The sequence below is a fragment of the Mytilus edulis genome, chromosome 4 (genome assembly GCF_963676685.1).
Source record: "Mytilus edulis chromosome 4, xbMytEdul2.2, whole genome shotgun sequence".
Classification (NCBI taxonomy): Eukaryota; Metazoa; Mollusca; class Bivalvia; order Mytilida; family Mytilidae; genus Mytilus; species Mytilus edulis.
Genome location: NC_092347.1, coordinates 74,136,637 through 74,238,774, shown reverse-complemented (window position 1 = coordinate 74,238,774; position 102,138 = coordinate 74,136,637). Strand labels below are relative to the sequence as shown.

Sequence of the window (102,138 nt, the reverse complement as noted above, 5' to 3'; positions counted from 1 at the left end):
TTGGCTCATGCCAACAGTAAGCTTTAAAGGGCCCCAAAAAATTGCTAGTGTAAAACCATTCAAATGGGAAAACTAAGTATTTAAACTATTTAAAAACAAGAAATCAGAAACATTTATGAACTACATCAACAAACAACATTGAACCACTGAACATCAGGTTCCTGACTTAGGACAGGGGCAAACAAAGATATTATAATTATTTTCTGTACAGCTTTCGGCAATGAGCAAAACCAATACCGTATTAAAAATAAACAGTATAAAGTATAATAAACTGTTATCAAAATTGGATATTTGATTTCGTGGTTTTGCAAAAGTCTGCATACATAGAATGTTTGTCATTCGTTGAACACAGTATACATATAAACTAAGCAAAAGCTTAAAAGTCAATAGACCATGACTGAGGGGGCAGGCCAAAATAATCTCCATGGAAATGAGATGTGCTAATGCTTAATCCACTGCATACCAAATATGATTGACCAATCACTTTTGGTTTCACCATAAACTTGACCTTATCACAAACTAATATATTGTTGACGCCACTGACACCATAAACAGCATACCTATGTGTCACATTTTGACTCTGTCAAGCGAGACAAAAAGAGAAAAAACAATTTATGCTACAACAATGATAAACAAGAATGTGTCATGGATGCCCCACTCACACTATTATTTCAATGTTCAGTGGTACGTGAAATTGGGGTCAAAACTCTAATTTGGCATTAAAATTAGAAAGATCATATCATAGGTAACATGTGTACTAAGTTTCAAGTTCATTGGACTTCAACTTCATCAAAAACTACCTTGACCAAAAACTTTGACCTGAACTTTGCACTATCATTTTTTATGTTCAGTGGACCGTGAAATTGGGGTCAAAATTTACTTTGGCAGTAAAATTAGAAACAGAATATCATTGGGAACATGTGAGTTGATTGGACTTCAACTTCATCAAAAACTACCTTGACCAAAAACTTTAACCTGAAGCGGGACGAACGGACAAACAGAGGAATGAACGGACAGACGAAAGGACGCACAGACCAGAAAACGTAATGCCCCTCTACTATCTTAGGTGGGGCATAAAAACAAATGTGACAGCAACCTTTGACCATCATTAAACTATCGGTTCCAGGCAAATAATGAATGGACCCATAGCCTGGTTTAAAATGCTTATTAGTCGTTAACATTACCCTAACCTCCACTTGTGTAACAACTCACACATAAGAACAATGTGTCATCAGATGGAAAGGGCTTGAATCATCAGATCAGTACAAAGCACAACAAGTAACGACAAATATGTGCTCTGATCAGTAATGAAATGGAAATTAATGATTTTTTTTAAGGTTAACTTATGGCACTTGCAATTGATTTTCCTTAAACATAATATCTGGGTGATAACATTTAACATTGTAACACAATGTGAGTGACCATAAAACACATGCTTGACATAGTTTGTTGTAAAGTCATCTCATGATCTGTTGGAAACATTTTTTTCTGTTGTCTTTTTATCAGCTTCTTTGTTTGGAGATATTTTTAATTCATTTTGTTTAAGGAAGTAAAATGAATTCAAAATATTCCCATTGAAAGGAAAATCATTATCATATACTGGTATCTTAAAATAAATAGTGCAACTTTTGTGTGTTTTATAAAATGATAATTATGAATTATTAGTTGTACACAAGATGTATTAAACCTGTAGCTCTCACATTTATCAGTAACTAGATGTTTGTCCTGAGTAAAAGAAATTGCTTCAGGAATATTGAGGTAGCATGCTGGCCTTTAAAAGAGAAGGACATCAGTTTGATCCACTTCCAGGTCAAACCAAAGACTTATCCCTATTGCTTTTTAGCCAAGCACACATCACTGATGAGTAAGAGCAAATCAGATTTGCATGTCAAGATGGGCATATATTTAAAATTTTGATGAATTGGTCTAGTATATGCTGCTGTAATTCGGCAACTATCAAAGCACATCTTGCATCACTGAGACTGCTCTGATAGGCCTTTTGGGATGTGTTGGGGGCCCATGACATCAGACCAATCTCTGGTTTCCATCAATGTTATAATTTGATTATAGACCAGCATTAGTTGATTGTACTCTTAGTAGGTCTTCCTAACTGTAAGAATGAATTATTTTGTACTGTATTCTGTAAATTGACAAATGTTTTATTAACCTATTAGAAATTTCCCAAGCCTTCTGCTGTTATGAAAGCAGATATACTACTTTCAATGCTATTTTTAAATGCTGTGTATATTACAATATGTCTACAAAGCTTGAAAAGAGATGACATTGTACATTTTTAATGTGCCTGTCTCAAGGCATTTAATCCTGTGATTGTACTGGTTTGCTGGCAGCCATAATTGTTCTCAACTTGGGTGTCTGAAGGAATTTGGTGAAGTACTGCAGGTAGCGTGCAAGCAAATACCAACAGTTTCTCTGCAATAACATATGAACTGCTGAACCAATGTTTTCCGAAGAAAAAAAAAAAGAAATTGAAAAAATATAACACAAAGAATAATAGCCTACGAATATATTTTATCTTGCCTCAAGTACAGGTTAAACCCAACAGAAATTTATCATTACATATTGCCTCTTGGCATTACATCATACATATAAACAATACAATCCATTGGCATTTTCTATCCTGTTCTCATTCACAACAAAAAGAAAGAAAATATTGTGCACAATATACATAGGCCATTTTTTTCTGGATAAGGTGTGCAAAGAAAACAGTTTCATTTCAAATAATTCTTAACTCATCTTTTGAGATGATTGTCAAGAAATAAATATTTTCTCTTTTTCTAATATCTTTTATAAACAAAATTGTGAGGTGTAGATTTAGCCAAGAATATACTATCTAACAGGCGCGTAGCTAGGCCAAAATGATGTGTACGCAATGCCGGGGAAAGAATTCATACGGCGAGGGGTCTGGGGCCGCTCAAGGCCCCCAGAAGCTCTAGAGTAAATGGTGCAAAATCCTGCATTCTCGCGATTTCCTGGGACTGAAAATGACATCACAGAAATCTTATTTTCATGAGTAACAAGTCAACTTCTGAAAATAATTAAATTTGAAAAAAAAAAATTAGAGAAAAAAAAATTCTAATGTGTAGTGGGTAGAGCTTATTTATATATTAGGTAACAATTAAAATATATAGTGCCACCACCATATATTTTAATTGCTACCTAATCAGTCTCAACCCACTATATATTCACTGAGAAAATCCAAATTTCTAATCCTTAAAGGGTATTTTTTTATTGAAAAAATACATAAATAAATCGAATCACATTTCTCTATGTTTTATTTTATAAGAGAACAAGCAGTCTTTCTTTTACTTTTAATTCTCAAAGTTAGTTCTGAAAGTCAATGGCCATTCCCTTTCCAGTTATCCAAAACCGTGTCTGTTGAAATTTGTTTTTCGTGGTATATGTTCAACAGAACAAGCCCAGATAAACGCATGGATTTCATTGTATTTCTTTAGCCGTCTCATGGTACTGAAAGATTGTTCTATCGTTGCCGTCCAGACCGACATACATGCATATATGTTAAGTATTTTAAAGATTCCCGGGTATAAATCATTGTTTATAACATCATAGTTTGGAAACCTTTAACTATACATTTGTATATAAATACTTTTGAAGTCCAAAAATCTACAAGGAAAAGCTTCAAATTAAATCTGAGTTCTTTTTATCAACTACCAAAAACGAGTCTTTTATTTTTACAAAGCAAGGAAAACAAGCACTTTAAATTTTGCACATGGGGAATAAGCACTTTTAATCTCGAGACACGCATAATTAAATGAACGAGGCACCCATCTTGCACGACCGAACATCAAATAAAAAAGTAAAAAACACGTTGATCGTCAAAAAAACCGGCGGATAGGTTGCAAAAATATTACCCTTAATCAGTCATTTTGAAATCTTCAGAAAAGATTTCAGGGTAAGGAGGCATAGTAGACGCACTTATTGTATTCTGAAACCCCGAGGACTCAGCTATTTTAATTGTTTGCATCAGCAGCACAATCACGATGCTGGTCCCGAAAATGTAAAGAGAAAACTAGTTTCCGGAACGGAATATAGTTACAAAGTGACTATTAACATATCTTTATAACACTTTATAATTAATTATATTACTTTAGTTTTATTCTAACTAGATTTACCATATTTTTATTTTTGTCAAATTTTCGATGTGTACGCAACTGCGTTTTTGCGTACGGGTTGCTACGCGCCTGTCTAAGGAGCTCCTAAAATATTTAAATACCTACAAAATTCAAATTCAGGACATACATACAAATAAGAAGTATCAGCTTAAAGAAGTGGCATATAATTTTTATTTGATAAAATTCACCAAAAATTAATGTATTTGCAATCAGTAGAGCACATGAAATATAACATTATGATAACTAATATTTTAAATGCAAACAATTACAATAAATTCCATAATTTATCTTTAGAACAATTATAGAAATAACATGATCATATACAAGATACTTTTTTCAATAATAAATAAAAATTTGAAGCAAAAATGAACTAGAGGCTCTAAAGAGCCTGTGTCGCTCACCTTGGTCTATGTGAATACTAAACAAAGGACACAGATGGATTCAGACAAAATTGTGGTTTGGTGATGGTGATGTGTTTGTAGATATTACTTTACTGAACATTCTTGCTGCTTACAATTATCTCTATCTATAATGAACTTGACCCAGTAGTTACAGTGGAAAATGTTAGTAAAATTTTACAAATTTTGTGAAAATTGTTAAAAAAAAATGACTATATAAAGGGCAATAACTCCTTAGGGGTCAATTGACCATTTTGGTCATGTTGACTTCTTTTTAGGTCTTACTTTGCTGTACATTATTGCTGTTTACAGTTTATCTCTATCTATAATAATATTCAAGATAATAACCAAAAACAGCAAAATTTCCTTAAAATTACCAATTCAGGGGCAGCAACCCAACAACAGGTTGTCCGATTCATCTGAAAATTTCAGGGCAGATAAATTTTGACCGGATGAACAATTTTATTCCATGTCAGATTTGCTCTAAATGCTTTGGTTTTTGAGTTATAAGCGAAAAACTGCATTTTACCCCCATGTTCTATTTTTACCCATGGCGGCCATTTTGGTTGGTTGACCGGGTCACCAGACACATTTTTAAAACTAGATACCCCAATGATGATTGTGGCCATGTTTTGTTTAATTTGGCCCAGTAGTTTCAGAGGAGAAGATTTTTCTAAAAGATGACTAAGATTTATGAAAAATGGTTAAAAATTGACTATAAAGGGCAATAACTCCTAAAGTGGTCAACTGACCATTTTGATCATGTTGACTTATTTGTAGATCTTACTTTGCTGAACATTATTGCTGTTTACAGTTTATCTCTATCTATAATAATATTCAAGATAATAACCAAAAACAGCAAAATTTCCTTAAAATTACCATTTCAGGGGCAGCAACCCAACAACGAAATGTCCGATTCAACTGAAAATTTCAGGGCAGATAGATCTTGACCTGTTGAACAATATTACCCCATGTCAGATTTGCTCTAAATGCTTTGGTTTTTGAGTTATAAGCCAAAAACTGCATTTTACCCCTATGTTCTATTTTTAGCCATGGCGGCCATCTTGGTTGGTTGGCCGGGTCACCGGACACATTTTTTAAACTAGATACCCCAATGATGATTGTGGCCAAGTTTGGTTAAATTTGACCCAGTAGTTTCAGAGGAGAAGATTTTTGTAAAAGTTAACGCAGGACGACGACGACGACGGACGACGCCGGACGCCGGACGCCAAGTAATGAGAAAAGCTCACTTGGCCCTTTGGGCCAGGTGAGCTAAAAACATGCTAGTATAATATAATCAAGCCATATTATTGAAGATGCATTGCAAGAATTAATTCAACCATATAAATAATTTTTGTTGGCAGTCTCGACATCCTCATACAATACATTCAATTATCCATAGATTCACTCAAGTATGATATCTTTACAGCATTTGTAGTTTGGATAGTTATCTAAGGTACCAGGATTATTTTCTTTACAAAGAAGGAAATTCAAAAGTATTTGATCAGTTAAACAAATTTTCCCCCTCATAGACAACAGGTTATACTGCATCGAGATTTCTCACCTTACCTGTCCGTTTTTTCATCCATTTGTAAAAAAAATCTTTTTAACACACCTTTCGCAGGTAATGCTGAACAGAATGACTTCATGTTTGGTCAACAGTCTGACAATGACGAGTTGTAATGTGTAAGCATTTAGCCGATATGTCAGACGCCTTCTTCCTGTTTGCCAATACTTTAGACCTTTCAAAAAGGTGGGTAAACTTAAAAATTCCTCACATCATCCTCCTGTGCTATTAAATAGAATGATTTCATATTAGGTCAGATGCTCAACAGTGATGAGTAGTTATATCTGAGCTCTTTACAGATCTATCAAACACCTTTACATAATTTCTAATCCTTTAAATTACGAGTTGGGGGGGGGGGGGGGGGGGGTATGCTTTATACAACAATGTGGATTCATCTTTTCCTTCGCATCAGATGTCCCAAACAATATACTTAACAATATAAGACTACTACACTAATTTGTAGTTGTCAGTCATATCTTCTCTGTGATGAATTAATACTGTGAGGTAGATACATTGTAATTTGTTAAATAAAATAACATGATTTGTATGACCCATTCAAAACAGTGAGCTGTTACGATTGAAAAGAAAATAATTTATTTTAGAAGCATCATTTAATGTCATATACATAAGAAAAATGTAAGATTGAACAAAAAGTAAATATGCCTGGTTAAAAAGACAAGCACAATTTGAATTTTTCAAGTTATTATTGATTGTTACGAATAAAGAACTGTTACAGTCCTATCAATATATATGATTTCTGATTAGTGAATCAAAATAAAAACAAATTGAACAAGATATGAATAGATTTAAAGTGCATTGTTGTACATTGCCTGTAAACAAGCAAAAAGCTTTGAAAAAATAACAAAGCTCAGACTTTAGTCTTGCCGTGTTTTTATCAATATCACCAGCAGGATTTTTTGGTCTGACATAATCCTGCGAGTATATGGTCGTAGATATACAAAGTACATGCAAGTAAGCCTGATTTTTATCAATATCACCAGCAGGATTTTTGGTCTGATATAATCCTGCAAGTATATGGTCGTCATGAGTGACGTGGATATACAAAGTACATGCAAACAAATCTGAAAAAAATCAGTTTCAGTTTTCTTCCAAAATGCCTTAAGACTCTCAGGCTCACAATCTTTTTGAAAATGAGATATTCAGATAATATATATAAAAAACCAACAGCATATCATAAAACCTTCTTCCAAAATACACTAATCTAAAATATCAACATTTCAACAATAATAAAATTTCAAGGTTGCCAGTATAACACATTTGCACGGTTTCTTAGCTTAGTCTGACAAAACTGAACCAAACTGGTTGCAAAATGAGAATTTTTACTTCACTATTTCACTTTCATAAAAGATTGAAAAAATAATAAAAAAAATCATATTTTATTTTTTCTATATCTTGTCCCTTTTAGTTCATATAATACATGATTTAAATTGTCAGACCTATCCCTCCCATGGGACATATCCTCAAGCAAATTGAGATAGTTGGCAAGTTTGGTAGCTTTAAACAACTAAGAAGGGCAGACAGTTGTTACACATTTGAATGACCGAAAATATGGCAAGGGTAAAATTGAATGAGTCATTAATAATGTTACAAACCAAAGAGGGACACTTAAAGCATTTGCATTTTTGATGCAGGGCCTTAAGAATGAATTTGGTGAACATTTATCATATGTTTAAATTATTTTCACATTATAGATTTACTGAAAAATATAAACCAATATTTTTTGCAATGATAATATAAATTCTTCTTTTTCAATAAATTTTTCCATAATCTGAAGGAATTTCAACACATGTTTATAACAGAAAAAAAACAATAATATAGATTCAACAAATATAAACAATAGAACATCTCTAAAAGATGTTAAAATATAAGATTGATGTAAACACATTGTGTACATTTTTTTTACACAAATTCTGTACACAGTGTGTAATTATTTACACATTGTTTGTACAAAGTGTGTATTTTTTTTTCACAAATACAATGTAGTCTGTACTAGTCAATTGCCACATAAAAACCATATTGTCTGTGATGACCATTCACTATATGATATTTTCTTTCACATTTCACTGAATTTTCTTAAACTTCTATAGAATATTTTGTCTGTACATCAATTGCATAAATATCAGCCAACATGTCAATGGCAACTCTTCCCATGAATGATGATAATAAAACCAAAGTAATAAAGATATGTCAGTGGAGTCCGTGTTTTTCCATGTATATCTGTCTAGCAGTTTCTATCATAATTTTCTTTCTCTCCTCAAATGACTGATGTCTATCACTAGAAGATTTAGGGAAGTAATGGGCACTGTATTTCTGTTGTGCTGGCTGGAAAATAAATCATAGAATTATTACAATATTATTATATTAATTTCATGCAGTTGTAATTGTAACAGTTGTGATAAATAACCAAATTTACATTGTATATTTTGGCATTTTCTGCATTACTGAAAACAGTGAATTGGACATTACAAATCTGTCTGCTGCAAAGTACAAGTACACAAAACAATTATCAACAAAAAAAACTATCAAAAATTGAGAAGCCTTGAGAAATCTTTGCTTGACCAAAAACCAATCGTGATTTCTGACGTTCTGAAAAGGGTAAGCAACTCTGTCATCATAAATGACCCCTATTGTACTGCTCATTTCAAATTTCATTCAGGTGAAAACTCACATTTGGTTACTAGTCATTAACAATGAAATAAGGATGAATTGAATTGTGACTATGACATATGAAACATATCCATGATCATACAAGCCATTTCATAATGGTCTACACATTCATGATGATGTCTATAGATTTTCAAAACTATGACATTAATTATTTAATTCAAACTCTTTGTTATGTTATATCTTTGTCAGCAGTAAACTTCTTTCAAAAAAATCTGAAGAAAACCAGAGCTCTTGAATATTGCATAAATTTGGAGATATATGGAGGTGGTGCTGAAATGTTGCTACATTAAAAGTTCAAAATAAGAAAATTGATTTATTTCTTTTTAAAAAAAAATATAAAAATATGAAGATGTGGTTTGATTGCCAATTCATCAGAGTTCTATATTGAGTGTTGTGATGTAACGACAGAAATAATGTCAGTACTTACAGATACTTGCGTGTTGACTTTATCTCTGATTTCTTGTGATACTTCAGGAATACTGGAGGGTACTGACAGAATGCTGCTATCAGAAGCATTACGAGGTATTACTATTTTTCCTTCTAATATGTTAGAGATGGTTCTATCAATATCTTTTGTTTTCACTGAAATAATAAATTCAAAAAGTTAAGAGTTTCTATAATTAAAATATAACAATCAGATTCTTTAATTGTGAATATAGGAGATTTAATAGTCGTATGGGCTTAAAGAGGAAGACACTTATCATTTTTTTCTGATTTGTTTAGACAAGTTAAATAAGACATCATACTCGTTTCTTTTGGGTTTTTTTTAAATATGCTTATTATATATTGACTTAACTTCAGATTTTATGCAATAGAGATTCATAATTGCAAAGTCCAAGTATGCTTTGGTATCTGTCAACAAGATCAATAAAAATATATTTGAAGAGTACTGAAATTTGTGGAGTGAACCATGAATTTACCAGATGCTCCTCAGGGCGCAGCTTTATACGACCGCAGAGTTCGAACCCTGAACATTGAGGCAAGTATGGACACAACATTCAAGCTTGATACAGCTCTGAATTTGGATTGTGATTAAATAGTTGACACAACACAGGTTTCTGACACATAATGAACATTCAGCATATAAGAACCAGAAGAATTCAATTTTTGATGAAATCAAATAAAGTTCAATTTTGGACCCTTTAGACCTCAATGTGGACCAATCTGATAACCAGACCCAAAAATCAACCAGGTGCTCCGCAGGGCGCAGCTTTATACGACCGCAGAGGTCGAACCCTGAACAGTTGGGGCAAGTATGGACAAAACATTCAAGCGTGATACAGCTCTGAATTTGGATTGTGATCAAATTTTTGACATTACATGGGTTTTTTTTACACAAAACAAATGTCAAGATTTTACAAATCAATTAAAGATTTCTTCTTCAAACTTTTTAAATCTAAAATTAAATAGTTGACACAGCATAGGTTTCTGACACAGAATGAATGTGGTCTAATGAACTTAAAAGTTTTTTTTGCCTTTGAGCAATTCACTATGCTGTTGAATATTAATCCTCTCCAAAAAATGTTTGAAGAAATTTTCTTTTTATTTATGAAATCTGAAATGAGAAAAATTAAAAAAAAAAACACCTTTTTTTCACATCCCCGTTTCCCTTTTTCCAAAACTGATATCAATTCAAATTTCTAATGGAGTTTGCAACAATAACTACTCTTTTAAATACATCATAAAATATTAAAATGTAAAATAAAGTGCTTGTTATCACTGAATGGTAAAGATTGGTTGGTAGTAAAAGTGAATATACATTGTTTATTGTATAAAACAATAAAAAAAAACCTTCATCAGCAACATTTTATATTGGCAAATTTCCAATGAAGTTATTTACATATAGTTATTGGCAAATAAAAATAGAAAATGACATCATAGTCATGTCTGGCAAATGTCCAACATACATTATCTAAAAACATTATAGATAAGATAAGGAAAAAAAGCTTCATCAGCAACATTTTATATTGGCAAATTTCCAATGAAGTTATTTACATAAAGTTATTGGCAAATAAAAATAGAAAATGACATCATAGTCATGTCTGGCAAATTTCCAACATATATTATCAACTACTATTCTATACAAAGAAAGATAACTCTAATTGAAAATTAATTGCTATTGCACAATATTGTGCAATTAGATATTTCTTGCTATAGTGCAATACTGTGCAATTGAAAATTTCTTGCTATTGCACAATACTTGATATGGAATCCTGATTTGGACCAACTTGAAAACTGGGCCCATAATCAAAAATCAAAGTACATATTTAGATAAAGCATATCAAATCAGCCCAAGAATTTAATTTTTGTTAAAATCAAACTTAGTTTAATTTTGGACCCTTTGGACCTTAATGTAGACCAATTTGAAAACTGGACCAAAAATTAAGAATCTACATACACAGTTAGATTTGGCATATCAAAGAACCCATTTATTCAATTTTTGATGAAATCAAACAAAGTTTAATTTTGGACCCCCATTTGGACCAACTTGAAAACTAGGCCAATAATTAAAAATCTAAGTACATTTTTAAATTCAGCATATCAAAGAACCCCAAGGATTCAATTTTTGTTAAAATCAAACTAAAGTTTAATTTTGGACCCTTTGGACCTTAATGTAGACCAATTTGAAAACGGGACCAAAAATTAAGAATCTACATACATAGTTAGATTCGGCATATCAAAGAACCCCAATTATTCAATTTTTGATGAAATCACACAAAGTTCAATTTTGGACCCTTTGGGCCCCTTATTCCTAAACTGTTAGGACCAAAACTCCCAAAATCAAACCCAACCTTCCTTTTATGGTCATAAACCTTGTGTTTAAATTTCATAGATTTCTATTTACTTATACTAAAGTTATGGTGCAAAAACCAAAAATAATGCTTATTTGGGCCCCTTTTTGGCCCCTAATTCATAAAATGTTGGGACCATTAAACTCCCAAAATCAATCCCAACCTTCCTTTTGTGGTCATAAACCTTGTGTTAAAATTTCATTGATTTCTATTTCACTTTTACTAAAGTTAGAGTGCGAAAACTAAAAGTATTCGGACGACGACGACGACGACGACGACGCCACTGTGATAGCAATATACGACCAAAAATTAAAATTTTTGCGGTCGTATAAAAATGAAATACATGTACAATTTTTCATTTACTGACTATAACTGTATCACACAGTAGTCAATTATTTGAACACAGGGTCTTATTTCTAATGTCACAATAACTGTCATTATATAGTTATATACGGTAAAGAATAAGAAATATTACTTTTTTCAGGTATAACTGTTTTCAGAATAATGACAAAAGGCTGAAAATATTTATTTTTATTTTTATAAATATTGTTTATATGAAATGCACTGCAAATGATTCAACACTTTATAAATTTTGTGCATCGGAATAGTTTTTCTAGATTTTAATCAATAATTTCTGTATTCAATTTTGGCATGGTGTCAGGAAAAGCTCAACACTGATATTTACTTATTTTTGAATCTATCTGTGAAATTCTAGTATGCTCTAAAGATATGGCTAAGTCTTAGTGAAATACTGAATTAAAAACATGTATACTATTTTTTATCATTGGACCATATATTCTTACTAAGATATTCAAGTTTTAGTTCAAATTTTTCATAATAATATGTATCTGAACAAAACAGACACTAGTTATCTTAAATTAACTAATTCAAAATATTACGCTAACATTTAAACTGACAGAGTAGTTTAATAAATTTATAGTGACAATATATCTATTTACGCATGGACATTTTAAATGCTAACTAGTTTAAATACCTATTATATATCTGATAATGATATGTATTGTATTTAAACAGATATTGAACTTTATTGTTTACCTTAGAAGATTTAATATTACAATCACTTAAGATATAAACCAGGAAGGAGAATACGTCACACAGTAAACAATAATGGCGCTTTCTAGATCAGTCCAGAAAAGTCAAATACCTATTAACTGTCAATTTTGTGAAACTCAGAAATCTATTAAGTGGAAATGCCTTGATTGCAGCCTTTTAATTTGTGATAATTGTAAAGACAAAATACATTTAAAAATCAAGAATGCAAAGGATCATAAGATAATAAGTATCAAAGACATTGGACTTCACCCAGAAGAATTGGATTTTACTAACATTAAGTGCCAACAACATGCAGGACAATCTTGTTGCCTATTTTGTACCACATGTGACCATCTTGTTTGTCCTACATGCTTTGCCAAAGTTCATAAGAAACATGATTTAATAGAAATCAATGAAGCATATGACATAAAACAAGATGATTTGAAGAAAGAGCAAAGTAAAATTCAGAAAAATAAAGTCGAAATAGAAACAAAAATGGATAAATTTCGACAACTGCAAGCAGTTGAATGTTTTAAATATGAAAAAGTAAGACAAGATATCCAGTCACAAGAGAAAACATTGAAACAAGCTGTTGAAAAGTATGCTCAAAAACTCCAAAAAGAATTAGAACAGAATTGTAAATCTACTTTCCAATCCATCGAAGGAGGTATGAATGATATTTCAGGATCCATTAAACAAGCAGATGTAAGGTATAATGAAGTAGAGGATTTCATGAATACAACTGATGTTGCCAAATTCTTCATACAGGTTTCAGGAATGAAAAAGTACACAGACATATCGAAAGAAAGCACAATGTCAAATTATTGCTCTATACTAAAGTTTATCCCAGGGGAGATCACTCAGTCTAATTTGGGGACTTTTCAGAATGATGATAGTCCATCAGGTGAATTAACTATAGATATCAAAATAAACAGACAATTTCAAACTAATATTTCCTTGGTTAGTTTTTTATCTCCATGTCATGATGATTCACTATGGATAGCTTGTCCCAATGATGGTGTGTTACAAAAAGTAAAACCTGAAGGAACCAATCTAAAGACAATATCTACCTTCAACATCAAGGTCTTTGGTATGGAAATAACTTCATCAAACAATCTTCTTGTCAAAGTTAAAGGAGAATCCAGACTTAAAAAGATAGACAGCAGCACTGGTAAACTGACTGACTCTATATATGATGCTACCCCATTCACTCCTTCAGCCGTCCATGCGACATATAATGATAAAGTCATTATAGGAGGATTTCATAATGACTTAGACACATCAGCTGTAATGGTGATGTCTGATAAGGGAGATCAAGAGGCTGTGTATGAACATGATCAACATAAGCAACCTATATTTAAATACCCTAAGTCTATAACCAGTACAAGTAACCGGAATATACATGTGGCAGACTATGAACAAAGTGATGGTAAAGGTAAAGTAGTAGTGATTGGTCAGAACGGTGATGTTATCAATACTTATCTAGGACATAAAGAAATCAACAAGGAGGAACCATTTAGACCAGACTGCATAGTAAAAACATCTAGAGACAATGTCATTGTAACTGATAGGCACACTCACACACTTCACATACTAAATAACTCTGGAGTATTGTTGACTTGTTACAACATCAGTGACATAGGAATATTATATCCACTGTCTCTTGCCTTCACACCAGCAGGACAGCTCTATATAGGAGGTACCACACCTGACATTAGTACAGCAAATGATGCAAAATTATATGAAGTGAACATTTATGGATGCTGAACACTTTCTACCAAAAGCAACTCTTACTGTGAGAAACATTCTCCTTAATAATCAATGTAAATAAATATATTCCTCTTTTTCCAAATGAAACAATAAGATAATCATAAATTTAAATTAGACCATTATAGAATCGAACATAGACATTATTAAACTCATCAAGTGCAGATAGTCATTTTAATATGGTTTAACTTTGTTTTTGTGTACCAGTAAAAGTAACAAACACAAAATTGAAAATGGATTATTTTTTTAGTTTGACAAGTGGACACATTGCAATTTTCATAACAAACTATCAGAATTTTTACCGTATTTATATTCAAGACAATAATGACTTAGAAAAGATACTTGGTCTTTTTGTGTAAAAGTATTAAAAATGTATCTACAAATTTCTTTCTGTTATACATTAATTTAGCTTGGTATACTTCATGATCATAAGCCGTACAAATTTAATATAGTCACAATATATATAATGTATTTGGTGTAGGTCTGTATCTTAATTGTGTAGTTCAATAATTTTTAAAATGTTTGTGCTTTAATGCATACAAATAAAATTGAGAATGGAAATTGGGAATGTGCCAAAGAGACAACAACCCGACCATAGAAAAAAACAACAGCAGAAGGTCACCAACAGGTCTTCAATGTAGCGAGAAATTCTTGCACCCGGAGGCGTCCTTCAACTGGCCCCTAAACAAATATATACTAGTTCAGTGATAATGAACGCCATACTAATTTCCAAATTGTACACAAGAAACTAAAATTAAAATAATACAAGACTAACAAAGGCCAGAGGCTCCTGACTTGGGACAGGCGCAAAAATGCGGCGGGGTTAAACATGTTTGTGAGATCTCAACCCTCCCCCTATACCTCTAGCCAATGTAGAAAAGTAAACGCATAACAATACGCACATTAAAATTCAGTTCAAGAGAAGTCCGAGTCTGATGTCAGAAGATGTAACCAAAGAAAATAAAGAAAATGACAATAATACATAAATAACAACAGACTACTAGCAGTTAACTGACATGCCAGCTCCAGACTTCAATTAAACTGACTGAAAGATTATGATTTCATCATATGAACATCAGGCACAATCCTTCCCGTTAGGGGTTTAGTATCATACCATCATAACATATATGAGAAGAACATAACCCGTGTCATGCCAACAACTGGTTTTTGAATAAATGTGTTTAGTTCCGATGCAAAGACCCTATAAGTGAATCAATATTAACGCCAAAATATGCAATCTTTAATGATACAAACCATATTTCACATCCAATCTTTTATGGTAATATTCTTTACAAAGCACAAAAATTTCAGTATTCACCTCAAAAGCTTACAAAACCTTTAAACAGACTTATTAAGAAGGGATATAGTTACGATACTGTTGTTAGGTCATTAAAGATTGCATATTTTGGCTTTAATATTGATTCACTTATAGGGTCTTTGCATAGAAACTAAGCACATTTATTTAAAAAACAGTTGTTGGCATGACACAGGTTATGTTCAACTCACATATTTTAAGATAGTATGATACTAAACCCCTAACGGGAGGGAATGTGCCTGATATTCATATGATGAAGACATAATTTTTCAATCAGTTTAACTGAGGTCTGGAGCTGGCATGACAGTAAACTGCTAGTAGTCTGTTGTTATTTATGTAATATTGTCATTTTATTTATTTTCTTTTGTTTCATCTTCTGACATCGGAATCAGACTTCTCTTGAACTGAATTTTAATGTGTGTATTGTTATGCATTTACTTTTCTACATTGGCTAGAGGTATAGGGGGAGGTTGAGATCTCATAAACATGTTTAACCCCGTCGCAATTTTGCGCCTGTCCCAAGTCAGGAGCCTCTGGTCTTTGTTAGTCTTGTATGATTTTTAATTCTAGTTTCTTGTGTATAATTCGAAGTTTAGTATGACATCCATTATCACTGTACTAGTATACATATTTTTTAAGTGGCCAGCTGAAGGACACCTACGGGTAAGGGAGTTTATCGCTACATTGAAGACCCATTGGTGGCCTTCGTCTGTTGTCTGTTCTATGGTTGGGTTGTTGTCGCTTTGACACATTCCCCATTTCCTTTCTCAATTTCATATTGAATAACAGGCAAAAGTAGTTTTCAAATTTCGAAAATCTTAATCAAATAAGAAATTATCCAGGTAACAAATAAAATCTGATGGATTGGCATGATCTTAAAAAAGATTATGTCAAAGTCAAATAATTGAGAATAATCGATAACATTAAAGATTTGATCAATTCCCAAATGAACTTAGTTCTAGAACAAGTGGTGATGTTATGTTTTTGTTTATGTTAGTGATTTTTGTGAGTTGAACCAATGTATTGAGTTAAGACAGTTGCAACTGATTTAACAGTTGTGTTATTTTACCACTGTTCCTGGTTTGGGGAGGATAAATTGCTCACAAATGTGTTCCACCTCACCACATTCTTTAAGGGTTTGTCCCAAGTCAGGAGCATGTAAATCAGTGGTTTTCATTGTTTCAAGTCTGTCATATTTGGATTTTTTTAATTGTATAGTTACAAATAAGGTTGTTACTTTTCTCTTTGGATTGTTTCACATTTTTCATGTCTGGGTCTTTTATACCTGACCATGTGGTATGTTTTTTTTCATTGTTGAAGGCTGGTCACCAACAGTTGCTTAAGACATCCACTACATTTGAACTTTGGTGAATGGTTGTCTCATTTGCAATCATATCATATCTCTTTATTTTTATTTTACAATGACAAACTACATTTTGTCTTATAATTATTGATAACCAATAACCATGTCATTTATTTGATCGGCTAACACGCTTTAAAATAAAGATGAAATTAGATACACCTTTAAAATTCAAACTACCACTGACATTGTATAAAACTTCTGATTATACAATTGTACATATATCATGAACAAGTAATCATGGAACTGTGAAAATGAGGCCAAGGTTTAATGGCTTGTATAAGATTGATTGACTCATGTTTACTCAGGCTGTATCAGCATATTAGATAGATATGAACACCTTACAATCAAAACAAGCATTCTGTGAGTATTGCATAGCAATACATAGTCCCCTACCGGTTATAAATTCACTCATTGTATTGGAACAGAATTCTAACTTGAACTGTAACTTGTCATAATAAAATTAAATGCAAATTATCAAACCAATATCTTTAAAATGACAAAAAAAGTGCGGCAAACTGATTTTTCTTAGTCAAAGACCATAACACTACACAAAATAATCTGACTGGAACAAAATTCAAACTTGATCTGTTACTTGTCATGATAAAACAATACACCAAATATCAAATCAATATCACAAAGCATTAAGAAAAAGAGTGTGGAAAACTTATTTGCCGGATGACGGATGGACAGACAAACAGACAGACAGACGGATTGCAAACCTAAAGTCCACTTTGACTTCGTCTATAAGGGACTACTGGTAATAACTATTTCCAGAGAAAGAAACATTAAGTGTAATTTAACAATACAGAATACATATGGCCTGAGAACACAGTTATTTGGTAGTGCATTTAGTTTAGACAATAAGTTCAAATTAATTTATTTTTACAGTACCGGTAGTGTACTACTATCGGAACAAATAATATTAAAATTATAGAGCTTAAATTCAGATTTGCATACTAATTTTTTACCTTTTTTAACAGGACCAAATCACTACTTATCATGAAGATGCAGTACCAAAATTTGATAAACATGTAATTTCATCCCCTTTCATAAAGATTCATATATAAAATATCAAGAATTAAATTGGGAAAGTGTATGAAAAAATTTGAAAGTTATACACTGTTCACACAAGAGACTTTATTTGAAGAAAACGAAAACCAAAGGACGATAACTGTGTCCTTGGACCATATACCGTAGTTTATTCATTGGGAAGATTAGGCTTATCACTAGTTAACACCACACCATGTAAATCAGAGGCATGGGGAAAATGAGGTCCCTGTCTGACTGATATGACAATACCTTAGTGACAAAAAAAATATATAATATGATAAAATATTTATATAGAAAAAGCTCAACAAACACATTCTATTACTGAAAATGTATTGTCTCACACACAAGAATACACATATGGTTAATTGATGGATAAATTAATGTGTTTTTAAAATGTATTTAAAATACAAATTTGCACACGCCGAAATGGCTCGTCTGCTTTACTCACTTTTACTGACCATTGTTTTAAAATTTTAATAAAAGTATCACATAAACATAAACATGATCCAAGAAAATAAGGTCAAAATAAGATAAACCAATCCGGAAATAGAGTTCAACTTACAATCATTCCATACACAAAATATAGTTGACCTACTGCTTATAGTATACAAAAGAACAAACCAAACCATGAAAACATTGATTGACCAATGAACCATAAAAAGGAGGTCAAGTTCAGATGAACCCTACCAGACAGACATGTACACCTTAAAATATTTCCATGCATACAATATAGCTGCCTTTTTTCTTTTAGTATCTAAGAAACAAATTTAACAAGGAAAACTTAACATTTACCAAGGAACCATGAAAATGAGGTCAAGGTCAGATGACAGCTGCCAGACAGACCTACTAACCTTACAATCATTCTATACACCAAATATAGTTGAAAACCTACTTAGAGCTAAAGAAAAACAGACCAAAACACAAAAAAATAACATTGAGCAATGAATCATGAAAATACAGTCAAGGTCAGATGATACCTGCCAGACTGACATGTACATCATAATATATTTCCATACATAAAATATAATTGAGCTATTGCATATAGTTTTAGAAAAAAAGATCACTTAACTTTTAACACCTGAACTGTGAAAATGAGATCAAGGTCAAATGCTACCTGCCAGGTTGACATGTACATCATATAATATTTCCATACACCAAATATAGTAGACATATTGCTTATCGCAGATATAGACTTGACCAAAAAACTTAACCTTGTTCACTGATACATGACATGAGGTTAAGGTCTAGTAAAAAGTGTCTGGCAGGCTTTATGATTTCACAAGCTACACACATACTAAATACTAGAAACAACAAACATGAGCACAGCTTGAAGTCTATGTGAAATGTAGATACACAGCTTGAGTTTTTATGCACTGATACATATTATGTTGGCAGTTTTAATTAGTTTGTAAGTTCTTCTTCCATAGGAGTTTGAATGTCCAATAAGTAATTTCTTGGTGTTACACATGTGCCCAGAACAGAGAAAGTAACTCGTAGAAAAAGAAGACAACCTGGAACACTGATAGTAAAAATATTTCTCAGTGCTCTGATGAATTAAAATAAACCTATGATATACATTTCAATAAAATTCTGGCCAGAAGGTCAGAAATCAGGTATTTCCATGTCCCCACAACATCTGTATAACTTTTTTAACACATAATTATTTTCAAAGTCTAAAGTCCATAACTTCAGCAAATATCATGGGTGGAACCACACATACAGTTGATGTGTAAGTTATCATTAATATTTGAAGGCATTTACAAACAAATCTAGATTTTAAACTAATATTTCACTTAATTTTTTAGTCAAAGATGTCACCGCTTGCATATAGCATTGTAAAGGAACAGAACTCAATAATGGTAAAGAGTGACACTACTCAAATTCTTGCATATTTGATCTGAGTTTTGTGGTAATAGATGTTGTGTATAAGTTTTATAACATTTGATTGAGTAAAAATTTAAATAGAGAATGGAAACAAAAAAAATCTGCAATTTTCCATTTGAAAAGAGGCATAACTCTAAAAAGGTAAAAGTGACAGTACCCAAATTCAAACTTGATCTGTGTTATGTGGTAATGAGTATTGTGCATAAGTTGCCTAACATTTGGTTAAGGCAAATAAAAGTTAGAGAACAGAAACCACAATACAGATGGAAAAGGGTTAAACTTAATTCCCCCTCTACACAACAGGGCATAAACAGTCTGTGTAAAATTGAGAATGGAAATAGGGAATGTGTCAAAGAGACAACAACCCGACCATAGAATAGAGAATGCAGTCTACACGAATGAATTTTATTTTTACAGGACATTCGGTCTGGTAAGCATCCTAGCTTTACCTAACCGAAAGAAATTTTACCAGACCAATTTTTTTTTACATCTAATTGTATATTATCCGACAAAAAACAACAAACATATGACTTTGTTGTGCCCTACTCCTCCCCAAAATGCACAAAAACAAAATGATGTAACAAGAAGGTATATTGTTATGAAAGTTGTGCACAATTGCTTTAATGCATTTCAGTGAAGAGTAATGTCCCATTTTATTGGATTTTGACAATGTTTGTGAACTAAACATAATTGAGAGTTTCTGTATAAAATATTATTTCCTGTTTCTTCTTTCTTTTTCATATATCTTTTGGTTTTCAATTCTAGTGTTTATATTTCATAGCTGAATTTTGTGATATGCTTGGATTTTTATTCATTTATTGTATTTAATCGGCAAACCCGAAATTATCCTTATCCGTTCCCAGAATCTGATCCGGTTTTATTTACATTTCCGGTTGTGCCAATGATGGCAGCCATTGTTGTTTTTGACAGTCAGATATGTTTTTACCCGGATTTACACATTACTGGTTGGCGATTTTCGGCATAAAGCTAGCGGTTGAACAAAATAAACATCGCTGTGATGAATAATAAAGATGAAAATGAATTTGAGATCGTTTGGCAATTTTGCTAGAATGTTAGAAAAATCCATGAAAAAAAACACCGGACATTCGGACCGGAATTCAACAAAATTTTACCAGACCGATCCATTATTCACCGGATTTGTCCGTCGGTCCGGCGTATTTCATGTAGGTCTTCAATGCAGTGAGAAATTCCCACACCTGGAAACGTCCTTCAACTGGCCCCTAAACAAATATATATACTAGTTCCGTGATAATGGACGTCATACTAAACTTGTGTAACTGTTTGTTGCAAAATGATAGAATGATGAAGGTGAAAGTGTGTCAGGTTATAAATACCTTTTCTATTTGTTGTGCCATTCTGAATAACTTTGATACTCACATAGATTTTTTATCTTTAAACAGATAAAGCTTCTTTGACTTTATGTGCCATTTTAGACACCTCTGATACTTACATAAATCTTTATCTTTTACAAAGAAAGGTTATACTTCTAAAACTTGACTTGCCATTCTGAGCATTTCTGATACTTACATAGATCTTTCTCTATTACAGACAAAGGCGTTTCAGGTAACACTTCTTTGACTTGTTGTGCCATTTTTGACACCTCTGCTAATTCTGCAGGATTTTGCTTAGTTTTTTTGTTACTGGAAGCTGAAAAATGAAAATTTCTTAAATCTTAAGTGCTCCTTATAAACTTAATGTCCTGCAGATTTTGTATTTAAAAAGAAAGAGGGGGAACCGATATTTCTTATCAAATGATTCAATTGGCGAAATTTTTGATCTGCAAAATATTTTAGTCATCAAGAATTTCAGCATCTTTATTATCACATTTATTATTCAGCGCAAGCTGGAATGGCTGTTCATATTTGTATAAACAATACTTATGGATATTTAACAAAAATTTTCTTTGATCTTGCTGACTGATAATTTCCGAGTGATGTAAAAAATTATCGCTAGAAACTAAGGGAGCACATTCCCATTGCCAATGAAATTAAAAAAGGTGTCATAAGTAAAATAGCTACAAACAGATCATCATTGGTCATCTCAACTCGATTGCTTTTCTCAGATGCGCCTTACCAGCAGGGGCGAGAAAATTTATCTCGTTGAGATAATCAATGATAATCTATAATTTTATTACATATCAATAAAAGATTTATAAGTTACAGCGGTTTGCAAAGAGCATTTTAAATTTGACTTTCCTCTGAATGATTCCTAATATTGTTTGGCTTGAAAATCATGAAAAAGTCTGATAATAATACAATCTTTCCCTTAATTTGTGTTATTGTTTAAACTTTTAATACAATAATACAATTTCTTGTCTGCATTATGTTACTAATGGTTAGAGTAAAGTTTGCTCCAAGAATGTCTTCATGTTAAATCGCTCAAAAAAATCATGATTGCAACGAATTGTACCTAATACACACATTTAGTCTAACCAGTCTGAATTCAGTATATTTTACACAATGTTTTTTAATAATCAATAGAAGGTATTGAGACAGAATGCCTTTATAAAGGTATTCAGTGATGTGAATGCCTGATAATGTCTACATTTTTTTGATTGGTGAGATTGATGGGTATTTCAGCATTTTTCAATCGTCCTGTATTTCACTAAATTTAATAAAAGCCTGGTTAATGACACAAAGTGAATTTCCTCAGAGTAAATGTCAATATTAAAAAAAACCCTGCATTTTTATGTCCTGAGTCAGGCACCTGTTGTTCAGCGGTTGTCATTTGATGGTTTGGTTCATGAGTGTTTATTGTTTTTATATATTAGACCATTGGTCTTTCCTGTTTGAATTGTTTTAAACTAGATATGTTAGGGGCCTTTATAGCTTTCTGTTTGGTGTAAGCCAAAGCTCTGTGTTGAAGGCAGTTCTTTGACCAGTAATTGTTAACTTTTTATACATTGTGACTTGGATGGTGAGTTGTCTCATTGGCACTCATACCACATCTTCTTATTTATAATTATAATCTAAACAATAAAACATACCTTTTTTTTGTTTACTCTCACTGTCTAATCTTTTAATATATTTTTCTTTGTCTTCAAAGGTATAATCTGTCATTCTAACTTTTAAAGTTGAGGAAAGTTTTTCCCGTACTCTGTCAGCAAACTCCTCTACAGATTCGTCTGCAGATTTCTCCATTGCTGGTAATATTCTATGAAAATGGATAAAACAATACAATACTATTAAAATAACCACCTTCAATGAGAATTCAAGTAAAACATAATATTTTAGTATGTGACTGTTTGTTTCATTTGTTCAGTAATAAAGTCTTATTTCAAAAGCACTGTGATTGAATCATTAAAATTCTAAAAAAAAAGTCATAAAATTCATTTACTGTAAATTCAGAAATTATCTAGAGTTTTAGTCATTGTTGTAAATATGGCGCGAACACAACGCGGGAACGTCACTTAGGTCTTATATTGTAACGTCAAGACTTTGTGACGTGTCACTTGTATACTTGGGCATTATATGGATCGATTACATTATTAGAATAGGCAACGTTTTATTCCTTAATTCACGTATTCCCGACATTTTTGTGCCGTGACCAGGATTTGAATAAGCTGAAATCGATAAGGAAAGCGAACAGAAGTGTAGTTACAAGACATTTACGGAAAATAGACGATTTGAAAAACGAAGCGGAGTTAGCCAGGGTAGATCTTTAAGCAACATTCGAAAGTGTGGAACAGAAGAAGAAACTTTTAGAAGATTTGTTGATTCATTGTCAATAATGAGACTGGGTGAGGATTGCAATAATAGAACTCAAATTCTGAAATCTAATACATTTATCTTTATGTGATTTTCCCGAATTTGCAATAATTAATCTTACATTTTTGTTCATTCTTCAAAAATCACAATAATAAATGCATGCAATAATTTTTGAAATTTACTTTTTTTTCTAGAATATAATTTAAATGTACTATTAAATCATTATTTGCTATAACACAATGTAAAATTATTTTAGGTTTAGTTTTCCTTTGCTTTATAATAATCTGCCTGTACCAAAACATATATCTCATGTATGTAATTTCAAGTTGGCATTCAGTCTTTCAAAAATTTTGTTATCAAGAAGTTTGGTTTCTACAGTCCTTCATAAACTTGTTCTATGTTTAATTTCCTTATAATATGTCCAGACTCAGTGATTTATCTATCAAGGAATGTGTTGATAAAACAGACTCAATTTTTGTTTAAATATGAAAATACTCAACGTAAAAACTTACTTAATTTTAAAAATTGTGTATGGAAAAAACATGCTCCAGAAAAAATCTGTCCACCTGTTGCTGGTCAATGTTGTCTGAAAAAAAGAAAGAAAAACTATATTTTTCACAAGTTAAATTTAACATTAATCATCAATCTTTGTATGATTTTGTGGAAACAATGTATACACCAATTTCAAATTTGTCTGCCAGTGAAAGAAATAAATTAATTTCCCATATTTTTAAGCATCAGAACAGAAAAAAAGGTCATCATAAAACAAAGTAATTGTTTTGGAAAAGTTTGGATGTTGCAGTCCAATTCGTTTTGCATATATAGTTAATCTTTTTATAATAAATTTGAAGATGTGTCTTGACTCCTTTAATATAGTGTTTGCTTTAATAGTTGGAAATTGCATGAAATCAAATGTTAAATGGATAGAAATTATTTTTTAAAGAGAAGATACTTTTGCAAAAAATTCAAGCATGCTTCTTTTTGGTCAGGTTGATGTCTCTTTGACATATTCCCCATTTCCATTCTCAATTTAATTAAAATTTGTTTCTGTGTTAGGAGTAACTTGCTACATCAACTGACTCCCTATTAAATCATTTCAAAGGTTTTAGATATTATTTGTAAATTGGTCTCTTCTCACTCGTTTTAAAGTTTCAGTAACTATTTGAATAAAATTGACATATAGTGATTGGATACAAATTTTCGTGATTTGGTGGGTAAAGGTAAACCACGAATTTAAACGTTCAACGAAAATTGAACCTATGAAAATAAACCGTTTGTTTTTTTGGTGTTATGTCCCTGGGTAATATGTACACATGTAATGACACTTACCACTTTGACATCCAGTGGCCATCTAGTAGCTTGTATTGTCATCTTAAAAAAAAAAATGAGTACAATTCATATGACAGACACGATGCCAGGTCCAACCTCACTTTTGTTTCATGAATTGTATTGGTGAAACTGTTAAAAATCTACTATATTTTTTTTAAAGAAGACAGCATGAGTATAAAGCATAAAAAAATTGTTATTGTTTTTGTGTACCTGAATTTATAACAGCATATTCAGAAGCATTATTTATCTCATCTGATAAACACAGTGAGTTGTCTCTAGTGAAGTATACTTGGCCAGAACTTATCAAAAGCAACTTAAGTTAAATTTTAAGTGAACTTTCTCTTGTCAGAATTTTTGCTAATGTTGATTTTTTTTGTGTTTGACAGTCTTGGTTTCATGCTTAGATAATATATATAATGTTTTCCTTCCTAGAATACTGTACAATTTTGTATATAACAAGATTATTTAAAATTTCTTTTAATAACGTTCAACATAGTAAATAATTTGTTCATTCTTTTAAAAACTTATGCATAGTTGGTGAGTATTTTACTTACAGGTTGAATAATACTGCTACAACTAAATGGAAATTTGCTGTAAAAGAAAGAACATTTTACCTTACTGCTTTACTTATCCAATAACATTGTAATAAACCAGTTAACAAAGTCATGAAATGAAAAAAACAGTTACCCTAAATCAGGGCTTTATATGTGTATACATAATCTTGATAAAAATCTACAAAAAAGCAAGCCTACATTTGAATACTGTAGATTTATCATCACAAATTTTTGTTGAATATCTGGGTAAAGGGAAACCATCAAATAAAATGTTAAAACAAGTTTAGGCTTGAGCAATCCTGATGAAGGTAAATCATGACAAGATGCACACAATTGATGCATATATACATTTTCATTAACCCATTCAAGGCGTATGATGCCTTAAGGCATCACCTGGATACCGCCGTATGATGCCTGAATGCATCACCTGGGTACCGCCGTATGATACCTGAATGCATCACCTGGGTACCGCCGTATGATGCCTGAATGCATCACCTTGCAACGGCCACGAGATGCCTGAATGCATCATGGACAACGAAAAATGCTCTAAAATGACCTACTTTCAGTTTTAATATCAGATCAATTACGTAAAGCTGTAAAGCGTACGTTACCACAATGTGTTAACAGTTTCAATTTTTAATATTATGTATAAATATTGACAATAAAAGTCATAGTTATGTCATTTCTTCGTACTTGTGATTTGCGGTCATGATAAAAATAATATGCCGCCATTTTTTCAATTTTGTTGACATACATGTAGTCAACGTGATCGCTTTAAAAAATGAAAGTTCATTACCTTACACACAAAATATTTAAACCATTTATGTATCGCTATTTTAAAAATTAAGAATATTTACTTAGGACTGTTTAATAAAAAAGATAAGCCGGTAATAGCTGTCTCTTTCTGTATCATTTTTGCATGTTGTTGATTTACGCTCTATTGACGATCGGTTAACGGTTTTTGCCGACAAATAAATTTCACACGACCTGCAGGTGTTCTCCAAAATAAGGAAATCCATATTTTTGTGCAGCCAATCAAATTTTTAAGGCTAAAAGGCGGTTCCATAGTAAAATTGTAGTAAACAAGAACGTGTCCCCAGTACACGAATGCCCCAATCGCACTTTCATTTTCTATGTTCAGTGGACCGTGAAATTGGGGTAAACCCTCTAATTAGGCATTAAAATTCAAAAGATCATATCATAGGGAACATGTATACTAAGTTTGAAGTCGATTGGACTTCAACATCATCAAAAACTACCTTGACCAAAAACTTTAACCTGAAGCGGGACAGACAGACGAACTAACGGACAGATGAACAGACCAGAAAACATAATGTCCCTCTACTATCGTAGGTGGGGCATAAAAACGTAGTATTGTCGTCTGGGTGAAAATAAAACAAAATGTCTGAATCTTCGGATGAAGAGTTGGAAGGATTTTCGCCAAATGAAGTCGGTGCAGCTGCACAGCGGTACAATGATAGGCTTGAACAAATTGGGATAGATGAATTAGATGTTGTTGATAGTGAAAATGAATTTTCTGATGAAAATGAACACCTTGTTGATGAGGCTGGTGACCGTCCTGCTGAAGCTGATGGGTGGCATGAAAATTTTAATTATTATGAGAGGGGATTACCACATATATTTTTACCACGTGGAAATACTGGTCCTACCACAGCTTTAGATCCAGATAAAGAGTCTGTTGATTTTTTCTCATTGCTATTTACCAATGCCATTTTGCAATACATCATACAGAAGACAGACAGGTATGCTAATAAATAAATTCGTAATCATCCTGATGAAAATAAATCCCCATGGGTAACGCCAACTGTTGAAGAAATGAAGGCTTTTCTAGGTTTATGTTTCTTGATGGGTATCAATGTAAAACCAGATATAAAATCCTACTGGACCACAGATGTTATGCTGGAGACCCCGTACTTCAGTAAAGTCATGAAAAGGGATCGCTATATGCAAATTATGCGGTACATCCATTTTTCAAATAGTGAGCAAGCCCCACAGCCAGGGGAGCCCAATTGTTCTAAATTATACAAAATTTAATTATTAATAAATATGTTCACAGATTCTATGGTTAACCAGTACATCCCTAAAAGGCAACTATCAGTTGATGTGGTGATGGTTCCATTCAAAGGACGACTGTCTTTTAAGCAGTATATGCCAGCCAAGCCTACCAAATGGGGAATAAAAATGTGGGCGATAGCGGAAGCTAATACAGGATATGTTTCCTTCTGTCAGGTATACAGTGGGAGGATAAATGGTGCAGCTCATGGTCTGGCAAACCGTGTAGTCAAAAATTGTATTGAAAAGGCAAATGTTATAGGGCAAGAGTACCATATTTATATGGGCAACTACTTCACTTCTCCCACTCTTATTTACAGACTTGTTTGAACATTTTAACACTGCTGCATGTGGTACTGTACGAATAAATAGGAGAGAGCTTCCTAAAGATATAATGAAGAAAAACCCTGAAGGTGTAACTAATCGTGGGGACATGCAGTTTAGACAGAAGGATGCAGTGGCTGCTGTTGTATGGAAGGACAAAATAAATGTAAACTTAATTTCAAGTATACACAATTTCTCGGTTGGTGCAGTGCAGAGAAATGTGCAACAAGCAGATGGTATTTTTCAACGACAAGAGATACCATGTCCACAGATGATCTCTGATTACACACAATACATGGGAGGGGTTGATAGGGCTGACCAGTACATCCAGTACTATGTTTTCCAACACAAAACACTGAAATGGCCTAAAAGGATTTTCTTTACAATGATAGAAATGTTGAAATTTAATGCCTTTAGGCTTTTTCTGATCTCTCCTCATCATCAACCAGGCCCTGGTAAGAGACCAACAACCTTTTTGAAGTTTTCTAAGGCAGTAGCAGCAGGACTGATAGGTGGATATGCAGGAGGTTCAGTTTTTAAAGCCCGTCCATCACTTGTCCCGGTTGATGACCGTCTTACACAGAGACACTTGCCAGGTTCCTTTGGAAATGAAAGTTGGTGCCATGTCTGTCACATGAGAGTGAAAAATAATCAACAAGACACACGTAGACAAACAAAATATGGCTGTCTAGATTGTGGAAAGCACCTCTGTCTTCCAGAATGTTTCACGGTGTTCCATTCTGTTAAAAATTACTGTTAGTGTTAAGCTATGTTGTTAGTTCCAGACAATTTTGAATTTATTGACTTTACCGTTTCAATTTGCGAATTTATTTATTTATAAACTATGAACAAAACTAAAGAATAACTGATGAAGGATATATTTAAAAAGATAGTATCAAGAGACATTTTAAAATAAAGATGGAATTTTATAGAGAGATCAGGACAACAAAATGTAGTAAAATGGACACTGAAATTTTTTTTAAAGACTTGAAAAGAGGCAAGTAACAAAAATTTATAAAACTGTTATTTTTGTTTGTTATATAACCTTATAGCAGTTTAAAAAAGATATCAAAATAATATCAATACCTTGAGTAGTTTTTTTTTGTCAAATATCTAATTATTCATTTTATTTTTATTTTTTTAATGCATTTTTTTTATCTGCTTAAATTGCTATATAGGTTGCATGCCTGTTACTTAGTTTGAAAAGAATATTTTCAAGGAAGGTAATTTACTTTGACAAATACAGAGATTATTTGTTTAATCATTGAACAAATACAAATTTTTATTTGTCATAAAACCGTAACAAGAAATTCTGTCATCCGCCAAATTACAGTTGAGTTATCTCTCTTCAATTGTTGTTGACATGAACGACGCTTTGCGATGGCGGATTTCAATCGCTGGTTCTTCTCATGTTGTCGGTCGTTTATCTTCTTCCCAATCAGTTATGGTGTTGTCATAGACATTTCATTTTATTCTTTGAAACAAAAAGAAACATCGAACGTAAGTTAATATCTCGGAAAGGGAACAGTCAGAAGAAACTCTCCCCTTCGCAGACATGTATTTGTAAACATTCAGTTATAAAAAAAACCTCATTCGTCATAGAGCTTAACTCAGTGATATTGTTGGCTTTTTTCAAAACTACCTCTACCCTTTTTTATAGGGAAAATATGCGTCATTTTTATCAAATTGGGAAATTTATAATAAACCATGAATTTTACTGGAACTTCAATTTGCAGACCCCCTTTCAAGAGGTAAACCCTCATTTGAAATAAGACCCCTTACTGTCAGTGATGATACATAAATGGACCCTCAAATCTGCACATATAGTCATTTTAGGCATGAAAAATGTTTAAATGATTGTAATTCAGTTTGTATTCATGCACAATTACTACTGAGACTGCACTGTTTGGGAAAAAAGTTGTCTTTTTGGGAATAATTTTAAGCCATTTTTTTTTCAAATTGGGATTCTTCTCCAGGGGAAAAAGCCTGTATTCTCCAGTAATTTAAGGCAAACAATATCACTGTTAACTGTTGATATTGCTCCCTCTTCATATCGCTCTAACCACACCACAACTCAAAACAAGTAGGGTATGACTCAACCTTAAAATATTTTAACGAAAATCGATCTCAAATAGCGGTAATTGTCGTTTGAAGTTCGGAGACGATTTTTTTACGAGCACATGTCAAATTAATCCCGGCCACGAAACTGCTTGTGCTAATAAATCACCGGCTATATGAACGCGCCAAAAAAAAAACAATTCCCTACTGAAAGTGTTGAGATGATATGCTGAAGCTGCATCTGATACATTCCTCATTTTGAGCAACTTGAACTGATCCTGGACCAACTTTTTTGTTTAAAATACTGTTGTACAGATAGTGTGAAATAACAAAAAAATATAAAAGAGAGTGGATGGTAAAGAATGCATCATATAGACTGGAAATTTCACTGATAAAATCCCTTATTTCATTAGTTATTTAAATAAAAACTATAATCTACTTACTCAAATTTTAATAAACCTTTTCTTCCATTTGTAGTTGTCTTCTCTGGCCACAAAAGCACAGGAAATTTATTGCTGTCATCTGTAAATAAATAAAAATCAATTTTACTTTCATCATTAATTTTTTTTTTTAATTTTTTTTTAGACAAATTTAGATAGATCACTGAGTAGAATGTTCTTGTATATGTGGACAGAAAATATAACCTTTGTACTAATTTAGCAGGGAATAAAAAGTTAATGCCTTATCACCACCAATGAAATTCCTCCTTCAAAAACTAAATATGACATACACAATTAGATAATGAGTCAAGATAATTTGTTCTTATGTTGTGTAGTTACAGTACTGTATCAGGTTAGATGGATAGTTGGGTAATTTCAAACATGTTCAACTCTGTCCCATTTCCTATGTGCCTTTCCAAAGTATTAACTTGTAATTCTGTGGTTGTCATTGGATGATGTCTTTCTTTTTTTTTTTTTTTTTTGCTTTCTACATATATTGTTGGTTTTCTTGTTTGAATTTTTAGACATTGTTGTCATGTCAGTGTCTTTAAGTGCTTATTTTAGCTACTGTAACCCAACTTATTTTGCAGATACTTTATTTCCCATTTAACACTTTCTATTCCACTTCGTGGCTATTCAATCTCGCAATTATCTAATAAACTTGATGTAATTTGATAAGGAAATATCCAAGTTTAAAATATTCATGACATTTTTATTTGCGTTATTTTTCTACTCACCAAAGTCGCGAAAAATTATTTTTCATGAAAATATTTTTGTTAACAGCATATGGTATGGGTTTTGCTCATGGTTGAAGGCCACATGGTGACATATATTTCCTTACATCTATGTCATTTGGTCTATGGTGGGAAGTTGACTCTGATTTTATATACAAATGTATGTGAAGAGAAACTGGTTTTCATCTGATCAAATAAATAAATAATTACCTGTAACATATTCTTTAATATTTTTTTCAAACGTGTCTGTGCCTTTTGAAATACCAAAGTTTTTATATGCAAATACCCACTGTTCAAACCCTGATAGTCCTTGATAATCTGGCTGTAAAAAAATAAGCAAAACAACCAAAATAGAACAGATGAAGAATTACATTTCTATTTGAATAACTTACATGTAAATCTCAAAAAAGAAATGCAAACATTAATCAAATATCAGTTTTATCTTTAAGAAAGTATTGCAAAATAATAGTCCTTTAGAATTTACTTTTTAGCCTATAGCATTTTCAGTATGAAATGCTACTTGCAATATTTGGGTGATCAACCTTCTGCTCAACAAAATCTGATATCCACATTTTCAATTTCAGAAACAAAGTTTAGCTAATAAAGATCTTTTGTTGTAAGAGTCTTATTTTTTTCTAAATTCTTATGTATAAATTCAATGCATACTTTATTTGAATTTAAAAATAAAAAAATGTTTTAGTAAATGTAAACTTAACATTTTTTAAATTTGCACTTTAAATTTTGTTGTCTTGTTAATGTATGGAATTAACTTACTGTGTGACAAGGCTGAATGAAATCAATGATCATGTGATCCAAATGTGAAATATAATTGGCTACAAGTATTTTTGCTTTTTTCTTTTCATCTCTTTTGTCTTCTTGAACCATAATATGTATTCCAACAACAGCAAAAATTGATTTCAAAATGAAGCTGAAATAAATAAGTAAATACATTAAATAAAATCTGGTAGGGTTACACATATTCTTATAAATATCAATATAAGAAATAGAGATTTGCCATGAATGCAAACGAGACAGTTATCCACCAGAGACCAAATGAAATAGAAGTAACAAACAATAAGTCACTAAACCCATATAGCTTAATTTGCTGTAAGCATTGCTGTTGTGTTGATGTGTGGCAATTATGATCTGCTTCATCACTGTCTAAAGAGTGACTTCTAAATGTTTGAAAGACAAGCTTCATTTGTACATATAATTATTAAATATCATATTTCTATTGGCTTTGATTTTGATTCTGCAAGTGTTGTACTTTAATAAAAGTGCAGTTCTACAATATAACCATACTTGGTAATGGCTTTCTCTTCAAAAGTGTCCAATATTGATATAAGTCGATGTATTGGATGAAAATTTTTATTAGTCATGTTAGTTGAGTCTCATAATTATTGTTTGATTGGTTTTTTTTGTTTTTTTTTGTAATTTGAGTTGTCTCAGCTTTATATACAGCTTGCTTGTTCCCTTTCTGGGTTCCCCTCTACCTTTTCCCAGCACCATACAGCTGTGATAGACCTACCCTTTATATTTTTTTCTGAAGGATAATATTAAAAAAAATAATTTTTAATGTTCATGTTCATTCAATCCATTGAATTATATCAATAATTGGGCTACATGTAGCTAGGAATCTGATATGTGTATGTGTAATGTACATAAACAAACCTGGTAGCAGCTGACTTTGGCAATATACATGACACCAACAAACCATGAAGTGCTATGAATAATCTAATAATAACTAGAACAAGTCCAAACGGGAAATAAAAAATCGTCAAAACAACTGATCCAGGATCAGGAAATCTGAAAAATAAAAATGTAGAATATTGTAGTTCATATACATTGCACCTGAGCAAACTGTTTTTTTAGATTTATAACATTTCTTATAAATGTAAATTTGATGATGCATCATAAAAATTCCTCAAAACAACAAAATTACTAACTCCATGTACTAGTTAATGACCCTAAAAAAAGAAAGGTTTTAGTGGTGACTTTATATAAATGGCAAGAGGAAGTACTTTTTTCAGATCTTTGATTGTTTCTTTTGAATGTATTTACAACCTTTACAGGCTAAGGAGAATTAAGAGCTTGACATATTGTATCTGACACCTGTGACAGGTGGAAGACTAGCTAGTACTTTATTTACATTTGTATGTTTATCTCAGAATCCCTTTAGATATATATCTTTTTGGTTATTGTTGGGATATAAGTACCCGGCCACATCCACTCTGTGTAGTGTTTGTATTTGTATCCACCTCATTCATTAAGCCTTTTTCAACTGATTTTTAAAGTTGGTTCTTATTTTGTACTGTTACATTACTGTGTGGCTGTCCCAAGTTAGGGAAGGGTTTGGATCCTGCTAACATGTTTAACCCCGCCATATAATTATTCATGTGCCTGTCCCAAGTCAGGAGCCTGTAATTCAGTGGTTGTCGTTTGTTTATGTGTAACATATTTGTTTTTTGTTCATTTTCTGTATAAATATAAATTAGGCCGTTAGTTCTCTCGTTTGAAACATTTTACATTGTCATTTCAAGGCTCTTTATAGCTGACTATGCGGTATCAGCTTTGCTCATTGTTGAAGGCCATACAATCCTATACAATGTAGTTGTTAGTTTCTGTGTCATTTAGTCTCTTGTGGAGAGTTGTCTCATTGGCAATCATACCATATCTTCTTTTTCATATAATATAATTTTTATCCCTTCATGTACATGTATCTTTTTAAGTTGAGGACAGATCAACTATAAATATGGACTAATCTACATGTAGCGGAACGACTTGGGACTTATTGACTTGAGCAAGATTATCATGAAAGTATCCTAAAAGTAGGTTTCATTGGGGTGTAAGTGTGACAAAGGATTGGCTGATTTTTTAAGTAAGCGTGAAAAGTGAAAGTCAACTGATAATTTTTGTGGTGAAAACAGGAGATAAAATCAAGTCGGTCATATGAAATTACAAGCCCTATCATTACAACGATGAATATGATACAGGAATCGGACTAAAAGCAATTAGAAGGATCTAGTATCAGACCCCTCCCCAAATGAGACCCCCTTAAAACTAAAGAAAAGGGGTTCTTGCAGCAATAGCCAAACTTATATGACAGTTTAAGATAAAGGTTGTATACCTTTATACCTTTATCTTATACTTATTTAGGTGTGCGCAGCTGAAACACTTAACACGAACATATAATTTATATGGGTTTCAATTTTCGCCATTTAATGCAGACTTAAAATTATTCAGAGTCTTTGCCGACACCATTAAATCTGACAGGTTATTCCACTGATCCACTACTCTAATTGAAAAAGTATTTAGTCTATGTGTAGTCTTACACTGTTTTTTAAAAAGTTTTAATGAGTGACCCCTAGTATAATAGATGGTGCTAAAGTAAAAAGGCTCATCCAGTCGATGTCATCTATACCATGCAACGCTTTGTAGACTTGTATGGGGATCTCATTGGGGGGTTCTGATGCTGGATTCTGCTTACTGTTTTGTCAGATTCTTGTATCCCGCTTACACTATGATCGTAAGCAATTCTTATTTTTTGTAATTTCCCATGTCCTGCTAGACCCTATTTCCCGTTTTCACGGCACAATAATTTGACTTTTACGTGTAACGCTTACAAAAAAATCGGCAATCCTGCGTCACGCTTAGACCCCAATCAGCCAATGAGACCCACTTGTATCATATGAGGGTGGTAAAGGGGGGTACGGAACACGGAAACACGTGAAATAAAAATCGCAAAAACGTAGCACGAAAAATTAAAATCCGGAAAAACGAAGCAAAAGAAATAAAATCGTAAATATTAAGAAAAAAAGTACCAGAAGTTATTACACAGCCGTTCTTGGAGATCATGTAGACATTGTAAATGACATCAAGACCTTGTGGTCACCTTAAAGCATATGCTACTTGCATCTGATTTGAAAAAATATTATTATGATGGACTTTATTACATGTACAAAATGTATAGCATACATATACAATAGAAAGTAGAATGGTAAAAATATACATCAATTTCTATTATATTACACAAGTTTCAAAAGGTACTATAACTCACTGACTTTGAGTTACTTCCAATTCACTTTTTAATCAAATGCTGAACAATGTAAGAACAAGAAATTAAGAGCACCGACACGAAACACGGAAAATAAATAAGGGGAAATACAAGCACACACATCGAACCAAACACGAGAAAACGAGAAATAAAACACAAAATCACGAAAACACGTAAAATGAAAAGGCCGAAAACGTTGCACGAAAATAACCCTTTATCACCCTCTCATATCATTCCTATCCCTACGATATTCCAAGGTGATGAACCATAAAGATGTGTTATATGTATATTATGTGTATAGCCATACATAAAGTGATTTAGATTGAAACCTACAATACATAAGTCATTTACAGTAGTCTATAAAAAATATAGAACTGACTCTGTGGTACGTCTATAGAAAATTCTACTGAGCCATACATTATCATGTCGAAATAAAGAATACAAATCACCATACATTAAATTTGTGAACTACATACAATGCATATAACTATTACTATCTTGAGAACTCAAAAATAAAATATTTAAACCTGCTAATATCGAATAATCTGTCCATGTTATTCTAAAAATCGTGCATTTTCAACCGGAAGTACTAATCATCAACCATTTTCACAGATGACTTCTGGGAGATTTTGGACAGGTTGCTTGTAGCAGACAGCAAACAGCTGTAAACAAAGATTTATAAAGAAGAACAAGGCAGAATAACCGTGCTTGTTCGAGTTAGTTATTTCTACTACATGGATCTTTCTTTGACTAAACGAAGTCTGATAACAATAAACAAAGAGAGAGAGAGAGAGCAAAACACTAAAAAAGGGGGAGCACATGGTTTATCTAAAAAAAAAATACACACAATAATAACATAAACATTGATATTAAACAAAACTCTGAGCGCATGATTCAACATAAAAATCATCTTTGTCTCCACCAGGACTCGAACCCCAGGACCTTTGTGTTACAAGGCAGCGCAATTATGCTCTATAAAAATTATACACCTTATCGCTAAGGGAGCTACCATTTGATTTTTATGGGGGGGCTAGGATGAAATTTGAAAAAAATAGGCAGGACAGGAGTTTTGAGTAAAAAAAAAAAGGCAGGATGAGACACTTGCAAAAAAAAAAAGTCAGGACGACAATTTAGGTAAAAAAAAGTCAGGATAAACTAAAAAAAAAAGGCAGGACCGAACAGAGTGAAAAATAAAAAGGCAGGACAGAGATTACAGCTAAAAAAAAAGGCAGGACAAAATTTTTCATCCTAGCCCCCCCATAAAAATCAAATGGTAGCTCCCTAATACACCTTATCGCTAATCCCGGCTGACCCGGCCGCTTGAACTTTTGACGTCAACAACAATCACTTTTCCATTGTGGCATCAGATATTTTGTTTTATGACGTCAACATTTTACGGGAACCTGTGTGATATCCAGCAATAGCGGACAAATAGTGATAAGGTGTATCCCGGCAGACCCGGCCGCTTGAACTTTTGACGCATACAACAATCACTATTCCATTGTGGCGTCAGATATTTTGTATTGTTACGTCAAAATTTATGGGACTGTGTGATATCCAGTAATGGCGGACAAATAGCGATAAGGTGTATGATAACTATATATTTGATTTTGAATACCCCTTATCGCTATTTGTCTGTCATTACTGGATATCACACAGGTTCCTTTAAAATTTTGAGGTCATAAAATACTTATCTGACGCCACAATGGAAAAGGGATTGTTGTAAATTGCGTCAAAATCTTACCATGTTACAACATATGTATTCAACTTGTGACGGGATACACTATTTCTGAAATCATGTCTTTAACTTAGAAAGATCGTCAATTTTGCATGCCTTTCTGACGTCATTTACCAGTTAGAAGGTGCACCTGTATCCTTGCTCTATTAAAAGTTTCCAGCACTTTCATTATCGTCATTCTGTAGGATAGAATAGAAATAATTTATGTTCTGTAAGTACGTAATCTTTGATTACTTTACAACTAAGGGAGGGTGATAATCTTATTAGATTTTGATTTCCCAAATATTTTGTGCCATATAAACTCAAACTTTTTCAACCGTTTGCTCAGCATGTGTTGGTGTCAAGCAAAATATTGTCCTATGAAATATTGTCCTTGTCTATGGAAATATGTCCAGAAAAGGACAAATTTTCATAGTAAAATTTTGTCTGTATATAGGCAATAATTCACAGATGAATACTATGGAATTTTGTGTTGTTAAAGGAAGGTTATATTTTGTGTAAATTGAGAAAATATTTCACAGGTGATTACTATGAAATTTTGTCCTGTTAAAGGGAGGTTATACATGTATTTTGGTTATATTGTGCGAGTATTGAGACAATATAAATTCATAGACTGATTGTCATGGAATTTTGTCTCATGAAGGGAAGGTTATCAACATATATTCATGTATTAAAGAGAAGGTATATATAGGATTTTCTTTCCTGCGACACATGCCTGTGTATATATTTACAAAATAAGTGATTGTCAGTGCATTACTTATATTTGTACCGTTATAATGTAATACAATGAAAAATATACGTAAGACAATTCTTTAATTTATAATTAACCATTTGTAATGTATCTATGCAAATTTGAAACTCACTATAATGAGTACTATAGATTCCTTGCTAAACAAAACCATTTCAGTTATAAATTTAAAAAATGTGCATGCTGCATGATTTGTACTATTGCTAGTTGTGTAATAATTTGATTAAAAAATATTTTCAAAGCCAGTATTTCATAGTGAAGTATTGTCATGAACAGAATTTCATAGTGAGATATTGTCCAGAAGGAGGTGACAAAATTTCATGGACAAAAACACTATTGCTTAATGAAATATTGTCCAGGACAATATTGATCAATATTTCGTTATGAAATAATGTCAGTGGACAATATTTTATTTGAAATTTTGTCTGACAGACAATATTTCATGGAGGACAATATTTTATGTTACATTGGAAGTGATGATGCCTACATTTTGTTCACATAGTGATGGAAGTCACATGATTAGATTCAACTTATTGCCGTATTGATTCCATTAAAATATGTATCAGGACCGTACCTTACTATACTTTACCAGAAATCTTTTGACAACCGAACACCTGACTATCATGTGACTTTACCAGAAATTATGGATCCTGAGCTTCTTACAGTTTTCTTTACAAGGTTAAAAATACAAAGCTGACATACATCTGCTGTAAACTGTTGGAACATAATGTTCACATCACCATCATGGGTCACTTTGACCATCAACATGGGTTCAGAGCAAAACCATCTTGCGAAACCCACCTGATAACCCTTGATGAAATTGGCAAGAACTTATCCAGAGGAGAACAGAACCTGAGACAGACATCAGCCTGCTAGATTCCTTCGAAGCATCTGACAAAGTGCCCCAGAAAAGACTCATCGATAACATTGACAATTACAGGGTACAAGGATTACTCTCATTGCAGTGGTTTCAAGACTTCCTTTAGCAAAACCCAATCTGTATTTCTTGAAGGGCTTAAATCCCTCCCCTGACATCATCTCAGGTGTGCCACAGGAAACAGTCATTGGACCACTCTTACTCCTGACTTACACAAATGAACAGCCAGAAACTACAACTTCTGTGGTAAGGTTATTTGCAGATGACCAATTTATGCTTAGTTTATAGAAAGATCAAGAACAACAATGACACTACAAGGCCTAAGCACAATCCAAAAGTGGGAGTCCCTATGGCAGATGAATTTCCATACTGAAAAGTGTATTGTGATCCAGATTACCAACAAGAGAAACCCAATAATTGCTAACTATGAACTGCATGGTCACATCTGAAATGTATTTGAGCACGTCAAATAATTATTCACCGTTAGTCACAACCTAAAGGGGAAAACTCTCATCAGCAAGAGGGTAGGCAAGACATTTAGGACAAAAGGTTTCCTGTGATTTTTGGTTTTTCGGTAATAGAATATTTTTTTACTAGCAAAGCAATACAATTCCAGAATGGCTTCATATGAACCCTCGTTTATCTTTTGTAGAAATAGAAATATGCCAGTTTGTCAGGAATGTGAAGGGACAGATTTTGATGAAAGAGATGGGTTGTACTTTTGTCAGATTTGTATGACACAATCACAAGTAAGGATCATAAAAAGTGAATGTGTAGGTTTGAAATAATCATCATGGTATGGGTTTTTTTCTTCAAAAATACAAATCTGGATTCTGGACCAGTTTTTATCTGAGTATTTTTGGAAATATTCTATTCTGCCATTTTTTAATAATTAGATGTTAGAATTTAAATAGAGATATATATAATTTTTATGTGGGATGTTAAATAAATAAACCATGAGGAATGCAGGAATATGGCTTATTGCTGAAAAGATGTCTGACCTGTCCTTTTTATTCTTTTTTTTACTTTTCATGATGACTTTGTTTCTTTTTGTTGCTGATGTTGTTATATTGTAAGAAGAGAAGGATTTTTTTTGGTGTTCTCATATCTTTTGTTTCCTTGAAATGATTATGGTACACTTTATGGCAAATGATTCAATTGATTGTTTTGATTACAGGACTTACGACGAGAGGAGGAAGGAGAAGACGGGGGAACCTTTTATAATGTATCATCAGTTATTACTAAGAAATCAGAAAGAAAGAAAAAAGTTGGTAAGTATTCTGACAAATGGAATTTAGAATTTTATAGTTGCTATTTGAATTAAAGTTTTTGTGTTGATGAGAGAAGACATTTAAGTGAATCAGCCATAAAAGCTGTATTTTTGTCATGAAACTTAAAATTCCACCTGTGCTTTTTAATAATATTTTACTGTAAAAGATAGAAGGACTCAGGAAGGAGATGATTATTTAAAATGATGAGAACTGCTGCTACCATGTGTAAGAAATTCCATGTTAGTTTAAACATGTCTATTTACAGTGGATTGGGAAACTCATATTGCAACTTATGTTAACCCCTTTACACTTTGCGGATGTGAGTGCGTCCTTGTAAAGTTCCATGTTATATAAATCTGTCTTGCTTCTATCTAATAACTTGTATTGTCAATTTGAAATGGTGTTTTTTTTATTGTTACCCTATCTAGAAAATAAAGGAAGACCTTGGCACAGCTTTGAAGCATTTACAATTATTATAAGGGAACAAGTTAAAGCACTGATCAAGTTAGGTGCTTCAGCAAAACTTAAGGTAAGTGATATCATACACTAGAGCATTATCTATACTATTAAACAAGAAGACCTCATTTTGTGTGTGGCTTCTCTTCTTTCCACAATAAATTAATCATCATACTCCTGTGTCCTATAGATACCATGCATACTCGCATTTGTCATTCTCGCTTATGATTATTCTGTTTGAGTTATTTTGGGAGGAAAACGAAAATAAAGGCGTCCGGGTATTGTTTCCGTCATCTGATAGATTTTTAAGTCATAGAATATAACAGATTTTGGAAAAAAGGAGGAGGGCTAAAAAAAAATTGTCATTCCCCAAGTACCTATGACTCTTGATACCTTTCCTGAAATTCTCCAGTCATAAAATCTTCTACAACAGTATACTATAAACCACGCTTTAAATGCCCATGATTTCATGGGTGTGTTCTAGTCAAAATTATTAAATAAACTTAACAAGTTTGGTTTAATTTGGCCCAGTTGTTTCAGAGGAGAAGATTTTTGTAAAAGTTAACTAAGATTTACGAAAAATGACTAAAAATTGACTATAAAGGGCAATAACTCCTAAAGAGGTCAACTGACCATTTTTTCAACTGAATATTATTATAGATAGAGATAAACTGTAAACAGCAATAATGTTCAGCAAAGTTAGATTTACAAATAAGTCAACATGACGGAAATGGTCAGTAGACCCCTTTAGGAGTTATTGCCCTTTATAATCAATTTTTAACCATTTTTCATAAATCTAAGTTATCTTTTACAAAAATCTTCTCCTCTGAAACTACTGGGCCAAATTAATCCAAACTTGGCCACAATCATCTTTGGGTATCTAGTTTAAAAAATGTGTGGCGTGACCCGGTCAACCAACCAAGATGGCCGCCACGGCTAAAAATAGAACATAGGGGTAAAATGCAGTTTTTGGCTTAAAACTCAAAAACCAAAACATTAAGAGGAAATCTGACATGGAGTAAAATGTTTATCAGGTCAAGATATATCTGCCCTGAAATTTTCAGATGAATCGGTCAACCGGTTGTTGGGTTGCTGCCCCTGAATTGGTAATTTTGAGGAAATTTTACTGTTTTTGGTTATTATCTTGAATATTATTATAGATAGAGATAAACTGTAAACAGCAATAATGTTCATCAAAGTAAGATTTACAAATAAGTCAACATGACCAAAATGGTCAGTTGACCCCTTTAGGAGTTATTGCCCTTTATAGTCAATTTTTAACCATTTTTCGTAAATCTTAGTTATCTTTTACAAAAATCTTCTCCTCTGAAACTACTGGGCCAAATTAATTCAATCTTGGCCACAATCATCTTTGGGGTTTCTTGTTTGAAAAATGTGTCCGATGACCTGGCCATCCAACCAAGATGGCCACCACGGCTAAAAATAGAACATAGGGGTAAAATGTAGATTTTGGCTTATAACTCTGAAACCAAATCATTTAGAGCAAATCTGACAAAGAAGTTAAAATGTTAATCGAGTCAATATATATCTGCCCTGAAATATTCAAATGAATTGGACAACCGGTTGTTGGGTTGCTGCCCTCCAATTGGTAATTTTTAAAAAATTTTGCTGTTTTTGGTTATTATCTTGAATACTATTATAGATAGCGATAAACTGTAAAAAGCGATAATGTTCAGCAAAGTAAGATCTACAAATAAGTCAACATGACCTAAATGGTCAATTGACCCCTTAAGGAGTTATTGCACTTTATAGTCAATTTTTAACAATTTTCATTAATCTGGTAAATTTATGTAAATTTTTACCAAATATTTTTCTCTGTTACTAATGGGCAAAGTTCATTATAATATAATTGTAAGAAACAAGAACGTTCAGTAAAGTAAGATTTTCAAACACATCACCATCACCAAAATACAATTTTGTCATGAATCCATTTGTGTCCTTTGTTTAATATGCACATAGACCAAGGTGAGCGACACCGGCTCTTTAGAGCCTCTAGTTTGTAAATCTTACTTTGCTGAACATTATTGCTGTTTACAGTTTATTTCTATCTATAATAATATTCAAGATAATAACCAAAAAAAATTTCCATAAAATTACCAATTCAGGGGCAGCAACCCAACAACAGGTTGTTGGATTCATCTATACATTTCAGGGCAGATAGATCTTGACCTGATAAACAATTTTACCCCTGGCAGATTTGCTCTAAATGCTTTGGTTTTTGAGTTATAAGCCAAAAACTGCATTTTACCCCTATGTTCTATTTTTAGCCATGGCGGCCATCTTGGTTGGTTGACCGGGTCACCGGACACATTTTTTACACTAGATACCCCAATGATGATTGTGGCCAAGTTTGGTTAAATTTGGCCCAGTAGTTTCAGAGGAGAAGATTTTTGTAAAAGTTAACAACGACGGACGACGGACGCCGGACGCCAAGTGATGGGAAAATCTCACTGGGCCCTTTGGCATTTTTTAATGATACTCAACGATTCCGTACTTTTGAAAAAGTAGGAATGAAGAACACCACTTGTTTAATTATGAACAGAAAATATTGCTTGACACAGAGAGTTTTCTCCAAATTTGTTACTATTTCAATTTTGTTTTTCTAATTACCATTATTACCAGGGCAGCAGAAAGTAATTTTACTTCTACCTATTATCTTTAATTTGTAAAATCTAGGTTGCACCAGTCATCTTTTAATTACTTCCATTTAACCTGCAGCAGTGAAGATAAATAAAGAGTCAGCAACTATCGACATTTAATCTCTTTTCTTTTTTAAAAAGATAATATTTGGCTTATATAAATATAACAATTATTCATTGTATTTTGTCTTCCAAAAAACTTCCTATGAAACTGGACTATACAGCTGAAAATCTTTGTAAACTAAAGTAGCACATTGTTTTCTATAAGGGCATCCTACCATTGCTCTGCACTGCAGCAAAACCAATATTTATACATGTTATACCAGTATACTTCCCAAGAAGTGGAAAATGTTGATTGAGATGTGAGCAATCTTTAGTTTTGTGCATATAAATCTTTTTTTTATGTTTGACCATTTATTGAAACTTTAATATTATATTTCAGGATGTTGTATTACAACTCTGGTGTAACTACCTATCAAAGACTGGTACAGCTTTTCCTGAAGATGAAAACAAAATGGATGTCTTTATGAGAAAGCATATGAGACAAAGGTAAAACATTAAAAACAAAATATCCTTTATCAGTTTTAAATTATCAACGGTTTGACATGCATGAAAAGCTTTAGATGATTTCAGTATAATAATATGTGAAATTTTGAAAGATAAATAAAAATTGCAAATTAAAAACTCATCAATTATTCAGTATGTGCTGTTGATAAAATAGATAATGTAACAGTATTATGCAAATAGTGGCAGGTTACATACCTGCCAACTTTTCAAAATGCCCATGGGGGTTTTACGTGCAAGATGGATCCTAGAGTTCAACAAAACCATCAAGGAGGCCTTCAAATATATTTTAATGTTGTTATTTGGCTTCTTCATACTATTACAAGCCTATAGCCATTGTAAAATTTATTGTTTTGTTTAAATTGTAGACAGAATTGCTCTTTCAAAATTTCCATGTGGGAACCTCCATGGGGGAAATCCCCCGCAAATAGTGACAGTTGGCAGGTATGAGGTTAAAAAAATAAAAGGGGTGTAGCGAAGAATATTGCATGTCTAATGAAGCATTGATAAGGATCTTCATTTTTTCTAACCTAAAAAAAAACCATAGCTTTAATCTTTGTTAAAAAAAGACTGGAGTATGCATGCTCCTGCTTGAAGAATTATTTGTATATAAATTATTTTTACCTTTTTGAACAGAGAAAGATATCCTGGCTCAGTAGAGTGTCCTGATATTCAACCAGTACAGTTTAGGAAGACTTGGAAAAAGAAGTATGGTGTTTCGAAAAAGATAGCTGAAAAAGATCTTGTAAATAAGTTTGTTTTAAAAAATTAATACCTGATGGTTTTTTAATACAGATGTTCAGAATTACACAAAATTATGTTAAAACTTGGTATAGATTGAATCTTGAGTTGTTAAAAAATATGAAAAAATCTTTTTATTTTGGCTAACTTATAATTGAATAAAAAGACAGTTTTCCTTAAGTGATACCCCAATTCACAAACAATGTGGGGATATACTGTTAATGAACTCATTACAGATACCAGGATTGAAATTGTGTATGCCCTTCTCCAAAAGGCTCGTCAGTGACACTTGAATCAAAAAAGTAAAAAAAAAGACTAATAAAGTACAATTGAAGAAAGACAATATAGGTACTATATAGTTTTGCTGCCATCACCTGTGTTTTGTGGTACACAGGGAACCTTACTAGACTAAATATAACTAGCAGAAGATTTAGAGAGTGGTTTAGTATTTTGGTTTATTACAATGAAAATCAATGAATGCATGTGTGTAAAAAAAAATCTGTTAGTGTGTTTTATAAATATCAAATATTATTTTAGGAGAATAAAAAATTAATGACTGCTTTACAAAATGAGGAGTTTTATGAAGGAGACAACCCTACAGAACAAGCAGTAGCAGAAGAACCAGATTACAGCTCAGATGAGGATGAGGAGGTTACTAATTTATTTTTTTCTAATAATTTATTATATTAAATATTATAGAAGAGTTGGCTATCAATTTTTTCTATAATTGTTAAAAAGAAAGTTCCATCTTTTCTTATTCAATAGAGTACAAAATGTATATAATCTAAAGTTGATTTTAGGATAATTTTATATTCAGCTTTTGCATAGCCATGACCATTTGACAATGGAGATGTATTAAAACTTACATAGCAACATCTTATTTAGGACTACATATATATTTAATTTGAACTTTGTTGTGCATTATGACAATTAATGTGTTTTCAGTGATGCTCGAGGCTAAAATATTTACATATCCAAATCTTATTCTAAATTTTAAAGTTGAATAGCAAATGAAACCAAAAAATATGATTTTACACAATTTTGATTTGGAATTGCTGTTTCCTAGTTAGGACACTGTATGGCAATCATCATCCATTTATTTCATGAAGATTGTTTGAAAAAAATTTGCAATACTTATCATAATATGTTGACATTGATTTTTAAGAATACATTTTAAGTTTTATTGTACATTTGTTATAATCTATTTGATGCCATACCTACAGTCGTTGAGGTTCATTATGTTATCTGGTCTGTTTGTCATCCAAATTTCACTATTCGTGGATCACAGAAACGTAAAAGTATAAAATCAGTTCATTCTGAGTTTAAAGTTTTTGTATAGGATGTTTACAATACAGTATACGGTTTAAAATCCATGTCAATTCATGCTCTTGACTTCGTTAACAAAACATGGAATTGTGAAAGTGCAAATTGGTTATAGTGTCTGTAGTGTATTGTTGACACATATATTCTTTTTAACTTCTGCCATTATGACTTATTTTATAAATCCATATCCTTGTTATTTTAGAGCTCTGATCCTAATCAGATAAGATACATGAGGAGAAGTGTAGAATTCATGACTATGTTAAAGACATTATGTTTCTGTTATATTGGAACATTGTATACAGACCATCTTGTTACACTATCTGATATTATAAGGTTAGTTCATTTTAAGTTCAACTGGTTAAAGGAACACTATAAGCTATTGGTATCAATTGACATTTTGTTATCTTACAATGTAACTTTTCCCAATTTCTATATCTTCTTTGAAACTGCTTTGGTAAACCTAGAATTTTTGTATAAAAAATTCATTAACTTTTTAGCTCACCTTTCCAAAAGGAAATGTGAGCTTTTGCCATCACTTGGCGTCCGTCGTCGTCCGTCCGTCCGTCTTCGTTGTCCGTCGTAAACTATTTCAAAGATCTTCTCCTCTGAAACTACTGAACCAATTCAAACCAAACTTCATCTGATTGATTCCTAGGGTATCTAGAATAAAGTTTGTGTTTTAATTTCCATTTCATCAAAAAACATGGCCGCCATGGCTAAAAATAGAACATAGGGGTAACATGCAGTTTTTAGCTTATAACTCAAAAACCAAAGCATTTAGAGCAAATCTGACAGGGGTTAAATTGGTTATCAGGTCAAGATCTATCTGCCCTGAAATTTTCAGATGAATCGGACAACCCGTTGTTAGGTTGCTGCCCCTGAATTGGTAATTTTAAGGAAATTTTTCTGTTTTTGGTTCTTATCATGAATATTATTATAGATAGAGATAAACTGTACACAGCAAAAATGTTCAGCAAAGTAAGATTTACAAATAAGTCTACATGACCAAAATGGTCAGTTGACCCCTTTAGGAGTTCTGGCCCTTTATAGTCAATTTTTAACCATTTTCCGTAAATCTTAGTTATCTTTTACAAAAATCTTCTCCTCTGAAACTACTGGGCCAAATTGAACCAAACTTGGCAACAATCATCATTGGGGTAACTAGTTTAAAAATTGTGTCTGGTGACCCGGCCAACCAACCAAGATGGCCACCATGGCTAAAAATAGAACATAGCGGTAAAATCAGTTTTTGGCTTATAACTCAAAAACCAAAGCATTTAGAGCAAATCTGACAGGGGTTAAATGGTTTATCAGGTCAAGATCTATCTGCCCTGAAATTTTCAGATGAATCAGACAACCGATTGTTAGGTTGCTGCCTCTGAATTGGTTATTTTAAGGAAATTTTTATGTTTTTGGTTATTATCATGAATATTATTATAGATAGAGATAAACTGTAAACCGCAAAAATGTTCAGCAAAGTAAGATTTACAAATAAGTCAACATGACCAAAATGGTCAGTTGACCCCTTTAGGAGTTATGGCCCTTTGTAGTCAATTTTTAACCATTTTCCGTAAATCTTAGTTATCTTTTACAAAAATCTTCTCCTCTGAAACTACTTGGCCAAATTTAACCAAACATGGCCAAAATCATTAATAGGGTATCTAGTTTAAAAATTGTGTCTGATGACCCGGCTTACCAACCAAGATGGCCACCATGGCTAAAAATAGAACATAGGGGTAAAATGCAGTTTTTAGCTTATAACTCAAAAGCGAAAGCATTTAGAGCAAATCTGACATGGGGGTAAAATTGTTTATCAGGTCAAGATCTATCTGCCCTGAAATTTTCAGATGAATCGGACAACCCGTTGTTGGGTTGCCGCCCCTGAATTGGTAATTTTAAGGAAATTTTGCTGTTTTGTGTTAATATCTTGAATATTATTATAGATGTAGATAAACTGTAAACAGCAATAATGTAATGCTTGGGGTATACAATGTTTTTTATACTTTCATCATAAATTATATTATGAACACGAGACAAACGAGACATTTCAGTGTGTTCACTCTTGTTTTTGCTTTTAAAGAAGATATGATAGAATCGAAGAACAATTTATATAAATTGAAACCCAAAGTAATCATTGATGGAAGATTTAAGCAAAGGTGAGCGATTCAGGCTCTTGAGAGCCTCTTGTTTTTTTTTTAAACAGCTATTTTTGGGCTTCTCATTTGTAAATTTTTTATTTGATTTTGTCCTTTAAAATTCTAAGCTAAATTTGGATTCACAATAATCAATTTATAATAACCACCTTCTCATCTTGTTTAAAATTCTTTAGCAAGTTTGAATCAAACTTTGCTGTTGTGATATGCACAATTTCCTATCTTGTCTTTTATCTCCTTAAAAAAAGACTTTGGAGCCCATTATCTCTAATAATTGGTAAATCTTGCAAATTTTACTCAGGTTATTTGGTTTTTATGACCCATTTATGGGCATTATGTTTTCTGGTCTGTGTGTCCGTTCGTTTGTTTGTTCTTCTGTCTGTTCATTTGTCCGTCCTTCTGTCCCGATTAGGTTAAAGTTTTTGGTCAAGTTAGTTTTTGATGAAGTTGAAGCCTATCAACTAGGAACTTCATACACATGTTCCTTATGATATGATTTTTCCAATTGTAATGCCAAATTAGAGTTTTGACCACAATTTAAGGGGACACTGAACATAGAAAGTGATAGTGCGATTGGGGCATCCGCGTACTATGGACACATTCTTGTTATTTATCTTTTATAATGATTCATAATTTAGCCTTAATGTGGTGGCATACATGACAGCTGTGATGTAATATTGTCTACTAGTGTATCCATAATATAATATATACTAACACAAACAAACACCTGAATCAGTAATTGATAAATAAAGAATAACTCCAGTTTAAATTATTTTGAAGATATTTCTCATATTTTAAGCAACAATAAGAAATTACAACATTATTGAAATAATTTTTAAAAATAAATTGCTTTTTAGATGGGCAGACCAAAAGGAAATACCTTATTACAAAGCAACATCATTATTACCTACAGATATGAAGTTCTGTGCAAAGGATGGGCCAACATTCTCTACAGTATGTTAATATTACAAATAAATATTTTATCTAGGTTTTTTGAAAGCATCAATCACAGCATCCCCATGCACCTATGATAGCATATAACATACATGTTTTTACAAAATCAAATTTATCCTTGTTTTAAAATATAACACCAACTTAACTTCAGATTATAACAAAATTTAAAAAGTATAATTCTTTAAAATCAGGTTTTTTTTAATTGACTTTCTTAACTGATATTGTCTTTTACTTTTTATTCACAAATAGGGTTTGGTACCGTTTATTGTAAAATTATCTGTCAAGAGTTTTCAGTAAAAAAAACAAATTTTGCATATCCAAGACCAGTGTAAAACGGACAATATTTATTGTGGTGGCAAATTGTCTTATAGGTGATTTTACCAATTCTCCAATTACTTTTATGTGATACTCATTCCCAAAATATATCAAATGAGGTAGAATATACTGAATGAAGTTCACATATTTCTCAAATACTACGGAACAAAATAATTTCATATTTGGTCAGCATCTCAACAGTTATGAGTTATAAAATATGCAAGCCTTTCTGATCTGGATGACTCCCATTTTCTGCTTTTCTATACATTTTTACTTTGAATTATGAGATGAGTATAAACAAATTCCCAATATAATGCTTGAAATGCATAAGAATAAAAATATACATTAATTACAACCATGTTTGATGTAACCATAATTTAATATTGGATGTAATTCATCTTCTGATTGGCTGAAAGTTTTTTGTCTATAAGCTCATAGACATAATTTTGTCTTGGTACCCTGACGTCATCAATTTTTTTTCATGATATATCCTCTAAAATGGAACTAAGAATTATATCTATTCAAAACAATGTGGTGAACATCTTTAAGGTTATTTCTTCTTCGACTGAAAAATGTATTAGTCATTCCCAATTATGTTATAATAGAAGAAAATGCCAAATGTATTGAGTTTTACATCCAAATTTCCTTTGTTGAAACATTGATTGCAGCCAAGGAACAACAAAATAGTTGTACAGAAGCTTAACCAAATCTTTTTAAATAATCTCTTCAAATATTGAGTTTCCTTGGTCACACATAAGGGACATACTTTTCCAATCCGCTATGAATTAAAAAGTTGAAATATACAAACTTCTGTTATGGTTTGTGTTGATGGTAACTGCCAATGTGAAATTTGTTTTTATTTTCTTGATACTTTTTTCCTTAGTATAGTTGAATTTAGATTATGTATGAATACTTTTTAATTAGAACTAATATTTTGGTCTAAATAAGGGCTTTCATGCTTTTTAAGGCCTTTGATTGGGGGTGGCTTATTTTGTTCATTGAGTCATTTTACATTATGTAATATATTAGTGTATGAATTGTACCTTTTGATATTGTAAACATGTTGCTTTCAGACTGTTTTAAAGTATGAAAACCTGGAATTTGAAACAGAGAAGTTGATACAGTACTTGAATTTGAACGATGTTCCTGATGTGTCACTCCAACTTCTGACGTCTAAGTACATTGTTATGTTAGATTTACCTGGTATGTATTGAATTCTTTGATTTCTGTAAATTCAGAATTATTTATTATTGCAATTTTTGGGAAATGGACAAGAATGCAAGATTGATTATTGTGATTTCAGGAAAATCTGCATACAGTACATGAATCAGATGTCAGAATCTTATAATTGTAATATTTACCCAGTTACATTATTCATTTTAATAAACATTTCGCAATTATTTCTGAATTTACACTAGTTATTCTATAAAGAACAAATGGCATTAATAGTATGGATGGCCTTTATAATGGCAGGGGTACCAATGTCTAACATACATAATATTTAATTTTGAAGGTGAACTACATGGATTTGTTATTAATTTGATACAGCCAGAGCTAAGAAAAGAAGATGATAGGAGATATAATGACATGTTAGCCATGGGTTATATTGTTACAACGCTACAGCTATTGTTAGGGTTAGATGATTCAACTGAAAGGTAAGATGTTTCCCATCTGTTATACTGTAAAATTATTAAAGCTGTTTTATGGTAAGATGATTTGACCAAAATTGTTTATTTGTTTTGATCGGTTTGGGGTCCTAATTTGCAAATATGATATTCATTTCATGCGGAAAATCAAATTGCTGCCAATCTGACAACTTCTTGTATTTAATGGTTACTGTAAACTCCAAAATAATTGCGTGCATTTATTATTTCGATTTGGTCATTTTAGACTAAATTGCAATTTTAATTTATGCAATATTGAGAAAAATGCTGTTTAATTCTTTTAAAAATAATCAAAATGCGAGAATTACCATGATGAATTTTTCGCAACAATTAAAACATAGCAAATGTATTAACAGTAAAAAGTAAAATCACAAAAATATTTAACTCAGAGGAAAATTCAAAACAGAAAGTCCCTAATCAAATGGCAAAATCAAAAGCTCAAACACATCAAACAAATTGATAACAACAATTAGTCATATTCCTGACTTGGTATAGGCATTTTCTTATGTAGAAAATGGTTGTTTAAACCTTGTTAGTTTAGTTTTAGTTCAAACATATTTATTTATAGTGGATTTGGAAACAAGTTTTGCAACTTATATTAATCCTGTCCACTTTGCAGGTGCGAGTGCTGCCTTGTAGCGGCATTAGCCTACTCTTTTTCAAAATCTACAAGGGTGTCTTTTACGTGCAAGAGATATGGCTCTCTCTTAACACGGGTCAGCCATTTATGGTCCCCTTCCGATGGACTATCATCGCTTCCTCAAAACCCTACTTGCAAATGGTGTCAAGGGAGAGCCGAAAATTTAGTCCCTGAAATTATCTTCCCGGAAGGGGAATCGAACCAGGAACCTTTGTGTTAGTAGTCTGATGCACTAACCACTACACCACGGCTCTCACAACCTTGTTTTATAGCTAGCTAAACCACTCACTTGTATGACAGTCACATCAAATTCCATTATATTAAAAACTATGTGTGAACAAAACAAACAGACATAATAGGTTAAATGTCAAAAATAGGGGTACAGCAGTCAACATTACGTTATAATCTGTATCACTACAAAAACACAAATATGTAACAAAGAAGCACACACAGGCATATAGACAAAACACATTAGCAGAAATGAAAGACAAGAATACAAAAATTTAATTGACCGTAAATGATATCACTGAAGGATAAGTTGTTAGCCATTTGTGATACTGTTACCTTAGTAAAGGGAATTAGTCAGATTTTAAGATCAATGATTGCTAAAAAGACATTTACCAAAGATTGATGGTCAGTACCACATCTTTTTCTCTCTCTCTGAACATAACAAAATTCAGGTAGAATAAGATTTACAGCTTTAAGAGATTTTTTTGTGACTTAAAAGCCTTTTCAATGTACGGGAATGCTTAAGTTTTTGAAATAAAAGATTTTTCTTTTCAGGGAGTTGTCACATATTGCAGTAGAGCTGAACAACATTTTCCATAATAGTGAGTTTACATGTTTCAAAAAAGCAAACACCTCTATCCTTATGTTGTAAAAAGAGTCTAAATATTTTGTTACATAAAGTAAAGAACCCAACAACTTTTTCAGAGGTCCATAGGTGGCCTGTTGAAAGGATATAATATAGTTCTGTTCCTATCCTATATACCCTTATTTACAAGTGCCATTCAAAATCCCCTGCCATTCTTCATTCTGGTATTCCCTTTTGTAGGATCTTTTAATTTTCTTTCTTCCTGAACATGTGTGAAATATCTTCTACTGGACAAACAACAATCAATCAATATTTTGAAAGTCTATACAAGACAGATATATGGTATTCTATAGAAATTAAATTAGATAAATAGAATTGAGCAGGTTTCCTCTAGAAAATTAATGTAAGTACTGTCTGAAGATCCATCAATTGTGCGTTTGATCTTGAGAAGCAAGGAGATATATTTGAATATTCCCTGTTTTTGCAATTTTTTTTCTTTCAGAATACAATATGTTTGTATGGTCTGACTGGACAACACACATCTCTAAGAAGATAAAAGCAGCAACAACAAATATTTCTGAGTAAGATTTTCTTTAAATTTAACTTCATTGATGTTTTGAATGTCAAACTACTCTTTGTAGGACACACCATGAGTTTTGTCAGATATTGCCTGTAATAATGGCTATTATTGATATTTTACGAACTTTCCTTTGATCTTGCTGACTGATAATTTTCCTTTCTCAGCATAGTTGAGTGAAATGAAAAATTATTGCTTGAATTTAAGGGTGCACGTGCGTTGTCAATGAAATTAATAATGTCTTCATAGGTAAAAAAGCGATAAACAGATTATAATTGGTCATCTCAACTCGATTGCTTTTCTCACTTTGGCCGTACTGTACTGGCTCAAGCGAGAAAATCAATCTCGTTGAAAAGATTAACAATAATCTATAAGTATTGAAAGGTGATATCAATGCTACATGAAATTTGGGACAGAAATGATGGTTGAATATTTCAACAATACATTTGGATAAATTATATATACTTTTTTAACCTCTTCAATTATGAATGAATCTCAAGCCAAGCTTAGTCAATATAGGCAGACAATTTTCCTATTTCTTTTATTCCCAGAAAATGATAGGGCAAGTAGGGGCATTGTGTTCTGATCAAATCATGCCTCTGCAAATATTGAAAATCAAAGAATTTGGTGATTTTTTGGAAAGATAATCAGTTTGCATAGACACAAAAAGATTGGATTTTTAGTACTTTGGAAAATAGAGTATATAAGGTATAGGAAATTTGCACAGGTCTTCAGTTTAGTTGTTAAAGATATTTGTACTGTTGTTTTTGGTTTGATATTTAAATTCCAGTAGATCAGTCAGTGTATGGTTAAAATCACTGCCTTTCTGTTTCCTTTTCCTTTATTCCTAATGTTTTTATTGTAGATATATTGGGATAAACAGTGAACTGCACTCTGATAGCATTCTGTCTGTCTGTCTGACCCTGAATCAGTTTTGGCTGAGGATGGTGTCTTATAAAATTGTGGCCAACAATAGATGCTAAATTAGTTTCAGGCTAGATTTTGAAATTTACTGAACATGGAATTTAATAATACGAGTAAAGCATTGTTCCTATAGAATTATATTTTTTGTTCTTTATATGTACAACAATTTTTTTTCTTACAGTGAATCAAGAAATATAAAAGACACAAAGAAATTCATTGAAGATTTTATTTTGTTTGATAAAGATAAGAAATACAATGCAGCACATTATAAAAGAGGTTAGTTTAGTACCATGAGATGATGTTTTATCTCTTATCTCTTTTCAAAAAGACAAATACTAGATCTGGACCTGTGTTGCTGGGTAAAATTGATTAAAATTTTCAAACTATTGTCAAACAAGAAGTAGCTGCATGGCCGATCTAAAAATGGTTTACACTCTACAACTCAAATTTACCAAGCTGCAGACAAATATAAAATAATTCCCTGTCATAGAAGCCAAGAAAAAAACAACTGAAAATTTGAAACTGATAAAAATATTCCTAAAAATTAGGTTTCCAGCATTTTGTTGTGATTGATACCTTTGAGTACAGGTATCATATATGTGTTTATTGTTTTGTTTTATTCCCCTGCTGTAGGCAATGGGGGCATTAAGTGTTACCTGTGACTGTCCGTTCAATTTTCTTTTTCACACTTTAACTTAAGTTTTTCTCATCAAAATTTTACATTGTGAGTCTAGAGTTATGCCCCTTTTTACTTGGAAAGCTGCAAAGATTGAGCGAGGGCCTTCATGTCCATATTGACACATTCTCTTTTTATTTAAGTTTCAATTCAGGTTTTCTTTACCTATTTTTATGCCCCGCCTACGATAGTAGTAGGGGCATTATGTTTTCTGGTCTGTGCCTCCCTGCGTCCGTCCGTCCGTCTGTGCCTCCGTTCGTCCGTCCGTCAGGTTAAAGTTTTTGGTCCAGGTAGTTTATCATGAAGTTATAGTTGCATCCATTTGTAAATTTGCATACAAAGTCATTATGATTGGGAATTTCTAAAAACTACTACAAATTTAGGTTTTGGTCCACATTTCATGGTTCATTGAACATGAAAATGAGATTGTGTGAAACAGCTCTTTCTCAGGTTAAAGTTTTTGGTCGAGGTTGTTTATCATGAAGTTATAGTTGCATCCATTTGTAACTTTGCATGCATAGTCATTATGATTGGGAATTTCTAAAAACTACTACAAATTTAGGTTTTGGTCCACATTTCATGGTTCATTGAACATGAAAATGAGATTGTGTGAAACAGCTCTTTCTCAGGTTAAAGTTTTTGGTTGAGGTTGTTTATCATGAAGTTATAGTTGCATCCATTTGTAACTTTGCATACATAGTCATTATGATTGGGAATTTCTAAAAACTACTACAAATTTAGGTTTTGGTCCACATTTCATGGTTCATTGAACATGAAAATGAGATTGTGTGAAACAGCTCTTTCTCAGGTTAAAGTTTTTGGTCAAGGTAGTTTATCATGAATTTATAGATACAGGTATGCTACACAGGCTCTAGATTATAGTTTGCATCAACTTGCAACTAAACAGAACAGTTCTCTGTTCAACACATTGTGTGTGCGTGCAGTTTTGAAGATCTTGGAATTACTGAGTACAATAATGGCTGTGATGTTTTTGTAAGTTTTTAAAACTTTTTATGCCCCACCTACGATAGTAGAGGGGCATTATGTTTTCTGGTCTGTGCGTCCGTTCGTCTGTTCATTCGTCCGTCCGTCTGTCCGCTTCAGGTTAAAGTTTTTGGTCAAGGTAGTTTTTGATGAAGCTGAAGTCCAATCAACTTGAAACTTAGTACACATGTTACTTATGATATTTCTAATTTTAAAACCAAATTAAACTTTTGACCCCAATTTCACGGTCCACTGAACATAGAAAATGAAAGTGCGAGTTTCAGGTTAAAGTTTTTGGTCAAGGTAGTTTTTGATGAAGCTGAAGTCCAATCAACTTGAAACTTAGTACACATGTTCCCTATGATCTGATCTTTCTAATTTTAATGCCTTATTATATTTTTTACCAATTTTCACGGTCCATCAATTGTGTACTTTTCAAAAAAGAAAGAAATGCAGAAATTTGTGAAAAGCCTTCATTTTTATACGCCCGTCTAAGACGGGTCGTATTATGGTATACCGTTGTCCGTCTGTCCGTCCGTCTGTCCATTCATCATCCACACTTCGGACAATAAATAACGCTTCCACTAACTTTTATGAAACTTTGTTGAATTGTTTATATCTATTGATGTAAGCTCCCTTTCGATTTTTATAAATTTCAGATTTATTGTTTCCATGTTATGAAGTTTTATCCTTAAAAAAAGGGGTATTTTCCAGTTTTCGGACAATAACTTAAAAATGCTTCCATCAACTTTAATGAAACTTTGGTGGATTGTTTATATCTATTGACTTAAGCTCCCTTTCGATTTTTATAAATTTCAGATTTTTCGTTTCCATGTTATGAAGTTTTATCCTTAAAAAAATGGTGATTTTCCAGTTTTGGTACAATAACTCAAAAATGCTTCCATTAACTTTAATGAAACTTTGGTTAATTGTTTATAACTATTGACGTATGCGCCCTTTTGATTTTTATAAATTTCAGATTTTACGTTTCCGTGTTATGAATTTTTACACTTGAAAAGGGGGGATTTTCCATTTTTTGGACAATCACTCATAAACACTTTCACAAAATTTGATGAAACTTTGGTGAATTGTTTATATCTGTTGACTTAAGCTACCTTTCAAAAATTAAAAGAAAATTAACAACTATAGGTCATCGTATGGCCTTCAACAATAAGCAAAGCCCATACCACGCAGTCAGCTATAAAAGACCCTGGAATGACAAATGTAAAACATTTCAAATGAGAACAGTCTAATTAATGTACCCAAAAAATCATTTAAATCATAAAGACAAGCTAAAAGGGCAACAGGCGTATCATGTGCTTATAGTGCAGCTCTTCATTAATTTATTTCAGATAGAACCAGAAGACCTGAGACACAAGATGCCTTGTTAAGGCCATTAGAAACATTGAACAAAGCATTACGTTCAACTACTGGGTCAATCACAGCTGACCCTGAGTCAGATAATGAGGAGTACAATCCAAACTTAGAGTCTACTCTAGCTGACTTCTTTTTGGACCCAGATAAAGAGGTAACAGAACAGACAAAGGAGAAATCTTCAGATTTTAATTTTAAATCATCAACATTAAAGTTTATAACCCAACCTTTTAGTTTTCAAGATGATCTGGATAAACTCAATCTGTCAAGGCTGTCAATGCATTCTATGTCAGCCGAAGATTCTGATCAGGAGCCTGAGAGATCAGATATAGACATGTTTGAGACGCCAAAGAAAAAGAGAAGGAAGATGGCGAGAAGTCCCAATAGGAAAGAGATTGACGAACATGAAAGTGAAAAGTTGATGCAGTTGATTCATAGACTAGGTGAAATTCAGGAATCTAACATTAAAGTGGACCGTAAAAAGAAATATCATGAACTTGTATATCAGGCAAAAGCATATCAATGGTTGATTAAAACCTGTTCAGATATGATGGCATGCTCTACAGATATTCTTAACAAAAAAGTAATAGAAGTGCAAAATATTTTATTCAGGCATTGGGACAGATCTCAATGGCGGAGGAAAAAAAGACTGATTACTTTGTTAAAAAAATGATTGTGAATTTTGATAGTGTTCTTTAAAGCCCTGTAGCCAATTTGAAAGCAAATATTTGTCCCTTTGTCAGTCTGCTTTTTAGCTCACCTGACCTAAAAGGAGTTTTTTTCAAGTATAAGATCTCATGAGGAAAAAAATGTACTTATCTAATTTTTATACCCCCGCTTTGAAAAAGGGGGGTATACTGTTTTACCTCTGTCTGTCCATCCATCCATCCATCCATCTGTCAGTCCGTCCGTCACATAAATATTTTCGTCGCATTTTTCTCAGGAACTACTAGACAAGGATTTCTGTAATTTGGTTTCAGGGTTTATATAAGTCAGTTATACAGTGTGATGCGTTTTCAGATTCATCACTCGAAAACTTCCTGTTTACCAAACACTTGTATGATTTTACACATGATAGCCAAGTTGATAATTTTCGGCACATTTTTCTCAGGAACTACTTGACAAGGATTTCTGAAATTTGGTTTCAGGATTTATATTAGTCAGCTACACCATGTGATGCATTTTCAGATTCATCACTCGACAACTTCCTGTCTACCAAACTCTTGCATATTTTCACACTATTAATATTATCCACTTGCGGCGGGGTATCATCAGTGAGCAGTAGCTCGCAGTTTCACTTGTTTTAATCACTGTCAATATATATGCAACCAACTTTCAGGAAAATTGATTTCAAGTGATTTTTAGTACAAAGTTAGTAAAAGTAAGTAAACAGTTTTCTATAGTATCACAATCTAATATATATCATCATATACAATATAAAAATCTTTAAAACCATATAAGATCCCTGCCTTTAGTCAGATGTTCATGGATGATGTGGTCTGTTGTACTGCACAGTATTTTTGATAGGTTTGCACTCTGTCTGTTCGTCTGTCCGTCCATCAGTCCAGCAAATCATTTTTCCAGACTTTTTTTCTTCATGCTTGAAGGTATTGATTTGATATTTGGTGTATTGTTTTGTCATGACAAATTACAGGTCAAGTTCAATTTTCATGATTTTAGCTTTTCTCCTTATTCAGTTAAAGCCCTTTCCCTAGAATTAAATTTTTGATGAAACACTTATTGATTACAAGATCATTTCTGTTCAAAGGGAAATAACTCATTTTTTTAGCTTTTCTCATTACTTGGTGTCCGTCGTTGTCCGTCGTCTGTTGTCCGTCGTCTGTCGTCCGTCGCCGTTAACTTTTACAAAAATCTTCTCCTCTGAAACTACTGGGCCAAATTTAACCAAACTTGTCCACAATCATCATTGGGTATCTAGTTTAAAAAATGTGTCCGGTGACCCGGCAAACCCAACCAAGATGGCTGCCATAGCTAAACATAGAACATAGGGGTAAAATGCAGTTTTTGGCTTATAACTCAAAAAGCAAAGCATTTAGAGCAAATCTGACAGGGTGAAATTGTTAATCAGGTCAAGATCTATCTGCTTTAAAATTTTCAGATGAATTGGACAATTGGTTGTTAGGTTGCTGCCCCTGAATTGGTAATTTTAAGGAAATTTTGCCGTGTTTTGTTATTATTTTGAATATTATTATAGATAGAGATAAACTGTAAACAGCAATGATTTACAGCAAAGTAAGATCTAAAAATAAGTCAACATGACCAAAATGGTCAATTGACCTTGACCCCCTAAGGAGTTATTGCCCTTTATAGTCAATTTTTAACAACGTCATAAAATTTGTAAATTTTTACTAACATTTTCCACTGAAACTACTGGGCCAATCATAGATTATAGATAGAGATAATTGTAAGCAGCAAGAATGTTCAGTAAAGTAAGATCTAAAAACACATCACCATCACAAAACACAATTTTGTCATGAATTTATCTGTGTCCATTGTTGAATATGCACATAGACCAAGGTGAATGACAAGGCTCTTAAGAGCCCCTAGTTTAACTTTTCCTAGCATTAAATTTTTGATGAAATTGACATTTTTGATTTTTTTTCCTTTTCTTTGGTAAATTGTTTGAAGAATTTAGTGGTAGGTTTGTTTATTATTTTATGTAGTTTACACCATAACAAGTTATAGATTAAGTTAGAATTTCTTTACATTATAATGAATGTTTAACTGTTTGGGGACTGTGTATTTCCATGCATTACTCACAAAATGCTTGTTCCTCTTTATGTATTATTCATTCTGCAGAAACAAATGTCGATCTTAGCAAGTGATGTTTTAAGGGCTCTTTTAAATGAAAGACTTTCTTGTATAAATGTTTAAAACATGTATTTTACAAAGTGAGGTGAAGGTAGTATGTAAAATTAGGGCATATTGAAATACACTAAACAGGCAAACCACTGTGACCATAAATCATTTGCTGTTTCCATTAAAACAAATTTGCCATAGCAATAATAAAACTTGCTGTTTAACAGATAATTGACCTCATTTTGTTATGCAAGTTCCTATATTCATGACTGGCATGTCATGTGAGAAAGTGTATATCTAGCTTATATGAATCATTCAACGACAGACTTTTTTTTATCTGAGGTGGTCAAATATTCACCACATTTTTTTCCTCATTCAATATGAAAAGGGAATTTTTTAAAAGTGCCCTAATCCCATGGCTCCTTTGACTGAAATGTTCATCCGTCCCTAACCTCCTGGATGAGGTGTTATTCCAAGTATTAAATTTTCAAAGAACTTATAGTGTAAAAAAAAGAGAATTTTTAACAAAATGGTAAGAATTTTTCAGGTATGCAAATTTACAGAGGAATGAATCTCACTTTGTACCAAAAAAATGTAACCACATATGTGCAAATGTCTCCAACTTCAAAACAAGCCATCATATATATCCAAGTTTCCGATATAGACCGAGTCACAGAAGAAAAAGTTACCATTACCGTCTATGGGAAATCAATAAAGCATATTGACCCATGTGAGTTGCCTATACAAGGGAAGAGTCGAAGTGAAAGCTGTTAATTGAAAAAATATCATATCTATTTTGAAGCCTCTTTTTGTAACAGAAATCAAGCAAGGGATTTTTTTCTTTGGTACTAAAATCATAATTATGACTGTCAAATCAGAAATTTTTGCTAGGTTTTCATATAAAGCAAATAATGCAACTTTGTTTTATAATGCAATGACAAGAACTCACATTCTGATATCTGAATGCATATTTTTCTGAAATCGCAATAATTTATCTTGCACTTTTGTCCATTCTTCAAACTCGGAATAATAAATGTATGAAATAATTTCTGAGTTTACAGTACCTATTTTATGAGTAAACCAGGAACTATTTTTTCAAAATTTTCAAAGTTTTTAATATTAAAGCTAACTAGATAGATAGTTTATTCTCATAAAACCATGAAAGTACAAAGGTTACAGAGAAGTTGAAAAAAAATAATATACATAATAACAGGGACTTTCTATACTAGAAAGTCCCTGATAAAAATAAAAATGCATTAAAAATGCATAAAATTTCGAATGAGATAACATATAAAAGAATATATATATATATATACTTATACTGTCAAATGTGGAATTTAAAATTGTATAAAGAAATACTTTTTTTAGGAGAAATAAATAAATTTATTATTGTTAAGAAGGAGTGAGATTACTATTAATACATCGTATAGAATTGTAGAGGTTTCTTAGTATATTTGGTCGTTTTGAATTAAACAGTGTGTTAAATTTGATAATGTTATGTCTGGGTATTAGTTCATTTGGAATAAATTTCTGCTTTCATCTTGTAAAGCCCGGCAAACAAAAATATGGTAATATTCGTCTCTGATATCTCCTTTCATACATATTGAACATTTTCTTTCACTTCTGTCAATGTTATGCCATCTCCCCTTTTCAATTAGCAGTGTATGATTCAATGTTCGGAATTTACAAAGTGTATATATATCTCGGTCACTGATGATGTTGAAATAATTCTCAAATACTGTACCTATTGATTATTTTATTACATATGTTCAATGTTTGCTCTTATTTAAGCAATCATTACAGTCCCTAAACGTAGACATGTAATACTGTTATCATTATTGTATTGTATTGTATTGAATGAATATTATCGTTATATGGTATGACATGTATATTTATGGTTTTACCAGGGACCAATGAACATCATTAGATTTTACAAGCATCACAAAAATAAATTGAGAAAATGCAGACTACGAATGCAGATTCGTGTCAATTACAATTTAGTCGTTGTGCAGGACTTTAAACAACTCAACTACCCTCTATTACTACTAAATTATAATTATCATGGGGGGGGAGGCAAACTGTATCACACCTTTTATCTTTCTCCAAAAATATCTCAATACAAACGTAGAAAAAAGGGTTCACGAGAAATACAACAGTCAACTGAGATTGAGTTTTTGTATGCACTGGACTGCCTGGTTGCTGTCTCCAAATTGCCCAGTGGCAAATATTTCATAGATATTCAAGACCATAGTTTTATTCTAGAAAGACAAATAACATATTATAAAATATTGATTAATTTGAGATACACTTTTCATCAAAAAGTATAAATTTAAAACGATGACAGTTTATGAAGAATTGACTTGTGATTTATAAACTTACAAGATAACAATGCATGACAAAATACTTGTACTATCAACAATTTCAATTAAAAAATAAACCACTTTTTGATAGAACTCAAAATCAAAATATTTTTGGACAAGATCACTTTATTGACAGGTTATGAATATAAGCCCTGTTTCGTACATGTATATGCCTACACAATCAGATTTTTTAAATGTCTGCTCAATGTTTACAGACCTCACTGGGGTAAAGCTGATGACCGTAACTGCATTCACGGTCATCCCAAGATGTAGGATGAAAAATTAGGTCAGTATCTGTATTGTCTGTTACAGTGTTTCTATATCATTTTCTTTACAAAGTATACATTGATACGATGTAAAATAAAATATTCACACAGAAATCACAAATTACTACCGAAAAATGTTCAGGAAACGCGAAGTTCAATTTGAAAAAATATCTAAGATGTCCGTAAATCATCATCAAAATATTTTCAAGATGACCGTAACCAAGGAATTGTATATTTGAATATACAATTCCTTGCCGTAACATAAAACAAGGATGACCGTGATTGGTAAACAGATGACCGTAACTTGTAAAAGATGACCGCATTTGTAAAGAATGACTTTAATTTATAAAGGATGGTCGTAACTTTTAAATGATGACCCTCAATTCTAAGAATATCCGTATTTGTATTCATAGCTTTTTGTTGTGTTTGTTTCAATAGGGGCTTAGTTAGCGGATATAAACATGTTTCATCAATTTATTTTTAACTATTTGCCGTATTTTGAGTTCATGACAATGATAGTAAATTGCAAATTTCTCGTAAACAATGAAATACTTATTGAAAACGACTTTAAAATTTTAATACAAATTGACAGAGATACGACGAAAAGTTGAAGAAACAAGAATGTGTCCCTCTGAGGTGTCTCTAGTACATGCCTCATCTACATTATAATTTTCTATGTTCAGTGGCCCGTTAAAATAGGGGGAAAATTTGGCATTATGATTAGAAAGATTATATCATATATGTTTCATATTTGTATTATAATGTTATATCAGGCTGCACTTTAATAAAACAATATATATATATATATATATATATATCATAGAAAACATGTGTACTAAGATTACGCTATACGCACAAGACTATTTTAAGGGTCTATTTTGCTGGAGCTCGCCTTTCACTAGTTTGGTCGTAGTATTTAAAAACAGGTTCTGTTATTTTACTTGCAAGAAAAAATAGAAGACAAATCAAAGACGATATAATATCAATGAGTGTACATCCATTGGCATTTTTCAAAAAGTGCATTTATTATATGTCATCACAAGGAATTCCAGAAATTAAAAAAATCTTTTGGCTTTTAGTTGGAGGCTGTGCAGCACACTTTTTTTTATTATTCTTGTAAGGTGTCATTTAATCGCGCTTTTGTTGCATGTTTTCCCCACTTTTTCATGTGCATGTCTTGTATGTTCATTTTAAAAATTATACCCTCTACCGTAAAAAAAGATATATATGGTGAACTTTGTATTTAAAGCACGTCTTATTTTCTCCTACCTATAGGATAATACTCTCATATAAATACGTTTATATCAGCACCATTAATCATTTGATACAAAAAAGTAGTTATACAAATACGGATATTTCTTAGAATTGACGATCATCCTTTAAAAGTTACGGTCATCATTTAAAAATTACGGTCATCCTTTTACAAATTACGACCATTTAACCAATTACGGTCACCCTTGTTATGAATTGCTGATTCTATTACGGTCATCTCGATTGTGATTTACGGTCATCTTAGCGATTTTTTTAAATCGAATTTCCTGTTTCAGGCACATTTCTCGGAAGTAATTTGTGATTTCCGTGTGAATCTTTTGTAAATTTACATCGTATCAATGTCTCCTTTGTAAGGAAAATGATATAGAAACACTGTAACAGACAATACTGATACTGACCTATTTTTTCATCCGACATCTTGGGATGACCGTGAATGCAGTTACGGTCATCAGTTTTACCCCAGTGGACCTACAGAAGCATATAACTCTACCCAGACACATTATTTATTATACCCCACGCAACAAAGTTGCGGAGGGTATAATGTTTTTGACCCATCCGTCAGTCAGTCCTTTTTCTTGTCATCGCAACTCCTCTCAAACCACACAACAGAATCTCACGAAACCTTTTTAGATAATAAGAACATAATATGTAGATGTGCTGATCGACAGGAAATTACGATTCAATTATTTTTCTAGGAGTTCCGCTCCTTTGAACTTATTTGCTTCAATGTACTTCTGCAACAGTTTGTCAGCGCGCAACTCAGTCCTCTGAAACCACGCAACAGAATTTCATGAAACTTTGTAGGTAATAAGGACATACTATGTAGATGTGCTTATAGACCGGAAATTACGATTTTTTTTCTTATACAATTTTCTTTTCTTAACGCTTATTTAATTTCTCCAATGACAATGTGGGGACGTGGGGTATGTGAGCGCGCTCACTATGATTCTTTAATTGCTCTTACTCCTGAATGTTGCGAGAACTAAAGAGAAGCTGCTTCGCCCAATTTCAAAGTTTTTCCACACTCGACACAAGCATGCTATCACTAGATTAACCATTCTACGGTTCTCCACCTGCTGAAAGTTGTATAATGCATATCTTTATTTTTTTTTTCAGCATTGACAATTTGTCCTTATGCCGTGATGAAATAATACAAGCGTGTTGAAGATGTAAAAGGGTAGGATTAAAAATGTATATTTCTTTTAAACTTCGTGTAAAATTTTTAATCATTTTTAAATCTTGACCTTTTTAATTTGTTAACTAGGCTTATCATTAAAAATGTAAATAAAACAGGGTTGACATTGTAAAAGTGTACAGTTAGTTGTTTTTATTCCCTTATCTGTATTTAACTATTTTTCTTAATTTAGTAATAAGTTATTGACACCCCCTTTTTTTCTCGCTCAAACATACACAAATCTTTGTTTTTACTAGATTATCAAAAACATAAAAGTGGAACTCGTATATCGTTTTACTAATCAGGATACTGGCATCTTTACCAGCCTATTTGCAAGATTACATGTGCTTTTTCAACAGTGGTTTTGATATCCTGTCTATATATTAACGTACGTTTTTCAACAAGCGATGGAAAAGCATGGCGACGGGTTTTTTTTATAAGAAAACTGTTGCTTTTGTTCCAGTCTCTCTTTTTTACTAAAACAGGAAAGAGGGGATACTTGGTAGATTTACCGTACTGCTACCGATATCACACCAAACTATGATTTTCACTTGTATCAAGGATTTGTATAGTAAGAAATCCTTGCTTGTATTAAAAATAACTTAAAATTTATCATAAAGTATGGATTTTTAACACGCCACATGTCTCATTGAAATTAACCAAAAGTCCATATGAATAGATGTTTGAATAAATCTTATATTTTGAATACTTAATCTAGAGACATATATTGCATGTCTCTGTTTAATTCAAATCTAAGAACGTTTTAAATGCGATGGAATTGCACTGATCTATGAGCTGAACGGACACGGAAATAATTTTATTTTAGCGTTATTTAATTTCAAATATTTTATTGGTAATAATTGCATGATCTCCCTTTAATTCCTGCGATTATTGACCCATTAACAAACAAATACTTTTAATTGAGCTATTCAATTAAATGCCTATTGTGTCTTGAACACAGATTACGTTGTATTCATTTGACCGACCACCTCCCCCTTTTTACGGGTGGTAACTAAGGACTCGGTTGTGCCAGCGATACGTCACAGTTAAATGTCTGATCGTTGATAAGTACGATTGATTTCCTGTGATCTGATTTACATGTAGTGAATCTAATAGTTTTAAAATATGAAAGTTGTTAAGTAACGAACAACATGTAATTTAATCGAAATTAATGACTTGGTAGTTTTTTATTTGACGGAATGAAGAGGATATATTAAGGATTTTAAAAGTTAAAAATGGGACGAGGAAGACAGTTTGTTCCTTCAGTCGATCCAGATGGATCTTGGGTAAGTATTTGCTATTTAATTTCAATTGTTTATTTAAATTAAAATTCTATTTACATAAATTGTGTTATATCGATTAGATTTATTATTTTAATGACGAGTGAGAATTTGTTTTAATGCTATTCAAAGTCGAAAGATAGTATCTACAAAAGACATATTTATACACTGTATATATTTTCTGTTTTCTTAAATTTTGCCATGTATATTTTCTGTTTCTTAAATTTTGCCATCTGAAATATGATGTTAGATACTTCAAGCTTTATTTTCCCTTATTTCATCTTTTAAAGATTTTTATAATGAATTTTAAACTTTTTTTAAATTTCGATGCTCACAGTTGAAATAGTTTGAAACTCAAAAACATTTTTTTTCTCGTATATTTTGATCAAGTCTTGGCACAACAAATTGTAGATATGATCACATTCTAACTTGTACATTGTCAACTTGTTTTGCTAATTCTTGAATAAATAAAAGGACTATTCTCAAAATAATCATGTAAACAATTGTCACAATATGAAAAGGATTCGATCGTATCTTAAATTTTTTTAAGTCAGTAAAAATTCTAGGCCATCTTTTTTTTAAGTAAATCGTATAACAAAAAGAATGTTGAATAATGGAACTCATTTATCATTGTAAGAACGACAAGGATATACGACAACAAAGAAAGATCCATTCCAATGTATTTTCTATTGTCAAAACTCATTATGTCACCCACTTTAAATCCCCTTTAACTTGCTTACATTAATTATTAAATGTTCCATGATGTTTAAATATAATTAATTTCGTCAAAATAGAAAATGATCAATATACTTTTATTCACAGTTATTGCTGAGTTGCTATGTTATTTTAATTTTCATTTTGAACAACAAGGATTATGAATTTTAAATTAAGCATGCAACTTAGAATGAGATAATCAGCATGTAGCAAATTAAAAAGTCGACTATTCTATCATGTCTTCATTTGCGGGTAAAATTATAATATGCTTTCAAATTAACATAACCTCTATAGTGGTCATCATTGAATTTGTATGTAGTTGCTCCCTGGACCTTTCTCTGTTGTACGTTACTGTTAGGGAGATGATGTATAAAAGATGTTGAAAGAAGTGAAAGGAGAAATTTCTTTAAAATTTGTGTCGGACACCATAAAAATGGAAAAAGCTTTCTTTTAACCCCTTTTTGGTAACGGATTAAGCTCAGACATACTTAAGGGGTTCTATAGAAAGTCTTGTTAATGGATCTTGTGTCATAAGATAATTAAGATTTAAACGAAGTCCTCTTATTAGATGCAAATAAGGGTTAAACAAAGGTACGAAACAAAACAACATTTTCCCGTAAAAACAACTGAAAAGGCGATGACAGGATGACTAGGTTAGAGGAGATCGCTTTATTTTTTTTAATTTTTTTTTTGGTGAAGTATGTATATTTTCATGACTGGTGGCAGGTAGATGGACATCTTTTTGTCCCTTGTTAGATATCATCACTATTGTTTTACGAGCTCTAACAAGAAGTTTATTATGCATGTAACTAAATACCATTTTATTTGTATATTTGTACCTGCATTGTGTAATATGGTATTAAGCATTCTACCTTTTCATTGCTGTTTTTAAATAGAGTAACTAATTATTTTATGGTCATTAACATACCCCTTCAATTTAAGTTAAACATTTAGAGCCTCTTACAGGCCCAACACATTAATATGTACACCTTAAGACAAGAAGTTTTCGTATTTATCTAGCCCATAAAATATAAATGTATATATACCTATTGAAATAACTATTTTGTTTGTTTTAAGTGGGACCATGTTCTTTTCATCAAATCACGATTTGTTAAAACATAAGTGCATTACTATTGATTTTAATTTAATTTCACTTTGACATTTTATTCAATAAATTTAAGCCTAGATAAGCGGCGAGAATATCCCAAAAAAACCTGCTTACTATTTAAATAGATTACCGTTATACAGATTTCGAGTAGACGAATCAAGATTTGCATAGTTAATCAAATAAATGTATAAGATATTCATCTTGTAAAGATATTTTACAACACCCCCGTTTTTCCACTTTTATATGAATGTATATAAGTAAGCATGATTATATAATGGTATAAATAGTTTTTAAAACTCGTAATGTTAAAATAATCTTACAATAGATTTACACGTAAGATATGCTTTCTTAACCATAAATTGACCATTGGGGCGTCAAAATGGAGATGAAGGCTATAATGAAAGCGCTTTTGTTTGTTACCACAATCTTACTTACCGTATACACTATTTTATTTGTCATGCCAAATCATTGTATTACAGATACCAACTTGACCAATAAGTATACCAGTAATATTGAGGTCAATATATGACATTTAAGAGTTGCATTTGTAATATTCGCCGCCGCGACTTTGGTTGCCTGTGAGACAACAAACCAGTTTTACTTCATATTTCTAACTGGAAATTTATTTTAAAAATCTAGAAACACAAATTAACAAATTCTTTGAATAGTGCCAGGATTTTCAGGAGGTTCACAATCTAACAAACAATACTTGCTTAAGTTTGGTAAATTTGTTGTTATTTCATGATTAAGTTTCCCACATAGGCGAAGTGGGAACCTCTATGTGCCAAGGCTCTGGTTTATATTCTTGTACATACAGATATATTATTTTTCTCTTTCAGTTCGTCCATCGTGGAAGCAGCAGTGCAAAATTGGAAAGAACATGTGATACAAGTACTGGTTCCATGATGAACGCTCAGTTTGTCGAACCAGGAAAGCCTGCACCACCACCAGAACCATTTCGCGCAAAAACCATGGTATATATATTTTAGCTGTTCACCCGGATTAAAAATTATTTTAATGTAACATTTTCACGATAAAGAAACGATAATTTCAATGAATTTTAATCTGGCGTTTAAATTAAATATGCAGTTTGTGCGAAGTTTCGTAGTGTATACCTATATTAAGATACCCTATTTAAATCAGACCGGTAAATAGCCAATTTCGAATGATATGGTATCAAATATGATGTTTATACGGCTATAAATCAATGTTTTATCTAGGGAATAAGTTAAATAAATTAACAAGTCATTGACACAGGAAAAGTCGTATGCAGACCTATTTCAATTTTGGTATTGTATGACTTAACATGCACTTATAATTCTATTCTCTGAACATTTGCATTGAAAAGATTCATAACATTAAACTTTTATCATTAACTTGAAAATGAGAAAAGAGCAATAATGCAACTATATGAAAAATGTTATTAATTAATAGTTACCCTTGTTGGAGATATTGTATATTGCTTTTATTTTCTTGAATGGTCTACATTTTCCCAGAAATAAAATAAAACACTGTTTTAGCCGATAGTCGATAATTAAAACCCTAACCCTTACCCTAACCTAAATTTTTATCAGGATTCTACGACGGAAATCCGGTCAGCAAGTTGACATGGGATTGTACGGCGAATAGCCTCGTCTTGCAGTGAGCAAGGCTTGCGACTAATACGGCAGATGGGTGTGTGGCTTCATCCGTTTCCGTTCTTAATTTTAAGAACCATTCGACCACGCTTTTTAAAATTTGAATATGTTGTCACTGATGACATAAAAGCGGTCTAATTTTATATTGGCGATTTGCACATGTACCGTATAGGAGTTATGGCCCTTAATTGCTTTAACAGTTACACCAATAAATACTTTAAAAAAACATATATTAAAAAACTGTTTAATGGGTATTACATATATATTTATGCAATTGCAATCAATAAATGCCGCTAAAAGTTTCAGCGCAGTAACTTAATTGGCAACCTCAGCAAAAGTTAAAGCTAAATTTAAGACAGAATTGTTCATATTATCGCTATGATGAATGCAAAATACTTGGTCGAAGTCGTTAGTCAATAGACATACAATGTTAGCAATTAAAATAAAATAATAATTAGAGATATTAAATTATATTATTTCGATTTAAATGATAATTATGTCTCGGTAATTGGTATAAGATCGACAATAATGATAACTTCTGGTAGGTTTAAAGAGTATATATAAGCTGGGAATGATATATATGTCCCTGATATAAGTACACATAGCTCCGAAGATCAGATAAACGACGCTATGTAATAACTGTAGGTAGGATAGTTGACGGCCATAACTGTGCCAAAATAAAAAAAGACGGAAAAGTTGTATACTATTTGATGGAATTACTTGACCATTATCCAGCTATGTCCTATTTTATACGACACAGACAAAATGTTGTTCGACACAAGAGACGTCCAGGCATTCATGAGGTATTGTGTGTTCGTGGAAGTTTGTCTTAATTATTATTCCGTGCCGTGCCATTAGACGTGTCTTTGAACAAGATACCAATGTTCTACCTGAGAGTTAAGATCTGTATCCGAGGTTTAGTACAATTATTTTTTTTACATTACACTTTTAGAGATAAGAAGATTTCCCGGGCATCACCCAGTTCGTGTTACCTAAGTTATATTTGGGGTTTGTGATATTTTAAACTCCTTGACCCCTCCTGTCTTTATGTTATTTCGACATGTTTGCAGTATTTATTAGTTTTTTTTCCATAATAAACACGTCTGACGATTTTCATTTCAGATCAACTATAAAATTTCCAATGTGTTTTCGGAGCATGACAACCGACACTCTTTCCAGGATCATGGAGTATACTTTGGTGATGTAAGTATAAATGTTTAGGATAACCAAATACTTGATACACCAATGTAAAACTTGTATAGCAAAGCATAGGTCAAAGTCTTGTACATTGTATTGAGTTTCGGGAAGTCTGAAAAAATAACAGACCTTCGAAAATCATCCAGAAACTAAGATTGTTATAATGACTTTTGATTTTAAGCATTTCCTTTATCATTTTATGGTTCAAAATAAAACATTTCAAACTTAAGAAGTTGACATAATGTTAAAATCACGGATACGTGCTGTGTTTATTAATTTTATGTGTATGGTGTTTTTATTTTAATTCTATCTGGTTGACTGATGTGATTTTGAAAAAACTGACTTGACACAATACAAATTAATAAAACATGAAGGTCCCTTTATAAATGAGGGCCCTCGTGGGGTTTTTGATTATGTGATTACTTGGCCGTTTTTTTAATGATTATTTGATTATTAAGCCAAATATTTCATGATTATTTGATTACCTAGGACTGTATTTTTAGTTTATGATTATTTGATTACTAAAGATAAGCAAATATTTAATGATTATGTGATTATATTGGCAAAAAAATGGTGATTATGTGATTACTAGGACCCCCCCCCCCCCATGAGGGGCCTCATAAATGTAACGACAAATCTGTTAAAGCCGCGAAACCTATTTACAGTAACGTTTTTGCACTGAATGGTTGTCCCTTATACAAGGACCCAAAATCATAAACTGTATGACATCAGAATAGTCACTGACATGAGAACGATCCAAATCCACATTATATATATAAACTTAATATTTAACTTTTTGGCCAGTAAGTAAGGGAAAACATTCTTCTCGCGTTAACTGATGAAAGGTTCCCATGCCTGATTAAGAAAATAAAACATGTCATTTAGCTGTTAATATTTTAGTTCAATTAACAGCAAAAATAATTTCTTCTTATTTCACGGAACACGATCACGAATAAAGGCAAAGTGTCATTATTTAGATTTTTAATAGTCGTGAATGAAAAATGATATTTGAATAGGCCTATATAGATATTAGGTTGTTCAAACAATGCTAGAATTTAAAAATGGCTGTGATAATTAAACATTTATTTTATATCAGTAATCTGAATGTAATACCAATTGTGTTAGATTCATACAATTTAATTTAATATGTACAGCACTTTTGAAATATTATGGAGTAAAAAGAGTCCATGAAATGCAGTATGTTCTTTATCATCATACTTATTTTCATAACCTAATGTAATTTCAGTACCCTGATATCCAACAAAAACACTGCCATCATAATCAGCAACGTAGAATCCCAATTTTCGAATGAAACTTCCATTCCGAAAGTTAATAATGAGAAAAAGATTATAGAACTTGAAATGCATTGAATTCGGGACGCATTTTCTTTTCGCGTTATTCTATCAACAAATTATGCGGTTATAGTTTTATTTCAATTAAAACACACAGTAGTATTATGCTGGTAATTAGTTTTAACAAGTTCTGGTTCATATGCATTTCAATAAAGATACGTTATTCAGTTTTTCACAGTTAAAGTGCTTGTATATCAATATGTGAATAATTGTACGTGTTTAAAAGCGAAGTCATTGACTGTTTTTAGGCTAGCATGAATAAGTATTATGTAGGATTAGTAGTTTAGAATTTTAAACAATATACAGAGTTGTGTTTATATTGATTTGCATATTTTTGTCGTATGTCTGTATTGGTTATTTTATTGATTCTTTTCAAATTACCGTGTCTTTTTACATGTTTTAATGTTATCTATATACGGTCTGGAAAACACAGAATCATTTCATGTTTGATGTAATTCTTTCTAATGGAAAATATCTATAACCAGATTTGTTCTATGTGAAGCAAAAAAGAAATCAGTTTATTCTGATGCTTCATATTGAAGAGTTTTGTTTTTGTTAAAAGTTTACAAGGGAGACTTTTTACATGGTCATGGAATTGTTTACTTTCTTATTATGTTTGTCACAGATTCTAAGATAATTGTTTGCAACTTTTTTTTTTAATTTAACGCAAAGTTGTGCATTCCACTGTAATCTTAATGTAACAGTAGCTTGTCCTCTATTTGTACGGTAAATCTACAATAAGATTGGATCATGGAACTGTAACCCGACAATGAAGAAAAAGAAATTGAAAAAAATAAATTGAAACCTTAATGACACAAGTTTGAACCGAATGAAAATTTCAAAATAAATCCTTTCATTCTCAAACCACATGCCAATTAGTTTTGTCGTTGGTAAATGACAATCTTTCATATTCAGTTATTTATAGGTTGTAACATAACCATGGATTCAGATGGCTTTTCATAATGAAATCGAAAACTTTTCTTGGAAGAAACCTGTAATAATAAGTTAATTCATGTCTAGCCCTGGTTCTCAAAATGAGAAAGTGATTAAAATGAATAGAAAGAGATTTGCGTGATACGTCAATTAGACAGAAATGCAATGCCAAAAATAATCAAAGACATTTAGAGAACACCATACCGCCTTCAACAGTATACCGTGTATGTCTTTTGAATTGTAACGACCCCATATTGTAAGATCAAGTAACATATTTTAATGTTAATGGTCGGAAACTGATCATTCTGGTGCTCACTAAGAGTACCAGTTCGTCCTATAAGTGACTTGTATTTTCACAAGGATCTTAACATGTAAAGATAATTCATAGACTGATGGACGGACTGATACTCATTATGTTTTTAACTCCCGAATAAAAAGTTGAAGACTTTGGTTTGCAGGCAGTGAAAATACCTGAATGAAAGTAAAAACTGCATGTTACGATAATTGATGAGTTTATTTCATGCCTTTAATTGCACATAATCTATTACCATGATCATATATATTACACATTTCTCAGGGCCTGTGTTTTGCTGCTATACTTCCTATATGTGAATTTATTTATTGAAAGTTTCTATTGAACTTTTATGTCTAGTTGTATTATATATTGTATGTCGAGTAAATATCGTTTTACTGTTTTGCAGGGTCGATATGACCGCACTTTAGGGAGAAAGTTGATATTGCCAGATTTAAGACTTCATCACACAGACAATGTTTACTTAAAACACAATGATCGTGTACCAGTAAACTTTGATCTTAATACGTCATATGCTGTGACATATCAAGGAAAACCAACCGGAGAACCCCCAGTACACAGAAGGTTTCCTAAACGATATAAACCTCCCAGTACCGGACCAGCAAAACTAGAAACCAAAACTACAGACTGGCATAGGTCACCAGAAGTCCCCTATAAGACTGCCATGCAAGTAATGGCCACAAGCCAAGAACCTTTTGCAAAGCATAATTCTTGGAAATATTCCTATAATGGAATGAGACGTATATACCCGCAATACGACAGAAAAGAACAACCAGTGGTGAAAAATGAATTTAATAAATATGGCGCCGCATTTGTTACCGGAAGTTGAGATTTTTACAATCTAAGGATTTGAAAATCATATTGATTCTTGTTGAGACCCTATACACTTAACTTCATATGCGTTTTATTCTTTTTACACTTGCCTTTCATGTTTTATTAATATTTGAATAAATACTTTATTTATTAAAGTGTATGTTGACAATCCAGTATTATTTCTGTTTATTAAATTACAAATATTCTATGTTACCCATGGTGTTTATTCTTTTCGTGTTTATAAAGACATAAAACGGTTTTAATGGTTTATAACAGTATACTAAGTAATGACGGCAATAAATACCTGAATATGATTTAGACCGCTTTACTCACCTGGCAAGACATATATAGATGAAAGCTTCTTAAATGATGATATTAAGCATACATTTTAACTTAACGGTACATTTAATTGTTGACGTATTTGTACATTACAAATAAACACTTTCAATCGTCATTATCATATCAATAGTGTTTACCCTTAAAATCCTATGTGCAATAGGCAATACAAATTGATGCATTGCTATGAATGTCCACTTGAAAGAATCTTAATTTAAATTTTGTCAAATCTAATGGTTAGGTATACTCAATGAATTGGTTTCAAATCCATACACAATGCTATAAATTCTTTGAACACAGACGTCAAACAAGAACATTTTGTTTTATGACGAATTAATTTAGAGCCACCGTGGTGAGGAAATACATCGCAAACTTTAAATATAAAAATGTGAATCCAGGAAAATTTTATCAGCAGTTTTAATTTAAAGGGGCTGCAGCTATCAAATTCATATTCACCGATTTGACTCAAATTTTCATATTTGAATTATAACATACTACACGTATATCCAAATTACAATCAGTCGGAAATAAAAATTTAACAATGCATGTACTCAATAATATATATCAAAAGTCCGTGTGTATTTCATTATAGACGCCATCTAATTACCTATTTAGATGACATCCGAAGAATTCTGACGGTTATATAACTCGTTATAGACATAAATATAAATAGATAACGATCTCGTGCAATTGGATTGGTTTAGATCTGTTTGATTTCATGTTATAGGTTAAAAAAATAAGTTATCTATCGTGTTTTACCTGTATAAGAATGTTTTTTTTTTTGTAGATTTAATCAAAATGAAATGTTTTACCCTTGTTTTACATTCAATATTGACATTTTTTTCCTTTTAATTGCTGAACACGACTCACTCATGCATAACCAATCTCTAGCTTATGGGTTGAAATGAGGGTGATATGGATTAAATGAGGTCGAATTATTCACTTGCAAGTGAATAATTCATCAGCGATGATTCTTTGCTTGTTTTGACAAAATTGAACCAAATTGGCTGCTAATAGCGAATTATTGTTTCATTATTTCACTGTCATTGATGATTGAACAAAACAAAATCACTGCTACTGTGATGACGTTTTTAACACTTTTAGGAATTTTGGATCTCAATGCTCTTCAACTTCGTACTTTATTTGGCATTTTTAACTTTTTTGGATTCGAGCGTCACTGATGAGTCTTTTGTAGACGAAACGCGCGTCTGACGTATATGTAAAATTTAGTCCTGGTATCTTTGATGAGTTTATTGTTACAATTTACAGCTAGTTTGTGGTGACATAGGCAGTTGAAACACAGTCGTTCGCGACTATATTCGTTCGCGACTATATTCGTTCGCGCGTTAGTGGTTGTTACTTTCGTGCAGTTGACAGGTGTGTGTCCGATTTCGTGACAAAATGCGCATTGCTTTGTGTTTTTCTTTTTATCCGAGTACGGCATTTCATTCTTTTTGATTGCTGATTTTGTACGTGATTTTGCCTTGGTCAGAAATGTAGCGAGTGGCCCTTCTACTTTTAGAGGTAACTTTCCGGCTTCCGTATAAAATTGCTTTGCGAAATTTATCTAAGGTCTATTTTGTTGACCTATGTTCTCTAGCTAAGTTTTGTTGTAGTTTCTGCAGACAACTTGTTCAGAATAACTGGTACAAGTAATGAACCATAAGTGTCATCAGTTTGTCCGAGTGACTCTAGAACTCTTAGGTAAGTTTCAGTTTTGGCATAATAATTGCGGAGGCTTAATACTAGATTATAAATCGGCGGCGAAATATCAAGTAGAGCTTGCAAGTATGTTTGTATTATAGTATGTATCTGTCCATACCTCTCTTGTAACAACGAAATAGCTATGCCGTACTTAGTGTTTGTCATAGAAAAACCTAATATGGTCTGCAACGCTTCGTCCTGTAAGAGTGACTTTAAGTAGTTTAACTTTTGTACGTCGCTGAGTGTGAGATTTGTGTGAATGGATGTCTCGTATGAATCTCAAAACGATTATCAACCTAAAATATTTCATTCAATAGTAGGTAAGTTCAACTTGGTCATTTATTGTTTTGATTACTAGCGTTAGAAGACGAATGTAAACTTTGTTAATGTCTGTGTCATTTTGGTCTCTTGTGGACAGTTGTCTCATTGGCAATCATACCACATCATCTTTTTTATATTGGAATGTGCATAGACGAGTTTGTAGTAGTAAACATTTGTTACTTTTATAAAATGATGCTGCATTTGATTGTACATTAGATGTCGACGTGAAACAATAAAGTGTGGGTTAAATTGAGAGGAGTCGCTTGTGGGTACACTATTGCCTGTAGGTGAAATCATAGTATGCATGGGTGTATCAGAGGGAGTAACTTTACTAGCTTGAAAAACGGTAGTATTGACGGGTAAATTATGACTTGTTGACTGTGAGGGTTGAATGAGTTTTCTAATCTGACGGATTTTTTAATCTAAATCAAATATGTCATATGTTTGCTGAATTTCGTCCACCAGCTCTTCATCCGAGCAGACTTTCATAATTTTCTCATTTAGATATTTTAGAATGTCTCTTTTCTGTAACACGGAATCTAAAATAGCTATGACTTTGTTCAACTTCTATTATGGAACTATCTTTAATGTCTTCAAAGTTCTTCCAAAGTCCGATAATTGCTCATTTGTGCCTGGAACGAATGGCCTTCGGCTTTGTATCAATTTTCCCTTTTGCTTACGGCACCATAAATGTCGGAGCTAATTCTGCTATCGTTATTCAGAAAGAACACAACCATACAGTTTTACGTTTACTTCATGTATATTTACAGCTGCTACGGCTACGTCTGGCATTGTCGTAAACCTAGATACAATTAGTAAAACTCGACGTCGTACTTCCCGCAGTGTTCTCAACAATACCTCCCACGTAAATCCACATGTTTCGTAACCTATGTGCAAAACCTATGTCGATTTCGCTGTGTTAAAAATTGCAGTTGACAAAAACCCATAATGGACCATTATTTTTATTCTGAGGAATAACAAAAAGAATTAATACAGTTTTGAGATAAGTGTTTTTTCTCTATTTGTTGCATTATTCGCACATTCACCGATTTCAGCAAGATAACATGGCTACTCCTAAGTTACAAAATGTCAAGAGTGAGTTTGATGGTATCGTACGAGAAATTGTAAATTTAAAATGGCAAATTTGGTTTTTGAAATAAAGAATTCAACACATTTTGTTGAAGCGGATATTAAAGAAATAAGTCCTGCTAGCTACAGATTTATTATAATTTTTCAGATTTATTTAACAGGGGGTAGACTAGAACAGCCACGCACACGACAAACCAACCCTTGCTTCATTTTTTTTTAATTAATTACCGCATTTGTCCTTTTAAAATCGGTAACTCTTATACAGTATGGAATTTACTCATTGTTGAAAGCCTTAAAGTAATCTATATATATGGTTGTAAAGCGGTCAAAATAACCCTTTTACTTTGGTAGAATGTTGTAAGTCACTTCCCCTTTCCCTCCCGAAATATTATTACTTATTAGAGCATGGTTGTCATTTCAATAGATTCCAGGTAGATTTCATATCTGTACACTATCTCCAGTGCAGATGTAAATAAAGGCAACAATAGTATCAAACGTCATAAATCGATTGTAAGAAAACAAATTCGGGTAACAAACTAATACCAAGGGAAACACGTCATTTTTAAGAGAAAAACGACGAAACAACAGGCCCGAGAACACAGTTATTTTGTAGTGCATTTCTTTTAGACAATAAAATCAAATTAAAAAAATCGCACGTGCTCTTTCTCAAAAAGATTTTTACGGTGTAGTGTACTACCAGTGAGACAAATAATATCAAAATTATAGAAACTTCTACCAGCTCTAACTCAAAATATTGACAATTCTGTGTTGAGGGGGTGTAAAATTCAGTTTGACAGCTTCAGACGTGATAAAATTTGACCTTTTTGAACTGGACCAAATCACTATTTAACATAAAGATTCAGCACCCAAATTTTTTTAACATGTAATTACATCCCCCTACTTAATATTTCATGCATTAAATATCAAGAAATAAATTGGGAAAGTGTATTAAATAAAACATGCAAGTTATACACTGTTTACACTAGGGAAGTTATACACTGTTTACACTAGGGACTATATTCGTAGACAACGAAAACCAAAGGACGATAACTGTGTCCTTGGACCAAAAGAACACTGAAATGCAACAAAAACAATGTACAATGCAACATACATAGAAACGAACTATTAAATAACAAACCCTCTGTTTTTTTGGCTAGCCAAACCTCGTGCTTTATGGCAATGTTAAATATACCGCTAAAATGACAACATGAAGGAAGTTCGCTACTCAGTTTCAAAATAACAAATTTTTCATGACACTTGTATATATTGAAAAGGGGCGAATAAAGGAACCAAAAAAAAAGCAAATAAAATATATAGGTCAATGTTCTTGTTTTCTATACAAGACAATTTTAATTCTCAAAAATTATTAAAAAATAATTAAGATTTTATAAGACTTTTACTGATGGCTTATAATTATACATGTAAAATATTTATGCAAAGAAAAATTGGGGTCAATGGGCAATTTTTTTAAGGCATTTAAATTGATAAAACCAGAGGATTCCGAAAATCTGACCAAAAAATCCAAAACATGATTTGATTTGATTTTTGTTGTTTTTACGACACTTTTAAGCACCGCATTTAGGCTGTTTCGTGGCGGTCAGTTTTAATTTGTGCAGGATGCCGGAGAGCCCGAAGAAAACCACCGACCTTTGATAGGAATAAAGGCAACAGTAGTATACCGCTGTTTGAAATTCATAAATCGATTGAGAAAAAAACAAATCTGGATTACAAACTAAAATAGTTATCAAAGGTACCAGGATTATAATTTAGTACGCAAGACGCGCGTTTCGTTTACATAAGACTTATCAGTGACACTCATACCAAAATATTTATAAAGCCAAACTAGTACAAAGTTGAAGGGCATTGAGGATCCAAAATTCCTAAAAGTTGTGCCAAATACGGCTAAGGTAAGATAAATAAGAAAATCCTTAGTTTTTCGAAAAATTCAAAGTTTTGTAAACAGGAAATTTATAAAAATGACCACATTATTGATATACATGTCAACACCGAAGTGTTGACTACTGGGCTGGTGATACCCTCGGGGACGAAAACTGGGGGTAACGCATCAAATATAAGAAGAACTACGACACAACAGAAACACAACATTTAAATGTAACATACACAAAAACAAACTGTAATATAAAAATGTCACTTTTCCTGAATTGGAACATTTTCAGAAAAAAAATGGTGGGCTAAACCTGGTTTTGTGGCATACCAAACCTCTTGCGTTGATGGCAATGTTAAATATAACATTTAAATGACAACATTACATGACAGGACTACAATACAAATGAATGAGAGAAAATATAGGACAGTGAAACACACGAATAATAGCCAACAAAAGGTACCAGGTTTAAAAGTCAACACGCAAGACCAACAAGTGACGCTCAGATGAAAACTGACAATCCTAGTCAATTAAGATTAAAGTCGAACTCACCCTCAGTGTTGACTGGCTAGTGATTACAGTAGTAACTACTTTTTTCTCTTGATAGAATTTTATTCAAATATGTACTATGAAACATTCACCAGACAGTACCTGGTGTCACAAACAGACTGTCCTGGTATCTATGATGAGTTTATTAGTAAAAACAAATAGAAATTCAATTTAAGTTTAGATATGTTTATAATCAATATAATATTTCTGCATCTGTTACATTGATAACGGGATTGTCCGATATAAAATATTTTTCTAATAAGAAATATTCTTTTCTCTGATTTAAAAGATAAAAATATAGAGAGATGTGTTTTTCTAACAATGCTTTAAATAGTCTACTAAATTGAGTTTAGTTTGAGGATTCAACAATATGAAATTTCTTCTTTTATAGATACTAAATCTTGCAGCTACACTCATAATAAAATTAGAGAAATAAAAATTAAAACCGTTACTTCTCTTTTAAAAACCCATAAGCATCGCTTGGTCAAAATCAAGTGTATTTACAAAGTAATCATCAACATTACAAATGAAATTGATTAAAAAATCCGTCAGAATTGTGACAGATTGACACTATATAAATAACACATAGCTGAGAAGGTGATAGAGCAGATTGTTACCCGAGAAAACATTGTCAATGCTTTTTCAAGGGGTATCACCCTCTAATTGATTAATTGTATTTTAAAAGTATTTTCTATAACGTCACACACATCAACGTTACAGGTAGTATAAGAAACAGCAAAAGTTATATGTTTTTGGTTTTTTTTTAATTTTGACAGTTAAATAATAAATTATGAGCAAAAAAACGTAGAACTTAGGCATTGTATTTAATAACTTGATGTAAATTCGATTCATTTTCCTTTAAATTGTCGGTTTTAGATTGGTCTAGACGAGAGGGTAACATTAAAAAAAAATTGTCACCCTCTTAGCCATGTAATAGAGTAAATTAACACCCTCGTATTATCCAATCAAAATATGGCATTTTAACGTGAAGTATAATAAAATTAATAAACATGTTTTAAATTTTCTCTAGATTGTGCACACACGGGACAAGTGTCATTATCAGACAGGTTAGATTTTAAATTAAGTGAACAAAGTTCTAAGAAGTACATGAAAATTAAGTTCCCTGCATTTACCAGGCAAACTATATTTTGAAAAAAATATAACACTTTTGAAAGTTCTAATTCTGGATATTTTTCGATCCAATAAGATTCTGATATTAGCGATTTTCCAACAAGTTGTATTATGAGATTATAAAAAGTTCGAGTACTTTGTGGCAAAGGAACTTTTTTTTTATCTTCAACAGAAAAAGAAACACAATCTTCAATTATTTCAAAATTCTTTGAAACTGGATTGACATTTTCATTGATAAAATGTACCCATTCAGGAGGCAAACTGACAAGCACATTTTTATAAAATTTGCAGACATCGTCATATTTCAGATCAGCATCTCTCTCAATAAAATTGCAATAAATTTCAGAAAACCAGGAATGACTTCATATGTTAAATGTTTAACTTTTGTTATTCCTACAAAAATGAAAGGTTTATAATTTAGTAGTTTACCATCTTTTGTAACACTTTAGTTGAAAAAGAATGGCATCCCGTGAATATTATTTTCATTAGCTTCAAAGGAGACACAAGTCTTCATTTTGCTCCATGCAAGCAACATTTCTCGCCCCAAACAAGAAAGCTTTGAATAAGTTTCAATTCACAAAGTAAAATTTCTTTACCAAGATTCATATTTTCTATTTTTGAAAAAAAGTATATACAAATATTTTTCCAGAGAGCAACATAATCTGAATTTAATAGCCTACTAATAAATTCTAACCTAAATGCAAACATTTTGAGCATTGTGTCTGGAAAATGCATACCACCTTTAGATTTTTCTAAAATAATTGTTTCATATGCCACATGATGAGTTTAAAAATTCCATAAAAAATCAGCACATATTTTCTTAATTTGTAAATAGTACTAAGAAAGTATAGTTTGCACTGTAAGTGTATACCATAAGTTTGACATCAGTAGAGATGATACAACAGCAAATCTACCATGAAGTGAAATGTTTCTCTGTTTCCATCAATTTAAAACAGTAGTTATTACTTAGACCATTCGGCAATCGGGGTTCCCTCCAAAACATGACAAGCGAACATCCTTAAATGACAGGAATACAGAACAAAGAAATGCCAGCACACCAAAACAGAGAAATAAACAAAAAGATAATATAAAAGTACATTTTGACATGTTAATCAAAGAATAGCAACGATTACACAAATTAATTAAGGACAGTACACAAGGACTGCTTAATTGAAGGTAAATTTCAAATAATTGGATGTAAACTTCGTAACCAGAACTCGTGTCCTAATATAACTCGTATACTGCAGTATCAGAACTCATCGTAACTATCAATTTGCCTTTATTTACATAAAACGCTAGGCAAACGGGATAACCAATTCCGTCATCTTTCCGAAGCAGCTTTCTTGCTTGTTTACCATCTGACGACAATACAAATATACTATCGTTACCAGATGAAGCAATATAAACGTTTGAGTCTTCATCTATAGATATTCCTTGAGGAGAACAGACTGATTGATCTTTGTATTCCCACATCTTCTCTCCAGTCAACGAGCAGCATGTTACTGTATGATGTGAGTTATTGGTATAATATAATTTGTCTTCGGATGTTGCTACATAACTTCTGTCCGACAGTGTTTTGTCTTCAACCAAAGTAGAAAGAAAATTACCTAACAACTTTACACTCTGAATACCTCTACGAGTACCACAATACGTCAACTTACCATCTATATAAGTTAAACCGTAACAATAGCTGTGCACATCTATTGTGCGTTCAACTTCTGTAGTTGCAATGTTTATGATTTGTATTTGTAAACACCTAGGAAATGAGACAGCGATTTTCTTGTGATCGATAGAAGTAACATCAAATGGATTTTCTAGTTGTCAGGTGTACGTCCTTTTTCCATATTCCATCTTCGTTTAAAATCAGTACACGGTTGTCATACGTGTCCAGAACAATGATGTCTCCAGTACATGAAACGGAACATCCTGTGCCTATTTTTTCAATATTTGTTTGTAATCTCAGTTTAATAGCGTTTATACCTGACGGTGGAGCAGAGTAAACAGACCTTGTCTGTGCTTGTTTTTCTTTCCCTGCCTGCATAACAACCAATGAAGGGTTTGATTGGACTGATACTAATCCTATTGTAGTAACTGAAGACAATAAATTTGAAATTGTGTCATTAATTTTACAGTTTATGTCAATTTTCTGCATACTTGCATCTGCAAATAAAGATTGCATCAATTTCTCATGTGTCTGAATTTCTTTCTCAATCATTTTACTGCAAAAAAAAGCTTGTAGGTCTGATGCATATTCTTTGATAGCTCTCATATCAGTTTGCAATAGATACACCTTTTCTGTACTTTCAGCAACTTTTTCCAGTACGTCTTCTAACTGTGATTTCATTTTCTTTTCGGCAGCATATAGATAATTAAGCGTTCGTTGTTCTAAGCTGTCAAGGTGTTTGTTTATTTTAATTCGAACTTGTTTTATTTCGTCGTAAAACTTCTATCTTTGTACTTTAATGTCAGCAAGATTTTGTTTTCTATCTTTAGCGAGTCTCTCGAAATTTATTTTGATATCTTTCAGATTTAGATCAAGACTTTCCAATAAAGCCGAAGTCTTTGCGGTTTCTATGACTTTCTCCAGTGATAATATCACCATACACTTACCAAGGGTATACTGAATACACAGTGGACAGCAGAGACTTTCGTGTTGCAAACAATAATTCTGGAATTTTCTGTTATGTTTCGAACAAAACTGTGAAATATTGGCGATCGATGGAGGCAATTGTTTATAGTTGTCGATAAATATGACTCCATGGTAACGTAGAGCTTTTGATGCATTGCGAAAATTAAGACATTTGGAGCACAGTCCTTCGTCGCATTCAGGACACCATAACTCTGCAGTTGTAGTTGAGTACTGAGACTCACATACACCACACACTATTGGATGCTGCCATATTAGTTTTTACTCTGCAGAAAAAATGATAATAACCATTAAGCCTATTTTGATATTTTTTACTTTTTTGTTTTAATTCGTAACCGTTTGGTGAATAATATGTGAGTTTAACTGCAGTTCTAGTTTTCCCCAAGTACCTTTAGTTGCGCCATACAGTTAAATTTAATCTTCTACCGTAATAAACTTATGTAATGGAAACACCAGTTCGTTTAATTGACTGGCAAGACACACACGATACTCGAAGTTAGCAGTACTCTGAGCAAATAGTCTCAATGATAACAATGTTAAAATTATTAATCTTTAAAAATCATGGTCGCATCAGTAAGAATGTTGCAAATGTTTTCAGAGTTATACAATTTTGTATATTTAATCAGATTTGCTCTGGACAGATTTAAAGAATATACGATAATAAATAAACTCATCATAGATACCAGGATTAAATTTTGTATTTACGCTAGACGCGCGTTTCGTCTACGAAGACTCATCAGTGACACTCGAACCCAAAAAAGTTAAAAAGGTCAAATAAAGCACGAAGTTGAAGAGCATTGAGGACCAAAATTCTTAAAAGTTTTGCCAAATACAGCTAAGGTTATCTATTCCTTACGAAGAAAAGCCTTAGTATTGAACAAATTCAAAAGTTTTGTAAACAGTTTTAAAATTTATAAATATTACCATATCAATAATAATTCATGTCAGAACAGAAGTGCTGACCACTGGGCTGTTAATACCCTCGGGGGATTAAAACTCCACCAACAGTGGCATCGACCCAGTGGTTGTAAATAAACTTATCATATATACCAGGATTAAATTTTGTATTTACGCCAGTCGCGCGTTTCGTCTACAAAAGACTCATCAGTGACTCTCGAATCCAAAAAAGTTAAAAAGGCCAAATGAAGCACGAAGTTGAAGAGCATTGAGGACCAAAATTCTTAAACGTTTTGCCAAATACAGCTATGGTTATCTATTTCTTATCTTCTAGGTCGAAAAGCTTTAGTATTGAAAAAAATCAAAAGTTTTGTAAACAGTTAAATCTATAAATATTACCATATTAATGATAATTCATGTCAGCACAGAAGTGCTTACTACTGGACTTGTGATACCTGTCGGGAATACGTGAATTAAGTAAGACAACGTAACGTTGCATGTTATAATTTGTGTAATCGATCTGTAGAAGCCAAAGTATATAAGTGACACGTCACAAAATCTTTACGTTACAATATAAGACATCACAAAATCTTTACGTTACAATATAAGACATAGGTGACGTTCCCGAGTTGTGTTCGCGCCGTATTTATAACAATACCATCGGGGAATTAAAACTCCACCAGCAGTGGCATCAACCCATTGATAAGTTATAACTTCAAGGTTCAACTAACAAACATAAACGAAGGTGTAAACAAAACTGTCAGGTTTCGAATTTTTGCTCATTTATAACATTATTTTTTTAAATGAGTTTTTGTTAGTCAAACAATTACAACACAAAATGCAAAGGTAGCTATTTGTAACCGATGCAAAATAGACATGATATGGTAAACATTTCGAAGAATATTGTTGAGATTTTGATACAACAAATATAGGATAGCATAGAACCATTACAGCGTTGATAAATTTCATGATATATTACCTGCATGCGTGGACCAAAACTGACAATTAAAATTACATTTAGAGATTTCCCACTTTCAGGTTTGGATTACCACTTTTTTATATATATATTCGCGATATGATTTTTGGAAGTTTGACTACAAATATTTGTTTACCAGTGAGGGGGTCGAGACATGACATACAATAAACTAGAGACTCTAAAGATTATGTGTCAATCACCGAGATCTATGCGCATCTTCAGCAATAGCCACTCTTAAAACATGACATTGTAGCCTAATAATAATACAATTCATGATTAAATTTTATATTTTTTTGTTCACCACTTGTTGATAATCAATTTTAATGTTTACATTTTCTCTATCGTCTTTATTTTTCACCTAAAATGGAAAAAAAATGAGAATAATCATATTTAAATGTCGATAACTCCATGAAAGAGTTGACTGAAAATTCCGCCCACAAATCTATCCCTGCTGACTATTAGTGTGTGTCTTAAAGAAGAGTTTCGATTTTTTTTCTATTATCAAGATTGAAGGTGAATATATACTCAAAAATGATTAACAATTGTCATTTGAGTGCAACTACTCAGGTTAGGTGTTGACTTATTATTTTTGCAATTTCAACGTATGTTTATATCATGTATATTTGATTTTTTTTTATTTTAAATTTCTATGTATATATTACTGTTTAAGATACCGGTAATAAACAAAATAAATAAAAATCTTTGTGACTAGTTTAAGGGCAAATACTTTTTATTTCAAAGTTAATACATGAATTCCCTATAACATTGACTCAAACTAATATCATTGTTATATAATTACATTAAATGTATGTTTCATTATAAAACGTTATTCTGATTGGCTAACTGCACATCACGTGTTATTCATTAAGCAATTGCATTACACAATACAACTTATCATGCATGATGACACGAGGTCCCATAATAAAGTGAACAGGTAAATTAAATAAAAACTTGATGTAAATCGTGTTTTCATGATCCTGGCAAAAAATGTAATTATAAGTATTGAATGCTTCTTTTTGTAACTTCATAGGGTTGTAAAAGCGTTGACCGTGCGCACATTTTTAGAATGAAGCGCGGAACAAAATGTACTTCGGTCAACGCTTTTACACCCCAATAAAGTTACAAAAAGAAGCATTCAATTCTTAGATATACATATACTTATAGATTATCGTTGATCATCTCTACGAGATTGATTTCTCGCTTGAGCTGGTACGACGAAAATGAGAAAAGCAATCGAGTTGAGATGACTAATGATAATCTGTTAATCGCTATTTTATGACGACGATGTTAATTTCATTGACATTGCGGCCTCAGTTGCTAGCGATAATTTTTCATATCACGTACTCTACTGTGCTGAGAAAGGAAATTACCAGTCAGTAAGATCAAAGGAAAATTTCGTAAAACAGCAAATGATATGCATATTCATACTGTTGAGATTTGTCTCATTGGCAATCATACCACATCTTCCTTTTTTGATATATATATTCACGGTTCTACAATCTGTCGTTACCTGCATTTTGGCATTGCACATCATCATGTTTCTCTATCACTATTAACAAAGTGTTAACACTATAAAATCCGTTTGATGCTGGGTATATATCAATTGATACTTTAGTCTTAGAAACATGCTTTTTTATTAGTTGTTATTGGCTATGAACAAGTTGTCAGCAATTGCAAGTACTCTTATATCTATACTCAGCGTCTTTTTGTTCTTGTGGGGATGTCCTCCGATGACCGTTTTTTGTGACTTGATTTTTCTGCTTTATATTGATCTGATAAGTTAAACCCCTTTCAATTGATTTGTATAGTTTGTTTATTTGTTGTGCTGTTAAACTACTGTCCCATGTTAGGATAGGGTTTATAGTCCGCAAACATATTACTCCAGCCACATTCTGGAACCTACAATTAAGTGGTTGGCATGTGTTGCTGTGTATCATATTTGTTTTTTGTCATATATCAGGACGTTAGTTTTCTCGCTTGTAGTGTCTTACATTTGACTTTTCTGGCCTTTTATACCTGACTATGCAGTATGGGTTTGCTTATTGTTGAAGGCCGTAATGTGATCTAAAGTTGTTAACCTGTATGTCATTTGGTCTCTGGTGGATAGTTGTCTCATTGTACCATATTATTATTTTTATATAATATGTAGATATTGTTTTGTTATATATATTTGCTGTTTATAGTTTCTCCCCATCTATTTTTTATATAAATTGAGTTACTTAGTTATAGTTTTCCTTTGTTTTTGTTTTTGTTATTTTGTCACCAACTGTAAAGATTGTATGGCAATAAAATATTGAAGTGAAAAATTTAATTGAATTGAGTAATCATACTTTAAAAATAAATGGCAATTATACACAAAATAATGTTAAAATCGTCATTTACAGTCGACATCTTTTTAAGAAGACAACGGCATTCCGGCTTCGTTGATTTTGAAGTAAATCTTTACAAATGTCTCGTTAACGATTTTTACCATACAATTTTCTCTCAATCTTTTATTGTTACAAAATAATTGTAAAAATTTCAACGAAAAAATGTTAGCATTCGTAATAAAAGTGCAATTACCATCTCGATGTATATAAACAGTACTTTACATAACCTTTTATAGTTTAAACATATTTTTTGGTCTAAATATATAATAGGATTTGATACAAGTTATAACAAATTAAAATAATCCTCTCCAAATAAGTACAATACTAGTGTACAAAATTTCAAGATGACAGCAATTATATAATTCAGCACACTATGAAAAATATATACAATAAACATAGTATTTTTAAACAGAAACAGTTTGTACACTCTAAGATACAGCAATATTAATTGACGAGTCGTTTTGTATGGCATATATAACTATGTTTATTTCTGAAAAAGACTGTGCTTTATTCAAAAATTATTTCTTCTGTTCGATATAAAATATGTTCTATGGATATATAAATGAAGTGTTCAATGTTTTCAAATAGCCGTTTTCTAAAATTTATGTAGAGGGGGAATTCTAAGAAAAAATGAATGAATCTTCTCTATTAATAATTAGTTTGATGAGCTAAAAAAATTGAAAGAAAAACAGAGTAAAAAGTGTGAAAAAAAAGATAAACTTTCAGGCTGGAGTAACCAATATTACAGTGTTGAAAATAGATAAACCTTAAGGTCATATGATACTCTAAATCTAATAAAAAAAAATCAAATGTATGGCTGAGTTTTACTTTTAAAATGTGTACATTGACTTTCTTATAAAACTTTTTTTTCTTTCTTTTCATTAATGTACTGTTGTTGTAATATTGACTTCCCGTTCTATGTAATTTAAAAGTAAATAAGATGAGAAAGAGGAAAAAGAAATCACAGCAACAATACTGCATGTTAGCACTGAAGGATAAATTAGCTTGTTTTAATTTTGCAGCGGGATTTCCATTGTATCAAGCAAATATTAATGTTGATGCAACTACAATAATGGGTATTGCTTTAATTATGACAGCATTGGTATTTTGAGAACAATCTGGATTTATACACCATTCTCAATTTATATATATAAAAAAGAAGATTTGGTATGGTTGCCAATGAGACAACTCCCCACAAGAGACCAAATGACACAGAAATTAACAACTATAGGTCACCGTACGGCCTTAAAAAATGAGTAAAGTCCATACCGCGTAGTAAGATATAAAAGGCCATGAAATGACATTTGTAAAATAATTCAAACGAGAAAACTAACGGCCTAATTTTTGTACGAAAAATAAACGCAAAACAAATATGTAACACATCAACAAACGACAACCACTAAATTACAGACTCCTGACTTAAGACAGGCACATACATACAGAATGGGACAGTGTTGTAACATACAACATAAGAGCGAATTACCAGAATCAAGGGAAAAGGCTTAACTCATCAGATGGATAATTAGAGATACATGTATCAAAAACATGTTTATTTCTTGACAATCACGAGTATACAAATGGTTGTGTGATTTGAATATATCTGAGCATAAGTTTCAATTTCTTGAATTGTTCAAACAAGGATGTGTAGAATGTGTGTGAGGTTTTTTTTTATCTCAGCAATACTGAATAAGAGTGGTAAATTGACAATTGTCATATCAGGTACTTAAAGCGTTTTATTACACCTACGCAATCTTGTATCTAACACACAGTCGAATACGATATCCCAATGGATGTAAAGAAATATGACGAATAGGCACCCGTTCATCAAAATTACACAGAAAAAGTAGATATTAAGCAACATGAACATTAACAACAAAACGGGGGTAAACCTATGTGCTCCTGATATATGATTGATTTTGCATGGAATATACACCAAATCTATAATTTTAGGAATATTTACCTGCATTGATAAGTGATCAAGGACAAGAAAGATTACAAAGAAAATCGATTCCTTGACGACAAATAATGCACGTGGCATTATTTGTTATCATAGGGGGTAATCCATATCATATTTCTAGAAGATTACATGAAAAGAGTGCAGCTCATGTTACTAGAAATCTCAGCGATGTAAGAAGCAAAGAAGCAAAGAATAATATATGCTCAGACGACAATAATTTACTTAAAATGTAGTTGAAAAAAAACTTTTATTTTCTTTTAATGGGAAAGGCAAATTCTGATTAGCTCCTTCGTACATGGATAAATTGAAAACATTTCCTACAGTTTGTAAAATATGAATTTAATTTTTTAAACCAAAATGGATAAGATTTCGATGAGAAAAAATTCAAACCTTGTGCTTTTCCACTAATGACATATGCTCATGTATTTACACCACACTTGGTATTTGTGTGCATACAATCATTCTTCTGTAGGTAAATGTGAAGTTATTGTTTTTAAAGATATATTTAAAGAAGAATACTATTTTTTTCAATTATCATAGCCGGAAAACGATTAATTTACAAAACTTGGTCAAGATAACGTAGCGGTCTTCATTAATAACACCATTTTATCACATTGACCATTCATATTGCCTTTAAAACGTATATAGATTTATATTTATTTATATAAAACTGTTACTGTTTCTCATACATATCAAATTTATTCCAACTCCGTATAAAACAGCACTATACATGCACCTACTCATCAACGGGTTTCTCTCGAGCCCATCTATTCAATGACTGACTTATGTATTTTATAAATGATATCCCAACCATATTTATACTCTGATCCGACGTATTAGTAGGCACTGTTAACAGATTTGGTCAATTTTTGGTTAACGGAATAACACACGGCTGTATTTTATATCAACGGAAAGAGGCGACCAATGTCGTCGTCAATGTTAAAAAGTTCCAAGATCAAATCTTAAATTTCAGGGAAATACAGTCGCGTGGCGCATAAAACATTAATCCTGGGATATATGATGAGTGTATTCACTTTGATATAAATTTTTGCCCAACATGCATGCGCGTTAAGAGTGAAATGAATTCAAATAGTTTAAAGTGTGATTATTATTGGTCAACGAAGATACAAATATCTTGTCTTAGGAAGGAATAAATTCTACTTTGTAAAGGATCACTCTGATTCAAACAAAAAATTCTCTGAAACTGACATTATTAAGATACTTGATTTCTTGATTGACAACATATTTGTTACGTTCGGAGGACATGTTTTTCAACAGACTATCGGCATTCCAATGGAAACGAATTTTGTCCCTCTTCTTGCCGACTTGTTTCTTTATTTTAATGATGGTTGTTGCTCACAAGGAAGCTATTAAATCAAGAGTTCCAAATGGCGAAGTTAAAATCATCTCTTCGTAAATTTTACAGACGCCATCACGAGTTGGTTGACCGTTATGGAATAACCGTTTCACAAATGATATTGGATATGTTCCTTACGTCGTAACTACAAACCCCTTCCGTTTCATGAATGTGACCTACCGAATTAGACTATTTACTGGATTTATTATCTCATAAGCAGCACGACGGGTGCCACATGTTGAGCAGGATCTGCTTACCCTTCCGGAGCACCTGAGATCACCTCTAGCTTTTGGTGGGGTTCGTGTTGTTTACTCTTGAGATTTCTATGTTGTGTCATGTGTACTATTGTTAGTCTGTTTGTCCTTTTCAATTTTAGCCTTGGCGTTGTCAGTTTATTTTCGATTTATGAGTTTGACTGTCCCTCTGGTATCTTTCGTTCCTCTTATATAGTTTCTAGATTTTGGACTAATTTAAGAGCAAAAGAAACAAAATATACAGTTAAGTATGTCAATAATATCTTGGCTTACATCTAGAAATTGACAATGAGGGTCAGTGGAAAATAAATCTTTCCGACAAAAAATAGGATTTTAGCCTCCCAACTGTAAAATTCCCATTTCTTTGTAGCAACATTCCAGGTGCGCCTGTATGAGAAGAATATTACTTAGAGTTGAAAAGATATTTCAGGGCTTGTTTTTCCAATTATGATTTCATTGATATATTGTCGTTATAAAAATGTCGTAACTTTCCCCTGAATGAAACCTACCGAATAAGATATACCACCGGGTTTGAAAAAAAGAGAAAAACGACGGGTGTCAAACGTGGCGCAAAATCTGTCTACCCTTTCAAAGCATCCGAGATCACCCCCAATTTTCGTGGTTAGTGGTGCCTATTTTTTTGGTTTCTATGTTGTTTAATGTACGGGTTTTTGTCTTTTTATTTTTACAGCAATGGCATTGTCAATTATTTTCGACGTTACTCTTTTAGTGTTTATATTAGATTAGTTGTGTAAAAGTTATTCGTCAATTTCTGGATGAATTCATGATTTTCTTTGGGGAGTGTTTGTACTTTATTTCACAAATTGTGTAATATAAACGCAGAATGGATTGAATTATGTATATATTTGCTTAACAGAAATACAAAACCATCTTCAAACGATAAAAATGATAAATGTTTATCTAAGTACACAATCATTTCAGGACCTCTGAAATTAAATTTGAGGAACAAGTATACCGGTTTCGGATATCCTGAAATATTTCAGGAAGTTTTCAATGCTTTGTGGATATATTAAATTTGCATTATGAATGTCTGGAAATATTTCAAGGGCTCCTTAAATACAGTAATTATGACTAAATCCGTGACTGGTATGATTAAATTAACTAACATCTTCTGGATTTTAAATTTCTAAATGTCTTCAAATTATTATCCATTCCAAGGGCTGACTAGGGTGTAGCAATATAATGTCCGAGTTCACCTATCCGATTTAAAAAAACTGTGCGAGAGAGGGAATCTGTTTAGCTGTGCGGGATGTATCCTTTCTAAATATGCACGAAATATCTGCTCCAGGACATAAAATAAACAATCAATCAGAATATTCATATTTTTCTTTTTTGCATATAACACACTTCCGCTTTGAATCAAGATTTGATTTTATGTACGTTAACTTTATCATCACAAAAAGATGAACATATAAAAAAATGAAAAAAAAACCAAAAATACCAAACTCCGAGGAAAATTCAATATGAAAAGTCCATTTTCAAATCAAAAGCTCAACCACATCAAACGAATGGAAACAACTGTCACAGACGTTGTCTTATGTAGAAACAGGTGGATTTAATAAAAGGCAACAGTAGTATACCGCTGAAACGCATCAAATATAAGAGAACTACGACACAACAGAAACACAACATTAAAATGTAACACACACAGAAACGAAATATAATATAACAATGACCATTTCCCTGACTTGGTACAGGGCATTTTAAGATAAAAATGTTTAACCTGGTTCTATATTTTTCTAAACATCTCACTTGTATGTTAGTCGCATACAAGTCCATTATATTTACAACGCTGTGTGAAAAAAACAAATTACAACATAGATAAAAATGTCAAAATAAGGGTACAGCGGTCAAAATTGTGTTATAACTGTGTTATAAGACAAATAAATATGGCATCAAAAAGAAGAAGACTTATAGACAAAGCACATTAGCAAAAATGAAAGACAAGTATACAAAAAAATACCACATCACAATAACACAATGACGGGATCTATTAGTACGAAGCAAAATAATGAATATAACAAAAAAATAAACTAGACAGTAAAAGGAATACTTCTCAAAGAATATCAATAACACATGATAAAAGACGTTAGTACCTAGAATCCATAACCCAAGACCACCGTGAATATTTGTAGTCGATAGGAAATATTTATCAACAAGGTCTTGGTATCCTCTAATGAACTTTTAAAACAAAAGAACGAGACACTCTTTGACATACCCTACTACTCTGTTCGGACACTGGTGACGTTTTACAGAGTCTGAGTAGCAACTACAAGCTCTTGAATACCGAATGAACAGGAAAATGTATATCCCCTATGCAGGTCAACTAGACAAATTACTACTAAGATGGGGGAACTTAATAATTTCATACTTAGAATCGTTTGACAAATTCTGTTACTGAAATGACCGCTTGTGTCAATTTCGAGGTATAAGTCTGTAAGAGGAAGCTGTGTCTGTTGTTTCTTTAATTTCTGGTTATGGAGGATATACCAGTGGAATCGAATAAAAATATAAGGATTGTTAATGGAAAGAAGATAATTAATATATCTGAATGTGAAATTAAATTATCTGGCTTCTTTGATATTCTTGTTTTTGACAAGTATCTGAAGGACCTCCGACTCAAATAATTATAAAAACAGGTCGACAAGGAGAGGGGCACAGTTCGTTCTCATATGAATGCTGATAATTTGCCTGTTCTGGTCTTACATAACCCTCTAAAATACAGAATGAATACATAATTATATCCATATTAATAGTCACTATCATCATAAACATTAATACTTTGTTGCTTGAAAATAAACTAAAAGTTTCGGTCTCATTATCTATTTTCATTGAATATTTTGTGAATTTGACAATGTATCTCAATTTTTTTCTACAAATGATATCAACCCTTACAGGCAATTTGATGTGTTTTGTCATACAGATTTGGTCATTTAATACGATTACTCAGTACTTAATTCATTTTCATAATGTTGACAAGGTTAGGCATTTTATGAATTACCTCAAAATTTGAGAAAGTTTACAACTTGTCTCAATTGAAAAAAATGCCCGTAAAATATAACTTGCAAATAACCAGAAATTTCCATACAACAAATTAATTTGAATCTTTAATAGATATAAATTTTTGCTTTAGATAAAGGATTTAACATTCTATTAAAGTATCATCACTTACAACACAAGACAAAGAATATCATAATTAAAAAAAAAAAATCTATGTACGTAAAATACTGAGATATACCAAATATATTTTTCACATACATTTTCTATAATAGATAACATAACATCAAATAGCTTCAAGCTATGAATATAAAAATTGAATTGTCTCTATAAAACAGGTCTTGGCAGCAACCGTATCGCAGCACTCGTTACATTGAAAAACTTACATAGCTGCGGAACTGTAGCTCTTTAGTCCTTGTGTTATTTTTTACTATTTGCGGACCATAGAGCTACGGATTTTTCCTATTACAAAACGTTCGGAATTGCGACCCAGAATCAGGTCGCACTTTTTTCCCAAAACATTTTGGTGTATAATCCATGCAAAGCTTGTCACTATGTTAAGTTCGTTTCGTAATATATTTTTCTAGGATATGACGTACTGATTTATGTTTGAATATTTTTTTCCTTAACACTGTTATCTAATTATTCCCATTTGTATACATTCTCCGCCATTTTTGTTCAGCCATATTGAATCTCGTTGTGACTCTTTACAATATGTTCATCTTTTCATGATGGCAAAGTTTACTCACAAAAATTAAAATCTTGATTCAAAGCGGAAGTGTGTTATATGCAAGAAAGAAAATATAAATATTCTGATTGTTTGTTTATTTTATGTCCAGGAGCAAATATGTCGTGCATATTAAGATAGAATACGAATTTTTACATTATTTACAGCTGCACAGATTTCCTCTCTCGCTAGGGTTTTAATGTCTGTTAGGCGAGGTCAGCCATTATATTTCTATACAGTCCTTGGGATGGATAATATTTCGAACAAATTTCAAAAATTCAAAAGTTGATGTTAGTTAAACTTATCGCAGTTACGGACTGAGTAAAAATAACTGTATTTGAGGAGCCCCATGAATATTCCCAGACCTACATAATTCAATTTTAGGATATCCATAAAGCATTGAAAAACTGCTGAAATATTTCAGGATATCCGAAACAAATTTTCGGGTTTCTTAAACTCAAATTTTAGAGGTCCTGAAATAGTTGTGTACCTAGATAAAAATTTATCCTTTTTATTGTTTGAAGCTTTTCCTATTTCTGTAAAGCAAATATATACATTATTCAATTAATTTTGCGTTAATATTACACAAGTTTTAAAATAAAGTACAAACACTCCAAAAGAGAAAATTAGAATTTTATCCAATTAATCAAACTATAGATCTCTGATTTCGTTATAATGTAGTATAACGAAATCAAAGATCTATATTTTAATTAGATCGGGCATGGTGGTGCTGTACAACAAACTTTATTCTTTAAAGCTTGATTAAAAGGGCATTGACTAGGAGATATGAAATACAGTAGAATATAATTTTGTTTTGTTCAATCATTAAAATCAATGAAATAATAAAATAATAAATGGTTTTTAGCAGCAAATTTGGTTCAATTTTGCCAAAACAAGCAAGTGAATAATTCGTCGCCATTCAATCCGTATTCATGTGATCAATTAAACCCGTTAGATAGAGATTGGTTATGCAAAAATAGTCGTGTTAAATAATTATTCAATCCACACAACAACAAAAAAATCATATATACTAAGGTAAAAACGATAATTAACTTATTGTTTAACTTATCACATGAAATGAAACAGACCTAGAAATATTCAATTGCACGAGTAGTCGGTAGTTTTTAGATGTCATCTCAATAGTTAATCAGATAGCGTGAAATTCTGATATATATATTATCAACTACATGGATTGTTAACTGTTCATTTCAGACTGATTGTAATTTTGATGTATGTTACAGAATGCTATAAATCAAATATGAGAACTTGAGTCAAAACGATGAACAAGACAGCTAGTGCCCCATTAAGGCTATGAAGGATATTTTTTTTACTTTCAAAGAAAGATGAATTTGTTTTACTGCTAGTATTCAAGTTAATCGGTTGTTTGAAAAGTAATCACAAACTGTAACCTTCAATAAAAGTAGTAAGAAATGTGTGAAGAGGATGCAAAATACATATGCAATATCACAAAATAACAATCATAATAACTTTTTTTTTTTTAAATCACCACAAATTTTAGAGTTCGTTTTTTTACATGTCTTTTTAATCTAACAGCTTTAAAACAAAATAGACAACCTTAGGAGATAATCGTGACCTTTGATGTATAATTGAGAAGGTTAGCACTTTAGATGTTTTGCTGGTACACTTATTTCGTATATACTTCAAAAAGAGCACATAGTTTACTAGAGTAATATACTTCCAAATATCATTCTTATTACAACTACATGGAAAAGTTTGCAAACTTCTCGTTTTATCTGTATTCTAAACATTTATCGAAATTTCACATTTAACCGAATTTGTTGTAAAACGTTCCGTCGCCACAATTATGACGACAAGTTTGGGTATAAACGTTTACCAAAAACTAAAGGTGTACCAAAAGCCTTATGATACTTTATTTGTTCACGTAATAGCGCTTTGTCTTGGTATATCTTTATCGAATGATAGCATGACATAGGTCTCAAAATTACTTTCCCCTGAAAATGCATCATTTTAGGACATAAAAAATGACCACTATAAAACAAGTATATTGAAGAAGAACTTTCCTCATATGCTTTTTGCATATACATTACCGTTTTAGCAATTGTTTTAATAGAACATTCTATTTAAAGACAGACAGACAGATACCATAAACTTTATATTGACATATAAATATGTCAGCCAGAGTTTGAGCTTGTTTTGCTATATCTATAAAAACAAGATTGACGAAAAAAGGTCATTTATTCAAAATCATAAAATGCAAAAAATTACAATTTGCAAATAAAACATTTGACATAAAAGTTCACAATTAATATGCAATTATAATACATAGTTAATACGATATTACATCAACTAATATCATATCAATTGAATAAATGACAAATAATAGCAAAGGTAGGGAGAAAATCTGCCCAACTAAAAAAATCTATTACAAAACTACTTGTAAAGATAAAATAAAGGGAGATTTGCGGGTGGGAAATTTAAATTTCACGAAATGTTTTAGAATCACAAGTTATCTAGACGAAAGTTAAATATGATAAAAGGAAGTGCACACATGGCACGTAAACTTGTGCTGACCTCGCAACATCATTGACCAATAAGAAGTAAGGAATCCACTCGCATGGTTTTCTACACGTGAAAAAGTGTTACACAACTTAGACAATTAATCAAATAGCAATGTTATACGAATCTGACCCACTTGTCACTTCAGAGACATCGTAAAATTTACAAATAGAAAGTTCTCATTCTTTATATCAGTTAAAGCTATAAAACTACAAAATTAAGCTTCCCTGCTTTTTAAATTATTTTATTCCGCTTCTTAATTAGCAAATACAATTGGTTTTAAGACAGTCAGACAGAAACCATAAACTTATTGACATATAAATATGTCAGCAAGAGTTTCAGCTTGTTTTGCTATATCTATAAAAACAAGATTGACGAAAAAAGGTCCTTTATTCAAAATCATAAAATGCAAAAAATTACAATTTGCAAATAAAACATTTGACATAAAAGTTCATAATTAATATGCAATTATAATACATAATTAATACGAAATTACATCAACTAAAATCCTATCAATTGAATAAATGACAAATAATAGCAAAGGTAGGGAGAAAATCTGCCACAATTACACTCTTACATTAAGAGTGGATCCCCCACCCGAGGGCTCTGGCGACGTAAATCCAGTCTATGTACATAAAATGCATGTTATAAAAATCAATTATGCATATATATAAAAAAAAATAAAAGATTGCAGTTACAGACCAGGCAATGCTGACATCCTTGGCATGCTCTCAAAACATATCACAAAACATATAATAATGTACACAACTGTAAAAATCAAAATTGAAATTAACATTTCTTATGACAATGATTAATCAGAAGATTAATAAAACAGACACTGGTTATTAATAACAAATATTTAAAAAATGACCACTATAAAACATGTATATTGAAGAAGAACTTTCCTCATATGCTATCTGTATATACATTACCGTTTTAGCAATTGGTTTAATAGAACATTCTAGTATTTCTTCAATTTTATTCTGTTGATATACTGATTCTTTATAGGTCATATCAACCTTATATATTGTTTTGTACCCTGGCACAATCTAGCCATGTGTCAAAACTGACAAGTTGCTCAATGACCCCAGGTTACCTTAGGCATGATACTATTTTTCAGTTGCATCCATTTTAAAACGATGGAGTGTTAATGCCTTTCATTACATAACAAAATCTAATATCGCATATCAAGAAAAATATGTTTTCGGTGCATTTTGGAGCTAATCATAGGTCTAATAATAACAAATAATTGAAATAAAATTGTGTACAGAAATTTTTGATGTCTTGTTCGAACTTTGTATTTGGTGTCATCGCAAAAGATTTCAGGTATAGTTAAGTATATTTCAATTCTATACCACGTAATCAAAACTGTGTTCTAATAGAGTCCGTATAATAAAGGTCCATTATAGTTCACAACTATTAGTTTTTCTTTCTTATCATCAAATGCGAGTCCGAAAGGATTGTTAATTCCGGTATCATTTCCAAGCAGCTTTCTTGCTTGTTTTCCATCAGACGATAATACAACTATTGTATTGTCACTAGCTGAAGCAATATAAACATTTGAGTATTTATCTACAGCGATCCCTCTAGGAGAAAAAACTGATTTATCTTTGTATTCCCACATCTTTTTTTCCAGTGAATGAGCAGCATGTTACGGTTGAGTTAAAGCTATTGGTATAAAATATATTGTCTTCAGAGGTTGCTACATAACTCCACACGGACAAGGTGGTGTCTTTAACCAAGTTGGAAGAGCATGTGTCTGATAAATGAATTTTCTGAATACCTCTTTTTGTATCACAGCTCAACAAATAGCCATCTCTGTAACATATACCGAAATACAAACCTTCCGTTTTTATCGAGCGTTCAACTTTTTTAGTTGTAATGTTGATGATTTGTATCTGTTTTGTACTAAAACATGTTACGGCAACTGTCTTGTCATCGATACAAGTTACATCCACTGGGTAATGAGTTGACAGAGGTATATCACTCTTTAAGGTTCCGTCTTCATTTAAGATCAGCAGACGTTTGGTGCTGTTGTCTATAAGGAACATGTCTCCTGTACTAGAAAAAGAACACCCTGTGATTCTAGTAAATTCAAATTCTCTTTTTAATGTCATTTTTATATCATTGATAGTTGTAGGTGGTGCATAATGAGAAGATATAATCTGTGCCTGTCTGACTTTCTCTGTCTGCATTACCACTTATGGTGAACTCGATTCGACAGATATTGACCCTAGAGAAGTAACTGCACAAATTACATCTGATATTTTGTCCTCAATTTTACAGTGTATGTCTATCTTGTGTAACCTTCCGTCGTCAAATAAAGACTTCAAGAATTTCTCATGTGTGTGAATTTCGGTCTCAATCATTTTACTCCCAAGAAAGGATTGTAGGTTTGACGCATGTTCTTTGATCGCTGACATATTAGTTTGCAATAAATCTAATTTTTCCGTACGGTCAGCAAGTTTTCCAAGTAAGTCTTCTACTTGTGATTGAACTTTCTTTTCTGCAGCATACAGGTCCCTAAGTAGTCGTTGTTCTAAACTGTTAAGGTGCTCGTTTATTTTATTACGGACCTGTTCTATCTCGTCACGAAATTTCTGCCTTTGTTTCTTGATTTCATCAAGGTTCTGTTTCCTGTCTATAACGATTCTCTCGACATTTAGTTTGATATCTTTCAGATTTTGATCAAGACGTTTCAATAAGACTAAAAACTTTTCTAATTTCTAATTTCTAATATGATTTTATCTTTTATGATAATATCCCAACACAAGCAGCATGGTTGGACTGAATACACAGTGAACAACATAGACTATTGTGTTGTGGACAATAATCATGGAATTTCCTGTCATGCTGTGAAAAATGTTGTGATATATTTGCTATCTACTTTGGTAATAGTTTGTAGTTGTCGACAGATATAACTCCATGGTTACGTGAGGATTTTGATGCATTGTGATACTTCAGACATTGGGAACACAGTCCTTCATCACATTCAGGGCACCAGTAGTCAGCATTTGTTGTCGTGAGCTGATAGTCACAAACACCACATAAAACTATGTTTGATGAAGACATTTATTTTTTGCTCTGTGGAAAATAAGAAAATCTCTATTATACAAATTGCAATTCGTTTAAACAAGGAATTGTATTGTTAGTATACAAATTCACTGTTTCAAGTGGTTTATATATGTTCCGGACCATATGAGTATTTGGACCATACGCGTAAGGTCATGACCATATGGGTATATACTCATATGGTCCAACCGTACGCGTATGGTCCAGGTAATTAACACTCTGTTACAGTTTACTTTTAATACTTCTAAACTCTTCATATGGTATGACCGTTCATTAAAAAGACGCTATCATATAGGTAATTTTATTATTATATTATAATAAAAAGATAAGCTAAAAAAAAAAAGAAGTTTCACATAGTTAATTTTACTTAAATGTCAAATTAATAGTAAACACATTTTATACCGATGGTCATTACCGACGGTCATTACCGATTTTTTATTGCGAGTGAATGGCAATATGTCGACAAAACTAAAAATTAAATTCCCAAAATTTCTCAATGAACTTTTACACACAAGAAGTCACTGGAAAGTAACATAGTTTATTTAAGTTGTCTTGTGAATATGGTGTATTGCAGTCATTTTAAGATATTTGAGATATAGAGCTTCTTAAAAACACCGTAGACATCAGAATGGCCAAAGACCTCAATATCACTGTACGCAGCTGCAAACAGGCTAGCTTTTCACTCGCAAACAAAAGGATCGTGCACAAATTTCTTGCAAATGCAAAAAAGCTATGATACCATTTTGAGGTGAATGTCACACCAAGCCTATATGCAAAAATGTAACTAGCGATGACAACTAACTATGGCATCAATGCTTAATACTTACGTAGGTTGTGGGATTATAAAATTAATAAATTATCATGTAACCATCACTGTTTCTATTGATGAAGGTTTTTGTATTATTGAAACGTTTATAATGTGATTTGAAAAAAAATTGATAATACCTATATGGTCCATATACTCATATGGTCCGGTCCGTTAATAACCAAACGAGTATTATACTCATATGGTCGGACCATATGAGTATACGCATATAGCCATGACCATACGCGTATGGTTCAAGTACTAATAAAATTGATATACTTATTGGAAAAATGTGTTTATCAATAAGAAAATTAAACTTTCTATCTGTCCTTTGGTCTGGTTGAAGTCAATTTGCTTACATGAAGAACTTGATTAATATTTCTGGAGTTGTAGTATTTTTCTTTGAAAATAGTGCAATTTTATAGTACATTTTGATTATTAAAACAAGTTAGAATTGTCCTGTTGTAATGCATAAATATTATGTTTTCTGTA

The 102,138-nt window shown here is 32.1% G+C and overlaps 4 protein-coding genes across 6 annotated transcripts; 3 read left to right on the top strand and 1 right to left on the bottom strand.

The window, feature by feature from the left end:
- Positions 1-6,801: 6,801 nt before the first annotated feature.
- LOC139520508 (lipid droplet-regulating VLDL assembly factor AUP1-like) lies at positions 6,802-35,979 on the bottom strand. The gene is made up of 12 exons (XM_071313192.1): positions 35,850-35,979; positions 32,940-33,074; positions 32,043-32,196; positions 31,479-31,590; positions 30,538-30,616; positions 25,640-25,676; positions 25,086-25,127; positions 24,269-24,342; positions 23,036-23,202; positions 21,577-21,696; positions 9,232-9,386; positions 6,802-8,459 (listed from the first exon to the last, which is right to left on the bottom strand). The coding sequence occupies exons 1-12, from the start codon at positions 35,873-35,875 to the stop codon at positions 8,325-8,327; spliced, it is 1,236 nt and encodes a 411-aa protein (XP_071169293.1). The 5' UTR covers positions 35,876-35,979; the 3' UTR covers positions 6,802-8,324.
- Positions 12,703-14,636, top strand: LOC139520507 (uncharacterized). Its single transcript, XM_071313191.1, has one exon. It carries the CDS (start codon positions 12,725-12,727, stop codon positions 14,414-14,416), a length of 1,692 nt encoding a protein of 563 aa, XP_071169292.1. The 5' UTR covers positions 12,703-12,724; the 3' UTR covers positions 14,417-14,636.
- On the top strand, positions 35,918-57,455 carry LOC139520506 (TATA box-binding protein-associated factor RNA polymerase I subunit B-like). 2 transcript variants are annotated; one of them, XM_071313189.1, is made up of 15 exons: positions 35,918-36,038; positions 39,338-39,434; positions 39,863-39,956; positions 40,385-40,485; positions 43,515-43,621; positions 44,273-44,381; positions 44,915-45,028; positions 45,903-46,033; positions 48,711-48,807; positions 50,196-50,325; positions 50,636-50,777; positions 52,210-52,256; positions 52,743-52,821; positions 53,923-54,017; positions 56,754-57,455. In XM_071313189.1, the coding sequence occupies exons 2-15, from the start codon at positions 39,348-39,350 to the stop codon at positions 57,446-57,448; spliced, it is 2,028 nt and encodes a 675-aa protein (XP_071169290.1). In that variant the 5' UTR covers positions 35,918-36,038; positions 39,338-39,347; the 3' UTR covers positions 57,449-57,455. The 2 variants fall into 2 exon arrangements, with proteins under 2 accessions (XP_071169290.1, XP_071169291.1); XM_071313190.1 differs by having other exon boundaries at positions 35,968-35,986.
- Positions 57,456-65,411: 7,956 nt separating this feature from the next.
- LOC139520505 (testis-expressed protein 36-like) lies at positions 65,412-74,227 on the top strand. 2 transcript variants are annotated; one of them, XM_071313187.1, is made up of 4 exons: positions 65,412-65,953; positions 68,609-68,743; positions 70,529-70,609; positions 73,590-74,227. In XM_071313187.1, exons 1-4 carry the CDS (start codon positions 65,903-65,905, stop codon positions 74,028-74,030), a joined length of 708 nt encoding a protein of 235 aa, XP_071169288.1. In that variant the 5' UTR covers positions 65,412-65,902; the 3' UTR covers positions 74,031-74,227. The 2 variants fall into 2 exon arrangements, with proteins under 2 accessions (XP_071169288.1, XP_071169289.1); XM_071313188.1 differs by lacking the exons at positions 65,412-65,953; positions 68,609-68,743 and adding an exon at positions 70,053-70,209.
- Positions 74,228-102,138: the final 27,911 nt, after the last annotated feature.

What these genes read in the sequence shown, in the direction of transcription:
- LOC139520507 (XM_071313191.1), top strand. Translation starts at nt 12,725, where the DNA reads ATGGCGCTTTCTAGATCAGTCCAGAAAAGTCAAATACCTATTAACTGT.
- LOC139520508 (XM_071313192.1), bottom strand. Translation starts at nt 35,875, where the DNA reads ATGGACAGATTATTCGATATTAGCAG. An exon ending in GGCCACTGGATGTCAAAGTG is followed by an intron (nt 24,343 to 25,085) that starts GTAAGTGTCATT and finishes TCTTTTTTTCAG; the next exon opens with ACAACATTGACCAGCAACAG. An exon ending in AAGTCAACACGCAAGTATCT is followed by an intron (nt 8,460 to 9,231) that starts GTAAGTACTGAC and finishes TTTATTTTCCAG; the next exon opens with CCAGCACAACAGAAATACAG.
- LOC139520506 (XM_071313189.1), top strand. Translation starts at nt 39,348, where the DNA reads ATGCCAGTTTGTCAGGAATGTGAAGGGACAGATTTTGATGAAAGAGAT. An exon ending in GCTCAGATGAGGATGAGGAG is followed by an intron (nt 45,029 to 45,902) that starts GTTACTAATTTA and finishes TTGTTATTTTAG; the next exon opens with AGCTCTGATCCTAATCAGAT. An exon ending in TGTTATGTTAGATTTACCTG is followed by an intron (nt 50,326 to 50,635) that starts GTATGTATTGAA and finishes TTAATTTTGAAG; the next exon opens with GTGAACTACATGGATTTGTT.
- LOC139520505 (XM_071313187.1), top strand. Translation starts at nt 65,903, where the DNA reads ATGGGACGAGGAAGACAGTTTGTTCCTTCAGTCGATCCAGATGGATCT. An exon ending in TCGATCCAGATGGATCTTGG is followed by an intron (nt 65,954 to 68,608) that starts GTAAGTATTTGC and finishes TTTCTCTTTCAG; the next exon opens with TTCGTCCATCGTGGAAGCAG. An exon ending in CATTTCGCGCAAAAACCATG is followed by an intron (nt 68,744 to 70,528) that starts GTATATATATTT and finishes TTTTCATTTCAG; the next exon opens with ATCAACTATAAAATTTCCAA.